This window comes from Oncorhynchus tshawytscha, linkage group LG12 (assembly GCF_018296145.1).
Source record: "Oncorhynchus tshawytscha isolate Ot180627B linkage group LG12, Otsh_v2.0, whole genome shotgun sequence".
Classification (NCBI taxonomy): domain Eukaryota; kingdom Metazoa; phylum Chordata; class Actinopteri; order Salmoniformes; family Salmonidae; genus Oncorhynchus; species Oncorhynchus tshawytscha.
In genome coordinates this window covers 31,710,755-31,854,933 of record NC_056440.1, presented here as the reverse complement: position 1 = coordinate 31,854,933, position 144,179 = coordinate 31,710,755, and the positions used below count along the sequence as shown (strand labels likewise).

The 144,179-nt window shown below is 43.0% G+C and overlaps 4 protein-coding genes and 1 non-coding gene across 8 annotated transcripts in view; 1 reads left to right on the top strand and 4 right to left on the bottom strand.

Annotated features, from left to right (window-relative positions):
* The window catches only part of LOC112262961 (alpha-1A adrenergic receptor-like), a 19,191-nt gene extending 8,551 nt beyond the window's left edge, over positions 1-10,640 (top strand). Inside the window, exons 2-3 of the mRNA XM_024438863.2 lie at positions 1,854-3,583; positions 9,574-10,640. Coding sequence (XP_024294631.1) covers positions 2,680-3,583; positions 9,574-10,085 — 1,416 coding nt within the window. The 5' untranslated portion in view covers positions 1,854-2,679 and the 3' untranslated portion in view covers positions 10,086-10,640. The remainder of the gene's footprint in view (positions 1-1,853; positions 3,584-9,573) is intronic.
* Positions 10,641-20,925: 10,285 nt separating this feature from the next.
* Positions 20,926-20,978, bottom strand: LOC112264260. Its single transcript, XR_002955604.1, has one exon. It is a non-coding gene; the product is annotated as a U7 small nuclear RNA (small nuclear RNA).
* Positions 20,979-27,228: 6,250 nt separating this feature from the next.
* On the bottom strand, positions 27,229-48,640 carry LOC112262960 (dihydropyrimidinase-related protein 2). 2 transcript variants are annotated; one of them, XM_024438861.2, is made up of 14 exons: positions 48,211-48,637; positions 40,125-40,213; positions 38,515-38,699; positions 37,226-37,390; positions 36,985-37,046; positions 36,116-36,196; positions 35,756-35,824; positions 35,353-35,473; positions 34,967-35,123; positions 32,992-33,133; positions 32,572-32,742; positions 31,610-31,789; positions 31,274-31,466; positions 27,229-29,486 (listed from the first exon to the last, which is right to left on the bottom strand). In XM_024438861.2, exons 1-14 carry the CDS (start codon positions 48,250-48,252, stop codon positions 29,395-29,397), a joined length of 1,749 nt encoding a protein of 582 aa, XP_024294629.1. In that variant the 5' UTR covers positions 48,253-48,637; the 3' UTR covers positions 27,229-29,394. The 2 variants fall into 2 exon arrangements, with proteins under 2 accessions (XP_024294629.1, XP_024294630.1); XM_024438862.2 differs by lacking the exon at positions 27,229-29,486 and adding an exon at positions 29,961-30,022 and having other exon boundaries at positions 48,211-48,640.
* A 5,010-nt stretch (positions 48,641-53,650) lies between these two features.
* On the bottom strand, positions 53,651-65,969 carry LOC112262958 (BCL2/adenovirus E1B 19 kDa protein-interacting protein 3-like). Of its 2 annotated transcripts, none has more exons than XM_024438859.2 (6): positions 65,854-65,969; positions 60,199-60,454; positions 60,007-60,088; positions 59,769-59,875; positions 57,615-57,764; positions 53,651-55,730 (listed from the first exon to the last, which is right to left on the bottom strand). In XM_024438859.2, the coding sequence occupies exons 1-6, from the start codon at positions 65,909-65,911 to the stop codon at positions 55,682-55,684; spliced, it is 702 nt and encodes a 233-aa protein (XP_024294627.1). In that variant the 5' UTR covers positions 65,912-65,969; the 3' UTR covers positions 53,651-55,681. The 2 variants fall into 2 exon arrangements, with proteins under 2 accessions (XP_024294627.1, XP_024294628.1); XM_024438860.2 differs by lacking the exon at positions 65,854-65,969 and adding an exon at positions 60,768-61,065.
* A 370-nt stretch (positions 65,970-66,339) lies between these two features.
* On the bottom strand, positions 66,340-87,706 carry LOC112262957 (serine/threonine-protein phosphatase 2A 55 kDa regulatory subunit B alpha isoform). Of its 2 annotated transcripts, XM_024438857.2 has the most exons (10): positions 87,409-87,706; positions 86,830-86,907; positions 74,647-74,744; positions 74,367-74,532; positions 73,199-73,311; positions 72,888-73,065; positions 72,447-72,611; positions 72,026-72,195; positions 71,630-71,721; positions 66,340-69,397 (listed from the first exon to the last, which is right to left on the bottom strand). In XM_024438857.2, the coding sequence occupies exons 1-10, from the start codon at positions 87,413-87,415 to the stop codon at positions 69,121-69,123; spliced, it is 1,344 nt and encodes a 447-aa protein (XP_024294625.1). In that variant the 5' UTR covers positions 87,416-87,706; the 3' UTR covers positions 66,340-69,120. The 2 variants fall into 2 exon arrangements, with proteins under 2 accessions (XP_024294625.1, XP_024294626.1); XM_024438858.2 differs by lacking the exons at positions 74,367-74,532; positions 74,647-74,744; positions 86,830-86,907; positions 87,409-87,706 and adding an exon at positions 74,155-74,232.
* Between the last annotated feature and the right edge of the window lie 56,473 nt (positions 87,707-144,179).

Sequence of the window (144,179 nt, the reverse complement as noted above, 5' to 3'; positions counted from 1 at the left end):
CTGTGAGTCTTTCTGGGTAAGTCTCTAAGAGCTTTGCACACCTGGATTGTACAATATTTGCCCATTATTCTTTTTTCAACTTATCAAGCGCTTTCAAGTGGGGTTTTGATCATTGCTAGACAGCCATTTTCAAGTCTTAGATTCTTAGATTTTCAAGAAGATTTAAGTCTAAACTAACTAGGCCACTCAGGAACATTCAATGTCGTCTTGGTAAGCAACTCCAGTGTATATTTGGCCTTGTGTTTTAGGTTAATGTTCTGCGGAAAGGTGAATTTGTCTTCCAGTGCTTGTTGGAAATCAGACTGGAAAACAAGGTTTTCCTCTAGGATTTTGCCTGTGCTTAGATCTCTTCCGTTTATTTTATTTTTAACTTTAAAAAATTAATCACAGGTCCTTTGTCGATGACAAGCATACTCATAACATAATGCAGCCACCACCATGCTTGTAAATATGAATAGTGGTAACCAGTGATGTGTTGTGTTGGTTTTGCCCCAAGCATAACGCTTTGTATTCAGGACAAAAAGTTAATTTCTTTGCCACATTTTCTGCAGTATTACTTTAGTGCCTTATTGCAAACAGGATGCATGTTTTGGAATATTTTTTATTCTGTACATGCTTCCTTCTTTTCACTCTGTCATTAATGTTAGTATTGTGGAGTAACTACAATGTTGTTGATCCATCCTCAGTTAACTCCTATCACAGCCATTAAACTCTGTACCTTAAAAAAAAATCGCTATTGGCCTCATGGTGAAATTTCTGAGCAGTTTCCTTCCTCTCTGGCAACTGAGTTAGGAAGGGCACCTGTATCTTTGTAGTGACTGGGTGTATTGATACATCATCCAAAGTGTAATTAATAACTGCACCCTGCTCAAAGGGATATTCAATGTCTGCTTTTTATTACCCATCTACCAATGGGTGCTCTTCTTTGCGAACCATTGGAAAACCTCCCTGGTTTTTGTGGTTCAATCTGTGCTTGAAATTCACTGTTCGACTGAGGGACCGTACAGATAATTGTATGTGTAGGGTACAGAGATGGGGGTAGTCATTTGAAAATCATGTTAAACACTATTATTGCACACAGAGTGAATCCATGCAACTTATTATATGACTTGTTAAGCAAATGTTTAGTTTATTTAGGTTTGCCATAACAAAAGGGTTGAATAATTATTGACTCAAGACATTTCAGCTTTTCATTTTGAATTAATTTGTAAACAATTCTAAAAACATGATTCGACTTTGACATTATGAAGTAATGTGTGTAGATGGGTGACACAAATCCTCAATTTAAAATATTTAAAATTCAGGCTCCAACACAACAACAAAATGTGGAAAAATTCTAGGGGTGTGAAAACTTTCTGAAGGCAATGTATACAGTACACGAAAGGATATGGCACACTGCTTGTCTTAAGACAGATGAATACATTTTTACGTCATAAAAGTCAGAAATCAAATCCAATTTTATATGGAGGCTTTCCTTCTATTCCATTCTTAGGCTACACAGATAAATTGAGAAAAAGGGACAGATTTGCTCAGCATTTGCAGCAGGTGCAAAGTCTGCACCTGCTTTTCTTTCAAAAAGGAAATGAATTCAGGACGAGAAAAGGGATTGTATCTCCCATACAATGGGACTGGATAGGGGCCAGATAGGTAATTTTAAGCAGCTAATGATATTGAAACACGTGGCAGAATACAAATTGTGGCTGTCTGAAAATGTTTTAAAAGATGTAGCGACTTGTCTTACTGAGGTTTGATTTTGCATGAGATCTGTTGTGGTGGTTGAATGTCATACCAGCTTATACTTAGTCTTACTCAGACCAAAGCATCACTGTGGCTGTATCTCTTCTTTTTTTCAGGGAGAGTCATGCCACAGATGCACAGTGACTATTCAACTCATCCACATCCAAGCTGAGGCTGTTCCCACTTTCAGGAGGCTTGGCCAGACTTGCCCTGGGACTGGCCTGTCTCTTCACCTGTAATAACCCTGCTACCTCCTGACTCCTACTCTGGCTAGCGGTCTGGTGTGGAGCTCAAGCTCAGTGAGAATACCTTTCAGTATTCTCTTCCAGTTGGATTGAGCCAAACTAAAACCAAACTACTCAGATTGCAGATTGTATATGATTCACTGTCCTCTTCCCACTATTCTACATTTTTAATATGACACAGACTTGCCCTTGTACACTTTGAAGTAGGTATTGGGAAGATCAGAGAGATCTACCTCAGGGCTATGCCTATGATCATGATCCTCAGTAACCAAATACGACTCTGACAAGTCAGACTGTCAGAGTCAACTCCACACTCCATCAAAGATCTTTTGTGGTCCCTAACTGTATTTTAACTTGTGGCTTAACATCAAGCACAATCTCAAAATGGATTATGATTTCTGTGTTAAATAGCATTCCTCTGCATACACAATGTGTGTCTCGCTCAGTGTTTAAAACAAGAACATAGCTTACTATTTTTGATGAATCTTAATTGCTCATTAGATTGAGACTTCATCAGTCAAATTATAATTTGACATGACAGTCTTAATGTGATACTTATTTGAATTATTTGAATTTCTCAGGAAAGTGCTCTGATGTCCTTGTCTTCTCTCAGCAAACATAACTGTCTGCAGTCTGTTTATCAGTCTACTGTTACAGTACAGGGCAGCACAGTGTATCAATACTGTATAGAGAACAGATGGTTCCTATAGCAGACAACATGAACATGACCCCAGAGCCTCCGACACAGAACTGCTCCAACTGCAGCCAGGCGTTTGTCCCAGAGCTCAATGTGATCAAGGCTGTGGCGCTGGGACTGATACTTGGGACCTTCATCATATTTGGGGTTTTTGGGAACATCCTGGTTATCTTGTCGGTGGTCTGTCATCGACACCTACGCACAGTCACACACTACTTCATTGTCAACTTAGCGGTGGCAGACCTCCTGCTGAGCTCCATCGTGCTGCCCTTCTCTGCCACCTTTGAGATCTTAGGGTACTGGGTGTTCGGACGGCCATTCTGCAACGTATGGGCAGCGGTGGATGTGCTGTGCTGCACAGCCTCCATCATGAGCCTATGTGTGATCTCAGTGGACCGCTACATCGGGGTCAGCTACCCGCTGCGCTACCCAGCCATCGTGACAGAGCGCAGGGCACTGCTAGCTCTGGTGGGCCTGTGGGCTCTGTCTGTCACAATCTCCATCGGCCCTCTGTTTGGCTGGAAGGAGCCGGCGCCTGAGGATGAGTCTATCTGTAAGATCACAGAGGAGCCTGCCTATGCCATCTTCTCTGCTGTGGGCTCCTTCTACCTCCCGCTGGCCATCATACTGTCTATGTACTGCAGGGTGTATGTGGTGGCCCGCCAGGAGAGCCGGGGCCTGAGGGAGGGGCACAAAACAGACAAGTCAGACTCAGAGAGCATCACGCTGAGGATCCACCGCGGCAACACGGCTGTGTCTGAGGACGAGGCCCTGCGCAGCCACACACACTTCGCCCTGCGCCTCCTCAAGTTCTCCAGAGAAAAGAAGGCCGCCAAGACCCTGGGCATTGTGGTTGGCTGCTTCGTGCTCTGCTGGCTGCCTTTCTTCCTGGTTCTGCCCATAGGTGAGTGTTACCCATTGTACCTAGGCTCCGTACCTTGTAGACCGTGCTCCACAGCTGCTGTGTCATGCTGTTAATGCCACCCCCTTTTGTATCTACACTTGGCAAAATAATTTATGAGGGTTTATAATTAAATTGCATTGCAGAGATGGATGTAGGAGGGAGTGTGGGATGACTCCCAAAATAGATGTTCACAACAGTCTCATGCAAGCCTTTCTTATGTCATACGGTATCAACCATAGAAATAGAACAAGTTTATTTATGTGTGTAATAAATCAGTTATTTTAGGTTATGTGAGGTTGTTGGATGATGTAAAATGTAGTCTATTGTCGCATTAATCAATAATGGGCTGCATCTGCAAAGATTTACTTTCATTGATGACACGAATTAAAACTGGTTTGCAAATAGAAACCATCTGAAGTAACGCAAATGTATCATTAAAAAGAGTACACTAATCAAAGTATTTGTTTGAGCTGTGCAAAATGTCAATCTTCTCCTCACCCTTATTTTATTTTACTTGTCATACATGACTGCTTTTGTCTAACTAAACTACCAGACATTTTTTTAGTAGTATATGCAGTTGAAGTCAGAAGTTTACATACACTTAGGTTGGAGTCATTAAAACTCGTTTTCCCACAAATGTCTTGTTGACGAACTATAGTGTTGGCAAGTCGGTTAGGACATCTACTTTGTGCATGACACAAGTAATTTTTCCAACAATTGTTTACAGACAGATTATTTCACTTATAATTCACTGTATCACAATTCCAGTGGGTCAGACGTTTACATACACTAAGTTGACTGTGCCTTTAAACAGCTTGGAAAATTCCAGAAAATGATGTCATGGCTTCAGAAGCTTCTAGAAGCTACATAATTTGAATCAATTTGAGGTGTACCTGTGGAGGTATTTCAAGGCCTACCTTCAAACTCAGTGCCTCTTTGCTTGACATCATGGGAAAATCAAAAGAAATCAGCCAAGATCTCAGAAAATAATTGTACACCTCCACAAGTCTGATTCATCCTTGGTAGCAATTTCCAAATGCGTGAAGGTACCACGTTCATCTGTACAAAAATAGTACGCAAGTATAAACACCATGGGATCATGCAGCCGTCATACCACTCAAGAAAGAGACGCGTTCTGTCTCCTAGAGATGAACGTACTTTGGTGTGAAAAGTGCAAATCAATCCCAGAACAACAGCAAAGGACGTTGTGAAGATGCTGGAGAAAACAGCTACAAATGTATCTATATCCACAGTAAAACGAGTCCTATAACGACATAACCTGAAAGGCTGCTCAGCATGGAAGAAGCCACTGCTCCAAAACCGCCATAAAAAAGTCTGACTACGCTTTGCAACTGCACATGGGGACAAAGATCGTACTTTTTGGAGAAATGTCCTCTGGTCTGATGAAACAAAAATATAACTATTTGGCCATAATGACCATTATGTTTGGAGGAAAGCCGAAGAACACCATCCCAACTGTGAAGCACAAGGAGTGGCAGCATCATGTTGTGGGAATGCTTTGCTGCAGGAGGGACTGGAGTACTTCACAAAATAGATGGCATCATGAGGGAGGAAAATTAATTGGATATATTGAAGCAACATCTCAAGACATCAGTCAGGAAATTAAAGCTTGGTTGCAAATGGGTCTTCCAAATGGACAATGACCCCAAGCATACTTCCAAAGTTGTGGCAAAATGGCTTAAGGACAAAGTCAAGGTGTATTGGAGTGGCCATGACAAAGCCCTGAGCTCAATCCCATAGAAAATTTGTGGGCAGAACTGAAAAAGCGTGTGAGAGCAATGAGGCCGACACAAGCTCTGTCAGGAGGAATGGGCCAAAATTCACCCAATTTATTGTGGGAAGCTTGTTGAAGGCTACCCAAAACATTTGGCCCAGGTTAAACAATTTAAAGGCAATGCAACCAAATACTAATTGAGTGTATGTAAACTTCTGACCCACTGGGAATGTGATGAAATAAAGAAATGCTGAAATAAATAATTCTCTCTACTATTATTCTGACATTTCACATTCTTAAAATAAAGTGGTGATCTTAACTGACCTAAGACAGGGAATTGTTACTGGGATTAAATGTCAGGAATTGTGAAAAACTGAGTTTAAATGTATTTGGCTAAATTGTATGTAAACGTCCGACCCCAACTGTACATACACTTACCATAATGTGGTATTTCATGTGGAAATAATGGAATAAAAAAGTAATTTCAGTAGCTTTTATTTCAGAGCACACAATGCCCAATAACAAGTATAATTGCCATAAACATTTACTGATGTTATCACAATCTTTGAATAGAGTCAGTATTATTTTAAAAGAAAACTGATTGATGAACATTTCAGACTAGGCCCATTATCCTCATCATTTCATTTGATTAAATTATTGTGTTTACTATTGTGTAGAAAATATAGAGAGGATGTTCACACGAACACGCACACACGCACACACACACACACACACACACACACACACACACACACACACACACACACACACACACACACACACACACACACACACACACACACACACACACGCACGCACGCACGCACGCACACACACACACACACACACACACACACACACACACACACACGCACGCACGCACGCACGCACGCACACACAAAGTGATAGAGATAGAGAGCTACAGAGAAAGATAGAGTGCGTTTGGAACTTCCATTCATTAATTTCCAAGACACCATTGTCGATTTTTGTTATCCAACCATAGCCGTAAGTGCTTGTGAAAATAATCGTTTTTGGTGTTAATTGAATGGTTTTTCGGAAGGCCACTGAGGAGTTACTGCAATTTGGGCCAGGTGTCTCAGTGATGCAATGCAGGCAACAAAGGTAAAAGCTGTGACCGGGTCTGGTACTAGGCTAGCCAGACACTGGGTCATCATAGGATTCTTCAGACAACAGAGATACTCTCAGCATGGGTGCGTGGTCACTTTCAGTCAGCCTCTGTCCCAGTCATCTTTTCAGTGTGATCAAAGAGCTGCTGTGGTTGAAAGAAAGCAGCTTTCCAGTTTGGCTGGTCTGTGAATAAGGCAACCTCACAGAGAGTTACACATAAGAAACTGTATTTGAAGAGTTGAATGCTATTTCCACACATTTTTCACATTTGTATTTTTTCACCAGAAATGATTGCTTATGGGTACCTTCATGTGTGTGTAAAATATTACTGTTGTCAGATATTTTATTCATAGATTTGAGAGAGTATGAAAATGTTTTTTTTGCTAAACGCTATACATTCATTGTTTAGCTGGAATGGAATGTTTGTGTCCTGTGTATTTGACTGTGATATGTACTTGTCTTACCTTGCTATCTTAAGATGAATGCACTTACTGTAAATCTCTCTGGACAAGAGCATCTGCTAAATGACTAAAATGTCAAATGTAAATGTTTTACATACAGATCTCATATTACTGTCTTTAATTATATATATTTTAAAATTTGATATTGATGTCGCAAATATATCATTTGTACATTTCTTTACGAAAGATGTAGTTATTTGTTCCATGTGACTGTGTAAAACCTAGCAGTACTACTTATTTCTCTGAGAGTGAGGTTTGTCTTTCTGAAATTAAACCATGACACGACAGATTTTAAACTAATACGTATCTGTCAATGAACAACCCCCATGCCATGATTAGATAGTAAAAAAAACACATTCATATCATTCATAATGTCTTTAAACAATACAAGCAAATTTACCAACATTTCTGAAAATTGGTATAGCGTTTTGGAATGAAACTAATCATTTCCAGAGGACATATGTATGTGATGACGTATGTGGTTCTGTACAAAGATAATGAATATACTATACATAATGAACATAACATGACAATAACACGTTTAACACATCAACTACTATTCATGACTGGCATTAGTAACAACCAACAGTAAATGCACACAAGATTCAATAACAACATCACTCACGTCTGTCCACGCACTCCACTTGGAGAAAGACTGATGAGGCTCTGACCTGAGCAGGCAAAAGGACTGTCTGCTGTCCTGCCCCTAGCAACCTCCCTAGCAACCTATAGGTGGCCTGGTAGCTGAGGTAACTCAGAGTTTGGGGAGCCAGTTTATGATCCCCTAGTCTCTCTGGCAACATTGGGGAATGGGGGAGTGAGCTGCATGAAGTTAGGAGTGCTGAGCACATGCTGCCGGAAACTTTCTTTTGTGTCATATTTCACACACACTTTTCAGACAACCATTCTCTCTCTCTCTCTCTCTCTCTCTCTCTCTCTCTCTCTCTCTCTCTCTCTCTCTCTCTCTCTCTCTCTCTCTCTTTCTCTCTCTTTCTCTCTTTCTCTCTCTCTCTCTTTCTCTCTCTTTCTCTCTTTCTCTCTCTCTCTCTTTCTCTCTCTCTCTCTCTCTCTCTCTCTCTCTCAGCATCTATTTCTCTTGCACATAGAGACATTTTCATCAACGTGATCACAGAAGGAAGGAAAGATAAAGTCTGCCTGTTAGCTTAATCATTTCAGTATAGGATGAATGTGGGAAGAAAATACAAATCAAATCAAATTTAAGATCAAGTCAACTCCTTCCTAACCCCTCAGGGTTCCGATTTATTATACACTCTCATTCTCAGAAATATAGTAACTGCAATAGAGAGCTAGGGTGGTGATTCTACTCCCTTACCATGTCTGGACAACATGTCACAATGTTATGTATTATTATCCTGTTAAATCACAGAAGCGTTTTCAAGTTAAGATTGATTGTGTTCAGCTGGGGATGGTTATTCTTGTTTGCTTTGGTTTATTGGGGCAGGCTTTATTTCTTCTTTAAGAGGGAAACTTACCCTTGTGGGGATTTGAGTGGGTCATTTGGGTTAAAGAGGGCTATCACTGTCTTGGCAGTGTGTTTATTTTGAGACTGGTTTGTTCCAGTAGCTATTTAAAAGGCATGACCAAGAGCTACGCAACTGTTTACTCACACATTCACAAGGTAGTGGTATCTTGTCTGCTGGTGCTGTGGTCGTTAGTCGGTAGTTGCACTTGTGCCTACCATGCATATTTGGTATTGTTATCTTAAATCATTATTGACATTATGAATTATATTTGGGGGTGTTGGTAGTGAGCTACAGTATTAGAGCAGTAGTGTGCTTCTGTGTCTTCCTGGATGTATGGCAACGTCTCACTTGGGAAGTGAGCACATTTATTGGTCATCCATTATTTATTTCTCACTCTATCTTGTTTTCCGTCGCTATAAATCACTGTATACCCTCTGTTTGGTGCAGTAGAGGGAGAGAATGAAACGAAATTATTTGTTTAGCTTGTTTAACATGCTTTGCATCACTGTCTTTATTGTGTCAACTTTTCATAGAAAAATTAGGCTTCCTGAGTAACGGCAATCAGGTTTCCAGGATGTATGAATTCAGTAGTAAGAAGAGTAGTAGAATAGCTCTTGCTTGTTGCACAGTAGTCATCTGAGATGTACTTGACACAGAATCATATCTACTCAAACTTCACCTCCTTTCCTTCCCTAGTTCTCTCTCTCTCTCTCTCTCTCGCTCTCTATCCATCTCCACATCACTAAAAGTTGTCCAACAGCTTCTCCATTAAAGAATTTCACAAGACAGCTCACCCAGCCTACCTTTGAAGATAGACGCTCAAATTCAAGGCCATCCAAGACATTAGCCATTTAATTATTTTAATGTGTCGAGCATTGGCTGTGAAAAGTCCTTCATGTAATGTGCATGTTAAACCATTTAATCTACTTCACTATTAAGTGTGCAGCTCACTCTCTATCACACTTTCTCCCATGAGCCCCTGTAATCAGAAGCAGTAGGATTTATGAAGGCAATTTTAAATCAACTGATACCTTGACGTCAATACCTTGATGTTAATCAGTTTTCTTCCCTTTATGTGTGGCATGTGTGTCCGTGTCTAATTCTCTCTCTCTCTGTGTGTGTGTGTGTGTGCGTGCGTGTGTGTGTGTGTGTCTGTGTGCGTGTGTGTGTGGCCTATTATAGGTTCCATATTCCCGGCATACAGACCTTCGGACACAGTTTTCAAGATCACCTTCTGGCTGGGCTACTTCAACAGCTGCATCAACCCAATCATCTACCCCTGTTCCAACCAGGAGTTTAAGAAGGCCTTCCAGAGTATTCTGGGAGTGCGCTGTCTGAGAGCCCAGCCAAGAGCCACTCATCACCTAGGTCCAGGCCTCAGTCAAGCCCAGGTTCAGGGTCATTCTCTCACTCTGAGAGTAGATGGCAGAGGTGACCCCTCCCGTCTTAGCCCCTCCTCCTCCATAGCCCTGTCCCGCACACCTTCCTCTAGGGATGACAGAGAGTGGAAGATAGAGACAGGACAGGCTAAGGTGGCCCAACTGTGCAGTAGGAGTTTGCTGAAGACCTGCTGCTGCATCAGAGATGGGAGCCTCAACCAGGGGCCCAGCCATCCCCAGCCCCTTCCACACGGGGCCCTGCCCACCATTAAGATCCACCAGCTGTCTTTCTGTGAAAATGGAGAGGCCGTATAACCAGATATAATGATGGAGTAAATCATTTTGAATGTCTCTGGTATGAATACTGTAGTTCTTCTTCTCTTAAACAAAGCATGGTCTACCCTCAAGGTCCAGTGCTATTAAAGGAAACTAAAGTGAATAGTGAATACTTTTCTAAGCCCAGTGGAGTTTACAACGATGGAACATTAATAATAGCTGGTGGAGATGGTCGATGAAATTCTGAAATATTTGGAATACTCTGACTGCAGATACACAATGACAGTGTTTAAATTCATGACTGTTTGTTTTTACACACTAAACCAAGGTTTTACCTCGAGATGATGACACTATTTAAAGGTCCAATGCAGCAGTTATTATCTACATATCAACTAATTTCTGGGTAACAATTAAGTACCTTGCTGTGATTGTTTTAAATTAAAATGATCAAAAAGTAACATTACATTTAGATTTGAGTCATTTAGCAGATGTTCTTAATCAGAGCGTCTTACACTAGTGAGAAACAAAAATAGCTTCTTGGCGAAGAGCAATTTCTCAAGCAAGAATTTTGCTAAGGCTGTCTGGTAGTGGTCTGAGTGGGAAGGGGAAAATGGAAAATTAGCTGTTATTGGAACTCTCTTTCTTATTGGTCTATTAACTAATTTACCACCTGGTGATGCCACCAGGCAGGCCACAACTCTATCCAGCTCTTACACTAAAAGGGCATCATCATAATTTTCACAATCCACAGTATTATTCCAACCTCATAGTGTGGAAATATATATAAAACACAGTAAAATCACATTGTTGACTGTACTGGGCCTTTAAGACAAGTGCACATTCTCTCAGGTGGTCTTTGCCACTCTTCACACTTTACCATCCATTTGATTTGAATAGTAAAGAAAAACCGTCCAAATTACTATTCCAATCTAATGCCAAAAGTGATAGTTCCCCAAGAGCAAAATATACCACCCCCCCCCCCTTTAAATATACATGTTAGAAAATGTTTTCCATGGGGATCTTACTGGGATCTACACTTTAGCTATATCAATATATGTATTATTTATTCCAGATATTCCTGATAAGATATTGGGGTTTGTGAAGTTATTTCTTAAGAAGGACCAAATTGTGTGTTCCTTGTGTAATGTTTACAAGTTGTATACTTACAAAGAATATTACCAATGCATTCTAGGTCAAGTCTGTACATATGTAATTGGTGGTAACCTCACAAATTGTTCAAAATTGTAATCTTTCTCCCAGTGTCTTACCCTTTACCAAGGTCTTGTCCCGTTGTGAGAATAGTGTGTGACTGTGTGATACTGTGACATCACTCCCAGTCTCCCTGGGGAGTCAGAGGGCAGGCACAATGCCCATCACAAATGAATCACACCATACTGTCCACAGCAGGCTGGAACCCAAGAGGATACTGTCCTTCCATGTCACGTATTCCAATAAAAAGAGTATGAGATATTCTCAGTTTGGGAGTTGCAACATTACTTTGAGAATCCTTTTTTTGGGATTTCATGGACACACATGTTTCATAAACACGCATGAACAGTATTGCTTTGTACTCCAACATTCCCACGATACCACTTTCCAATCTCCACTGCCAGACAGAAGATTAACTTCCTCCTTTGGAATTCTGAGGGATCATTTCATGGGTTTTGACCTCATAACTGCTCCCAAGCCTCTAAATCCACCATAAACCAGTGAGAAATTTGCCTTCATACTGTAGCTCAGGCTTTCCAGTATCAGGGAACCATTTGCAAATTGCATCCATACAGTGGAGGCTCCTCAGAGGAGGAAAGGGAGGACCATCCTCAGTGAATTTCATAAATTGAAATTAAAAAGGTTATCCTTTTTAGATTAAACTATACTACATATATTCACGTCACCAAATAATTGTATAAAACACACTGTTTTGCAATGAAGGTCTACAGTAGCCTCAACAGTACTCTGTAGGGTAGCACCATGGTGTAGCCGGAGGACAGCTAGTTTACGTCCTCCTCAGGGTACATTGACTTCAATACAAAACCTAGGAGGATCATGGTTCTCACCCCCTTCCATAGACTTACACAGTAATTATGACAACTTCTGGAGGATTTCCTCCAACCTATCAGAGTTCTTGCAGCAGGAACTGACATGTTGTCCACCCAATCTGTATCAAAACATTCTACAGGAGAACGTCATCCATCTGTGAACTGAAGCTAAAGGGCAGCTGGGTCATGCAGCAAGACTGATCCAAAACACACAATCATGAAAATGGCTAAAAAACAGCAAATTTGAAGTTTTGGAATGGCCTAGTCAAAGTCCAGACCTAATCCCAATTGAGATGTTGTGTCAGTTCATGCTGGAAAACCCACAAATATTGCTGAGTTACCGCAGTCCTGTATGGAAGGATAGGACAAAATTCCTCCACAGCGACATGAGAGACTGATCAACAACTACAGGAAGCGTTTGGTTGGAGTCATTGCAGCTAAAGGTGGCACAACCAGTTATTGAGTGTAAGGGGCAATAACTTTTTCACATAGGGGTATTGGGTGTTGCATAACTTTGTTTATGAAATAAAGGAAATAAGTATGCAATTGTTGTGTTATTTGTCAACTCAGGTTCCCTGTATCTAATAATAGGTTTTGGTTGAAGATCTAATAACATTCAGTATGAAAAATATGCAAAAGTAGAGAAATTTAGACAGGGGGAAAACATATTTTTTACAGCACTGTATATATCATTGTAATTTTTTTCACTTTCACCTAGCAAGCAAATTCAGCTAGCTAGTTTAGACTACTCAAACACCCACCTCAAACGGAGCGGGATGGCTATCCAACACTGGAGATGGATGGCTATCCAACGCTATGGCTGTCCAACACTGGAATGCTTTCAAGTCAAGGCAAACTTTTGGTTTTATACATTTATTGTCAACAGGGCCCCTTGATGTAACTGCTAAACTGCTTGCTGACTGTACACTTTACTGCATGATTATAGCGGATTTACTAATGCGTTAGTTCTAGTAGCTATGTTTACTAGCTATGATGTTAGCTAACATGGTGACAACGATGTAGGCTGTGTGTAGCGGTTATGATATGAAGGTTTGGCTTGGAAAAGTTTTTCTGCCTAGCTGATGTGTTGTGCACTGAAGTCCACAAGCGAAGGGAAAATGTGAGAGGAGTAGAGTGGGTAGATGCAAGAAGGAATTCTACAACGAGCAAAAATATAATGCTCTTTCTTTGTGGCTGCTATGAAAGTGAACTGTGTTTGCATGTGATCAGGGGTGTATTCATTCCACCGATTCTGTTGCAAAACGTTTCTTAAACAGAAGCATACGGAACAAAATGGGGATAAACCTACCTGAATTTGACTGAATTTGCAACTGTTGGACTAATGATTACACCCTAGATTAGCTAGATGCGGACAAGAGCGTGCAAGGCGGTATTGAATATGTCACTGTCTGTCACCTTGACGACTCAATTTTTTTTCTCGACCTGTGCACCTACGTTGTAAACTGTCATTCATAGGCTAGATTGGAGCAACCTCATGATGGGTATAGGGAAATTAGAGTATAATTTAGTAGCCTAAACCAATCGATGTTATATCGAGCTGGGTGAATGGAATAGGAATGACAGTCATCCAATATCCTGTAATAGAAATAAGGCCATGCTCATAAGAAAAGATAATGTCCTCCCTCATCTTAAACATCACCAACCGCCACTTACACAAGCACACAAGTAAAAGTGATTGCATGGATACCCACGTGAAAAAATACTACAGTTTAGTGTAGAATACTACAGTAAATACTATAGAACTCTGTAGTAAACTGTAATATACAGTACTGTAGAATACTATACTACACACTGTAGTATCCCGATCATGTGTCGTACTTACTATAGGACTTTGTAGTATACTGTAGAATACTACAGTAAATAATACAGTATACTACAGACTGCAGAACACTACAGTAAATATTACAGTGATGTCCGCAAAAACACTACAGTAATTACTAGTATATACTACAGTTTTTAATTTGCATATACCTTGCCCATTCCCCTCCCCCATATCCCAACTTGTGCCACCCATAAGTAAAAAACCTACATGCCAAGTATAGACCATATATTGTGTTCCCTTCAGGTTATAGAAAACAGCAGAAGCACTGAACTTTCCATTCCGACCTGCCTACCTGCCTACCTACCTGATACAGAAAATTAGCTCCCTGAGTATTTTCTCAACCAGGTTTCCTCATGTGGGTATGCACTGACCACATTGTGGGCATAATAATAATAATAATCTCTACAGAGGGGTTATCTGTAATTTACATCAAGGCAGAAGCATGGTAGTAAACAGGGTATGGAGCGCAGGCAGTATTGGTTGACTTTCCTGTGGTTATTTTCTCTTGGGTGTTACAATGTACTCCCTCTGTGCGTTTGGAATGTGAATGGCATTGCAACGACAATTGTCACTCCCGGCATGAAGATGAGTATCTCCAGCAAGTCCTGGCAGCCAAGTGGACAGGCTGACCTGAGGGGAGTGACCAGAAATACTTATTGAGCCAGCAGACACTCTGTCCCCATTGACATTGGCTGGCATGAATGTGCCTCTCTCTCTGTGAGTCATACTGTCTCAGTGCTGACGTAATCGAGAGGCTATTGGCTCAAAACACAGAGGGTATTGATGATGAACTGACTGTCTCTCGCTCTCTGGGCTGGAGAGAGGGATACAAAGAGTGATACAAAGAGAGATATAAAGAGAGATACAAAGAGACTAAGAGCCCAATTCAATCGAACCTGCATTATTAAAAGCACGCAATTGCTTTTTTCTGAATTTAGAAAAGTTGTGAGTAAAAGCCTACAATCAGTACTGAGTAGATACCCCTCCTATGCAGATGCTCCCAGTTTCCTGAATAAGAAGTGTGTGGGTGCGTGGGCTGTAGTTTCCAAAGAAAGATAAAATAGTCATGCAGGTAGCACACTAGTATCGTCAAACAAATAATACATAAAATAAGTACTGAGAAAGGTATTACACATTTGTAAGTCTCTCTTTGCTCTACCCTCTGCTTCTGGTTTTCAATTATCTACCGTCTTTGAAATACAACCCTTCTAATGAATTCCACTAATAGAGCTTTGGCTGAAAAGGGATCAGACTGGAAAAATAGAAGTTTCCATCCTCTGTTGCAATGACACGTGAACCAGACCCTGCTGATTTTACTTTTGACTCAGGCCAATGTGACGTGCTTGTGACATACGAAGGATAGACTTCCATAGAAATACTTCAATACGAAGTTCCCACGAGGGCAAAGACGCTGTTAATTCATTCCTTCTCTGAGAGAGCCAGACTCAGACACACACGCCTAACTGCCATGGTCCTGAAATAGACTCCAAAAAACTCCCAAAGCGTTTTCACCCACATGAAAAAATACTATAGTATACTATGGTATACAGGGCTTTCTGAAAGTATTCACACCCCTTGACTTTTTCCACATTTTTTTGTGTTACAGCCCAAATTGAAAATTGGTTACAGAGGGTAGTGCATACGGCCCAATACACCCCTGGGGCCGAACTCACTGCCATCCAGGATCTCTATGTCAGGCGCTGTCAAAGGAAGACCCTAAAAATTGTCAAAGACTCCAGCCACCCAAGACATCAAATTGTTCTCTCTGCTACCGCACGGCAAGTGGTACCAATGCAAGTCTGAAACCAACAGGACCCTAAACAGCTTCTACCCCCAAGCCACAAGACTGCTAAATAGTTAGCTAAATAGTTAACCAAATAGCTACCTGGACTAACCTGCATTGACTCTTTTTTTTTACTCATCACATACGCTGTTGCTACTGTTTATTATCTGTCACTTTATTCCTAGTTATATGTACATATCTACATCAATTACCTCGTACCCCAGCACATTTACTCAGTATTGGTACTCTGTGTAAATAGCCAAGTTATTGTTACTCATTATGTATTCATTATTACGTGTTTTATTATTTCTCTATTTTCGTTCTCTCTGCAATGTTGAAAAGTGCCCTTAAGTAAGCATTTCACTGTTAGTTTACACCTGTTGTTGTCAATGGTGGGTGTAGCTGGTGCATGGAAGTCAGGCGCAGGAGAGCCGAGATGAATCGACAAAGCACTTTACTTAGGCATCATAATACAGAACGCAACCGCGTCACATCACACATGCCCAAAGAACAAGTGAGGCAGCACAAAGTACAAAGTACCCTCTGCCACAAAGCACGGGTATATAACAAAACTGGCGCAAACCAGCCGGAAGCGTACCAACCTTGACAAAAAAACAATACCCCACACAGACATGGAGGGAACAGAGGGCTAAATACACATGTTAATTATTAGAACATGTAAACCAGGTGTGCAAGAAGACAAGACAAAACAAATGGAAAATGAAAGGTGGATCGGCGATAGCTAGAAGACCGGTGACGTCGACTGAACAAGGAGAGGAACCGACTTCGGCGGAAGTCGTGACAGTAACCCCCCATTGACGCACAGCTCCAGCAGCGCGCCGTCACCGGCCTCAGGGACGACCCGGAGGGCGAGGTGCAGGGCGATCCGGACTGAAATGGTGGAACTCCCGCAGCATTGAAGGGTCCAACACGTCCTCCACCGGAACCCAGCATCTCTCCTCCGGACCGTACCCCTCCCAGTCCACGAGGTACTGAAGGCCCCTCACCCGACTCCTCAAATCCAGTATGGAGCGAACGGAGTATGACTCAATGTCCAGAGGGGGCGGAGAAACTTCCCGCACCTCAGACTCCTGGAGCGGGCCAGCTACCACTGGTCTGAGGAGAGACATGGAACGAGGGGTTAATACAGTAATCAGGGGAAGCTGTAAACTGTAACTCACCTCGCTCAGTCTCCTCAGGACTTTAAATGGCCCCACAAACCACGGGCCCAGCTTCCGGCAGGGCATGCGGAGGAGCAGGTTTCCGGTCGAGAGCCAGACTTGGTGCGAACACCGGGGCGTCACTGCGGTGACGGTCAGAGCTGGCTTTCTGGTGGAGCACGGCGCGCTGAAGGTGAACATGGGCAGCGTCCCATGTCTCCTCCGCGCGCTGGAACCAGTCATCCACCGCAGGAGCCTCGGTCTGACTCTGATGCCAAGGAGCCAGAACCGGCTGATACGCCAGTACGCACTGTAGAGGGAGAGGTTAGTGGAGGAGTGGAGGAGTGGCGGAGCGGGATCTGGGCCATCTCTTCCCAGGGCCCACTCCCTCACCCGGACCTCAGAAACTTACCCACATCCTGGTAAACTTTCTCCACCTGCTCATTACTCTCGGGGTGAAAACCCGAGGTATGGCTGATCGAGACCCCCAGACGTTCCATGAACACCCTCCAGACCCTTGAAGTGAACTGGGGACACCGATCAGACACTAGGTCCTCAGGCACCTCGTAGTGCCGGAAGACGTGTGTAAACAAGGCCTCCGCAGTCTGTAGGGCCGTAGGGAGACTGGGCAGAGGGAGGAGACGGCAGGACTTAGAAAAACTGTCCACAACGACCAGGATCGTGGTGTTAACCTGTGAGGGAGGAAGTTCGGTAAGGAAATCCACCAACAGGTGCGACCAAGGCCGCTGTGGAACGGGTAAGGGGTGTAGCTTACCTCTGGGCAGGTGCTTAGGAGCCTTGCACTGAGCGCACCCCGAGCAGGAGGAAACAAACCATCACGTCCTTAGCCAAAGTGGGCCACCAGTACTTCCCTCTCAGACAGCGCACTGTCCGACCGATGCCTGGATGACCAGAGGAGGGTGACGTGTGGGCCCAATAAATCAGCCGGTCACGGACAGCAGACGGAACGTACAGACACCCAGTGGGACACTGGAGGGGAGTGGGTTCTGCATGTAGCGCCTGCTCAATGTCCGCGTCCAGCTCCCACGCTATCGGCGCCACCAGGCAGGAGGCCGGGAGTATGGGGGTGGGATCCATGGGCCGCTCCTCTGTGTCATACAGCCGGGACAGTGCCTCTGCCTTCACGTTCTGGGAACCTGGTCTGTAAGAAAGGGTGAAAACAAAACGGGTGAAAAGCATGGCCCACCTTGCCTGGCGAGGGTTCAGTCTCCTCGCAGTACGGATGTACTCCAGATTGCGGTGGTCAGTCCAGATGAGAGAAGGGTGTTTAGCCCCCTCAAGCCAATGTCTCCACGCCTTCAAAGCCTTGAAGACAACCAACAGCTCCCGGTCCCCCACGTCATAGTTTCGCTACGCCGGGCTCAGCTTCCTCGAGAAGAAGGCACGGGGGAGAGAAGAAGGCACAGGGGAGCACGGCTCCTATCCCAGCCTTGGATGCGTCTACCTCCACTATGAGCCAAAGAGGGATCTGGATGGGCCAGCACGGGAGCTGAGGTAAACAGAGCGCTCAGGTGACCAAAAGCCCTGTCCACCTCAGCTGACCACTGCAAACATACCGGTCCACCCTTCAGCAGTGAGGTAATGGGAGCCGCTACCTGACCAAAACCCCAGATAAACCTCCGGTAGTATATGGCAAACCCTAGAAACTGCTGCACCTCCTTACGGTGGTGGGAGTCGGCCAATTACGCACGGCTGAAATGCGGTCACTCTCCATCTCCACCCCTGAGGTGGAAATGCAGTACCCTAGGAAGGAGAATGAGTATAGGAAGGAGTATATCAGAATGTCATCAATATACACCACTACACCCTGCCCGTGCAGGTCCCTGAAAATCTTGTCTACAAAGGCTTGGAAGACTGATGGAGCATTCATCAATCTGAACGGCATGACGAGGTACTCATAGTGCCCTGAGGTGGTACTGAACGCCATCTTCCACTCGTCACCCTCCCGGATACGCACCAGGTTGTAAGCGCTCCTGAGATCTAGTTTGGTGAGTAAGCGTGCCCCGTGCATTGACTTAATCGCTGTGGCTATGAGAGGTAGCGGGCAACTGTACCTCACAGTGATCTGGTTTAGACCTCATAGTCAATACACGGGCGCAGACCTCCCTCCTTCTTCTTCACAAAAAAAGAAACTTGAGGAGGTGGGTGAAGTGGAGGACCGAATGTACCCCTGACGCAGGGATTCGGAGACATATGTTTCCATAGCCGCCTGTGACAGGGGATACACGTGACTCCTGGGAATAGCGGCGTCTACCAAGAGATTTATCGCACAATCCCCCGTTGATGGGGTGGTAATTGAGTCGCCTTCTTTTTGGAGAAGGCGAGAGCCAAATCGGCATATTCAGGGGGAATGTGCACGGTGGAGACCTGGTCTGGACTTTCCACCGTAGTGGCACCAACGGGAAACCACTAAACACCTCCCCGAGCACTCTCGCGACCACCCCGTGAGAGCCCTCCGTTGCTATGAAACAGTGGGGTCATAACAGGCTAGCCAGGGTAGGCCTACCACCACGGGAAACGCAGAAGAGTTAATAAGAAAGACTGATTCTCTACTTGTGACACCCCTGCGTCACCATGCACAGGGGAGCGGTGGCCTCCCTAATCAACCGTGACCCCATTGGTCGACTGTCTAAGGCGTGAACTGGGAAGGGCACAGCCACTGGAACAATGGGGATCCCTAAACTATGAGCGAATGCTCTGTCTATAAAATTCCCAGCCGCGCCTGAATCGACGAGCACCTTATGCTGGGAATGTGGGGAACACTCAGGAAACATGACATTCAAAAACAGGTGTTCAACCGAGGGCTCTGGGTGAGAATGGTGCCGACTCACCTGGGGTGACGCTAGAGTGCCCTGCCTGCTGCCTCGACCCCCAGAGGAAGCAACTCGACACCGACCGGCAGTGTGTCTTCTGAGGCCACAGATGGTGCACGCGAAGGCCTCTCCTTCGGCCTCCCTAAGCACAGCACCTCCCAGCTCCATAGGTATCAGAGCGGTGGTGCTGGAGGATGGAACCAACAGAGCCCGATCTGGACGTCCGCGGGTGGCCAGCAGGTTATCCAGCCGACTGGACAGGTCCACCAGCTGGTCAAACGTGGGGGTGGTGTCCCTGCAGGCTAACTCCTGAAGGACATCCTCGCGCAAGCTGCAATGATAGTGGTCGTTCATGGCCCTGTCATTCCATCCCGCTCCGGCTGCCAGGGTCTGAAAGTCCAAAGCAAACTCCTGTGCACTCCTCGTCCCCTGCCGCAGGTGGAAAATACGTTCACCCGCTGCTCTTCCCTCGGGCGGGTGGTCGAAGACTGCCCGGAAATGACCTCAAAGTGTTCCAGAACCGCATCCATGGCGGCGCCGAGATGGTGGAGCATCGCTGCGTGTTCCTGGACTCGCTCCTCTACCCCAATAACAGGGGCACCTGCTCCTGCTGACTCCATTCGACGGTGGGGTATTCTGTCAATGGTGGGTGCATCTGGTGCATGTAAGTCAGGCGCAGGAGAGCAGAGATGAATAGACAAAGCACTTTACTTAGGCAATCATAATACAGAACGCAACTGCATCACAACACAAACGCCCAGAGAACAAGTGAGGCAGCACAAAGTACAAAACCCAAGTACAAAGCACCGGCTGCCACAAAAATGGAAAATGAAAGGTGGATCGGCGATGGCTAGAAGACCGGTGACGTCGACCGCCGAACACCGCCCGAACAAGGAGAGGGAGAGGAACCGACTTCGGTGGAAGTCGTGACAGTTGTTTAGAAAGCATGTGACAAATATTTTAATTTAATTTGAATTTGTTTTGTATTCAGTGTAGTGTTTTTACAGACTTAACTGTAGTATTTACTGTAGTATACTGTAGTAATTACAGTTAACTATAGAATAAATACTGTAATAAAATAATATGTAGTACACATAATAGTAATTAATGGAGTGTTTTTGCTGACTGTAGTATAGTATAGTATTTACTGTAGTGTTTTTGCTGACATTAATGTAGTATTTAATATAATGTTTTTGTTTTATTATCTTTGACATAGAAGTGTAGGCTTTCTCCTTGAAGAAACCTTCTAGAGAAATACTAAAAGAGCACATTTTCTATAACCTGTAGGTAGGTAGGACTGGGGTCTGAATGGCAGTGGTGTAAAGTAACAAAGTAAAAAATACTTTGAAGCACTACTTAAGTAGTTTTTTTGGGTATCTTTACTTTACTATTTATATTTTTGACACATTTTAAATGTACTACATTTCTGAAGAAAATATGTTCTTTTTACTTCCATACATTTTCCCTCACACCAAAAAGTACTCGATACATTTCCAATGCTCAGGCAAGACAGCAATAGGGTTCAATTTCCACACCTATCAATATAACATGTTGACATCCCTACTGCCTTTGAGCTGGTGGACTCGCTAACACAAATACTGCATTTGTAAATTATGTCTGTGTTGGAGTGCGTCCCTGGCTGTCCGTAAATTGAAACAAACAAGAAAATCATGCCATCTGGTTTGCTTAATACAAGGAATTTGATGAATAGCATTTACTTGTACTTTTCACTTGATAATTGAATAGTTTTTCCACCACTGTACTTAAGTACATTTAAAACCAGATACTTTTAGACGTTTACTCAAGTAGTATTTTACTGGGTGACTTTCACTTGAGTCATTTTCTATTAAGGTATCTTTACTTTTGCTCAAATATGACAATGAGAACTATAAATAGTTTAGCATTTCTGCTCTTTACTATAATCTGTAGGGAACAAAATACAGAAAAGTATGTGGACACCCCTTCCAATTAGAAGATCTGGCTATTTCAGCCACACCCGTTGCTGATAGGTGTATAAAATCGAGCACACAACCATGCAATCTCCATAGACAAACATTGGTAGTAGCATGGCCTTATTGAAGAGCTCACTTACTTTCAAATCTAAACTTTCACCTTTCCAACAAGTCAGTTCCTCAAATGTATGTTTGGTGGAGGAGGAATTATGTTCTGGGGCTGATTTTCAAGGCTCCTTAGTTCCAGTGAAGGCAAATCTAAACTCTACAGCATACAATGACATTCTAGAAGATTCTGTGCTTTGTGGCAACAGTTTGGAGAAGGCCCTTTCCTGTTTCAGCATGACAATGCTCCCGTGCACAAAACGAGGTCCATACAAAAACGGTTTGTCGAGATTGGTGTGGAAGAACTTGACTGGCCTGCACAGAGCCCTGACCTCAACCCATCAAACATTTTTGGGATTAAGTGGAACACTGACTGCGAGCCAGGCCTAATTGCCCAACATCAGTGCCTGACCTCACTAATGCTCTTGTGGCTAAATGGAAGCAAGTCCCTGCAGCAATGTTCCAACATCTAGTGGAAAGCCTTCCCAGAAGAGTGGAGGCTGTTAGAGCAGAAAATGGGGATGAACTCCATATTGACTCCCATGATTTTGGAACAAGATGTGCAATGAGCAGATGTCCACATACTTTTGTATGTACTTCATGTAGTGTATATGGTATATGGTATATACTTGGCATGTAGGTTTCTCACTTATGGGTGACACAAACTGGACCATTGGTGGGGGGGTATCTGCAAATTAAATACTGTAGTATTCATATATAAAAAATGAAGTGTATTTTGCAGACATTACTGAAGTATTTCTAACAGTTTTTGGGGGGATAATATGGAAGTATTTAGTATTTTACAGTATACTACAACATTCTATAGTAAGTACTACACATGATCTAGGATTACTACAGTGGGTAGCATAGTATTCTACAGTATACTAGTTTACTATACAATTCTATAGTATGTACTGTAGTATTATATAGTAAACGGTGTAGTCTTTCTTCATATGGGCACTGCATGTGCAATGAATGAGAAATGTGTGTGTGAGAGAACATGCTGGTCAATAGTGACTGTCACATTCTCACTGTTTGCAGTTCTCACTGATGATGACTACATGTGCTCATATAGGATTCCCCTGGAGCTTTATTCCATTGAAGTTCTTCTACAGTGTCTGTTTTCAGAAGCTCTCGTCTGTGGGGGTGGATTGATCGACCTGATGCTCTCCCTTCTCCACTACACTACCAATTAGTGTGTCCTCACATAACTAGATTCAGTCGTAATTGGACAACTGCATGGTCGTGGATAACCATGAAACTGTTGGTGGAGTAAATAGTCCATGTTGTTTTAGCCCCACATTCTGAAATTGCATTTTTCTCCCCCCCCAGTTTTATCATTAGAATGTGATACAAAACGAGGCAACGGTGTGCTTCAGGACCATGCGGATGCCTCCGAGCGGTCGAGTAGGCTGTTTGGAGTATTTATCCGACAAAAATTATAAATATGTCCCGCCCGCTTCAAAAACCAAAGTTGCGCCCTTTAAAAAATAAAAATAAAGTTTTAACATCACATTCACCGGATAGGTGCAGTGAAATGTCTTCTTTTTCTTTACAGGGTTAGCCATAGTAGTACAGTATTTGAAGCAGCGACTTTGCAATTACTGGTCCACAGCTCTAATCTCTAGGCTACCTGCGGCACTATGACAAGGTTGTAGAGAGGCTATTTTGAGGCTGACCACACAAAGCGGACTGTCTCCACCTAGTGTGCTTTCCTGTAGCCTACACTTTCATTTTTACTACATAATTTCTGAAACTAGCATCTCAGAGATGTTATTAGCAAATAAATATAATTAAAGCGCATGATTTATCTAAATAATTCAAGACAAATCTAATGAACAGCAAACTACTACAATGAACAACATTGACTATTCGCCTTTAGATTGAGAACAGTGATTTATAATTACAGGATTATATGTAACGCTGAAAATACATTTGAAATAGTAGTCAGTACAATGGGAACATGAGATTCTTGTCATTATTTATTGTAATATTTATATAATGAATGTGTTTATTTATCCTCTCATATTCATATACATGCATACTGGTTTTATCAGGGGCACAACAGGGGTGCAGCTTTCACTGGGGATGTCCTCCCCACATTCTGAAATCGCATTTTTGTCATCCCCAGGTTTAGCATTCGAATGTGATACAAAATGCGGCAACGGTTTGCTTTAGGACCGTGCGGACGCCTCCGAGCAGTCAGGTAGGCTGTTTGGGGTGTTTATGCGACTGGATTTAGGACCGCTAGGACCCCACAGAGCGGGCTGACAGGTTGGGTGAAGTCAAACGTTCTGGAAGGCTGGCTGGACCAGCATAGGAGAGTTGAGCATGGTTTAGTGTGTACGTGTAGTGCTCTTTCACCGAGTTGTAAAATGTAACAGAACAGAAACTGGCTACTCTTTAGTTGACTGATGTAGCTGGCAAGGTAACTTCTGTTTAACTTAACAGAAAAAAAAACTAAACTAGTGTTTATTTGCAGTACTGAGCTAGTATTGTAACTGAAATGTAACGTTAGCTAATGTTTCACCCCCCCTCGACTGAGGTGAATGAATAAACTACGCTAGTGAGTAGCTACCACAGCCAGGTTAGCTCTAGCCTCTAGCTATCTGTCAGATAGCAATATGACGTGGCAATTATTACTATCTAACAGCAGTTGTTGGTATGTAAATGTTTTGTAGCCTTTTCTTGTCCTGTTTCAGGAGTAAATTAACTTGGCAAGCTTTCGCCATTTGATGTACCGTTAGAGAAAGAACTGACCAAAAGTTGGCTTTCATTAGCTATTATTTTTGCCTCAATCAACAAGACCTGAATCAAATGATGAAACCACCCGCTGGCTTTCTGTCCCACACTCAACCTCTACCGCAAGAACTGGTCCCAGAACCAACCGCAGTCCCGCAGTGTTATTTTAGGCATATCTGATGCAGCTCCCTTGCCAGTCATGGTCCCAGCAATTTTGCACCATATAGACAATATCATATGCGCAAAAATAACTTATGAAATAAGTTAAATTACAAGACAGGGCCGTGGACCCCTAGGGACAGGATGGGGTGACCCAGCTATATTGTGTGCAAGTAAAACGAGCTCCACAGTACTATTAGGCCGATGATATGAATTACACGGAGGATGTGCGGTTTCTGTGTGTTAATGTGAAGGTGCATGTGTGTTTTCATTACATTTGTGTGTTCCAAATCTTTCCCCTGAGACAAAAAAAATATGAGAAGGATGTTGTGTTGGAGAGTTAAGATATTGACTAGACTGGTGGGGGTCGGGCGTGTAGGCTGCTCGGGTTGGCTGGGCGGTCTGGCTGTAATTTGATATACAGGATATCTTAAAGATAATCAGAAGTTAAGTTCACATAGAAATTAAAAGTGGATGGTGTTCAGAGATAGATGGGAGCAGTTGAGTGAAGCTGAAGGATGGGACTAAAAACGAACAAAAGATAACTATTGTAAAAATACTGTGTCCGTAAAATATATAAAGTATGTATATGCTGGAAGTAGAAGCCTAAGTGTTGTTGTCCATTAGTTTACTCCAATTATGGGGAGGGATGGTAGTGTTAGGGGAATATATATATATATATACTTACAAAAAAATAAATGGGTGATTGGAATTGATGCAAACAATTACATTGCCACAATCTATCTGCAATATTAAAGCTGATCCACCCCCCAAAAATAAATAAAAAATAAATAAATATAGATAGATATACAGTACCAGTCAAAAGTTTGGACACACCTGCTCATTCAAGAGTTTTTCTTTATTTTTTACTTTTTTACATTGTAGAATAAAAGTGAAGACATCAAAACTATGAAATAACACAAATGGAATCATTTAAAAACCAAAAATATTATATATTTTAGATTCTTCAAAGTAGCCACCCTTTGCCTTAATGACAACTTTGCACACTCTTGGCATTCTCTCAACCAGCTTCATGAGGAATGCTTTTCCAACAGTCTTGAAAGAGTTCCCATACATACTGAGCACTTGTTTTCTGCTTTTCCTTCACTCTGCGGTCCAACTCATCCCAAACCATCTCAATTGGGATGAGGTTGGATGATTGTGGAGGCCAGGTCATCTGATGCAGCACTCCATCACTCTCCTTCTTGGTCAAATAGCCCTTACACAGCCTGGAGGTGTATTTTGGGTCAGTGTCCTGTTGAAAAACAAATGATAGTCCCACTAAGCGCAAATTAGATGGGATGGCATATCGCTGCAGAATGCTGTGGTAGTTATGCTGGTTAAGTGTGGAGTGCTGCATCAGATGAAGTGACTTTGAACCGGGTATGGTAATAGGTGCCAGACGCGTCGGTTTGTGTCAAGAACTGCAGCACTGCTGAGTAAACCACATGGGATGGCGTATCGCTGCAGAATGCTGTGGTAGCCATGCTGATTAAGTGTGCCTTGAATTCTAAATTTATCATAGTGTCACCCGCAAAGCACCATCACACCTCCTCCATGCTTCACAGGGGGAACCACACATGCGGAGATCATCCGTTCACCTACTCTGCGTCTCACAAAGACACAGCGGTTGGAACAAAAATTCTCACATTTTGACTCATCAGACCAAAGGACAGATTTCCACAGGTCTAATGTCCATTGCTCATGTTTTTTGGCCCAAGCAAGTCTCTTCTTATTGGTGTCCTTTAGTAGTGGTTTCTTTGCAGCAATTCGACCATGAAGGCCTGATTCACGCAGTCTCCTCTGAACAGTTGATGTTGAGATGTGTCTGTTAAATTAACTCTGTGAAGCATTTATTTGGGCTGCAATCTGAGGTGCAGTTAACTCTAATGAACTTATCCTCTGCAGCAGAAGTAACTCTGGGTCCTCCTTTCCTGTGGCGGTCCTCATGAGAGCCAGTTTTATCATAGTTCTTGATGGTTTTTGTGACTGCACTTGAAGAAACTTTGAAAGTTCTTGAAATTTTCTGGATTGACTGACCTTCATGTTTTAAAGTAATGTTGGACTGTCGTTTCTCTTTACTTATTTAAGCTGTTCTTTCCACAATATGGACTTAGGGATATCTTCTGTATACCACCTTACCTTGTCACAACACAACTGATTGACTCAAACTCTCTAACAAGGCAAACCTGTTAATTGAAATTCATTCCAGGTGACTACCTCATGAAGCTGGTTGAGAGAATGCCAAGTGTGCAAAGCTGTCATCAAGGCAAACGGTGGCTACTTTGAAGAATCTAAAATATATCTTGATTTGTTTAACAGTTTTTTGGTTACTACATGATTCCATGTGTTATTTCATAGTTTTGATGTCTTCACTATTATTCTACAATGTAGAAAATAGTCAAAATAATGAAAACACTTGGAATGAGTAGGTGTGTCCAAACTTTTGACTATATGTGTATGTCCCCCCCCCAACACACACTTCTAAAACCAAAGTTGCGCCTCTATTTTATGACCAAAACTAAACCAGTATTTGCTAGCACAATAAGTGTTAGAGACAGGGAATTTTGTTGAATTTTTTAATGTTTAAAACCATTTACATCAACACCGATGGGATTCAATGCCGTCAGGAATAAGTACCCCAAAATCCCAGTAGCCTACAAAACATACATGGTCAACAGTTTATCACTAGATGGCAGGGGAGAGAGGGCAATGACAGTGCTAAACTTCAGAAATTAAAAATAAACACTATAGGAAACCTCTCCATCTGCAATTCACTTACATCACATACAAGCTTGGCATGATGACCTGTACCTAAACAAGGCAAGGAGGAAAGAATACAATGCTATACCGAAAACTGATCAGATGAATAAGGAGCCTACTACTGTAAAAGGTCCCTACTGTACCTTTCACACAGTGAGTGCTTAGTGAGTGGTTAACTAACATTGTCCATACCCTGATGAGTGGCACTAACAGTGGGGTCTAATGTGAATAGTTAAGAGGGTAAAGAGAGTGATGATGGAGCACCTGTTAAAAGTGGCTCCCATCGTCAACACTCACAGAGCTACAAGGAGATGCTATTCTAATGTCTCCAACAATAAGGACAGGAGTCAAACCACATAACCGGCACACTGTAAATAATGGATTTCATTATCATAGCTTTTTTTCACTGGATCTCAAAGCACCACTTGTACTAGCTTTGTCACTGACAGTGCTTAAGATATATTTTTCATAAATACATGGTTCATATAGTGTGCAATCAATCAATACTTTATAGAATAGGCAGGCAAGTGATAATGAACAAACATTCTGAAAAATAACTAAAACAAACATCTAATACAAATCAACATTTTCACAGATTCACCTTTTGCACTTTAGCAGATAGAAAATGAAGACCTGTGACATATGAGACCATGATGGAGGAATGGTAAGAGCTAACCCCGCTTCCCCCGTAAAGTGGTTTTCACAAAGCTTGAATTTGTGTGGTTGAGTGGAAAAAGTAGGCACCACCATCTGCACATACACAGCATTGAACAAATAGCACCAGAGAGGTTGCTAGGGGCAACCTTCTATCCAGCATGGCTGTCAGTGTCATTAGAAATAAACAGCAGTGTGATTATAGGAAGCCTGGTATCTTGGCGAGCTTTAACTTTGGAAAGCTAGAGAAGAAGAAAAAAAGAGGATGAAATAAGAGGCTAAATGTCTCTCGTCTGTTTTTTTTTGCCGAAGGTTCTCCCTGCTGCCATGTATTGTGCATGCTTTGTGTCAAAGGTGTTCTGAGTGAGGAGATGAATGGTTTAACCCTACAATACTCTCACCTTTGACTTCTGTGCATTCCATCAGCAAACAAGCTAAGATCTAATAGTCAATATTTCAGAGATTACAGTAGTGTTTTAGCTCTAGACACGATTGAAAATGTAGAATATTAACAACAAAAATATTACAACAATACAAAAAGTGCAGCAATGAGAGAAAGGAAGATTAAAGTGAATTTGTTCAGCTGAAACTTCTGTGGTAATGCTGACCAGAAAGACTGGGAGGATAATACCAAGAACTCACAGCTGTTTAAAGTCATTCAAATCTGACAGAGCGGTTAAAAGGTCCTCTCAGTTACTTAAACGACACTACTCTAAAGCCTTAAAATTATGCCAAATGCAAGAAACCATTCCATTCACTTATAGGATAGAAGGAAAACAATAAGATGTATTTTAATAAAATATGCCACGTGTCTTTGACAATGATTCAATTCAGTGTCTCCGTAGTTCATAACGACATTTATCACTTCTTGGAAACAATGCGTGTCATGGCCCATTAAATAGCAGATACATCAAATGCCACGACTGCAATCCACAGTTCCTCTTGTACAATTAAAAGCCAAAATGTAAACAAAGCCCAAACTTAAATGGGATATAAATATATTTGTCACAAAACTGTAAAACATCAAGCGGTCTAAATTCACTTGACTCTTCCTTTAAAAAAAAATAAATGAAGGTGGCATATAGGTCATACAAAACAAAACAAAACATTGAGTGCTATCACTTTTTTTTCTTTGAATGAGGTGACAGAGCTGTTAAATATGGATGAAGATGAAGTGTTTTTGACCAGGGTGCAGTTGAGTCAGGGAGAAGGATCACATTAGATGAAGTGCCCTCCGTTGGTTGTGATGGTTTGTCTGGGAGTTGGGGTGGATTCTCCCGCTCATCTCCTCTCTGGCTCAGCTGACAGGAGAGCTTAACCCAGGCTGGTGATGTTCGACCTCCCACCAGGGGGCGCCGCGATGCGCTGGGTGTTGCGGCGAGGAATATTATCATCAACCTGTGCACCTGGGCATGAGAGATAGAGAGAAAAAAAGTCTAATCTTAAAGGGGATTTGAATGAGACATCGCTCTGATTTTCCTGACAAAAAAACAACACGAGAAGTTGTTTATTTGTAACAGATTAAATATATTGTAAAATTGCAGGCCAAATGATAAAACTGGAGTGCCTACAGTCGTGGCCAAAAGTTTTGAAAATGACACAAATATTAATTTTCACAAAGTCTGCTGCCTCAGTTTGTATGATGGCAATTTGCATATACTCCAGAACGTTATGAAGAGTGATCAGATGAATTGCAAAGTCCCTCTTTGCCATGCAAATGAACTGAATCCCCCAAAAACATTTCAACTGCATTTCAGCCCTGCCACAAAAGGACCAGCTGACATCATGTCAGTGATTCTCTCGTTAACACAGGTGTGAGTGTTGACGAGGACAAGGCTGGAGATCACTCTGCCATGTTGATTGAGTTTGAATAACAGACTGGAAGCTTCAAAAGGAGGGTGGTCCTTGGAATCATTGTTCTTCCTCTGTCAACCATGGTTACCTGCAAGGAAACACGTGCCATCATCATTGCTTTGCACAAAAAGGTCTTCACAGGCAAGGATATTGCTGCCAGTAAGATTGCACCTAAATCAACCATTTATCAGATCATCAAGAACTTCAAGGAGAGCGGTTCAAATGTTGTGAAGAAGGCTTCAGGGCGCCCAAGAAAGTCCAGCAAGTGCCAGGACCGTCTCCTAAAGTTGATTCAGCTACGGGATCGGGGCACCACCAGTACAGAGCTTGCTCAGGAATGGCAGCAGGCAGGTGTGAGTGCATCTGCACGCACAGTGAGGCAAAGACTTTTGGAGGATGGCCTGGTGTCAAGAAAGACAGCAAATAAGCCACTTCTCTCCAGGAAAAACATCAGGGACAGACTGATATTCTGCAAAAGGTACAGGGATTGGACTGCTGAGGACTGAGGTGAAGTCATTTTCTCTGATGAATCCCCTATCCTATTGTTTGGGGCATCTGGAAAAAAGCTTGTCCGGAGAAAACAAGGTGAGCGCTACCATCAGTCCTGTGTCATGCCAACAGTAAAGCATACTGAGACCATTCACATGTGGGGTTGCTTCTCAGCCAAGGGAGTGGGCTCACTCACAATTTTGCCTAAGAACAAAGCCTTGAATAAAGAATGGTACCAACACATCCTCCGAGCGCAACTTCTCCCAACCATCCAGGAACAGCTTGGTGACGAACAATGCCTTTTCCAGCATGATGGGGCACCTTGCCATAAGGCAAAAGTGATAACTAAGTGGCTCAGGGAACAAAACATCTTGGGTCCATATTTTGGGTCCATGGCCAGGAAACTCCCCAGACCTTAATCCCAATGAGAACTTGTGGTCAATCCTCAAGAGGCGGGTGGACAAACAAAAACCCACAAATTCTGACAAACTCCAAGCATGGATTATTCAAGAATGGGCTGCCATCAGTCAGGATGTGGCCCAGAAGTTAATTGACAGCATGCCAGGGCGGATTGAAGGGTCAACACTGCAAATATTGACTCTTTGCATCAACTTCATGTAATTGTCAATAAAAGCCTTTGACACTTATGTAATGCTTGTAATTATACTTCAGTATTCCATAGTAACATCTGACAAAAATATCTAAAGACACTGAAGCAGCAAACTTTGTGAAAATTAATATTTGTGTCATTCTCAAAACTTTTGGCCACGACTGTACATGTCTTAGTATTATGCTATTCCTACTGATGTTCCATGTAAGAGCTGTGAGAGACATTTTGAGCTGTACTCACCAGACAGGCTGAAGCCAGACTGGTGCAGGTTGCGGACTGGCTGAGGACCCTGCTGATGCTGTTGCTGCTGCTGCTGCTGCAGCTTGGCTGGAGAGGTCTTCACCGAGGTGACCGGAGTCATTACCTTAGGTGTCACATTCTCACACACTGGCCCGTCATAGAGACCCCTGGGGACCCCCCTCAGCTCCGTCAGCTTGGAGGAGACAAACAGAGAGACAGACAGACAGACAAGATGACAGCATCAATTCGGCTGTTCGAGTTCTGCGATCATCACTGTCTGTGGGAATGGTCATAAACAATCTATTCTGTGCCAATTTCACAGCACTATAGACTCACCCTGCTGCGAGCCTTTATCCTCCTGTAGACATGGTCAGGGAAGGGCTTGCGGCTCACATAGCGCCCACATCCCTCAGTGGTATGGAGGTCGCCCTCTTCCAACACGATTTTGCCCTGGCTGATCACCACCAGGGGAGCTCCACGCACCTCAATGCCCTCAAAGATATTATAGTCCACAGCCTGCAGAAGAACAGCTCTGATGAGAACAGTGACAAATAGACTGACACGGTACAAGAGGGCAAATAACATAGAAACAGAACACCAAGACTACATGATTATCACATGCACAAAACAACAACACATTTAAACAAGCTGAGGCCTTTTTCAATATGAACTTCAGTCTGGGCCTTAGTCTTTCAATGACTTGTGCCAGCATGGTGATGGCCATCAATCACATCAACATAGATGCCCAGAGAGAAAGACTGACTGTTACACTGTTACACAGTGAGTCACTGACATTCAGCTGACATCCTACTGGGAAACTAGTGCTAATATAGCCAGCTAGCTCCTTTAAATGAAGAGTAGTGATGATTCAGTGAGTGATAAAAAAAAATAATAATAATACAAATCGTTTGTCACACCAAATAGGTGCAGTGAAATGTGACGTTTTACAGGGTCAGACATAGCAGTACAGCGCCCCGGACCAAATTATGGTTAAGTGCATTGCTCAAGGGCACATCAACAGATTTTTCACCTTGCCGGCTTGGGTATTCAAACCCAAACCGACAAGTTACTGGCCGAACGCTCTAACCGCTAGGCTACCAAACAGTCTGCATGAGGTCTTCTGTGACAAGTCATTTCAGGTGAGTAGATTTTTACTTGTTAGGTTGGATCAAAGCTTTGTTGGTAAAATACCTTCAATGTTTCATATGAAAATGAGTCCTACATACAGTAGGTGTGACTAAAACCATGTATAAATACCATGACATGGTCAATACAGTGTGGGTTGGCCAGGCTCTTACCACGTTGTGGCTCTTGGCAGAGATGACCTTGCTGACGTCTGGGTCCCAGAGGACCAGGTCGGCATCAGAGCCCACAGCGATGCGGCCCTTACGGGGGTACAGGTTGAAGATCTTAGCTGCATTGGTGCTGGTCACAGCCACAAACTGGTTCTCGTCCATTTTTCCAGTCACCTAAGGGAATCAGAAGACAAGGCGCTGTCACTTCCTTTCTAACAAAACAGCTGCAAACATTCACCACCAACTGAGACAACCGCTTGATGACATGAATAACTGTGGCACAAACAGGGAAAGTAGATTGATTGTTAATACCACAATATCTGTGTATATTTACAATAACAGGATACATTTAAAATAAGCATGTGTGATTGGGGTATGTTTGATGGTAGGAAACCCGGCAGAAAAGTCTGTAGTGTGCCTCACCACACACTTGTCCCAGATGAGGGAGAGTCTCTCCTCAGTGCCGTTGGTGCCCTCTGGGATGAGGGTGAAGTTGTCTTTACCCACGGCACGCTGGGAGGTGTGGAACGTGCAATGAGCACTACCAGTCACCTGCAGGTCACCACTGGAAAGGAACAAAGGATGGAGGGGAAGAGGGAGAGAGACTACTGACAGGTCTTATGTTTGATCTTTCTGTCTTGAGTGATACGACTTTCCAGGAGGCTAGGATGACATACCGCCCTCTGGTGGAAGATGTGTGTAAGTAACACATGATTACTGCATAGCTCTGTGTTGAATAGAGGTACAGTGCCTTGCGAAAGTATTCGGCCCCCTTGAACTTTGGGACCTTTTGCCACATTTCAGGCTTCAAACATAAAGATATAAAACTGTATTTGTTTGTGAAGAATCAACAACAAGTGGGACACAATCATGAAGTGGAACGACATTTATTGGATATTTCAAACTTTTTTAACAAATCAAAAACTGAAAAATTGGGCGTGCAAAATTATTCAGCCCCTTTACTTTCAGTGCAGCAAACTCTCTCCAGAAGTTCAGTGAGGATCTCTGAATGATCCAATGTTGACCTAAATGACTAATGATGATAAATACAATCCACCTGTGTGTAATCAAGTGTCCGTATAAATGCACCTGCACTGTGATAGTCTCAGAGGTCCGTTAAAAGCGCAGAGAGCATCATGAAGAACAAGGAACACACCAGGCAGGTCCGAGATACTGTTGTGAAGAAGTTTAAAGCCGGATTTGGATACAAAAAGATTTCCCAAGCTTTAAACATCCCAAGGAGCACTGTGCAAGCAATAATATTGAAATGGAAGGAGTATCAGACCACTGCAAATCTACCAAGACCTGGCCGTCCCTCTAAACTTTCAGCTCATACAAAGAGAAGACTGATCAGAGATGCAGCCAAGAGGCCCATGATCACTCTGGATGAACTGCAGAGATCTACAGCTGAGGTGGGAGACTCTGTCCATAGGACAACAATCAGTCGTATATTGCACAAATCTGGCCTTTATGGAAGAGTGGCAAGAAGAAAGCCATTTCTTAAAGATATCCATAAAAAGTGTCGTTTAAAGTTTGCCACAAGCCACCTGGGAGACACACCAAACATGTGGAAGAAAGTGCTCTGGTCAGATGAAACCAAAATTGAACTTTTTGGCAACAATGCAAAACGTTATGTTTGGCGTAAAAGCAACACAGCTCATCACCCTGAACACACCATCCCCACTGTCAAACATGGTGGTGGCAGCATCATGGTTTGGGCCTGCTTTTCTTCAGCAGGGACAGGGAAGATGGTTAAAATTGATGGGAAGATGGATGGAGCCAAATACAGGACCATTCTGGAAGAAAACCTGATCGAGTCTGCAAAAGACCTGATACTGGGATGGAGATTTGTCTTCCAACAAGACAATGATCCAAAACATAAAGCAAAATCTACAATGGAATGGTTCAAAAATAAACATATCCAGGTGTTAGAATGGCCAAGTCAAAGTCCAGACCTGAATCCAATCCAGAATCTGTGGAAAGAACTGAAAACTGCCGTTCACAAATGCTCTCCATCCAACCTCACTGAGCTCGAGCTGTTTTGCAAGGAGGAATGAGAAATTTCAGTCTCTCGATGTGCAAAACTGATAGAGACATACCCCAAGCGACTTACAGCTGTAATCGCAGCAAAAGGTGGCGCTACAAAGTATTAACTTAAGGGGGCTGAATAATTTTGCACGCCCAATTTTTCAGTTTTTGATTTGTTAAAAATGTTTGAAATATCCAAATAAATGTCGTTCCACTTCATGATTGTGTCCCACTTGTTGTTGATTCTTCACAAAAAAATACAGTTTTATATCTTTATGTTTGAAGCCTGAAATGTGGCAAAAGGTCGCAAAGTTCAAGGGGGCCGAATACTTTCGCAAGGCACTGTACATAGTGTAAATGGTGTACCTACCAGGAGAGCAGTGAGTTGAGATAATCGGGGGTGGTGGGGTCGGGGCTGAGGGGTGGGGAGGTGATGAAGGCAGCTGCCTTGGCCCAGTTCTTACTCCAGTAGTGGGTGCCGTCCGTGCCCAGGCTGGCAGAGATGGGCTCTCCATACACCACAGCGCCTAGAGTACCACAGAAACACAGCAAAACACGAGGTCAGCATGGCAGGGAGTGTCAGTGTTCTATACACCTCAGAGTGCTCGTGCCCGGTCTCCAAGGCAGGACTGATTTACAAGTGGAATCATTTATGTGGGATTTGACATTTAGTGTATGTATAACCACAGAGAACAATCAATACAAAACATGTTGCAGTAGTCCATCACCACACTACTTTCTCCTTTTTACTAGTACCCTTTTTCCTCGCCAGGGCGATGACGTCAGCAGCACTCTTGCTCATCACCTTGGTGATGTACAGGGGGCAGTTGGTCTGATTGGCCACAGTGACTGACCGGTTGACTGCCTCTGCCTCCACCTACACACCAGACAGACACAGAGAGAGGGATTTCAGTCCAAACAGACCAGACTCAGTGACCTTCATGTTGAGTTACAGACTAGCTTTAATGCTTCTAGGCATTCTGGGAGAAGCAAGCATAGGAAAGACACTTGACTCACTCATTTACTTTACATCTGTAGTGAATTCTGTTAATATCATACAGCCTCTTCCCTAATGTCCATGTAAAGCAACCAAAGGCACACATCAAATACAAGCAGAAGGCTGATATAGGCAGGGGACCTGGCCAGAGGTCATACTTACCTCCTCTGGGCGGCTCAGTACATGACCCTCAGGGCCAGTGATGCCCAGCTCCAGGATCCTGCACTGCTCCTGCAAACACATCAGACAACAGCTTTTAAAAATATATATAATTTATTGCCACATACAATAAAACTGTGAAATGTGTTGTTTTACAGGGTCAGCCATAGTAGTACGGCACCCCTAGAACAACCTAGGGATAAGTGCTTTCAATGGTATATCATCCTATTTTTCACCTAGGGGATTCGAACCAGCGACCTTTCAGTTACAGGTGCAACGCTCTAACCCTTAGGCTACCTGCGCTTGGCCAGCGGAGAAGGCAAGCTGGGACATGGTGATAGGGTTTATTAGAGGTTCTGTTACCTGGGCAATGATGTCCCCGTTCTCTGCGTGCACCTGAGCGATGGCACCCAGGTCTCTGATGACACCGAACACCTCGTACATCTACAGGAGGAGGAAAGCAGACGGTCACACGCAGGGCAGGGAACCAGAGGCTTTAGGCAATGAGGACATTTACAAGATGACTGGAGATCTCTTTATCAGAGCAACACGTGTTGGATGAGAATCAGAAATAGAAGGAGAGCGCTAAATGCACAGATTAGTTCATTTACTCCACTTCTCTCTTTAGCTTGGACCACTTTGTTCAACTCTGAATTCCCACGGCAATCAACTAGGTATTCACAGCTGCAATAGGCCACAGGAAACGGTCAGGCAATCTTTCAGCACGTGTTGCAAGAGTCATCCCCAGTGTCAGTCCTAAACACTAACCAGCCTGTGCTGAGTGGGAAAACTCAATATTGGCCCATAACAAAGCTCTCACAGAAAGACATGAGGCACATGGTAGTGATCATTCACCCCAGACAGACAATCCTTTACCTAGCATTCAGAAAGCAGTAGACTTTCCAGAAGAGGTGAAGAGGTCTACAATAATCTCTGAATGTTTGGAGCAGTGACGTACTGTAGCATGCAAGATACGCAGGCGTAACGTGAACACTCGTGCAAATCCCTCATTTTACGTCAACAACTACTTTTTACGCCTGCTAATCTATAGTTAGGATTCAGCCTCCAAAGAGTTTATCAGAAATGTAATACAGAATATCATTCTGTCATGCAATTTAGCTACACAAAGTGCATTGCATTCATTACTTTAAAAAGGCACAAGCCTCCAGAAATGTTGACTCCTCCATCCGTCGCCAGTAAATCATACCAATCTGAAACGCTTCAAATCGTACCTGGGAGTCGGAAAGTTGGAAAACATCCTTATAAGCCAAATAGACCAGGAAAGAGTTGACACCTAAAGATAGAAAACTTATGAGCAATAGTAGCAATAAAAGGATAGAAAAGGGAGAGGAAAGGACAGTCACAGGAAGGAAATAAACCAGAAAGAGTCTTAGTAGAAGTAATAACTGCCCCAACCCCCTGACATGAGTGAATGTAGGGAGAATGGGTCGTGTAATTGTGTTAGCGGCGTACCATGGTCCTTCACCAGGCTCTCCATCTCCTCCTGCATGCCCTTGTGCCAGTTAGTGATGTCCACATGCAGAGAGTAGTCACAGCAGGACTTGCTGTCGGCCCATTCCCTCCACTGGTTGAACGCTGCCAGCAGGCTCACACCAGGTTCTGGAACCACATGATCAACTACACACACACACACCATTGAAAACACACTAGCAGTAACATTAGCACATTTTACAGAGGCCAGATATATTCAAAATCATGAGACAACGTGAACATCTGGTATTTAGTATTTTATTAGGATCCCCAATTAGACCACTGCCAAGGCAGTGGCTACTCCTCCTGGGTTCCAAACAGGAAACAAAACACAATAAATAAAATACATAACACAATTAAAAATACAGTACAAAATATTGTCCCTGTCAGCGGGGTGGCAGAGAGTTCCATGTAGTCATGACTATTTAAAACTGTGCGTTTCCCAGCCTCTGTTCTGGACCAGGGTACTGTGAAGAAACCTCTGCCTGCATGTCTTGTGTTGTACTGATGAGTGCCCGAAATGTGTGCAAACTGCTTGAACAGACAGTTCTGTACCTTTAACCCATCAACACCTCGCACAAAGACCAATAGTGATGCAGTCAATCTCTCCTCAAATCAACATGCGCACAATGACGGACGGACACACGCAGGCCGTCTGGTCAGCATGTTAGAGAGGCTTCCATTAAAGAAAACCCTCTGTTCTATTAGATAGGTAACTCTCAATCCATGATAAGGCAGAGAATATAAATCCATAAAACCTACGTTTTGTCAGCAATAGGTTAGGATCAATGATATCAAAAGCTGCACTGAAATCTAACAAAACAGCTCCCACAATCTTATTATTATCAATTTCTTTCGGCCAATCATTAGCCAATTATGTCAGTTTCGAGCATGTTGAGTGCCCTTCCTTATAAGCATGCTGAACGTCTGTTGTTTTCTGTAAAATAACATTGTATTTGGTCAAAAGTGATTTCCAAAAGTTTGCTAGACACTATTAACAGGCCGATTAATGGTTCAAACAGCCAACCAAAGGGTGATTTGCTATTCTTTGGCCGTGTAATGACCTTTTCCCTTCCTCCAGGCCTGAGGGCACACACCGTCTTCTAAGCTTAAATTGAAAATGCGGCAAACAGGGGAAAAAAATATTCCGTTACCAACTTCAGCAATTTTCCATCTAGGATGTCAGTACCAAGTATCAGTAAGTCAGAATCTACCTAGACATCACATGTATTATGGGTTTCTGTCAAGTATGCCATTTCATTAGTACATACTGATCATGGTGGTTCCCCCAGCCAGAGCAGCTCGGGTGCCCTGGTAGAAGTCATCTGCTGACACCATGCCCCTGTCTGGCATCTGGAAGCGTGTGTGCACATCTATGCCCCCGGGCATCACCATGTGCCCATGGGCATCAATGATCTTCACCCCACCAGGAACAATCAGGTTCTCTCCAATTTGCCTGAGAGAAGAAGAAACAGATTGAGAGAAATTATCAAAGGCTATTACAAAACAATATACAGATTTTCTTCATATAAACTCTGCAAAAAAGTAAACATCCTCTCACCGTCAACTGCGTTTATTTTCAGCAAACTTAACATGTGTAAATATTTGTATGAACATAACAAGACTCAACAACTGAGACATAAACTGAACACGTTCCACAGACATGTGACTAACAGAAATGGAATAATGTGTCCCTGAACAAAGGGGGGGTCAAAAGTAACAAGCAGTATCCAATGTGGCCACCAGCTGCATTAAGTACTGCAGTGCATCTCCTCCTCATGGACTGCACCAGATTTGCCAGTTCTTGCTGTGAGATGTTACCCCACTCTTCCACCAAGGCACCTGCAAGTTCCTGGACATTTCTGGGGGGAATGGCCCTAGCCCTCACACTCCGATCCAACAGGTCCCAAACGTGCTCAATGGGATTGAGATCCGGGCTCTTCACTGGCCATGGCAGAACACTGACATTGCTGACTTGCAGGATATCACGCACAGAATGAGCAGTATGGCTGGTGGCATTGTCATGCTGGAGGGTCATGTCAGGATGAGCCTGCAGGAAGGGTACCACATGAGGGAGGTAGATGTCTTCCCTGTAACGCATAGTGTTGAGATTGCCTGCAATTACAACAAGCTCAGTCCGATGATGCTGTGACACCCCGCCCCAGACCATGGCGGACCCTCCACCACCAAATCAATCTCGTTCCAGAGTACAGGCCTCGGTGTGACGCTCATTTCTTCGACGATAAACGCAAAGCCGACCATCACCCCTGGTGAGACAAAACCGCGACTCGTCAGTGAAGAGCACTTTTTGCCAGTCCTGTCTGGTCCAGCGACGGTGGGTTTGTGCTCATAGGCGACGTTGTTGCCAGTGATGTCTGGTGAGGACCTACCTTACAACAGGCCTACAAGTCCTCAGTCCAGCCTCTCTCAGCCTATTGCGGACAGTCTGAGCACTGATGGAGGGATTGTGTGTTCCTGGTGTAACTCGTGCAGTTGTTGTTGCCATCCTGTACCTGTCCCGCAGGTGTGATGTTCGGATGTACCGATCCTGTGCAGGTGTTGTTACACGAGTCAGTAGAAAGACCTCTTTAGTGTCCTAAGTTTTCATAACTGTGACCTTAATTGCCTACTGTCTGTAAGCTGTTAGTGTCTTAACAACCGTTCCACAGGTGCGTGTCCATTAATTGTTTATGGTTCATTGAACAAGCATGGGAAACAGTGTTAAAACCCTTTACAATGACGATATATGAAGTTATTTGGATTTCTACTAATTATCTTTGAAAGACAGGGTCCTGAAAAAGGGACGTTTCTTATTTAACCGAGTTTATAAAACCAACAAAGGTGCAGGCAAGAAAATGGCACTCTAACTATTAGGACTTACTTGATAACTCCATCCTCCATATAGATGTCAGCAAGGAAAGACTGGTCATCATTCACAATCTTCCCACCTTTGATTAGGAGACGATCACTCTGTGGGAAGAGACAGAATTTCATTTACATTTGACTTTTGATTGTATTTATAGCAGTGAGCACCACAACCCATTGATTAAAAAGCATATTCCACATTGAACATATTTGCCATAAAAGGTAAGCTAGCCAATACTCAACCCCGGCACATCCATCCGTCCAGGAGAGCTTTAACAGAACCACACTGAATAGAAGCACAGAGGCGTTCCATGAGTAGCTAACGAACAAGCTGCACACAAGGATAGAATCCTCTGCATGCATTCCTATATAGAACAGCACTAGGGCTTTGCCAAGACATGGCCATTGTCTACTCTGCCAAGAAACCCCAAACAACAATGCATAAGCAGGGCTAAGTGAAAAACAAAGTAACACAATGGTATTCAAACATTTAAGTTTGATTTGTTTACATGGAAAATTTCAAACAAAAGGACACAGGTTTATGGCCACATCTTTCTTTCTTTGTCTCTTTCTGCAAAGTTTTCATAACCAACTATTCCCAACCAGAGCTGTTTCTTTCTCTGTCAAACCAGTGATGCAGTTAACACATACTCATAACGCGTCTCCATATTAAGTGAGTGCAAAGACTAGGCTAATGTCCAACAGAAAAGCCTTATTAAAGCAACCACATCCATAATCTACTCAGACAGCACTCAGATTGTACATTTTTACTAGCCTAGGCTATATCTTTCATATAGAATCAGGCTTTATACATTAAGTCATAAGAGATTCCACCCCGATCACAAACAGCTCAGATCATGGAGAATAGCTCAGATCAGAGGGGTAGCTTAGTTCAGTCTGAGATGCAGAGGAAAGTGCTGTGTAGACTAGGGCATGGGTTAATGGAAGACCAAGAGCATGCACTTAAGCTGCAATACGTAACTTTTTGGGCAACCTGACCAAATGCATCTTTTACTTTTGGTTTTGTACACCAGCTTCAAACTGAAAAAACAATATATGGTTATTGAAAATATATTTCACAGCAGTTTAGATGGTACAATGATTCTCTACATTAGGTGAACTACACTAAACAAAAATATAAATGCAACATGCAACAATTTTACTGAGTTACAGTTCATAAGTAAAATCAGTCAACTGACAAATGAATTTGGCCCCAATCTATGGATTTCACATGACTGGGAATACAGATACGCATCTGTTGGTCAGATACTTTAAAAAAGATTTAAACGGTAGGGGTGTGGATCAGAAAACCAGTCAGTATCTGGTGTGATCACCATTTGCCTCATGCAGCATCTCCTTTGCATAGAGTTGATGTGGCTGTTAATAGTGGCCTGTGGAATGTTGTCCCACTCTTCAATGGCTGTGCAAAGTTGCTGAATATTGGCGGGAACTGGAACACACTGTCATACATGTCAATCCAGAGCATCCCAAACATGCTCAATGGGTGACATGTTGGGTGAGTATGCAGGCCATGGAAGAACTGGGACATTTCAGATTCCAGGAATTGTGTACAGATCCTTGCGACATGGGGCCATACATTATCATGCTGAAACATGAAGTAATGGTGGCAGATGAATGGCATGACAATGGGCCTCAGAATCTCGTCATGGTTTCTCTGTGCAATCAAATTGCAATAAATAAAATGCAATTGTGTTCATTGTCCGTAGCTTATGCCTGCCCATACCATAACCCCACCGCCACCATGGGCATTCTGATGTCAACGTTGTGAACAGCAAACCGCTCGCCAACACAACGCCATACACTGTTTGCCATCTGCCTGGTACAGTTGAAACCGGGGTTAATCCGTGAAGAGCACACTTCTCCAGAGTGCCAGTGAAGGTGAGCATTTGCCCACTAAAGTTGGTTACAACGCCGAACTGCAGTCAGGTCAAGACCCTGATGAGAATTATGAGCACGCAAATGAGCTTCCCTGGGACGGTTTCTGACAGTTTTTGCAGAAATTCTTTGGTTGTGCAAACCCACAGTTTCATCAGCTGTCCGGGTTGCTTGTCTCAGATGATTTCCTGCAGGTGAAGAAGCCGGATGTTGAGGTCCTGGGCTGGCATGGTTACACGTGTTTAGTGGTTGAGGCCGGTTGGAAGTACAGCCAAATTCTCTAAAATGATGTTGGAGGCGGCTTACCGTAGAGGAATTAAAATTAAATTCTCTGGCAACAGCTCTGGTGGACATTCCTGCAGTCAGCATGCCAATTGCGCGCTTCCTCAAAAATTGAGAACATTTGTGGCATTGTGTTGTGTGACAAAACTGAACATTTTAGAGTGGGCTTTTGTCCCCAGCACAAGGTGCACCTATGTAACGATCATGCTGTTTAATCAGCTTCTTGATATGCCACACATGTGTAACGTGGATGGATTACCTTGGCAAAGGTGAAATGCTCACTAACAGGGATGTAAACAAATGTGTGCATGGGACCAACACTTTACATGTTGCGTTTATATTTTTGTTCAGTATATTACAATTTTAGCAACAAGGAAATGGAGGAGTGAATTCTGCACAATGCACCTTTAAGAGTAGGACAAATAATCCCATTTCCATCTATTTAAGGAGAGCATGTTAGTGTAGGCTCGGGCTGGCCTACTTCTCATCAGGCCTTCCTCGGTGAGTGTGGGCTGGGTAGCTTCTGTAATGAGGCTGACAGAGGCTCTCTCCAGACTGCACAGCAGGCCACAAGATGTAGGATGTTAGTATCCCCTAGCTAGCACCCTGACCTGACCACTTCCACCTTCAGACAGTGACCAATAGCCAACCACTAATGGCCGCAGAGAAGACTTTAGACAAACCTCAGAATCTTAAAGGCAATCCAAAAGGGCATTATTCCATCATGATCTAACAGACTATTGTCAAGTGGGTCAGATTATGCTACATTTCTGGACTCAAACTGGAACATTTTTATTAACAGGCCTGAATGCAGAGAATAAAGCACACTGGTTCCAATATCCTCTTTTAGAACCATGACCATCTTGTCTTACTTATCTTCCTCTGTTCATCATCCATAGTAATACCTGTATCTTTAATAGTCTTAGGAGATCTAGGCAAAACACTGATGTATTGTGTTTTAATATATGTCTTGCCACTGCAGAGGCAGGTGATAACTGAGGCATCTTTTAATAAACACCTCACAAACAGAATGACTTCATGAACCTCTGTCACACCTAAATGCACTAGTGGAGGTAAACTATTTATTCAGAGAAATAAACATCCCTGAGATTGAAAGCCTCAAGGGCAAGCATATAATTGATTTATGTCATGGTAATGCTGTTAACAATTGGGCCCTGGGTATAATTGTGAAAAATCTGAGCAACTCCATGCTGTGCAAATTCTTGACACAGTGATGAAGTGAGAGCGAAATTAAATGCAACCACTCCACTGAATGGCATTTAGAACATGCATTATGACTAGTTAGGTAATGAAAATCCATATCCTCACTTAAAAAGGCTTCCTCCTGCCTCATGTACAGTGAGCCCAGCCCAGTAAAATGCTGAGCTGGATGGGCTCTGTGGATGAGTGGATGGGTAATCTTTGTGACACGGAAATTATTCTGTACCAAACACTCTCCTGGAATTATTTAGGCTACAGCCATAGACTTCGCATCATTGTATCTGTCCCATTATGGTGTCCGTGAGAGCATGGGCAGTGCCATTTGAAGTAGTCAATTTTCTTATTCTGCTACTTCTATGAGTTTTGGGATGGCAGGTAGCTTAGTGGTTAGAGCGTTGGGCAGTAACAGAAAGGTTGCTAGATCGAATCCCTAAGCTGACAAGTTAAAAATCTGTCGTTCTGCCCCTGAACAAGGCAGTTAACCCACTGTGCCTAGGCCGTCATTGTAAATAAGAATTTGTTCTTAACCGATTTGTTTAGTTAAAATAAATAAATAAATGAGTTGGTAAACAAACTGAAAGGGTGCACACTGCCACCTAGAGTATGTTGTTTGAATAGGTATGAAGCCACGGTTGGCATTTTACTGCCCCCTGCAGTTATGGAATGTTTCCTTACTAGTATAATTTATTGGCTGATCCCTTCTGGTGACTTGGATGGAATTATGTGATCCTTCCTTAAAGAGATTCTCTGGTACTTTTGTATACATTTTAGCAAGTAGTTCTGAAAGTAGCGACCACAAGCATAAAGTGGTCCCTGAAAATTGCATACTACGTCACATATGTGCAGATATGTGAACTATGTCACTGCCGTCTCTGCTGTGTGAATGATGTGCATCTGGTTCAAATGGCGAGGGGCTGAAGCTCATTGGTTGAACTCAAATTGCTAGGGGCCGGCCCATGTGGGGGAAAATATAGGGCAAATGGCACCGCATAGCTTCCAGAAAAACAATTGCTTTCAAACTAGGGATTTTGTGGCTAATTGAGGTAAAACACAGGGTTTCTATTAGCTGATAATAGCCAGCTTTAGGACGATAAAAAAAAGAGAAAAGTCTATAAAATTGGGGTCCGCCGATTGTCCGAGAAGGAAAAAAAAACGTGTTTCGAAATAATGCTTTTTAACCTATTCATTGATGGAAATACCAGTCAATGTAAATACATTTGACTGGTCATGCTTATTGGTCTATAGGTTAATTTGCATAAGAGGAATTAAATTGGCACATGTGTACTGTATATTAAGTATCTTATTTATCACACGTGTACCAAATGCAGATACAGAAGGCTTTGAGCTTAAAATCTGTCAGACAGCGCGAGAGCTGCTGCTACGGCATCTCAAACAGCAACCGCAGAGGCAACGGAAGGCAGGTTTCATCAGCGCATCACACACCACTTTGCATTGGGCTGGAGACAGTATTCACTTTCAAAAAACATACACTTAATTGACTGAAACCTGAACGTTTTACTACATATTATGAGGCATGTTTGGCCTTGCTTCAAAGTAGCCCAGTCAAAATCAGACCATATCCAGAGGCAATTATTTTACATCAACTTTTTTTCATCGTCCAGTAGCTAAAGGCACAATCCTAGTCATATTAGCAACCCATGCTAGTTGTTAAATATTAGAACTCCCCTCTTTCTAAATTTCTAACAGACATTTTCATCTCTGTCACATGAAACTGTTTGCATGTGCGGTGCGCCTTTGACATCAGTGTTTTCCCGCTAACTGCATTATGGAACAAACATTCATCCATAGCCTACTGCCTTGTGCGCATTGCTACTCTTATAATGTGAGGAAATAATAGTTAACATTTTAAGCTAAACATTCTGATCTATATTCCCACAACTGGGGAATATACAACTGGAATAGGCTATTTCCTTCTCGACAAGCTGACCAATACAATAGGTAGACTTTTCAACTATTGGGGACAGTAGATTGACATAGGCTAGTGATTTTGCTGTTCATTACTCGTGTTGTTGGCTGAGAAAAAGTAAATGTGGCCCGTTACTCTAGCATCTTCAATGTGCACATCAGAATTTGGTAAGAAGGACCGCACATCATTGCATCCTCGACTTCTATGTTCTCTTAATATGAATTATTGTGAACAAATGTGATTCTTTCATTCTGAGCTCTGTGGGAGGACTCCCTAATCAGGTTACGCACCCCATGCTAAAACTGGCTTTAGGGCACTACAGTCCTCCAACTATCTCTATGGCTACAGGTCAAATGTTCAGTAGGTCTGGGCTAGAGGTCGACCGATTATGATTTTTCAACGCCGATACCGATTATTGGAGGACCAAAAAAGCTGATACCTATTAAATCGACCAATTTTGAAAAAACTTATTTGTAATAATGACAATTACAACAATACTGAATGTACACTTATTTTAACTTAATATAATACATCAATAAAATCAATTTAGCCTCAAGTAAATAATGAAACATGTTCAATTTGGTTTAAATAATGCAAAAAACAAAGTGTTGGAGAAGAAAGTAAAAGTGCAATATGTGCTATGTAAGAAAGCTAACGTTTCAGTTCCTTGCTCAGAACATGAGAACATATGAAAGCTGGTGGTTCCTTTTAACATGAGTCTTCAATATTCCCAGGTAAGAAGTTTTAGGTTGTAGTTATTATAGGAATTATAGGACTATTTCCCGCTATACCATTTGTATTTCATTAACCTTTGACTATTGAATGTTCTTATAGGCACTTTAGTGGTAGCCTAGTGGTTAGAGCGTTGGACTAGTAACCGAAAGGTTGCAAGTTCATATACCCGAGCTGACAAGGTACAAATCTGTCGTTCTGCCCCTGAACAGGCAGTTTAACCCACTGTTCCTAGGCCATCATTGAAAATAAGAATTTGTTCTTAACTGACTTGCCTAGTTAAATAATGGTAAAATAAATAAATAAATTGCCAGTGTAACAGTATAGCTTCCGTCCCTCTCCTCGCTCCTCCCTGGGCTCGAACCAGCAACACAACGACAACAGCCACCATCGAAACAGCGTTACCCATGCAGAGCAAGGGGAACAACTACTAGAAGGCTCAGAGCGAGTGACGTTTGAAACGTTATTAGTGCACGCTAACTAGCTAGCCATTTCACTTCGGTTACACCAGCCTCATCTCGGGAGTTGATAGGCTTGAAGTCATAAACAGTGCAATGCTTGACGCACAACGAAGACCTGCTGGCAAAACGCCCGAAAGTGCTGTTTGAATTAATGTTTACGTGCCTGCTTCTGCCTACCACCGCTCAGTCAGATACTTAGATACGTGTATGCTCAGTCAGATTATATGCAACGCAGGACACGCTAGATAATATCTAGTAATATCAACCATGTGTAGTTAACTAGTGATTATGATTGATTGTTTTTTAAAAGATAAGTTTAATGCTAGCTAGCAACTTACCTTGGCTTACTGCATCCGCGTAACAGGCAGTCTTTAAAAAAATAAAATAATAATAATAATAATAGGCGATCAAAAACACCGATTTCAGATTGTTATGAAAACATGAAATCGGCCATTCCGATTAATCGGTCGACCTCTAGTCTAGGCATAGCCATGGGAAGAATGGATGCTGAGGGTGCTGCAGCACCCCCGCCCCCCGATAAAAAAAAAACATTAAAATAATAATTACTTTTCAGCAGAGCGGAGAAAACTACATACCTCCCCACAGCATACCTCCCCACAGCCAAATCCATGTACATTACCAGCATCCCATAACTTATCTCTTTGCTTAGGTGGGGTGAGAGAGGGGTTTAGCCTAGTTCATGCAAATAACAGGGCCCAGAAACAAAAATCATATATTTTAGAGAGGAACGCACAAAAATGTGTGGTTTGTTATTTGATTCAAGCCATTAAATGCCTAAATGTCATTACTGTATCTACAGTATATTTCAGCATATAGTCAAAAGCCAGGCCTTCACGATCACAGCAAAAAGCAAGGATGGATTTCATCCAATGACCTACTTTATAGAAATGTTTTTTTGCCCTTTCAATTACTGTCCCCATCCCCAAATGTCATCATGGCAAATCAACCCAATGCTTTCTAGGGTTGATAGGACGAATTGTTGTGACAAATACATATTTATTCAATTAATATATTTCCAAACAATTTGGAAAATAATGAGGCCTAGCTAAAACAAATGCTATTGTTGCTGGGATTTTCCTCAAATTTGATTTTATATGATGGTATTCCCAAGGTCTATAACTACAGTATTACCAATACTGCATTAAAAGTATAATATAATCAATCTGAATATAAGGAGGAAGAAGTACATAATGTCCCAATCATCTATTATCTTTCCCTAAACCTGCCGCTAGGCTAAATCGTCTAACATGGTAGGATATGGAATGGCTGCAAAATAGGATGCACACAATAAAATGCGCGTCCCAATGAGTATTCCAATGACAAGAACGAACTACAATGCGTTCAATTTCTCATGACCAATTACCGTGTCTTTGTTTATTATAGCAGTGCAAGTGGTGACATTGCATTTGTACAAATGGACCCAGTCCTCCTCAGACTATGCTGGCTGTAGCTAGCAAGCTAACTGTGTAATCCCCACTGCTAGCTTGTTCAGCCATGCATCGCCGGTCTAGATTTTACATACCATTTTGTAAAACTATAAGCATTTAAAACACAATACTCACTGTAATGCGTGGGATATTTTTTTTTCCCTGGTACCCGGACATTTTAGCGGCGCGTTGTCAGCCTCCTCGATTATGGTAGTCACCACACTTATGTAAACTAGACCGCTAGCAATGAAAGGAATGGATGCTCAGATGTGTTGAGATCAGTCCACGCCCAGACAAAATTGTGTCTGCAGCTATCGCCTGCAACAGAACCAATAACTAAATTCGTGAAATAACTCTATCCGTTCCAACGTCCAAAGAGGTTTGCTGAATGAACCTGAACGGTCTGACAGTCTTTCCTCACGTTCCAATGCTGAGCCAAGCCTGTCCAGACAGTCAGTCACCAACAGGGAGCGAGAATATAACCGGTGATGAGGGCCATGGCCACCGTGCATGCGCAACGCCCCACCCTGCTCCCATCTTCGCTCTCCAGCTCACCTGCTACCAGCAAGTCTGGAGCATGAGAGAAGTAGCAGTAACACTGATGCTAATTTTACTTGTCTGAAACAATGCAACTTCCTTTATTCAGAAAGGACAAACAAAGTCAAAAGGGCTGTGTGTTACGAATAACCCTAACCTGTATAATCAAGTTGTGCATGGTCAACATGAATGTTACTACGTTACTAATGTAGTGGGGAAAAGGCCCACACACTGATGTTCCTATATACCAACTCTATTGTGACAAGGTACTGTCAGGTTTAAAGTTAACCACCACCTTTGATCGAAACCAATGTTGTGCTTATTTAGTAAGACATATTGTGTGTGGAAGCCTTATGGATTAAATGCTGTTAATTTTCACGAAATAATATGAAAGTGAAGTGCATGTTGATTTAATTAATTCCTTAATTTAAAAATGAAACAAGGTCATTCACTTGTATAGGCCCAGTTAGTCTGCCTAACACCTAACTCGAAGTCCTCCTGACTTCAGTCTGGAAAGGCTATTTTGATGTTCTCGGCACGATGCATCGATAATGAAGAGGATGTGATGTTTTTACTGATTGGTTTTCTGTGTCTTTCTCACTCAAACACCAACATGGACAAGCACAAACAGCCCCACGCGCCCCCTTCCAATACAACAGTTGGATTTTCAAATCCAAACAATTTATTCTCAAACGCCAGGAAAGACACCCGATTAGAATAATTACCCCATTAAACAGTAGAAATCATCATAACAATCACACCATTGTAGTCTAATCGGGTGGGAAAAAATAATCACAACACATGACACCTACTTCATCCTCAGAACTCCTACGGTTAGCCAATCAAAATGTCTGAAATCCCCAAACCCCTCCTCTATTGCCATGGATTTACGATGAGATAGTTTATGCCAGAGTTTACTTTTAGTAGCAGGTTAGAATTTACGCAGCAGGTTAGGATAATGCATGTAGTAGGTTAGGATACTTAGGTTATGGTTAGGAAAAGGTTAGGGTTAGCTCAAATGCAAATAAATCTACTTTTGACTTCAATTTGACATAAACTGTATCCCAGCTAGCCATGACCGGTATTTGTCCGTTTATAGAGTATACAATAATCAATGGAAACATGAATGGGATGAACCAAGAGGGATCTCTTTCCTACAAAACATTGTTCCGGCATACACATAGACTTTTTTTTAAATCACAAAGAAATGTAAACATTAATTTGGTCACATTTCATGTTAAAGCTTAGAGGACAGACATCCAAATCCAGTACTTTTCTATTTACATAATTCCTCTAAACCGCAACTGCTCCATAACGTGGTAAAAGGGGTAAATTGACATTGTTTAGGCCTACATGACAGACAAAACGGCGACATACCTTGCAACAATCTATAACCTTTCACAGATATTAAGATAAATGCTTAATGGTCCATTTTATTAAATGTATTTTTATTTAACCTTTATTTAACTTAGCAAGTCAGTCAACAAATTCCTATTTACAATGACGGCCTAGGAATAGTGGGTTAACTGCCTTGTTCAGGGGCAGAATGACAGATTTTTACCTTGTCAGCTCGGGGATTTGATCTAACAACCTTTTGGTTACTGGCACATTTGACCCAGATTATTGATTTTGTGCATCACTGTTAGAAAATATGGAGAGAAGGCACTGTTACATCTACCCAGTCCATGCTGTCTAGGTTCAATAACATCAGCCAATGAATAATGTGAGATCTCTGCACATGTCCTTGCTATTCTTTGTACTTTTCATGCATCCCGGTCAGGTACCTCCCCAAAGCCTTAAACACGGGCACCCTCATAGATATCATCCTAACCAACTTCCCCTCTAAATACACCTCTGCTGTCTTCAACCAAGATCTCAGCGATCACTGCCTCATTGCCTGCATCTGTAATGGGTCAGCGGTCAAACGACCTCCACTCATCACTGTAAAACGCTCCCTGAAACACTTCTGCGAGCAGGCCTTTCTAATCGACCTGGCCGGGGTATGCTGGAAGGATATTGATCTCATCCCGTCAGTAGAGGATGCCTGGATATTTTTTTTAAATGCCTTCCTAACCATCTTAAATAAACATGCCCCATTCAAGAAATTTAGAACCAGGAACAGATATAGCCCTTGGTTCTCCCCAGACCTGACTGCCCTTAACCAACACAAAAACATCCTATGGCGTTCTGCATTAGCATCGAACAGCCCCAGTGATATGCAGCTGTTCAGGGAAGCTAGAAACCATTATACACAGGCAGTTAGAAAAGCCAAGGCTAGCTTTTTCAAGCAGAAATTTGCTTCCTGCAACACTAACTCAAAAAAGTTCTGGGACACTGTAAAGTCCATGGAGAATAAGAACACCTCCTCCCAGCTGCCCACTGCACTGAAGATAGGAAACACTGTCACCACTGATAAATCCACCATAATTGAGAATTTCAATAAGCATTTTTCTACGGCTGGCCATGCTTTCCACCTGGCTACTCCTACCCCGGTCAACAGCACTGCATCCCCAACAGCAACTCGCCCAAGCCTTCCCCATTTCTCCTTCTCCCAAATCCATTCAGCTGATGTTCTGAAAGAGCTGCAAAATCTGGACCCCTACAAATCAGCCGGGCTAGACAATCTGGACCCTTTCTTTCTAAAATTATCTGCTGAAATTGTTGCCACCCCTATTACTAGCCTGTTCAACCTCTCTTTCGTGTCGTCTGAGATTCCCAAAGATTGGAAAGCAGCTGCGGTCATCCCCCTCTTCAAAGGGGGGGACACTCTTGACCCAAACTGCTACAGACCTATATCTATCCTACCGTGCCTTTCTAAGGTCTTCGAAAGCCAAGTCAACAAACAGATTACCGACCATTTCGAATCTCACCATACCTTCTCTGCTATGCAATCTGGTTTCAGAGCTGGTCATGGGTGCACCTCAGCCACGCTCAAGGTCCTAAACGATATCTTAACCGCCATCGATAAGAAACATTACTGTGCAGCCGTATTCATTGATCTGGCCAAGGCTTTCGACACTGTCAATCACCACATCCTCATCGGCAGACTCGACAGCCTTGGTTTCTCAAATGATTGCCTCGCCTGGTTCACCAACTACTTCTCTGATAGAGTTCAGTGTGTCAAATCGGAGGGTCTTCTGTCTGGACCTCTGGCAGTCTCTATGGGGGTGCCACAGGGTTCAATTCTTGGACCGACTCTCTTCTCTGTATACATCAATGAGGTCGCTCTTGCTGCTGGTGAGTCTCTGATCCACCTCTACGCAGACGACACCATTCTGTATACTTCCGGCCCTTCTTTGGACACTGTGTTAACAACCCTCCAGGCAAGCTTCAATGCCATACAACTCTCCTTCCGTGGCCTCCAATTGCTCTTAAATACAAGTAAAACTAAATGCATGCTCTTCAACCGATCGCTACCTGCACCTAACCGCCTGTCCAACATCACTACTCTGGACGGCTCTGACTTAGAATACGTGGACAACTACAAATACTTAGGTGTCTGGTTAGACTGTAAACTCTCCTTCCAGACCCATATCAAACATCTCCAATCCAAAGTTAAATCTAGAATTGGCTTCCTATTTCGCAACAAAGCATCCTTCACTCATGCTGCCAAACATACCCTTGTAAAACTGACCATCCTACCAATCCTCGACTTTGGCGATGTCATTTACAAAATAGCCTCCAATACCCTACTCAACAAATTGGATGCAGTCTATCACAGTGCAATCCGTTTTGTCACCAAAGCCCCATATACTACCCACCATTGCGACCTGTACGCTCTCGTTGGCTGGCCCTCGCTTCATACTCGTCGCCAAACCCACTGGCTCCATGTCATCTACAAGACCCTGCTAGGTAAAGTCCCCCCTTATCTCAGCTCACTGGTCACCATAGCATCTCCCACCTGTAGCACACGCTCCAGCAGGTATATCTCTCTAGTCACCCCCAAAACCAATTCTTTCTTTGGCCGCCTCTCCTTCCAGTTCTCTGCTGCCAATGACTGGAACGAACTACAAAAATCTCTGAAACTGGAAACACTTATCTCCCTCACTAGCTTTAAGCACCAACTGTCAGAGCAGCTCACAGATTACTGCACCTGTACATAGCCCACCTATAATTTAGCCCAAACAACTACCTCTTTCCCAACTGTATTTAATTTTTATTTATTTATTTTGCTCCTTTGCACCCCATTATTTTTATTTCTACTTTGCACATTCTTCCATTGCAAAACTACCATTCCAGTGTTTTACTTGCTATATTGTATTTACTTTGCCACCATGGCCTTTTTTTGCCTTTACCTCCCTTCTCACCTCATTTGCTCACATTGTATATAGACTTGTTTATACTGTATTATTGACTGTATGTTTGTTTTACTCCATGTGTAACTCTGTGTCGTTGTATCTGTCGAACTGCTTTGCTTTATCTTGGCCAGGTCGCAATTGTAAATGAGAACTTGTTCTCAACTTGCCTACCTGGTTAAATAAAGGTCAAATAAATACATTTAAAAAATGTAAAGCCAAGAAAAAGACACATTAACACTAATCTATCACCTACCTTCCTCTTCTGTTGACATGACTTTATAAGGAACTCAAATATTTGGAAAGCATCAATCCTCTCCTGCTCACTCATTCTCACTTGATATGAGAGCACATAATTTTGCCCTCCTGCTTTTTCCTATTCAAAAGGTTGTATAATGCTCTTCCCACTTATAACCCCACTCCCCTGGAAAAGTTATTCTAAAATGGGAGCATGAAAAGCAGTTGTGGTTGTGTATTTGGTAGGAGGGGGTTTCACAACAATCAATATTATTTCCATCATTTTGTTTTACAACATGTTGTGTTTTACAGTACATTTATGTTCTCCATTTTTTCCTTTCAAAAACTCTGCTTGGGAGTATTGTGGTTAATTTCTAATTTTAATGTCAGTTTTTTCAATATGATTACAATTAATCAATCTACATGGCTGAAACTTCTTGCTTCTGGAATATTTTTTTACAAGCAATAAATTCCTGAGGGCCCTGCCCTCCATACAAACAAGAAAATCATATTTCAGTTTGTATTTTGGATTATCAGAAGAAAAAAACATCAATGATAATGTGCATACTTCTTCTGCCTTACAAACAAGGACGGACTTCACAATTTTTATGAAAGCTATAACAACCTTTGGCATCTCGTGAATTATACTACGTAAATGCCAATTACAAACTAAGGGCATGCATGCAATGGGAGTTACTTTGAGTTGGTACAAACCAAGAAAAGGCACAAAAAAACAATCCCACTCAGAAGGAAAAAAAATACCCCACTCATGTCATCACACCTATCCCCATTGCCCACCAACCTTCCCCCTAAAGATACAATACAAAACCCTAAATCACCAAGCAACTCAATACAGTGGAGGAGTGCTGGTTCTGTATAACCACTTTCCAGGGAGTTCCTGGGATAATTACCTAGTGTGATGAAAAGAAAACATGTTTTTTACCATTGCCAAAAAAGGGTAATTTATCATAATTATTAAAATAGGTCAGTGTTAAACACATATACAAAAAGCATTACTTACGTTACCTTAATAAGGTAGATAATGTCTGCCTATGGGTAATGGCTGAATAGAGCCCATGCTTACATAAAACAGATCACCAAGGGCCATGTCAAAACTTATCAGAGCTGGAGATAGTTTGAGTTTGTCTGTTTGAGTTTGTCTAACCCTATAGTTCAACTTCTCCAATAGTTGAGAGATCAGTGTCAGTGGTACCTTTCCAATGCAATGAAAGCACTGAGATGAAAATATATCTATATTTGGCAATATGCAGTAGTCATTTGTGGACAGTTATATCATAATTCCACTAATACATCCAACTCAGTATGGTGGCTGGACCTATACACTGGATCTCACTCTGAGGGTGTGTAGCCACACAGGAAAACGTCAATTCAAAGGTTTTTAGAATCAGCTTGAAAAAAACACAAGATATGACAAAAGAGATGAAGAATGTGTAGTATTGACACATTTGAGTTACTGAACAGCAGGCAGGCAGATGTGTATATTTGTATCTACTATATTATATCTACATAAAAAAATGACATCTTCATTCAAAATTTGCCCTTCTCCTTACTACTGCAGTACTTCACCATGTACTGCATAGCATTTAGACATGCTACTCTTTCTGCATCAACACACCCATCTGTTTAACTATTTGCTAGGTTGTTTTCCTGATAATCAATGGAAACTTGCAGTAACCACTAGCATTAATATTCACATCCTTTCACCAAGAGACCACCCTCTTTAGAGAAAATTGGTGCTACTAAAATATGACAAATTAGGTACAACTAGAATGGGGTGGAATTACAACAAAACTTCTGCTGAATTAAAGTCTGGGTAAAAAAAAAAATCCAAACCATTGCAAAAAACAAACAAACTGAACAACAATACCACTTGATTCAGAGTCACTGTAACTCTTGAAGAGTGTACTTCAGATATGGAGCTTATTTTTTGGTTCAGGTGCAAGTCACTATGCAATTAACTGACTTGGAGTAAGGAGCAGGAAGATAAAACACTCCAAGACACTTGACCTCTCACAGCAAAATCTCTGTCTAAGCTAAGGCATCTATATGGAAATCTCAAAGAGATTCCCAAAGGTTCAGGCCCCCTGCCATCCAATACCGGCCACCTCATAGTTTGTGCAGTATAGGATTTCAATAACTGAATTGAGAATCATTGGTTCCAAAAGTACCACAGTCAGGTTCAGGCAGGGGCTGTGAACTATTATGGGTTGATAGTGGTCATTACTGTCTGATGCTACAGTTCGCACTGTGCCCAATCTGTGTCAAAAGGTAAAGGGTCCCAAACATTGACGAATTGTGAACCTTCCAAAAGCACCCAACATAAAAAAAACTGGGGTGAGTCAGTGTCAGGTAAAGTGGTAAAAACATAGGAAAAAAATCTGAGTAAACAGAATATAGAATGGAAAAGGGAGGAGGAAGCTAGCTAGGTAAACAATGGATGCAGAGGAAAAGAGGGCATTTTAGCACAAATATTTTTTTTAGACAGGACAACTTCCAGGCACTGCTTTAGTTTGGATTTAGAAAGAGCTGGTGGAAGGCGTGGTGAGTCTCTTTCCAAGGTAGACCCTAAGGAGAGAATAAGTACAGCATGACAATGATTCAACAGCAGACATAATCTACATTGAACAAAAATATAAACGCAACATGCAACAATTTCAAAGATTTTACTGAGTTACAGTTCATAAGGAAATCAGTCAATTTAAATAAATTCATCAGGCCCTAATCTATGGATTTCACATGACTGGGAATACAGATATGCATCTGTTGGTCACAGAAACCTTAAAAAGTAGGGGCATGGATCAGAAAACCAGTCAGTATCTGGTGTGATCACCATTTGCCTCATGCACCGCAACACATCTCCTTGGCATAGAGTTGATCAGGCTGTTGATTGTGGCCTGTAGAATATTGTCCCACTCCTCTTCAATGGCTGTGTGAAATTGCTGGATATTGACAGGAACTGGAACACGCTGTCATACATGTCAATCCAGAGCATCCCAAACCTGCTCAATGGGTGACATATCTGGTGAGTATACAGGCCATCAAAGAACTGGGACATTTCAGATTCCAGGAATTGTGTACAGATCCTTGCGACATGGGGCCATACATTATCATGCTGAAACATGAGGTGATGGCGGTGGATGAATGGCACAACAATGTGCGTCAGGGTCCCATCATGGTATCTCTGTGCATTCAAATTGCCATCGATAAAATTGTGTTCATTGTCCGTAGCATATGCCTGCCCATACCATAACCCCACCACACCCACGGGGCACTAAGTTGACATCAACAAACCGCTTGACCGCACAGCGCCATGCACGCTGTCTGCTATCTTTCTGGTACAGTTGAAACTGAGATTCATCCTTGAAGAACACACTTCTCAAGCGTGCCAGTAGACATCGAAGGTGAGCATAACGCCGAACTGCAGTCAGGTCATGCACACAGATGAGCTTCCCTGAGATGATTTTTGACAGCCTGTGCAGCAATTCTTTGGTTGTGCAAACCCACAGTTTCATCAGCTGTCCAGGTGGCCTGGTCTCAGATGATCCCGCAGGTAAAGAAGCCGGACGTGGCTTGGTTACACGTGGTCTGTGGTTGTGAGGCCGGTTTGACTTTTTTCAAATTAAATGTTTTATTTAAAATGTTACATTTATTTAACTAGGCAAGTCAGGTCAGAACAAATCCTTATTTAGAATGACGGCCTACACCGTTCAATCACGGACGACGCTGGGCCAATTGTGCGCCGCCCTATGGTGCTACCAATAACGTCCGGTTGTGATACAGCCTGGATTCTGTAGTGACGCTTCAAGCACTGAGATGCAGTGCCTTAGACCTTTGCGCCACTCGGGAGCCGCCAGTCAGAGGAGGAAGGCCCAGAGAAAGACAGAGAAGATGATATCCTGATGAACAAAGGTGCAGACTGGGTTGCAGATTGGTCATACTGCAAAATTCGCAAAAACAACGTTGGAGGCACAGCTTATGGTAGGGAAATTAACATTCAATTCTCTGGCAACTACTCTGGTGGACATTCCTGCAGTCAGTATGCCAATTGCACGCTCCCTCAAAATTTGAGACATCTGTGGCATTGTGTTATGTGACAAAACTGCACATTTTAGAGTGGCCTTTTATTGTCCCCAGCACAAGGTGCACCTGTGTAATGATCATGCTATTTAATCAGCTTCTTGAAATGCCACACCTGTCAGGTGGATGGATTATCTTGGCAAATAAGAAATGCTCACTAACAGGGATGTAAACAAACTTGTGAACAACATTTTTGAGAAATAAGAAATAATCATATTTTTTGTGCGTATGGAACATTTCTGGGATCTTTTATTTCAGCTCATGAAACATGGGACCAACACTTTACATGTAGCGTTTATACTTTTCTTCAGTGTACAAATACTCACACACCCAATTGATTTTCTAGTTGTGTAAGATGGTAGAGTCACTCACCCGATACCAAGGGCAAGGATGTGAGACAGGACTAAGGAGGGGATGAAGACTTTGAGGAAGTCAGCAGAGAAGACACCCCCTTTCTTCATGGCTCCACTCTTTCTCATGCTGAGGGATACTGAGTGTCTGGGGTGTTGGAAGTGGAACTCCCTACAAAAAAAGAACAAAAAAAATATCACTGAACATGTTGACAGAAAATGATCATTTCTATTATATGTTTTAACATTCTACATGGACTGATATGGAATTGGATATGTTTAGTCTATTTTCGCTATGATTTAGACTAGAGGTCGACCGATTAATCGGAATGGCCGATTAATTAGGGCTGATTTCAAGTTTCATAACAATCGGGAATCGGTATTTTTGGGCACCGATTTTGCCGATTTTTTATTATTTATTTTTTACATATGTATTTAATCTTTATTTAACTAGGCAAGTCAGTTAAGAACACATTCTTATTTTCAATGACGGCCTAGGAACGAGGCAGAACAACAGATTTTTACCTTGTCAGCTCGGGGGATCCAATCTTGCAACCATACAGTTAACTAGTCCAATGCTCTAACCACCTGCTTCACGAGGAGCCTGCCTGTTACGCGAATGCAGTAAGCCAAGGTAAGTTGCTAGCTAGCATTAACGTTATCTTATAAAAAAAATAGTCAATCAACGACTGTCGTTGCTCCAATGTGTACTTAACCATAAACATCAATGCCTTTCTTAAAATCAATTCACAAGTATATATTTTTAAACCTGTATATTTAGCTAAAAATAAATCCAGGTTAGCAGGCAATATTAACCAGGTGAAATTGGGTCACTTCTCTTGCGTTCATTGCACGCAGAGTCAGGGTATATGCAACTGTTTGGGCCGCCTGGCTCTTTGCGAACTTATTTGCCAGAATTCTACGTAATTATTACATAACATTGAAGGTTGTGCAATGTAACAGGAATATTTAGACTCATGGATGCCACCCGTTAGATACAATACGGAACGGAATAAACGTTTTGTTTTCAGGGTGATAGTTTCCGGATTTGACCTAAGGCTCGTATTTCTGTGTGTTTATTATAGTTAAGTCTATGTTTTGATATTTGATAGAGCAGTCTGATTGAGGGGTGGTAGGCAGCAGTAGGCTCGTAATAGTCAAATGTATATGGTTTAGAGAGAAATAGTTGATGCGTTATAATTCCTGTAATAACTTGCAGCTGAACTTGAAAGGTGTTCCTTCGTTATTTTTACCGTTCATGTCTTCCATAGAGAATGTCTTGATCTACTTCAAATAAGGTCTGTGTTTCGTGCTTAAACCGCCTCGGCGTTTTGATACCCGTGTAAATCTCACTAGGATAAGGTAACGTTTGTCAAAATATTTTCATAAATCCACTCTACAAAAATAATGATCTTTGCTTATATTTAGCCAATATTGATCAGAATTACCTTGTCCTATGGATATCTACAGTTATAAAATTGGCAAGGTGGTGTAAGCCTACACGACACACAGACATTATTTTAAGTGAATCTAAAAATATCCTATGGAATAAATGAATGAAGGAACCGGTTTTCAGATTTTGCTAGGTGTCATGGGAATTATGACTCACACTTTGGTAGTCAATTCTTAGCATGTCCATTATTAAAATAGGATATTCCTGCATATAGAAATTACAGTTTTTGTTTTCAACATTAATCACAGGTAACTTAAACTCTATTTTTATTCAAACAGTTGAAAGTATTTGTCTCCTAAGCAGACTCTTCAGTATAATTGTCACTTCAGAGCTGTGTGTGTGTTTTACAGATGGCAGAGAAAAGCAGAGCACCAGTGTGGGACTATTACATGGAATTGGCACTGGGGAAAGCAAGGTGTCTTATTTGTGATAAAGATGTAAGCATGGGGTCAGCAACGGCTAAATCAAAAATTACCACCAACCTGTGGAATCACCTTAAGAACACCCAACCAAAAGCCCATATTAAAAATCGACTGATTAATCGGTATCGGCTTTTTTGGTCCTCCCATAATCGGTATCGGCGTTGAAAAATCATAATCAGTAGACCTCTAGCCTAGACCTACTGAACATTTGACCTGTAGCCATAGAGATAGTTGGAGGACTGTAGTGCCCTAAAGCCACTACAAGTTTATTTATGTTAGATTGTGTGCAGTGTCTCCTTACTTGGGGGGAATGTTTTCGGGCCGACTGGACCAATCTGCAACCCAGTCTGCACCTTTGTTCATCAGGATATCATCTTCTCTGTCTTTCTCTGGGCCTTCCTCCTCTGACTGTAGATGTGGAGAAAGAGAGAGCACACAGGTGAGTGAGCAGAGAGGTCCTGTAGGCCGATACTGTAACAGTGATGTCAGGGGCATGGATGGAGGAACAGACACATGAGAGCAGACTGGGTTTTTTATACCTGGCTCCCTCTCCTACTGGACATCTCCAAGTCAAAGGTAACCTGGCAGTCATCATGATCTGGACTGGAAGGTCTATGAGGACTGAGGCACAACACAGGAAGCAAATAAATACACAAATTATACAAACACCCAAACATGGAGAAAAGAGCTCAGGGAGGGGGCTCACCAAAAACATGACACTCCCTTCCTACCTGTCACAGGAGGAGCTGCTTTGGCTGGACTCATGCTGGGCATCCAGCAGGATCTTATTCATGTCTGCATTGTGGATAGAGGAGGATGAGGGCACGTGCCCAAGCCCCCCTGTCAGACTCTCCTCCACCTCCTCTGGCACCACCTCCAGAGCCTGAGGGGCCTGACTCTCCCCCTCATTCCCGTTCTCCGTGTTGGGGTTTGGCAGCAGAGCCTGGTTCCTGTTGTTTACATTCATCTCCAGCTCTACCCACGACCCTGAAAACACAAGCATAAAATGGGGATCAGAGTAAGTGTGGGTATCAGTACAAATGTTGATAATAGTGACATAAGTCCATGGTAAAGATGCAGTGACATGTTCTCAAAGTCAATGCACCAAAACATTGACATTTTGAAAAGATAACTTGTAGCACTGTTGTTTTATAATGTGGCTATTGTAATTCAAATGAGCAAGCTGGAGAAAGAAGGCAGTGGTACTTCAGAAAAGGCCAAATAGCTCCTGTAAAAGTGCTTGCAATTAAAGTTACGCGGTCAACAAAGACAGAAATCATCATGACACAAAAATACTTACTCAGCCTGAATGGTGATCTAGGCTATAGATCCTGAATCAGCAGACATTTGCATTTCAGGTTGGTCTACAGAAGAGAGCCCCTGGCAGAGCAATGCATCCCCTCTGCTGTTTAGGACCCTTTATCTCAGATGCATGAGACCTGTGCTTTGTCTGGCACTCAGCCACTCACAGTATGTGTCAAGCAAAGTCACTGTATGGAACATACAGCAGTGTATGTTAACAAGGAGAGTCATGGTGGATGGCTGCCTTATGCTCTTGAGGATTAGACCTAACTCCACATTTTTATTTGATTTATTTCACCTTTATTTAACCAGGTAGGCTAGTTGAGAACAAGTTCTCATTTACAACTGCGACCTGGCCAAGATAAAGCAAAGCAGCGCGACACAAACAACAACACAGAGTTACACATGGAAAAAACAAACATACAGTCAATAATACAATAGAAAAAGTATATATACAGTGTGTGCAAATGAGGTAGGATAAGGGAGGTAAGGAAATAAATAGGCTATAGAGATAAAATAATTACAATATAGCAATTAAACACTGGAGTGATAGATGTGCAGAAGATGAATGTGCAAGTAGAGATACCGGGTTGCGAAGGAAAATAAATAAATAACAGTATGGGGATGAGGTAGTTGGATAGGCTTTTAACAGATGGGCTATGTACAGGTGCAGTGATCTGTGAGCTGCTCTGACAGCTGGTGCTTAAAGTTAGTGAGGGAGATATGAGTCTCCAGCTTCAGTGATTTATTGCAGTTCGTTCCAGTCATTGGCAGCAGAGAACTGGAAGGAAAGGCGACCAAAGGAGGAATTGGCTTTGGAGGTGACCAGTGAAATATACCTCCTGGAGCGCGTGCTACGGGTGGGTGCTGCTATGGTGACCAGTGAGCTGAGATAAGGCGGGGCTTGACCTAGCAAAGACTTATAGATGACCTGGAGCCAGTGGGTTTGGCGACGAATATGAAGCGAGGGCCAGCCAACGAGATCATACAGGTCGCAGTGGTGGGTAGTATATGGGGCTTTAGTGACAAAATGGATGGCACTGTGATAGACTACATCCAATTTGTTGAGTAGAGTGTTGGAAGCTATTTTGTAAATGACATCGCCAAAGTCAAGGATCGGTAGGATAGTCAGTTTTACGAGTGTATGTTTGGCAGCGTGATTGAAGGATGCTTTGTTGCGAAATAGGAAGCCAATTCTAGATTTAACTTTGGATTGGAGATGTTTGATATGAGTCTGGAAGGAGAGTTTACAGTCTAATCATACACCTAGGTATTTGTAGTTGTCCACATATTCTAAATCAGAACCGTCCAGATTAGTGACTCTGGACGAACGGGCAGGTACAGGCAGCGATCGATTGAATAGCATGCATTTAGTTTTACTTGCATTTAAGAACAGTTGGAGGCCACGGAAGGAGAGTTGTATGGCATTGAAGCTCATCTGGAGGGTTGTTAACACAGTGTCCAAAGAAGGGCCCGAAGTATACAGAATTGTGTCGTCTGCGTAGAGGTGGATCAAAGAATCACCAGCAGCAAGAGCGACATCATTGATGTATACAGAGAAGAGAGTCGGCCTGAGAATTGAACATTGTGGCACCCTCATAGAGATTGCCAGAGGTCCGGACAACAGGCCCTCCGATATGACACACTGAACTCTATCAGAGAAGTAGTTGGTGAACCAGGCGAGGCAGTCATTTGAGAAACCAAGGCTATTGAGTCTGCTGATAAGAATGTGATGATTGACAGAGTCGAAAGCCTTGGCCAGGTCGATGAATACAGCTGCACAGTCTTGTCTCTTATCGATGGCAGTTATGATATTGTTTAGGACCTTGAGTGTGGCTGAGGTGCACCCACGACCATATCGGAAATCAGATTGCATTGCGGAGAAGGTACGGTGGGATTCGAAATGGTCGGTGATCTGTTTGTTAACTTGGCTTTTGAAGACCATAGAAAGGTAGGGCAGGATGGATATAGGTCTGCAACAGTTTGGGTCTAGAGTGTCTTCTCCTTTGAAGAGAGGGATGACAGCGGCAGCTTTCCAATCTTTGGGGATCTCAGATGATACGAAAGGGAGGTTGAACAGGCTAGTAATAGGGGTTGCAACAATTTCAGCTGATAATTTTAGAAAGAGAGGGTCCAGATTCTCTAGCCTGGTTGATTTGTAGGGGTCCAGATTTTGCAGCTCTTTCAGAACATCAGCTATCTGTATTTGGGTGAAGGAGAAATGGGGAGGCTTGGGCAAGTTGCTGTGGGGGGTACAGGGCTGTTGACCAGGGTAGGGGTAGCCATGTGGAAAGCATGGCCAGCTGTAGAGAAATGCTTATTGAAATTCTCAATTATCATCGATTTATGGGTGGTGACAGTGTTTCCTAGCCTCAGTGCAATGGGCAGTTTCTAGCCAGAGTGAGTGTGTTTTCTTAGTCCCGACATAACCATGAATCTCAGTGTTTGAAAAGCAACCTCTTTACATTTAAAAAAAACTTTTGATGTTAAACTTCATATTTGTTTCTACAAAATGTAGAAATACGCCGTTTTCACATATGCAGACACTGGTATTGTGCTGGAGTTAATGAAAATGAGATTGAGAAGTGGAGTGGTGGAGTTGCCCTTTAAACCTGTTGTGTTCGCTTCATGTTAATTAATTCTGTTCCCGGTCCAAAGTAACCGCCCCATTATAGCTGATTATAAATCCATAATAACACATATATTATCACCTAATGTTGTGTTAGATTTTTTTATCAACTTAAGTTATTTTGAACATTACACATTTTTAACTTCTATTTGCTATTTATGGCCTGTAGGCCTCATTCACCTGAGCTCACACAACTTAATCCAAAAAAATGTTTGGATTATTTTGACTATAACAAATACTCATTTTAAACATATTGTGCTATTTATAGCAGACTCCTCACCAGTGTCTTGATCGAAGATATGATCAAGATCCTCACATACAGTATATTGTTTGGTCATTGTGCTGCCACAGAATGAATTGTGAGCAAGGCCTCAAAAAAGCTTTATATACCAGAGCTGCAAGAAAAGTTCTATATATTATTAAAACAATGTTGTGATTGTTTGTGAGAATGCGAACAGGTGTGGTTCCCTTGGGGGAAAGATCCTATTTCCTGTGGGGGTTGCCATGGAAGCCAAGAAGGGGAGTGAGGTGTGTGTGTGTGCTCAAACACACATGCATGTGGGGGTCTGGGAGAGGAAGTGTGTCCATCTGATGAATGGGCATGTGCCTGAACTCAATTTCATACACTAATTGTAGTTTCACCCATTCATTTCTAATGATCAGTCATTTTTGACAGGGAACACCAAAATGTATTTTGTGTGTTCAGATGCCCTGTGTGGACAAAGTCATGGAACCATAAAACAATCAGATTAAATTAACTACATTTTTCAGAGAGAAAACGTGTAAATCGGTCCAATTCGACCAGAACACAGGAGGAGGGTTAAGCTAAAATATTCCTTATTTCCTCTTTGAGGGACATCAATTGTAATTGGGGGTCCTAAATTCCACTGTACCAGTGACGTTGTTGTTGTTCCATTTCCAATATAGGCCCTTACATAATGTGCATATTCTATCAAACATAGCATACATCCTTTATTAAATAAACACATTTTGTATATCCATTAACAAATTAAATGTTACTTGTCACATGAGACGAATACAATGGGTGTAGACTGTGAAATGCTTGATTACCAGATCTTCAAAACGATGCAGTTAAAAAAACGATGCAGTTAAATTATAATAAAAAGAAAAATAGTGACACAAGAGGAATACAATGCACAAGAATGAGGGTATATATAAGGAGTGCCAGTAGCAGATCAATGCGCAGGAGTAAGGTCCATTATCTGTCGTAGTATGCCTATTTATCATTCATAATTTACCATTATCGGTTTGTCTATAAATAACACACTATACAGCCGATAGCCTGCATTTCATGATAGTGGTACTGCCTCTCACAGCAGCCTGCCCTAATGGAATTCAGACTGCTCCCAGACAGGCAGAAAAGAGGGAGGGAGGAGAGTTAAGCAATCTCTGGAAGCTACGCTAAAGCATCAAATCAAAGCTCCTCCCCACACCCCTGTCTGTTAACCAGTTTAGCCTGAGCAACATTCAACTCACTAAACCTCTTCTAGGAAATTCACAGTGCATGCTACTAGAAACCGACTGAATCGCCATAACGTGTAAAGGGACAGAGCCTCCGTGACAGAAAGTACTATACAAGGACACCGATCATTAAAACATATACCATCTTAACCTTGTGCTTTTTCCTCCAAAGTGGACTTCTTGGGCAGTTTTGAGACTGCATCTGATGGTCATATGAATATTGAGTCTGTTCAGCATACAGTAATTGTCATTGGGGGTTGAAGTAGGTTATACGCCTATTGCGTTAAGTAATTCAATGCTAGCTATACATTTGAAATCGTTTATTTTTCTTACGGATTAGATTGAATAGGCTATCTTTAGTATACATTTTATGAGAAAGCCTAAGGATATGGGATGACACTCAGTATCACCGAGTATTATGGGCATTGATGGGCCTATAGTTGTTCAAATAATTTTTTACTCTAGAATGAATTAGAATATTTAATCTAGAATCTACATTGTCTAGTAGTCAGTGGTGTTGCACTGCATTCTTTCCACAGTAGACAAGCAGTTCCAAAGAATTCCGTTCGCCTTGTGGATGAAAAAATTCGACAATGCAGAGTGCAACAGACAATATAAACCAACAATCCTTATGAATAACTGGAAATTGAGTTAAGTAAATATATTACACAATTAAAATGGAAGAATTGTCTCTAATTCGACAAAATTGGTTTGTTTTTCTCATTTTATTTGGACTTGTTTTGATATGGGTTAAGCCTGCCCCCAGGCAAACCAGCGTTTACTTATCCATGATTGGTTGAAATCATGTCACTAAAACATTTAAAGTCAATCCATTGGAGCAGCAAAATTGACTTATGGTCAATATTGCTATAACCTTCTGTTTATAAACATATACCACGAAAAGCAAGCCCATTCGTTGCAAATGTATTTAAAACTCTTGAGATTGTTCAAAAAGGTTTACAATTATACTTACCGTTGAGGCCTGGCTCCCCGTTATTGTTTTGCAGAGCAGCAGCAGTGGTGGTGGACATGTTGCCTACCTTAGTTAGTGATCGTCAACATGACGCAAGCAATGGCACGCGCAGGCGCATAATTATTTAATGGCCCCGAGGGAGACTTATCACAAATATTTCACCAACTAATTTGTAGTCCCGAAATATGCAACAAAACAAATCTGGGAATATAACGCATATTGTTTGGACACAAGTTTTTTGAGTATGTGTAGCCTAGCACAAATACCAATCATATTTGAGGTATGTTTGCAAAGCATATTTCTTGTATTTCACATCAATATTCTGGTCTCCTTGATCCTTAAAAAAATAATAATAATGTTGCTTGTGCATGTAATGCCAAGATAATTTCCTGTATGATAAGACACTACGAGGACATACAAATACAACGTAACTCAGCATCTGATAGAAATAGTCAAAACAAATTAGAAAAAGTGTTGTATTCATAGTTCAGTTTTGAAATACTTTATTACTCATTAAATCTAAACTATATTTTATTCCATTTGACAAAGGCAAACAGACCTATACCGTAAACCTTTAAAACTGCTGTATTGATATTTTTTTTAATCACCCAAAATGTCCCCCAATCTTTATCAAGAGCCTCTCAAAACAAAACATACAAATCAATGAAATTCACAAAAATAAAAGTGCATTCTGTTGCGAGTTCTGTGAATACATTATATTTAAGTTCCCGTGAGCAGTCTCGTGCCTGAAAAGCCACCAGTCACTTCAGGAAAAGTACTTGATTATCTCATTATTTCCTCTGCTATGAAAAATGCAATTAGGTCCTTCTGAATGACATTTGGTGGCTTTGCACAAGAGCTGTAAAGACAGGAGTGTGTTGGGGGAAAAGGTACTCATTTATTTTGTTTAGGTGTCTCCATGTATTGGCGCTTTAGAATAACTGACAGTAAATTTAAGAAAAATAAAAAAGCCAATTTTGACAACTACATTTGTACCGTAACTGAGCCTTGATGTTCTGATGCCAAGTGTGTGATAGTGGTATGGGGTCAGGGATATAACGTGTGGCTTCTCCTATGTAGCATTTAACATCTTAACCATGACAAAACATGTACAGTAGGCTACACTCTTGTTCCTCATGTCATGACACATTCTCACAACAGCTAACAAAGTGACAGCCATTATAAACTGTCCACAAAACATAAGAAAATCTAAGTATTCAACAAGGACATAGGCAGAGTCCTAAGGAAGTGACAACACCAGTAGAGCTAATGACCTTGATTGCAGACAGTCTGCAATAGTGCTTATTGGTAGCATTACTAGTGAGTGAGCCTCAATTCTTAAGCTTAATGCTAACTTATTATGATCCAATGGCTCACAATTGGCATCTATCTCATCAATCAAGTGTATACATAAACAAATGTACTACAGACACAACCTCCCAAAACATCCTTAACAAATAATGACACATCAACTAAATACAGTACAAATGCTGGACATGCCATACGTTTGAAATACTGTCTCCAATGCCCTGAGCTGACATTAACCAGTAATTTCATTCAATGATACACTTAACAGTTTTACTTTGTTTCCTGCATAAATAACTTGTTATGCACAATCGAAGAGAAAACATCTCATTATAAAATATGTCAGTAAACCTGTCTAGTCAATCAATCTGATTCTCCTCAGAGTGAATGTGGTTAAGAGTGTTTCTTCAGTCAAACTGAAGCAGAGGAAACAGATAATGCCTTGCCCATTCTCACTGTACAATGGCCTATTTATTATCTTTCACTCAGTGCAAATGTTTAGAAAACATAGCCATGGCACACACAAACGGAGTTGAAACAATTCGCGCAAATAAACTAAAACTGAAGCAACCGAATCCATTCCAGTCAATATCAGTTACAGTAACCCAAATACAAAAACATTCAGATAATGACCCTAATGAGTCCGCAGTGGCACCGATACCTGAAAAGACTGCTCTTTGGACATCAACATGCATTAAGCCTTTCTTAATGGTACATTAATATGCACTCCATATTTAGACCAGCGGCCCACTTGAATTTAACACAATAAGTCACATTAAATATCACCAGTTCAAGTAATCTTTCAGTCTACAGATCAGTCCAAAACCTACAGTTTAACAGACAACAGTGATCAGACTAAACCAAGTAGTGTGAGGGGGTTAAATGTTATCAATATTTCTGTCTTAGTTCATACAAAAATAAACTAATTATAGTGATTATTATTTATCTGAAGTACAAAATATAATTAAAAAATATACAAACAAAAAACTTGATCCAGAGGGGAACAATTCATAAGAAATATAAGCACAAGTCAAGACACATGCATGGAACTTAGCAGCAGAGGTACAAATGAGTGCCTCTCACATTTAAACTGACAAGTCATGCAGGTCAGCACAATATGGCCAAGGCATGCCTCTGCCTGAAGACTCTCTTACAATAACTGCACTGGAGCCTCTGTGCTGAGCTGTACATGGTGGCACTAAGAGCAAGAGGGACCAGTCCCTTCCATGTGAGATTAGGCTGCCTGCAGCACCTCTGCCCACTACCATTTACTTGGAAAAGCAATGGCTTCATACTGCAGGTTACCTCTGGAGAAGGAATCTGTGTTTACCAGACTGTTAAGCCTTGTCTGTAGTCTCAGACTGGATAACAACTGTGCATTCGGCATAGTTGTCTCGAAATTACCCTCAAACCAATCCACCAACTGAGTTGAGCTTTGTATGTGTCTACATCGATGTTAAGAGTGAGTGTGTACTGTATGTGAAAGATGAGGGTGAGGAAACTTGGCAACTTGGCAAACAGCCTGGGACAAATATAGAGAGCTGACAACTTGTAAATTTGGTCAATGCAGAATGGCATTTTGTAATTTGTGTCAAAAATAGAGGGTTGGAGGTGGGAACCCAGTTGAAATAACTCCCTATCAAAAGAAAAAAATGCTTGTTCATATAAAAATGCTTGTGGCACCAAAACCGTGAAATTAGCAACATAGGAAATTAGCTTAATAAACAATATCCCACCAAAAGACTAGAGTGTTAGAAAAGTGTTCCCTTTGGGATGTAGTGGACATCAGTTGCAATGTGGCAGGAGAAGTGTGGTACTGTTGGAGCCCCCTGAACAGGAAATAAGACTAACAAAGCCATCAAAACAGATGTGTTTTGCTGCACTTCTCCAGATGAGGTGTTGGTGACCAGAGTAGTGGGGCTAAAGTGGGATCTGGGATATGAAGGGTTTATTGAATAATAGTTACAGTCTGTCCTGAAATATATAGAGGTTGTTAGTGGTGGCCACGGCAATGATGTTGTCCTGGGGGTGCCAGGCCGTGTGGAGGATCTTCTTGTTAAAGTCCAGGCTGTCTACACTGATTTCGTCCTTCTTGCGTTTCCCACCTGTGCACACCTTACGGGGCTTGAGCACAGAGCGAGGCTTACTGCTCTCCCGAGACGCCTCCAGGGTCACATCCTGCCGGTAGCCTCGGTCAAACATCCGGAAGAAGTTGTTGTATGAGCCCGTCATCACAACACTGAGGAGGACAAGGGTGGGGAATGAGACTCAGAGGTAGTGGCAGACTTACAGTGGTTTCAATTAGTCTTTCAATCACAGAATCTAACCAACACATTCATTAAATCAGCCCTTACAACATTCAAGTATACTGTGGCATGTATACAATGATGTCAAGGGACAGGAACAACAGTCTGTATAATGGCAATCCAGTGGCGTTTGTGCAGGATGGGAAACCTAAAAGTGTGTGGTGAATGAGTAAAAAAAAAAAAAAACACGTGTTAACAAGCTAATACAGACAGATCCACCTTGAGTCCACCATTACAGACGTAATGCAAGGGGCAGCCTTGAGTTCTGTTTGACAGAGATAAAGGCAGCCTTTGATAAGCGCTGTGCTGCTAAGTTCAGATGAGGGGACATCCCAATAGTGTCTTACAGTAGCTACAGCCTTTATTCTGTAGGCCGAACATAAAATGACTACGTACAACTTATAAATTAATACAACTATTACTTTGATAAGTAAGTGTCCTCGATGTCAAACATTGATCTAATGTATCGTACCGCATCAACTTCCTGATAAATGTCAGACATCTATTAATATTTAATGCCTGACCGATGAGGACATATTTGTATCAGCATTTGGTCCACCGAAAAGGACCGATTTAAGATGTGGAGAAAACGCTCTGGAAAAAAGCTGTTGATAGAATTATTTGGGCATTTTATTACTTGCCCCAAAGAGGAAGCTCTTTATATGGCTATAAGCCTTCCTTGCCTTGGAGCGGTACAGACTGGACACATCACAACTATACCGGTTGGAGAAGAGTGTGAAATACTGGGAACTAACTGTTAGGTCTACTGCTTCTACGGTGAGTAGATAGAAGCACGCCAGCTCAATAAAGTGCCAAAAATCACACTGGTCATATACTGTTGCGTGAAGTATCATGGTAGGGCGTTGGGTGTCATGACAAACAACGGATGCTATGCCCAAATGTGCTAAGAACGTTCAACTCTATGGCAATGTTAACGTTACAGCCCCTTAGTGAAGCACACTAAATCTGGTGTGTTATATTTGCTCTTTGCGAAGGGTATTCCTCAAGCTCTGCCTTTGTCATTCAAATGTTTTCAGAAACCCCCCCAAAAAAACATATTAGGTTACAAAGTAGCGCTTTGTTGCCCCGTTTTTATACATGGTTTGTCACTTGTCAGGGACTGGTCCAAATTCACGTTTCACCACCCGCATTTCTACGACAAGCGCTAACTGGCTGTGTGAGAGTACTTGACGCTGTTCACTGAGGGTTAGTGCTATCTGGAATCCTTGGGACATCCCTACTCTAACCATTTTAAATGTCAACTTCAAATGGGGTAGGGATGTCCCAAGGATGCCGGAGAGCAAGGACAATTCACTGAGGCAACGCTTGGAGCGAGAGGCAGCGCAGTGCCAGCAGTTCATTTTTTGATTTATGTTTTTCCTTTAGGTGGCAATTCCCAGAATTCAGTGGCTACAGCCCTACAATCGATAAAAACATAGATAAATACCAATACATTGAAAGTCTGTGCTATGTCCAGCTGGCTAGCATTAGGCAGCTCAGTTCTCAGAAGCTAATGTTTTGCTGGAATTAGTGCAGTTTATCCTCCTTTCACTAGAGTAACACAGTTTTTCCATAACAAAACCTCATCTTTCTGGTGCTCTTAAATTTTATGTGGTGTCCTTCATATTTTAGGGCAGAAATCCAAAGCTTCCTTAATCCTTTTACATGATTCTATTATGTCCAGCAATCTGTATTTTATGTTATTTTGGCTTACTGTTTAATTATTCAGATAATGACCCCTAATGAGTCCGCAGTGGCACTGATAGCTGAAAAAGAAAATCAGGATCCATTCATACTGTGCAGACGTATTATTTTATGATCTACTTTTGGAATACACCGAATGACCATAAGCAAACACCATGGCCTCATTTGTCAAAAACAAAAGTTATACGTAACCATTTATCATAAATGCTCGGCTTCCAAATGTTCTTTCCTCAAATTTAAGAGCATCTTTCTGAGTATCTTTGTATGGCTGTTTTAAGTACAATGCAAACAGAAAGCGTTTTTTTCCTCTCCCCCCATTCCAGCTATAATAATAAAAACATCGGCAGATATATCGATTATCGTGAATATTTTCACCATAAAATCAGATCCGTATCGGTCGGGCTCAATTCATAGATCCAGTATCAAGTTTAAAATGTATGGCAAAACTTGACAACCCTCACCTGTCGTTTCCATTCCAGCAGCACTCAAACTTATCAAAGATGCAGTCATTCTCATAGAGTGAGCACAGTTTACTCCTGAGGTATTCATGAACCTGTTGGGAGGAAAATGATAGTAAATCAAGACACGAGTACACAATATTTGCACAAAAAAACACATTGGTTCAGTCTAATATAAGCACACCTTGAAATTATAACATTTAAGTGAATGTATCTTCGCTATAAATAAATAAAGATACAACAGGGCAATACAGGACATGACACATTTACACATAACATCTCCCCCTAGTGGAGGATGTACTTATCAAACTAGAAGTTTAGAGCTGACAAGCAAATTGAACTTTGTATGCAACATCCATGATGATGTCACTACATCCCACCACACAGACACCAGCTGACCTGATAAGTCTCTACTGGACGGGACTCCATGTTGAGGTCCCAGATTTTGACGGTGAGGTAGTCCCGGGTCATCATGTAGCGCCCACTGTGGCTGAACTTGACATCAGAGATGGAGGAGATGATCTCAGAGAAGAATGAGCGGTTGCTTGGATCCTCAGGCTCTTCAAACACTGAATGAACGAGAGGTGTGCTAGGTCAGTCACTTCATTGGAGTAGTCAAAGACAGCAAAGGACTGTTGAAGCATCTGCTTCCGAGGTCTCTGAAATTGCTGGGCTTTTCAGTACTTTTAATCTGTCTCCGAAAAACTGGGTACATATGTAGTCATTTCAATCAATATGCCACTTTACCTAGTCATCTCCACAGGGCACAGAATTCTGTCTGAAACTAATATCATGGACTGCACTGTCAAATGCCACTTACGTTTGGAGTGCTGGTCACAGAGAGCTGATGCCCTCATGTCACAGAGGCGGATGGTGCCCTTGCTGCTGCTGTAGACAAAGGTGTTGCACTGGTTAGGATGGAACTCTGCTGCTGTGATCACCTCTGTCAACTCCTCCATGTTAGCTGGCTTGATGTCTACAATGTCTAAGGAGGTCAGGGAGGTCAAGGGCAAACATAGCAGCTCTGACACCACAGATAAGAAATGGGGCTCCTGAACTACTCGACCCAAAAATGACTTTAACTGTGCCTTGTTGAACTGTCTCAGTAAAATGAGTTACAGTGCTATCCAAGCAAACTCAACGCATAATTAACAAAAATGTAAAGCATTAAATCAAGACGGAACAAGATCACCAAGACCTTCTGAAGTGCTCAGCAGAGACTGAAAGAAAAAGTGATGGGGACCAAAGACAGAGAGGATACTAAAGCTGCGGTCAGTGATCTCCAGGTTCCAGAGGTTGATGCGAAGGTCATCGGCAGACAGGTAGGTCTCACAGTCGCTGTTGACCGAGATGGAGTTGATGTGGTAGGTGTGCGCGTTGGCAAACACTCGTCTGGGGCTGGCCTCCACCATCAGGTCCATGGGATGAAACACTGGGACCTATGGTGAAGAGGAAGGAGGAGATTTAGCAGGTTCTCTCTAGCCAGGTGTACGACTTGTGTGTAGTGTATAGAATGAGTCAATGTTGGGGCATCTGAGTGTGCAGGGTATATGTATGTGAAAGTCTACACACCCGTAGTGTTGTGACAGTGGTGGGGTCTCTGTAACGTCCATCCTCTTCCTTCAGGTTGTACCCCTCTGGTCTCTTGTCCCGTTCACTGATTTTCCACAGCTTTATAGTTTTATCTGCAAGAGAGCACATATGCATGTCAACGCTGCTTCTTCACCAGCAATATATTTCCAGACCTGCCAACCCCGTCCAACTTTTTAAAGTCCCAGACGCGCTCGGCAAATTGGAGATTCAACCCTGATTTGGGGTTCTCTTTCCCCCGCCCGCTCGTCTGCACGCTGTTTGAGTCAGATCGCAATTATAGAATAGGACCAAATAGCAAATACTGGACACTCATTCATTCTTCATCACGCGGTCTTCTAAACTGCCGACTCCATTTAATGCCAAGATGTCTATATTTGTTTTTGATTATATTTTTGTAATGCTTTTTGTGAAGTAGATCATAATTACAGTTACAGTCTATCAGGTTGCGTGGAAAATAAACTAATGGGACACAGAATTAAATATCACAATACCAGTTATTTTTGGTATTTGCATTTAATTTCTTTCACTAGCAAATGTGAGTGAACTGCTAGCACTTTAGAGCCCACTGAATGTCTATCTTATGTTCGCTAACATTAGCTTGAGACAATGTGTTTACCTTCCCACAACACACGGAGTCAAAAAGGGATTTGTCCATGTGTTTACGTACAGCTGACAGTCGGCAAACTCAACGTCACAACAAAAACAGGAGATGGGGCAGACACCGGGTACTAGCATCGTTGAATAATGACGTATTAATCTCCCATGTACGTTGACACAAACACCATACATGTATGTGTGTTGCAGCTCGAGAATCAGGATGTTAGATTTACTCAGCGGATTTATTTATTATTAAATCGTAATTTTTATTTACATATTTATATATATTTAAAATCAGGCCCTATTCATTTCTGTGTACTTTAACTCGGATCTCGTACCTGCGTACATGGACAGAGAAGTGCGTAGTTGGTACGCAAAATGCGTGCATGTTGGCAGGTCTGTATTTCCGTTGATCCCTCTCCTATTCAAAACATACAAATGAGTCAACGTAATGAACAGCGTATCCAGAGTCCTGTCAGGTCCCCTCCGTCCCCCAACAGAGGGAAGGGCTGGGGAGGGTAAGGCTACATGCACACAATGCTCTACTGACCATTCGTGGACAAGAGGAACTGTGCAGCGTTCTTCTGAGGAAGCCACCGGATCTTGTTGATCTTCTCCTCGATCTCAAGGCTCTTCAGGTAGTCGAACTCAGGCTCGTGGCTCTGGAAGGTGCTGTAAACATTGTACTCTCCACGGCACTGTGGCTGGTTCTTACTCTGCTCGATGACAACATGCATAACACAGTCATGTCAAAAATAAACACTGTACAGTCTCGTGTCAGTAGTGTGTTTAAATGCAGTGGACTGTGTTGAGCAGTAATCTCCACCTACCTCTAGCTCCTGCTGAAAGATGACAACACGGCCCCCCTTGTCCCCAGTGGCTAGTAGCTCGCCAGAGTGATTGAATTCCACAGTGGATATGATGTCAGCTGTCACGAATAACATGGCAATTATTAGGTTCAATTGCGTATTGCTAAATAATAGAAGGATCAACATTTGTAATGTTTTGGGGGTACAGGGCATTCGGAAGGTATTCAGATCCCTCAACTTTTTCCACATTTTGTTTTGTTACAGCCTTTTTCTAAAATGGATTACATTATTTCCCCCCCTAAATCTACATATAATAACCCATAATGAAAAAGTAAAAACAGTTTTTTATTTTTTGATGGTAAAATAAAGAAATAATTTACACAAGTATTCAAACCCTTTGCTATGAAACTCGAAATTGAGCTCAGGTGCATCCTGTTTCCATTGATCATCCTTGAGATGTTTCTACAACTTGGGAGTCCACCTGTGGTAAATTCAATTGATTGGACATGATTTGGAAAGGCACACACCTGTCTATATAAAAAAGGTCCCACAGTTGACAGTGCATGTCAGAGAAAAAACTAAGCCATGAGGTCTAAGGATTTGTCCGTAGAGCTCTGAGACATGATTGCATCTAGGCACAGATCTGGGGAAGAACACAGTGGCCTCCATCATTCTTAAATGGAAGAAGTTTGGAACCACCAAGACTCTTCCTAGAGCTGGCCGCACAGCCAAACAAGGGAGAAGGACCTTGGTCAGGGAGGAGACCAAAAACCCAATGTCACTGACAGATCTCCCGAGTTCCTCTGTGGAGATGGGAGAACCTTCCAGAAGGACAACCATCTCTGCAGCACTTCATCAAGCAGACCTTTATGGGCGAGTGGCCAGACAGAAACCACTCCTCAGTAAAAAGGCACATGACAGCCCGCTTGGACTTTGCCAAAAGAAATCTAAAGACTCTCAGACCATGAGAAACACTCTCTGGTCTGATGAAACCAAGACTGAACTCTTTGGCCTGAATGCCAAGTGTCACTTCTGGAAGAAACCTGGCACTTTCCCTACAGTGAAGCATGGTGGTGGCAGCATCATTTTTCAGCGGCAGGGAATGGGAGACTAGTCAGGATTGAGGGAAAGATGAACAGAGCAAAGTACAGAGAGATCTTTGATGAAAACCTGCTCCAGAGTGTTCAGGAATTCAGACTGGGGAGAAGGTTCAGCTTCCAACAGGACAATGACCCTAAGTAGGCAGCCAAGACAACGCAGGAGTGGCTTCGGTACAAGTCTCTGCATGTCTGAGTGAAAATACCTGTGCAGTGATGCTCCCCATCCAACCTGACAGAGCTTGAGAGGATCTGCAGAGAAGAATGGGAGAAACTCCCCAAATACAGGTGTGCCAAGCTTGTGGTGTCATATGCAAGAAGACTGAGGATGTAACCACTGCCAAAGGACTGTGTGAAGGGTCTTAATACTTAAGTAAATGTAATACTTAAGAGACTACTTTAAAAAACAAACATGTAATACTTTTGCAAAAATAAAAAACGTTTTGCTTTGTCATCCTGGGGTATTGTGTGTAGATTGATGAGGGGAAAAACTATTGTCAATTTTAGAACAAAGCTGTAATGTAACAAAATGTGGAAAAAGTCAAGGGGTCTGAATACCTTCCAAATGCACTGTAATCTAGCTCCCTGCTGTGCCACACTGATTTCACAACTACTGAGCCTAACTACTAAAGTATATATGATTTTGTGAAGTTGTGGAAAGCAAGATGTATATAACCACCCCAGAGGGAAAATGTAAAAACGTCATATCTGCAGCTAACCACTTCCATAGAAGATTGTTGAGTTGAGCTCTCTCTCCCTTGTTGACCGAGGTTGGCACAAGCCTGATAATGTAGGGTTGTGCAGTGCTATCATCCACATAATAGGAGTTCTATGACCTCTGCTCCTGCCACAGCCACACACTGCCCCCCACACCTCCAATAAAACAGACAAAGGGGAAAGGATACAAGCAGAAAGATACTTTTGCGGCAGCATGAACACAGTTGAAGAACCCAGAACCCACATAGCCACAGTCTGAGTCTTGCTTTTGTATGTCTGAAAGCGTGTGATTAACAAAAAGGGACAGGCATATACAGATTCTGACCTAATCTGTTTTGTTATGCTTGTTCTCAGATTCTGACCTAATATGTTTTGTTATGCTTGTTCTCAGATTCTGACCTAATATGTTTTGTTATGCTTGTTCTCAGATTCTGACCTAAACCGTTTTGTTATGCTTGTTCTCAGATTCTGACCTAATCTGTTTTGTTATGCTTGTTCTCAGGCAAAGCTTGTACTGTAAACATAATCTTGTAATGTGCACACATAATCAAGCACACTCAGCTCAAGCCATTCATACACTTCAAGGGAGGTCAGCCAAAAAGGCACCTACAAGTTCTTACCCTTTATCTTATGGGCAACTAAGCGCACAGTCTATGCATCCTTGAAACCCAAGTAGGCTACTAGCTCTCAATTTAAAAAGCATACTTCCATGGTGGTACCATCATCTTAAAAAGTGGAAAACTACAACAGTTACCATTAGCTCTTCACCAATGCTTTATTTACCTGCATCATGGGATGAAGTAGGCTACAGGCCAAAACCGCATGTAGTGGCTGAGACTGTAGATCAGTCACGAGCATCACCCAACATGATATTACCTTTCCATTGGGACACACGATTAATGCATCCTCAAACATCTGAAAAAGTGTCATGCCCCTTTATTTGTGGACATGTATTGGTGGGTATATGGTGTTTGGTGAGGAGAAGTGAATCAGTGACTGATTGTCAGTCTGAACATAGTGTCTTCAGAAAGTAGTCATACCCCTTCATTTATTCAACATCTTGTTGCGTTACTGCCCGAATTCAAAATAGATTAAATTTATGTTTTCCCCTTACCCATCTATATACCATACCCCATAATGACAAAGTGAAAACATGTTTTTAGAACTTTTTGCACATTTATTGAAAATAAATACAGACATCTCATTTACATAAGTATTCACATCCCCGAGTTAACACTTTGTAGAACCACCTTTGGCAGCAATTACAGCTGTGAGTCTTTTGGGGGTAAGTCTCTTAAGAGCTTTGCACACCTGGATTGTAAAATATTTGCCCAATCTTTTTTTTTTTATTCAAGCTCTGTCAAGTCGATTGTTGACCGCCATTTTCAAATCTTGCCATAGAGTTTTCAGCCAATTTAAGTCAAAACTGTAACTAGGCCACTCAAACATTCAATGTCAACTTGGAAAGGAACTCCAGTGTAAATGTATCCTTGTGTTTATCGTCTTGCTGAAAAGGTGAATTTGTCTCCCAGTGTCTATTGAAAAGCAGACAACCAGGTTTTCCTCTAGGATTTTTCCTGTGCTTATAGGAGGGCGCAACACCACCTCTTCCGCCTCAGGAGGCTGAAAAGATTTGGCATCCTCAAAGTTTTCTACAGCTGCACCATTGAGAGCATTTCGACTGGCTGCATCACCTCTTGGTATGGCAACTGCTTGGCATCCAGCCGCAAGGCGCTACAGAGGGTAGTGTGTACCAGTACATCACTGGGGCCGAGCTCCCTGCCATCCAGGACCTCTATACCAGGCGTTGTCAGAGAAAGGCCCTAAAAATTGTCAAAGACGCCAGCCACCCAAGTCATAGGGTGTTTTCACATATCATCCTCTTTAAAATAACCAAATCTCAGTGTTCTTTAAAGTTAACTCTGGGGTAAGAAAAAGCTAGAGAACTGCGTTATCTTTGTATTTACACTTCCCTTTGAATGAGGACTCAACTCTTTTGCCAGTCCACTTCACTTATTTGGTGGTCTGAGTCCTCTTTGCATTCACATTGCTGTTTAGAAAGGAACCAAGATTTATTTTCCAACATTCACCCAATGAACTCTGGGTTTCTACAAAGTGCAGGTTAAGCCATTGCATCAAAATTATTTATCATCAGTAGCTACATATTGGTAGCTAATAGATTACAATTTGTCATTAAACTAAACTCAATCAGAAGATACTATTAACATGGAAATATTATTGGTAACAGAATACCAGAAGATTAACTGCAGATTAAATAACGCTTTAATTGAAAACTGTACACCCAATATATGCTCCTGCCCCTTTAAGATTCTAGAATTGATTTTGTACCCCATGTCTTCTCACACTAGCATTTTGCTCTAGTCAAGGAAAGGTAGATGCAGCCTTCCAACAGGGGAAGGCCAGCATAGGGGTCCAAGGTTTTCTGGGTATTTTGTTGTTTTGAGCGGTTTTTACATTTTCTTTATATTTTATTACTCTGACCTTTCAGCACACTGGCCATGTGATCGTACTAACATTAATTTCTGATTACTATGACTGACTAATTCACATACTCTAGGCTCCACATGCAATATCAGCTGGAACGTGAAAGGAATTAACCAGGTGGTCAAGCGTAGCCGAGTGTATGCTCATCTTAAGTCCGGACATCATTTATCTCCGGTCCAGCGAACACTTCAAACTAAAGAGAGGATGGGTAGACCAAATATTTCACTCCAACTTTGATGCTAAGCGGCAGCCATCCTTATCAGAAAAGGCACACCGTTTGTCTCCAAAGTAATTTCAGATACTAATGGAAGATATATTATAGTGATAGGGAAATTGTTTGGCACACAGGTTATTCTGGCTAACCTCTATGGTCCTAATTGGGATGACGCTCAATTTCTCTCTGACCTCATCGCAACACTTCCCTACCTTAACTCTCATAATTTGATATTGGGCGGAGATTTCAACTGTATATTGCATCCAAGTCTAGACAGATCCAGACCGAAGCCCAACAATGTAATTTCAAAATCAGGTGCAGTAATCAACTCATTTCTAGAATACTATAATTTGTCTGATCCATGGAGGAGGAATCCCACTGCTAAACAGTAGTCCCTTTTCCTCCAGTCCACCGCTCAAACTCTAGGATTGACTTTTTCATGCTGGACAATAGAATTCTTCCTTTGTAACTAATATCTAATAACACAGTATCGTTATTTCAGACAATAGCCCTGTCCAGCTAGATATCTGCTTTCTGGACAGTACTGTGTCGCAACGCGTGTGGCCACTTGACCTACTACTACTGCTACTATCCTGTAGTGTCTTTAAAAAAATACATATCAATTGATGTCTTTTACAGATCAACCGCATCACTGACGTGTTGCACTTTACTGTGTGGGAGTCGTTAAAAGCATATCTAAAGGGGCAAATTCCGAAGGGCCAGCATCCCGGAGTCACCTCTTCACTGTTGACGTTGAGACTGGTGTTTTGTGGGTACTATTTAATGAAGCTGCCAGTTGAGGACTTGTGAGTAGTCTGTTTCTCAAACTGGACACTAATGTAATGTGTACTTGTCCTCTTGCTCAGTTGTGCACCGGGGCCTTCCACTCTTTCTATTCTGTTTAGAGACAGTTTGCGCTGTTCAGTGAAGGGAGTAGTACACAGCGTTGTACAAGATCTTCAGCTTCTTGGCAATTTCTCGCATGGAATAGCCTTCATTTCTCAGAACAAGAATAGACTGACGAGTTTCAGAAGAAAGTTCTTTCTTGTTCCCGAATGAGTGAGCTTTCATTTGCAAAGGATTAGCATTTCAATTGTTATAATTATCAACTTTGTAGTTTCTCATCTCCTTTTTGTCCACCAAGCCGCGATACCGGTTTATCCCACTAGGGAAACGCTGTTATCATTTCCTTGTAACTATCTGTTTGTTTATGTATTTCATAGTCGGGTACTCCCAGAGGCCGAGTGACTCCACGCCCACAACATAACTCCATGGTCTAGTCTCAGCTGTGAGTCGGAAGCGCCCCATGGCAGAGGCCCAGCTCTCCTGCAAGGCCTCGCGGATCTCTGTAGAGATGGGGACAGATGGAGAATCATCACTGTCCACCAGTTTGATGTCCAGTGCAGTGGCTACCCGAGTGAGTAAGCTCTAAATAACCTCTCAAGCTGCTGGGGGCCCGCTGCCAGCTTCTGATGGCCTGTCAGCCTGGTAGCCCCGCTCATGGTAGTAAACAGCGCCAGCATTGTCCCCCAGGCACAACCTATCACTGGCCAACAGGGAACAGCTGTCGTCACCATCGAAGCTGGCAACCTCCTGACTGAGGACATGCACCCTCCGTTCAAGGTGGTCCCAGCGGTCCGACTCATGCCCTCGTCCTGGACTGGCAGCAGAAGGGCCCAGTAGAGGCCTGCGGTGGCTCCGGCCATGCTTCCTGGGAGGGGTACTGGGCCCAGTAGAGGGACTAACAGCTCGCTGCGCACCACTCCTGTGAGAGGGAGCTTGTCTCCGGCCTGAGCCTGGCAGACACACTCGCGCATGGCCTCCAATCGCACAGGCGTTTTGAGACCACCACATAAAACAGGCATCCAGTAGGGCATTCCACCACCCTCTACATGTGGCTCAAACCCAGGCAGTGCATACACAAAGTATGCAGATCCCCAGGGGGAATGCCACAATCACACCTATCAAAAGAAATCCATAAGCTCAGCCAAGCCAATGAAGCAGGGGTCCGACGCCCTGGGAGAGCTTATGTCGTGACCCTCTTGGAGGAATAGGAACCAGGTGAGGGATAAATTACCCAGTAACTCTGCAAAAACCAGGGAAGACCCATGTGGGATAAACAGGCAGACAAAAAAATAATAATAACAGCAACCGGGTAATAGATTTGATTTACATGTTGTTTTTTTTACTTCAATACTACCTTTAATATCCAAGCAGTAAAAACAGCACTATATGATGGAGTAACTCCATTAAGGAACTCCAAAGTTAATTTCTCAATGTAGTGGAAGCCCACCACAATACTCTTACACTATGCAGAGGTACGAAGAAGAAAAGTCCTGCAGGATATTTAGCAGCATGTTAAAGCAATTCACAACAAACACCTAGAACAAGCCAGTCGGCAAGTTGAGCATGGTCAATTACAGTTTGTGAAAGCAAGATCCACCATACCAATGAAAACACAAGTAAGACAAACCACGGACGGAAGCGACAGATCAACCCAGCGCAGCGGGTGAAGCACTCAAGAGGAGCTGGACATTAGGCCAGCTGCTCCAGGCTGCAAACAGCCAGAGTATACTTCCACACAAAATATTACACTTACCAAGCGAACATCAAAGTTTGTACCTCAAACCATATGGACGTCCACCGAGAAAATGAAAGAGAACGTGTGTTGCGACCATGGGGTCTACAGTGGCTTGCGAAAGTATTCACCCTCCTTGGCATTTTCCTATTTTGTTGCCTTACAACCTGGAATTAAAATCGATTTGGGGGGTATCATTTGATTTACACAACATGCCTACCATATTGAAGATGCATTTTTTTGATTGTGAAACAGACAAGAAATAAGACAAAAAAAATGAACTTGAGCGTGCATAACTATTCACCGCCCAAATTCAATACTTTGTAGAGGCACCTTTGGAAGCAATTACAGCTGCAAGTCTCTTGGGGTATGTCTCTATAAGCTTTGCACATCTAGCCACTGGAATTTTTGCCCATTCTTCAAGGCAAATCTGCTCCAGCTCATTCAAGTTGGATGGGTCCCGCTGGTGTACAGCAATCTTTAAGTCATACCACAGATTCTCAATTTGATTGAGGTCTGGGCTTTGACTAGGCGATTCCAAGACATTTAAATATTTCTGTTTAAACCACTTGCGTTGCTTTATCAGGATGCTTAGGGTCATTGTCCTGCTGGAAGGTGAACCTCCGGCCCAGTCTCAAATCTCTGAAAGACACAGGTTTCCCTCAAGAATTTCCCTGTATTTAGCGCCATCCATCATTCCTGACCTGTTTCCCTGTCCCTGCTGATGAAAAACATCCAAACAGCATGATGCTGCCACCTCCACACTTCACTGTGGGGATGGTGTTCTCGGGGTCATGAGGAGTGTTGGGTTTGCGCCAGACATAGCTTTTTGGCCATTAAGGAAAACGCTATATTTATCTCAACTGACCAGAGTACCTTCTTCCATATGTTTGGGGAGTCTCCCGCATGCCTTTTGGTGAACAGCAAACGTGTGTGCTTATTTTTTTCTTTAAGCAATGGCATTTTTCTGGGCACATTTCCGTAAAGCGCAGCTCTGAGGAGAGTACGGCTTAGAGTGGTCCTATGGACAGATACTCCAATCTCCGCTGTGGAGCTTTGTAGCTCCTTCAGGGTTATCTTTGGTCTCTTTGTTGCCTCTGATTAATGCCCTCCTTGCCTGGTCTGTGAGTTTTGGTGGGCAGCCCTCTCTTGGCAGGTTAGTTGTGGTGCTATATTCTGTCCATTTATATAAAAAAAAAAAAAAAAAAAAAAAAAAAACACTTTGTCCCTGACCTGTTTGGAGAGCTGCTTGGTCTTTATGGTGCCGCTTGCTTGGTGGTGCCCCTTGCTTAGTGGTGTTTCAGACTCTGGGACCTTTCAAAACAGGTGTATTTTTACTGAGATCACGTGACACTTAAATAAGGTCCACCTGTGTGCAATCTAACTAATTATATGACTTCTGAAGGTAATTGGTCGCACCTGATCTTATTTAGGGGCTTTATACACACACGCACTCCTTTTACATTTATTTTATTTTTTGAAACAAGTTTTTTTTCATTTCACCAATTTGAACTATTTTGTGTATGTCCATTACAAGAAATCCAAATAAAAATAAAAATCCATTTAAATTACAGGTTGTAATGCAACAAAACAGGAAAATCGCCAAGGGGGATGAATACTTTCGCAAGGCACTGTGTATATATAGGGGCGGACCCCAGCCGTGACACAGGTGTACACGGGAGTACATCTGTAAATCCTCACCTCGAATGTGTCCCTCCGCTGCAGAGTGATATCAATGTTTTGGAGTGATCCAATATAGGGAAACATAACTGAAGGAGATCTGAGCAGAAACAGAAAAGGACTCAACTCACACAGGTGAGGAAAGTCATACAGGATGGATGGCCTGAAGGGCGTCGCTCACCTGTCTTGAGCGACGCCCCTCAAACACCAAAGAGCCAACGTTATCTCACTGTAGCCCAGACCAACCATGGCAACGAGGACTACATAGTAACAGTGGACTACTGCAGCAGATACTTCAATCTCGACAAGTTTCACAGCACCACATCTGCAGCTGTGATACACAAGCTGAAAGCAATCTTTGCCAGGCATGGCATTGTAGAGACTTTAATATCTGACAATGGTCCCTGTTACAAATCAAATGAGTTTAAATCCTTCACAAAAGCATGAGAGTTCACACGTCACCACAAGCACACATTACCCTCAAAGTAATGGCCTTGCTTTTTAAAATTTTATTTTATTATATATATTTTTTTAATCGGTAGATTGCTAAATCACTCATGGACAAAGCAAAAGCAGACAAGAGAGACGCCTACCTCAGTCTCCTTGAATACTGCAACACTCCAGTTGACAACTTCAAATCACCAGCCCAGCTTTTAATGAACCGCAGACTTCGTTCAACCCTTCCCAGCACCAACCAGCAGCTGCAACCTGAGGTCGCCAGCTACAAGGAAACGCATGAAAAACGTACACAAAGACAACAACAAAAGCGATACTTTGACAGGTCAGCGAGACCAATACCACCACTGAACGACGGTCAGTTAGAATCCAGGAGCATGGACACTGGAAGCCATCAGTCGTCATCCAGCCAGCTGACACTGAACATTCATATCACATCCGCACCGCAGAAGGAGCGGTGTAGCGCCGCAATTGTCGTCGCCCACTCAACACAAAAGAACAATACACTGAGGAGATTAACTGTTCCCCTGACATAGAAAGTGATGGACTAAACACACACAACATACACCATACTTAACTGCAACACCACAAGAACTGATGACTGACACAGAAGCATGCTCAGCATCATATCACACAAAGTCAGGAAGAGAGGTCAAGCTGTCCGAAACCTGTGAAATGTAACGGGTGTTGGCAGATCACTGCCCTAAGAGTTCCAGACTGTAAACTTGTTATTGAAAAGTTGACTTGAAATGCTTTGGTATTGTATTTGTTTGAAATGTTAAGATGTCATTGCTACAGTGAATCCTTCATAACAGTATGCTGAATCATTGTTTCCGTCTGTTATGTTGATTCAGTTGGTGCAGTATAAATGGTTACTTACCTTGAGTTCAAACTACAGAGCATGTATTCAAAAGAAACACTTAGAATATTGTCAATGACGTTGGCCTGGGGGGTAGGTTTATGACAGTCATAAATACCTCTTCCCCCCTTTTCCCTCTCTCTACCCTACTGATGTTACATTTGCAAAACCCTTGGTTTTGCGGTGGTACTGAATGAATATGATGTAAGTTCGGTTGTCATCTGAGACATTCTCATCAATGATAAGATGACAAACTCTACAGTGGAAAGTCTACACATCAGAGTTATCGGATTCACATGGAATTGTTGTTCAATGTAAATGTTTGAATATTAAATTATTTGTGATGGGATGAAATGTGATTTTAGCTTCTAAAATGTGAGATTTGGTTTTTCATAAGATATGTCTCTGCTCAATCACTGGCCCGCCCCTGTGAAGGGACATGGGCTATAAAACTTTTCAAACACGCCCTCCTCTCCCTTCCGATATAAGCCCTTGACGACAATATAACCTCCTGTTCCGAGGATGTGGGGACGACGGTCCAATGTCAGAATGGTTCAAATAACTACAGAACGAAGCCAACATCAACGTGAGCTTTGGTTGTGAATGGTATGAGCTTTAAACTCTTATTCACTACCGAAGTGATACCTCCTAGCCGTTGAGTTGGCAACAGCCGTGCAAACGAGGGTTAGGAAGGAACAGACAGAGTATCCCGTCTATCACACAACGACGTTACTACAACGTATCCATTTGACAACCTGACATTCTTCAAAGGACAAAGGACTCGGTTGGACAACACGGCCTTCCATCTACCACCAACCTACCGAAGCGCAGCTCAGAGTAAATATTTATTGCATTTTCCTTTTCCAAATGGGCTGTAATTTAGAATGCATAAGATACTGTATTTACGATAGCACAGCTTCGCCCTTTGTTCCTCAGTCTTCCCGCTCTTTCACTTAAACCCCAGCCCCTTTTCTTTTGTGTAACAAGCTGTCATAGCCGTTCCACCCGCTAGGGACGTTTTCCTTTATGACGTAATTTGTAATCAAGTTATGATTTAATTATGTGTATGTGTAATTAGTTAGGTATTTAGTAAATAAATAATTATACCCAATTTTGTATTGCTGATTCAACTTGTTAGCCAGGGTTCGTGCAGATAACCAAGAATTTACAACTTTCAGATGAGACTGAATTAAGATGACGATTAATATTGACTGCTATTGATGTCAAATATTACTAGGTCTTTAAGAGTTTATTCGGAAGATAACAGCTCTATAAATATTATTTTGTGGTGCCCGACTCTCTATTTAATTACATTTACATGATTAGCTCAATCAGGTAATATTAATTACGAAGAAATTATTTTATAGAATAGCATGTCATATCACTTAATCCGGCATAGCCAAAGACACGACAATATGTATAAAAAAAAATAAAAAAATATAATATTTAAAAAGGGGGGTAATATTCATGTATAAACATACTGAATTGTAATTGGATGCATTTTACCCCCGTATCATACTGCGCTATGATTGGTTAAGACCACCCAGGTGAAGAGGTCATCTTCATTTGATCATGGTATGAGACACTGAATATGCCAGTTATAGCTTGCTAATAAATGCATATCCTGTCATACTGGATTTTATTATTTTGTACAAAGCATGCAAAACAAGACAGGGACCTTATAGATAATTGTATGTGTGGGGTACAGAGATGAGGTAGTTATTAAAAAATAAATGTTGAACACTATTATTGCATGAGTCCATGCCAATTATTATGTGATTTGTTATGCACATTTTTACTCCTGACTTATTTAGGTTTGTCATAACAAAGGGGTTAAAAACATATTGACCCAAGACATTTCAGCTTGGAATTGGTTCATTTCAAAAAAATGTCTTCATACAAAATTCCACTTTGACATTATGGGGCATAGTGTGTAGATCAATTTCATCCATTTTAAATCCAGGCTGTAAGTAACGGTGTGAATACTTTCTGAAGGCACTGTACAGTAGCTAGCTAAATGCATTATTGACTACAACCTAGCTAGACTAAATCAACTAACGTAGCTAGCTGTCTATAGAGCCTGAATCACCAGTCTTACCTTCAGCAACATCGTCATCAATCGCTCCTTTGACTTGAGAAAAACACCACTGCACATCATTGCCCCCGCCGCCGGCTCCTGGAACCCCATAAACAGAGCAACGCTTTAGAACTCAAAAGCTGCATCACGCATGGCTTTGATGTGATTAATGTGATTCTTCTATATCTAGTTAGCAAGCTTTTTTTCTAATCTAGTAACGTTAACGTTAGTGACTAACGCTACTTTCCATAATCCGAGAAGACCACCATTAAGCAATTTATTGACATCATTGTTTGGTAGCTTCAATACAGAGAAAGTAATAGCAAATATAGAAAGTTAGTTAGCATTAACTAGCTAGCTAATGTTGTTGGTGGTGCAGTTAGCTACTATAACTTTATATCTAGCGGAAGCATCCGATACGCGGGACAACATGCAGAGTACACGCCCAACTCCGGGGAGGCTAATGTTAGCTAGCTAGCTTCTCTCCAAATGGCAAGAAAGCGGACAATATATATAGAAACAACTTAGCAAATGTATGGGCGACAAACAAGCCCCTTCAATTTATGCATCAGACATTATTAGCTTGCTAGTTAACATTACCTGCCATGGTGAGAGGGAATCTCTGTCGAGGGCTTGGTTGGGGCCCTTGCTTATCTTTCCAGTTTGCCGGGCTAGGGTGTGTACAAGCAGAATCTCGCTGAGAGTGCAAGTGAAGCTATGGAGGGTGTGGCTCTTTTCCCCTGCTATTCTTCAACTTCTCCGGTCACTTATCTTGCTAAGCAATGTTTTGACAATCAGCAACGCTTTCTCGGATCACTTTGCAACTATTATTTCCCTCTCCCTGCTTCTACTTTCAAAATGGCGCAACCTGGTCCTGCACTGACGTCAGTGAGAGGCAGGTGCGCGCTTCCCAACAGTTTAAAGTGATTCCATATCCAAAACAGCCCCCTTTCGAATACTAAATAATATCCTTCCTCCTTTCCTTGAGGAATCACTGAGCTGACAAATGGTCGGTGATCCACTCCTGTACTACAGATCCACTACATAGTTGCCTATCACCAGAAAGAGCAGCATCTTTGCTATTACCAATCAGAAAAATGCATTGGAAAGCATTCAAAACTAATACCACCTATGATTCAAACAGGTCATCCAAATAAAACAATCTGGTTCCCCCTGAGTTTGCCTTAGGGGTTAAAGACCTAAAAGTATTGAGATGTGTTGATTTAAAAATACAGTAACAGTATAGGGCCATTCCATTTGATTTCAATTACTTTTTGAACGCACTCCTTTTGATTTGAACAAAACTTTCTATACATATTTGCCCATGGTAGAAGTGGTCAGAAAGTTACTTTTTGGACCTGAATACCAAAACATTTAGGAGATAGATGAGCTCAAAGTTGACCCATTTTGCATACCCCACCATAGCATGAGACATCCATGTCTTTCTTCATCACTGGAAAAGATAAATGTTTTAATGTATATATTTTAAAAGCATACAGATAGGGTTGTCAAACAAATGTATAATTCTGTACTAAAAGAAATCACAACTAAATTAGGATTTTTTTTGCCATTCGCGTATATTGTCCAAAAATCTATAATGCGTAAACTCAATGTCATAGTTTATACCCAATTTTAAATAATCTGAGGTGGTATGTGTTGTGCCCGCTTTCAGTTGAGACACAGCAATCACTGAAATGCAGAGTGGGTGTCATGTTTTGGCTGATAAATGTACTAAAATAGGAATAACATTTACATTTTAACTTTAAAATGGTAGCACTAAGATGGTTGGAAAGCCACATATCAAATAATGTTGACTTGAAAAAAATAATTAGTTTTAAATTATACTGTCAATATTCCTTAGGAAACCTATAGAAATAATAGACATTCCCATTTAGGTGCACGTTCAATGGTGGGTTGACCTGCGGCCATCTTTGTGGTAGTAATTGGAAGTTAAAATGTTAATGCAATTTAAAATTAAACGATGTACCAGCTAAATTACACTGGTCTGAATAGATATGTCCCTTCTATGAATTCTATTTCTATGATTGAAATGACACCCACCCTGTATTCAAGAGTATGTTGTGTCTTTATTGATGGGGGGCACAACACAAACACCTCAGGTGATGTAAAATAATAGGGTCTAAGCTACAACATATGCAGCATTTTTGTTGTTGTTGTTATTGTTGAGTTTATGAGTTTTTAGATAATTGATGTATTTTATAAAATAAACAAGAAATTATAAAATAGTTTGATAACCCTTAAGCTTTTAAATTATATCAATCTCAAGCTTTGTGATGAAGACAATTATGTCTCATGGCATACGGGTCAACTTTGAGCACCTCTATCTTCTAAATGTTTTGGCATTCAGGTCCTTTCTGACCACTTCTACCATGGGCAAAAATGTATGGAAAGTTTTGTTCCAATCAAAAGGGGTGTGGTCAAAAAGTTATTGAAATAAAATGGAACAACCCTATTTTATTGTTTAATGTTATTAATGGTATTAGAATGGTGTGGTGAACAACAACTTTCCAAATATTCCACTAATTTAAATGAATGTGGGTAAATACATTTAACTGTTAGTCAAAGGCATTCTATATAATATATCACATGCGATGAACCTAGTATCCTGATTCCTGATTTCCATCAGGAAGAAAATAGAACAACTTCAACCACAAGATGGCAATAATGTAACATGTAATCTGTGACTCCAAACTGGTTCTTCCATGCCTGGCAGGCAACCTGTATATTTGGAAAAAGAGGGCAAAACAACACTTCAACACAGCTCTACCTTCCCCTAGTAGGTAAAAGCTGTGTGTACCATAGTAACATATATGCCAGCCAGTATCCATATGTCATATACCTTTTCAATCCAGGAGGCTCTCCTTGATAAAAATGTAAATCATTTGTTTCACTCCCCAAGAATCCCATTTCACTAAGGTTATCAAAGAAAGGTAGGCTACAGACTCAAAAAGCATGTTACATATATTGTCGTTGTATGTGTCGAACTGCTTTGCTTTATCTTGGCCAGGTCGCAATTGTAAATGAGACCTTGTTCTCAACTTGCCTACCTGGTTAAATAAAGGTGAAATAAATAAAAAATATGTGGAATCTCTTTGTTCCAGTTAATTTCCTGCTTGGACAATTGCTCTTTGCTGTACAATAATAAAATATATGCCTAAATCATATTTATGAGTTTGATTCCACCAATCAAGGTAGGTAGCCTAGTGGTTAGAGCACTGGACAAGTAACCGGAAGGTTGTAAGATTGAATCCCTGAGCTGACAAGGTAAAAATCTGTCATTCTGCCCCTGAACTTGACAGTTAACCCACTGTTCCTAGGCTGTCATTGAAAATAACAATGTGTTCTTAACTGACTTGCCTATTTAAATAAAGATTTAAAAATATATATATATTATTTGTTTGCTTCAAAGTGTGGTGATCTATGCTATCCTTGTGGTAAAATATGACAAATAACATGACTGAGACTGTTGCCTGTAGCCTACTCTCTTGTACATAATAATGGGCTGCATAATGTTTCTTCTGCACAATACCTCTGATTGGTTGTAATCTGCAATACCGCAATCTCATGTTGCCAAATCTATTCATTATCCTGATCTCCCCATCTATGCAAGTCATTAAATGTCAATGAGAGTGAAGATAGACCTGCATGTTGGGAATGAAATATTAGTGTCCAATCACATTTGATTGAACTTTTGATAACTTTACAAGTTAAATAGACAACTTTGATAGAGGACTCATTAAGTGAGTGTATTCAGCAGATAATTGAAAATGACAGTGCAGGAAACCACATACCATCCAGGCCTACCTGATGTGCACCCAAACCAGCCTTTATTTCCCAGAGGCTATGGTTATTTCATTAAAGCAGGGTTCCCCAATAGGCGGCCCGCAAATAATTTTTGTTGTTGAACATAAACGACTAAAATCACCAGGAAATCAGCTCAAAGTGACATATTTGATTGGATCCCAATGTAATCAAGAATCAAGAAATGATTATATATCTGTTTGGGATTCTTGTAGTTAATTTGCAGTGTACAAATGATTTAGAACTATGTTCCGGCCCCCCGACCATCCACTCAAGGAAAAAACGTAGTTGGGGACCCCTGGATTAAAGGGTTAGATCATTCACAGCACAGTTTTGGTTCTCCTTCAGTAAAGCTTGAAAGATAATTTAGTTGACTGTTTTGTCGCTAAATATATGCATACTGTTTGTGAGTATGTACACTTAATTGGCCAAGTTATTGACTTTCTGAAACGAGTTCCAATATGTGTGAGAAAATACTTTCAGGTTTGATGTTTGGGAGGGCAGGGATTAATCCTTCAAACCTTTTAGATTACAGCAGTACCTGTAGCCTATGCTTTGTTTTCTGAAATATTCATTTCAAATACACAGCCACCTCCATCCTAATGAAGACGTAGCCCCCTCTATGATTAGAATAGATGAAGAGGCCATAAGGTTTCGATAATCAAAGGGAAATATGTCATCTGACATTTTAGGCAGTCACAAATGTACTGATTATAAATCAGCTTTTATTAATAGAGATATGTGCCAATCCTTCATTGATATCATCCCCAGACTAAATCACCATGAAGAAATTGTAACAACACAGCTGTTGTCTTCTATGCTGTTTTCTGGCACATTTCATAGGCTAAATCCAAGAAAACACTGAGCCTTCTCATCAGAAGATGCAACTCATAAACTGTCCATCTCTACTGAATAAAATTATATGTTCTGTTGGTTTCCAAGGATTGTCAACAACAACAAGAAAAGCAACTATGTCACGTTCTGACCATAGTTCTTGTGTGTTTTCCTTGTTTTAGTGTTGGTCAGGATGTGAGCTGGGCGTAGTATGCAAGGCATCCCCCATGTTTCTTGTTTTGTAGATTGTGCATGTTTAGTTTCTGTCATTAAATAACCATGGGGGTTGGGGATGGAATGAGGTCCACATCCAGCACCAGAGCTCACGTTCTGACCATAGTTCTTGTGTGTTTTAGTGTTGGTCAGGATTTGAGCTGGGCATTCTATGTTGTGGGTCTAGGTTGTCTATTTCTATCTTTGGCCTGATATGGTTCTCAATCAGAGGCAGGTGTTAGTCATTGTCTCTGATTGGGAACCGTATTTATGTAGCCTGTTTTGTGTTGGGATTTGTGGGTGATTGTTTCCTGTCTTTGTGTTCTCTGCACCAGATAGGACTGTTTTGGGTTTTGCCACATTTATTGTTTTGTAGTGTGTTCATGTTGAGTTTCTGTCATTAAATAACCATGGACACTTACCACGCTGCGCTTTGGTTCTCTCCTTCCCAGGAAGAAAGCCGTTACAAACTACCACAACAAACTACAACAACATTGTAAAAGGATTGTGGCCAACAACATTTTTCACATGCTCATGTGTTTTCTATCAGTGATATTAAGCATGTAACATGAAATCCATAAGCAACAATTATGTAATATATTAAAGTGTGGTATCAATTTTTTTTTTGTGAAATATTCAATTAACAACATTTATTGAAAAAGCTGCCAAAGGTTTTGGCAAAATGTAATGTTTTATTAAAATTGTTGCAATAGATATCCTCTGGATATTCCATCTGCCTGTCCTGTTTTTAATTTTTTTTAAACAGACTCAACAGTGAGCCCTGCAACTGCTCATGGTTTTACAAGATGTCTTTGTGTCATTTTGAAAGGAGAGAAAATCAATGACTTTTCTGGAATAAGTTTCCTCTGACTGTTTCCTTTATGAATGTTACTTTTTGAATAAATGTTTTTAATAAAATACATTGCTTCTTCCATATGTTTATGTTGCCTTCTTCGTTTATACTGAATGTAAGGCGACATCAAGGTCACCCCAGACTCCTTTGCTCCCAGCCAATATTACTGTATGATATTAGAACATGTTCTTATTAATTACCCAATTGAGTCACTCCATTTATAAAAATAGATTCTCTGCCTTTGACCTTCAGAGTCTTTCCTGTGCAGAACTTTGTAGTCCATGTGATGTATAGTTAATGTCCTATTAGAGATATTTTTTAAGGACTTGACAAATGCATTTGGGATTTTTTTTCTTCACATCCACAGATGTATGGAACTGCTGAAGTAAAAAGAGTCACTAAACATCTCATGGTGAAATTGGTTGTCCGTAGCCCCAAGAAAAAGTGCTAATTTGAAATTGGAGCAAGCAAGTGTAGTTATTTAAAAAACAGAACTTACAGCAATCCTCCCACAATCCGACCGGTGCCTGGAAGGGTTGCCATTACCTATTCATCAGAAGAGACTTGCCACTCTCTATGGAAATGAAATGCTAAAACATCCAATCACTTCCTGGAGTTGCAGAACTTACATGACATGTGCTCAACCTCATCCTTGGAATTATAATTTTCTAATGTATTCTCCTTGCATATTTGAATGTGGTTTTCAAGTGGACCACACCACAACCCAGTTCACAAACAGGGATGACATAGTAATAAACAAAGTATTGATAAAATTCTCCAACAAAAGAGGCATATCTTGTATGTCCATATGTCCATAAATCCTTAATAGTATGATGGCACAAAGGGAGCGATTGAGAGTTTTGGAAGATTGCTTATTCAATATTGTTCATGTGGGTGAGGAGTATGCATCTCTGTTGACAGAGGTGTCATTCCAATAGGAGGCACAAGGGCACGTGCCCCCTCAGATTTGTTCTGTTTTATAATTTTCCAAATGTTGAATTAATTACTAAACTTAATTTTTAAGCCCACATTTTATCATCATAATTTTTTTCTTAATCTAGCAGCTGTAGTTGCGAAGGGGGCAAACTGACTGGACCAGGCAAAGACTACCCCCCTTAGATATGCTGGACAGGACGGTAGATACTCTAGTGTGTGCAGAAAGGATTGTCAGTAGAGGATGAGAGAGACTGTTGTGTGACCATTTGATTTGATTTTAGCTGCCGGTGATGGACAGGACTTCCAAGAGGTAAGTTTGTAAATTTATTTGATCAAGCTACTGTATGAATTCCATTGATTCCTTCATGATGAATGAATACAATGAAAATGTTTTGTTGTTTCTCTGTAATACTAGCGACCTAGCAATTAGCCAGCTAGACCTCCCATCCTCATAACTAGCTACCTGTCATGTATCTCCCCAAGGAGAAGTGGGTGTGGAGTCAGGTTTTTCCCAGACCGCGTTGGCCCACTCCAGGGCTTTACCCGAAAGGCAGGAGACGTGGACGTTGACACTCTCCTATCCCGAGGGAGTCGGGTGAACGGTCGCCAGGTAAAGCTCCAGCTGGAGCAGGAACCCCTTGCACCCGGCAGCCGTCCCATCGTACTCCCTCGGGAGCGCGAGCCGAATCCCGCTGGGGCCGGACACCGCCGAAAAAGGTGGTGGTGCAGGCTGGAGAGTGGCCGAAGACGGGGTAGGGAGGCTGCTCCTCTCCCATCTCTCCATTCTCGCCATCACCTGATCCATAGCCGTCCCCAGACGGTGTAGCACGGCTGTATGATGGAGAACACTCTCTTCCATGGACGGTGAGGGCGTGTCCGCTCCTGCTGACTCCATGATTTCAGTGCGGGATTCTGTCATGTATCTCCCCAAGGCGAAGTGGGTGTGGAGTCAGGCGCAGGAGAGAGCAAACTTCGAAAAAGGGCGTTTTATTATACAAGTCCAAAGAACAGGAACAGGACTATAACAGTAGCCTCAAAACAACCGGACACCGTCCAGAAAAAAACACCTGTTCAACAGAACACAAGAAAACGCAGCCCAAACTAAATGACAGCTAACGTAACAATCCTGCACAAAACCCAGTGGGTATGGCGAGATTAAAATACCCCTAATTACACCAAATCAAACACAGCTGGAATACAAGACAGACATAACCAAATGAAAAGGGAAAAGGATTGGTGGCAGCTAGTAGACCGGCGACGACGACCGCCAAGCGCCGCCCGAACAGAGAGAGGAGCCACCTTCGGTGGAAGTCGTGACACTACCAAGCCATTTCAAGCTATCAATTAAGTTAGAGTAGCTTATCTAACTATCTTAGCTGGCAAAATTACTTTAATTATTGGGTTATGATACTATATACCAGTGTGGCCATTGTACTAAACTCCTAAGGCATAAAAGTTCTTAAAGAATCAATGTGTATCATTAATTAAAATGACAATTGAAAAGGTAAAGACGCATGCTTCGAAAACCTACACAGAAAAACATGTATTTTTACATACTCATACACTTTTCTACCACTCCACAAATTTCTTGTTAACAAACTATAGTTTTTGAAAGTAATTTTTCCAACAATTGTTTACAGACAGATTATTTCACAATTCACTGTATCACAATTCCAGTGGGTCAGAAGTTTACATAAACTAAGTTGACTGTGCCTTTAAACAGCTTGGAAAATTCCAGAAAACGATGTCATGGCTTTAGAAGCTTCTGAGTCAATTTGAGGTGTACCTGTGGATGTATTTCAAGGCCTACCTTCAAACTCAGTGCCTCTTTGCTTGACATCATGTGAAAATCAAAAGAAATCAGCCAAGATCTCAAAAAAAATTGTAGACCTCCACAAGTGGTTCATCCTTGGGAGCAATTTCCAAATGCCTGAAGGTACCACGTTCATCTGCACAAACAATAGTAGGCAATTATAAACATGGGACCACGCAGCTGTCATGCCGCTCAGGAAGAAGTCTCCTAGAGGTGAACGTACTTTGGTGTGAAAAATGTAAATCAATCCCAGAACAACAACAAAGAACCTTCTTGTGATCTTGTGAGGATCTTGTGATGACGCTGGAGGAAACAGGTACAAAAGTATCTATATCCACAGTAAAACGAGTCCTATATCGACATAACCTGAAAGGCCGCTCAGGAAGGAAGAAGGCACCTCTCATGGGGACAAAGATCATCCTTCTTGGAGAAATGTCCTCTGGTCTGATGAAACAAAAATAGAACTGTTTGGCCATAATGACCATCGATATGTTTGGAGGAAAACGGGGGAGGCTTGCAAGCCGAAGAACACCATCCCAACCGTGACTCACGGGGTGGCAGCATCATGTTGTGGGGGTGCTTTGCTGCAGGAGGAACTGGTGCACTTCACAAAATAGATGGCATCATGCGGGAGGAAAATTATGTGGATATATTGAAGCAACATCTCAAGACATCAGTCAGGAAGATAAAGCTTGGTCGCAAATGGGTCTTCCAAATGGACACTGACCCCAAGCATACTTCCAAAGTTGTGGCGAAATGGCTTAAGGACAACAAAGTCAAGGTATTGGAGTGGCCATCACAAAGCCCTGACCTCAATCCTATAGAACATTTGTGGGCAGAACTGAAAAAGCGTGTGCGAGCAAGGAGGCCTACAAACCTGACTCAGTTACACCAGCGCTGTCAGGAGGAATGGGCCAAAATTCACCCAACTTATTGTGGGAAGCTTGTGGAAGGCTACCTGAAACGTTTGACCCAAGTTAAACAATTTAAAGGCAATGCTACAAAATACTAATTGAGTGTATGTAAACTTCTGACCCACTGGGAATGTGAAGAAAGAAATGAAAGCTGAAGTAAATCATTCTCTCTACTATTATTCTGACATTTCACATTCTTAAAATAATGTGGTGATCCTAACTGACCTAAGACAGGGAATTTTTACTTGAATTAAATGTCAGGATTTGTGAGAAACTGAGTTTAAATGTAGTTGGCTAAGGTGTATGTAAACTTCCGACTTCAACTGTACATTGTAGTAAAAAGTTGTTTCAGGTGTTTGCAAATGCACAATTCCAAAATTCCAGAACCCCCCCATCCATCCTCACATACTTTGTGCGCCCTATAAAATAATGGGTGCATGACGCCCCTCTATGTTGAAGACGCATGGCTCATAGGGATATTATCCAATGCATTTATCCAACAGTTATAGTTAAACAGAGGGTTTATTTGGAGTCATCTGCAGCTGCAAAATGCTAGGTGGATAAGGTGAGATGTATCTATTGGCATTATCTTTCTTTAAACTATGCTCTTGGTTCTCTTCCGGTTCTCAGCCCGTGTGATACACATGAGAGAAGGATCTTCAGTCATTTTCTCTTTGCACTCCTCTCACTGTCCTTTTGGTCCCCAATGTCATATGGCAGCAACTGAGAAACAGTAAAGGAAGCTGTCCTGAGGGTGAGTTGAGCAAAATATGACCAAAGAGCAAATGATAAAGAAATGATTAGTGATCTGTGAAGTTCATCCTTCAGTAGTCTTTTACTGTGCCTGTTGTGACATATGACAGACCTCTGTGCACACTGGCCCTGGGTCAGCTTACTATGACTCCCCGCTTGGTGGCTCTAAATGGATTAAAATGTCAGCTGAACAACAGAACATCTGAGGTTTTTAATATCCAGCTCGATGTACAGTAAACCACCGTCTGCCTGCCTTAGGTAGCAGTGGGATTTACTTTATGTCAATTTCGTATCCTTGCTACTTTTATGTCTCCCTCTTCCCTAAAAAGACATATGCCCTCTTCTTCCTTCAATCTTCATGGTCTATTTCAAGTTCACACCACAGGAGTTAACAGCCTTCTCATCAGAAGATGCAGCCAGTACAGTATTAGGGTTCATTGTACACAACACCCTTGCCATGTGCTCACCCCACAATTGTTCTGTATGTGCCTAATCCTGATTTGGTTTCTTTTAAAATATGATGTATTATATTACAGAGTAAAAGAGGAAAATTGAATAGTTATATCATGTTGTGCTATGTGCCACTTTAGCCAGCTGACTTGTAACAGACGAAGCTTAGGTCAACTTGCCTTTGGCATTTACCTGCTCTGTACTTGGCACTGCACATGCTGTTGGGGAGGTCTTGCCCATGGGGCTGAAGTTTGGATTTGGGAGTTTGTACTGCAAAACAGGAAGCTAGATTCAGTGCATTGATGTTAGAAATGTTTTGAGTGAGCTGGCTAAGGTTATTTGCCTGGAGATTCTGTTATAGCTGCCAACTGCTTTTTCCCTTTGCCATCATTGGTCATGTATTTTTGGATTTTTTACTGAACAGACATGGCCTTGTATGACAACAGTGGTAAAAACTGAAGGAGAACAAAACACAATGAAAGATATGTGATTGACAGACTTGTTTCAATTGTCTGCTGTATGGATATATGCATAGAAATATGTTATTTCCCAATCTGTAATTGACTTCAGTTTTTTGAGTCAGTTTAGCATATGACTTGTTAGGTGCAGGTTTGGTGAGGACACAGGTTAGTCAGTTAGCGAAGGAGAAATGGGCAAGTATATAAATGGAACCACAAGAACAGCTTTTCAAGCTCAAAGGGAGTTACGTAATGGACTACCCTTAGAGAGGGACTTTGTACACACCTTTGTGCACTTTTTTTTCTCCATGAAAAGCCTCAAGGACACCTTCCTCAAACCACTCACAGTTTCTCACTATTGTGCTTTCTTCGTCTCGCCGTTCTCCGAATAATTGATTTTACAAATTGCAAGCCATGTATCATTTTTTTAAGGAGTGACAAGATCAAAGAAGCAACAAAGGCTGCACGATTCTTTATGGTAATGATACTGGCCAGGGACTGACTGATTAGTGCATCTCCTGTCTAGTGGTTTAAAGCAGAACGCATGCTATGGGGATGAAATAAAACATCACAGCCTCCAACCATTGCAGTCATTTGAACTCTAAAATGAAAACAGAGCAGGTGGAATTCAATAGTCAGAAATCAATTACCACCTCCCAACCCTCCCCACACACCCTTGCCATATGCTCACGACAACATTTTTCTCTATAGGCCTACTCCTGATTTGGCTTCTTTAAATACATTATGTCTTATATTACAGAGTAAAAACCTAAAATGTAATGGCTATATCTGTTCACTATCGCCATACCCTTTATTGACAGTTTATAGGCCCTCTTAGTTTTCACTGGGAGAATGGTCACCTTTTTATTATGATGGAATTTATCTCAACTATCTCAACTCATTAATAAAACCATTAGGAGTGAGTGGAGGATTACCTGTCACATGTGAGTGTAATTGATGTCAGTGGACGGGTGACTAACACAGCGGCCGTACAGCATCCCATCACAACCACCCCACCTTTCCATCTGATAGTCCTATCATAGGCCACAGGCCTCTGTGACAGTATAGATACCACCCATGAATTATAGTGCCACTGAGGCGCACAAATGCCCTTATCAATAGACTCACAGGCGGACCCATGGAGAGGAGAGCCACATCAACAGCCTATTAATGTCTGTTTTTCAAACAATTATTCATGCAATGTCTGTTAGGCAAATCCTCCCTACATTTTACCTCCATACTGGTATGTAATCATTTATGGAAGACACTGAGTTTTATTTTCCAGAGCACAGCGTTTTCCTGCTTTGCCAGCTTCCCTTACTGTCATTATATCATGGAGCTGAAACATTTAGAATGGTCTCCCCTTTCTGCTGATGAACTAATTGTAATAACTTGCTATAATAATGCCATTCAAATGCAATACCCAGGGGGTCATTATTGGGCGTTTGATATAGTTGTCTGTACTGGTTAAACCATCAAAACACTGCTTTATCAAATACCACACCACAGAAACGGCATCCCAGAGCACGATTCAAACACAGTACAGTGTAAGTGTGAAAAACATGACTGGGAAATGGGGAGCTCTCTTTCATTTTGGTAGGTTTTAATATAACAAGCTTTTAAAATGCAATATTGGTGCGCATTTCTACTTAAAATATAAACTATTTTCGTGGAACGACCAAACTATTAAAATAAATATTTAATAAAAAACAGACATCTCTGCTTTAGTGGGCCTATTTTGTTGGAAAATCTAAAGAAAAGCTTTAATCCATAGTTCATGCATAAGAAGACCTTGCTGAAAGAGGTGAAAGACACAGCATCATCATCCTGGGCTTTGATCATATGTCTTTCATTCCCCTGCCCACTAACAGAAATGATCACTGTGTCAGCTAATTCTTCATTTCAACCACACTTTATAATTTATTGGATCATTTCTTCAGGGCTAGGATAATGAAATGTTTGCCAATATATTCCCCCATTTGCAGGGCTTTAAACTGAAAGTGTGATTCACTCATCATATCTTATTCAGGAAATGAAGCAGGGGTGTTTAACAGAGAAAAAAAGAGGGCTGTCATTGCAGGTTTAACACTACACAGTCTACACACCAGAATCATTGGCAATCACACAAGTATAGATTAACTTCAAGAGGATAGACACAATTACGCAGGCACAATGCCAGGCCCCTTGAAGAAAACAAAAAAACAACAAACAAACCAACAGAACAACTAGCTACAAGACCTTTAAACACAGATGCAAAATATGTATTTACTGCACTTGATGACAATTATTCATAGAGCAAAAGTATGGTGTAAAAGGCTGTACACAATGCAGGGAATGAACCACACTATTTACCTAGATATCCCTATCATAGAATTCCCATTGTGAATGACCAGTTTAATCTGCAAGTGTTATATGTCAGAGGAAATCACTGTAGCGATCTGAGTACCCTTTATTGGCAGTTTATTGGCCCTCCTAGTTCTCACTGGGAGAATATTCAACAGGGGATTTAGAATTGTATTCATGAATTTCTAAGTGATTCAATACTTCAAAGCTAGTGGGTATTGATCACTCTCATTATTCTTCATCAGTTGATAATACTTCAGAAGAAAGCATTAATATTGTGTCACTACAGCTTCTCCAGCCAACACACAGTTCTCTTCTCAGACAAGGTCTCTACTTGGCGAGACATTGACTTCTGAGTCGTTTGAAGTGGCTCTTTGCCAGAGCACAGAGACAGTGAGAAAATCCAAGCTTGTTTTTTACCCTTATTTTACCAGGTAAGATGACTGAGAACACATTCTCATTTATAGAAATGATCTGGGGAATAGTTACAGGGAAGAGGAGGGGGGATGAATGAGCCAATTGGAAGCTGGGGAAGATTAGGTGGCTATGATGGTATGAGGGCCAGATTGGGAATTTAGTTAGCAGATGGGAGGTACAATCCTTGCCAATCCTATGATAGTGGCTATGTTTGTAACTGTTTACAATTAGGCAAGCACTAAGAGGCATGATTGCAGGCATGTCCTTGGACCGCACTTCTTAAAATCTCACATGACTAACACATCAGGGTGGCAGGGTAGCCTAGTGGTTAGAGCGTTGGTCTAGTAACGTTGGTCTAGTAACCGGAAGGTTGCAAGTTCAAATCTCTGAGCTGAGAAGGTAAAATCTGTCATTCTGCCCCTGAACAGGCAGTTAACCCACTGTTCCTAGGCTGTCATTGAAAATAAGAATTTGTTCTTAACTGACTTGCCTAGTTAAATAAAGGTAACATAAAAAAACATGATCAAAGCACCTGATTGGAAGTAGGGTAGCTTACTGGTTAGAGCATTGGACTAGTAACTGAAAAGTTGCAAGTTCAAATCCCTGAGCTGACAAGGTAAAAACTGTTGCTCTGTATCTGAATAAGGCAGTTAACCCACTGTTCCTAGGCTGTCATTGAAAATAAGAATTTGATCTTTTAACTGACTTGCCTAGTAAAATAGAGGCTTCATAGCACTTTTACGGACAGATGTGGTCCCTCTATTTATCTTGTGTGTTTAATACAAACATGGATAAGTAATGGACCTAAAAAAGAGATGCAATTACACTTTAAGGACATTAACTCCATTTCCAATATACTTACTTAACCATTTTGAGTGTTCAAAGAAAACTGTTGTGAGAATGGTGCACATTTGGAAAGGCAAACTGTTACTAATAAACTGTCAATGAGACACTAATGGAGAGGAGGGACATTAAATGTAAGATTATGTGTGACATAAAATGGTTGCCTTTACAGAAACAGACAAATAAGCTTCCAGGTATGTTATCTGATATAAACCACAAAGTACTTGTTTGTTTCAAACTGCAGTCTTTTAAAAGAAGCAAATCAGTAGCAATGGTGACAACATAGGCCAAAACATAAAGACCCAGTGAGAACTAATTCCACGTGAGAGGAATTTATAAAAAGTCAGTTATTGTGTTTGATATGTTATGTCCCTACTTGGTTGATTCCAGGTGCAATCACAGAGGGGATGGAAGTGAATTTGTTTCTTAATTTATTTATGTAAACTTGGCCTCCCTCCAGTTGAAGCAGATGATTTCATTTGTCTGAGCAGTGTGGCTGATTTAATAGGATTACAACCCGGCTGTTGGGAAATAAGCATTGTCTGTGTATCTCTGCCTCTGAACGTTTGGGCACATTTCTTAACCCATGAAGGCATGTACCTATTTCCTTTCTATCCGAGCATTTATAATCATCTGGCTGTTAGAAAAACAAAACCACATGATGTTATAATGTCCCCTGGGAAAAGAGGATGACCATATTTGCCCGGGGATTGGAAGCAGTTTATTGATTAACTGACCTGTGTAGGCAATATCCTGATAAACAGTACAGCATAAAATCTAAACACGGAACAGTTTAATCCTCTGAACCAGATCTCAGACGATAATCAAAAGGCATGAGAGTAACCATGGCTATAGGCAGCCAAGGAAGATACTGTATGCTGCATGTTGTGCTGTATACCTGTTAACAGCAACAAAGCCACACTAAAAGAGAGTCTTTGCAATGGATCTGTTTTCAGACTCCCTCCCCGGTTCCCTGTGGTATAATGCAGTAGATCCCCTGGGAGGGACAGCGGCTTCAGGAATGTACACATGCCGGGACAGATTGAACCCAGTACATCCACTGGGATGTACTCCAAATAACTCAAACTCTATTGGAAAATAAGTCCTATTCTCCCTAGTCAAACAAGTACCGTTAAGATTTAATTAATTTGATTTGAGACACATCCGTATGCTAATGTGTGCTGGGAAATAAATTGACTTTCAACACACCAAGCTAGCGAAATAGGTTGACATTTTCGGTTTGTGAACACAACCTTTTTCTTGTAATATTGTTTTGCAATTTTTCAAAAATGTTCCATCGCCTTAAATTTTCAATACAATTATGCAAACTGACAGTGATGGATACAACAAATCAGAACTCCTGAGTAAGTCAAGTGAATTCATCTAAATTATGTCACATTTCCCTAATTAAACTAGACTAAAACAGCCTTTGTCCAATACTACATACCAGTAAGAGGAAATGGCTCATGTTTCAGACCAGACGTTTAGCAATCCCCTTTAATAAACTCTGAGACCAGTATAGCCTTATTAGAATGGTTCTACTTCATGCCTGAACAAATACATAACTTAAAGTGTATCAAGAAGGATCTAGCTAATACTTTTATGTTAGAATTAAGCACTGCTGTCATCTTACAAGCACCACCCTGCACAGACAAGCACATGAGTGACTGTAGGACAGACCGAAGGAGAAAGTAATCTGCATTTTATTCCCTAGCTACAGTACCTCAGCTGAAAAGCACCAGATATGACACTGGAGCATTGCAAGACCGGAGGAGCAAAGGGGGTGAAATTATCGAATATGATAGAGAGCGAACTGAAATCAGGTCAATTAGATTTACAGACATCATCAGATTTACTTTCCTGTCACTACTCAATTACTTCACCTTGGAGAGCTCCTTTCCTTTTACCACATTCCCTAGATAGGTCCATTTTGCAAGTATGTGTCATTTGACTGTAGGCAGAGTGATTCTTAACTTGTTCAAAGGTTCTGGAAAGAATAATTGAAATGACTAAATCCACCTCTCAACTATCAAATGGGAGGCTTTAGCAGTTGGACCACTTGTTATATCACTTAATGCCTGACCACCTACACACTGGCACACTCTGTGACTCTTAGCTCTGTTCTAGTGCTGCTAAGAGCCCACTCAGAGCTCCCCAAGCATGGCTGAATGTAGCACGATGTCAAACATAATGCTGACACTTAATGTGGTCATTTAGTGCATGGCTGGCAGTGATGGCTTTTCAATTAATACAGCCCAAATGGCAAATATGCTCAATTAGCTTTAATGTGTTCTACTCTCTGATGAATGCAGAGCAAGTGCATGAAGATGATGATTTTATTTATTTCTGACGCATTGGTCCACCGTAACCTGTCATAGTTGCAATGAGCAGCAGTGTAAGCAGGATCCTTGTCCATTGTTTTCCTCCTCTTTCCATTCGTCATGTGAATGCTTACCTTTTCCCATTGGTGTCAACATAAGCCATGGGCACGAAGATGGATTGTCTGGAAAAGATACAGCTGCCTCCAGGGAATAGCTATGTAAAGCATGAAATAAGGAACTGCCAACAAAGCAGAACAGATGAAGACTGGATCAGCAACCAGAAAAAAAGATCCAATATATGTATGTATGTATGTATGTAGGTACAGTTGAAGTCGAAGTTTACATACACTTAGGTTGGAGTCATTAAAACTCGTTTTTCAACCACTCCATAAATGTTTTGTTAACAAACTATAGTTTTGGCAAGTCAGTTAGTACATCTACTTTGTCCATGACACAAGTAATTTTTCCAACAATTGTTTACAGACAGATTATTTCACTTATAATTCACTGTATCACAATTCCAGTTGGTCAGAAGTTTACATACACTAAGTTGACTGTGTCTTTAAACAGCTTGGAAAATTCCAGAAAATGATGTCATGGCTTCAGAAGCTTCTGATAGGCTAATTGGCATCATTTGAGTCAATTGGAGGTGCACCTACCTTCAAGGCCTACCTTCAAACTCAGTGCCTCTTTGTTTGACATCAAGGGAAAATCAAAAGAAATCAGCCAAATACCTCAGAAATAAATTGTAGACCTCCACAGGTCGGGTTCATCCTTGGGAGCAATTTCCAAACGCCTGAAGGTACCACGTTCATCTGTACAAATAATAGTACGCAAGTACTGTATAAACACCATGGGACCACGCAGCCATCATACCGCTCAGGAAGAAGACGCGTTCCGTCTCCTAGAGATGAACGTACTTTGGTGCGAAAAGTGTAAATCAATCCCAGAACAACAGCAAAGGACCTTGTGAAGATGCTGGAGGAAACAGCTACAAGAGTATCTATATCCACAGTAAAACGAGTCTTATATCGACATAACCTGAAAGGCCACTCAGCAAGGAAGAAGCCACTGCTCCAAAACCGCCATAAAAAAGCCAGACTACGGTTTGCAACTGCATATGGGGACAAAGATTGTACTTTTTGGAGAAATGTCCTCTGGTCTGATGAAACAAAAATAGAACTGTTTGACCATAATGACCATCGTTATGTTTGGAGGAAAAAGGGTGAGGCTTGCAAGCCAAAGAACACCATCCCAACCGTGACGCATGGGGCTGGCAGCATCATGTTGTGGGGGTGCTTTGCTGCAGGAAGGTCTGGTGTTGGCTTAAGGACAACAAAGTCAAGGTATTGGAATGGCCATCACAAAGCCCTGACCTCAATCCCATAGAACATTTGTGGGCAGAACTGAAAAAGCGTGAGCGAGCAAGAAGGCCTACAAACCTGACTCAGTCACAGCAGCTCTGTCTGGAGGAATGGGCCGAAATTCTCCAAACTTATTGTGGGAAGCTTGTGGAAGGCTACCCGAAACGTTTGACCCAAGTTAAACAATTTAAAGGCAATGCTACCAAATACTAATTGAGTGTATGTAAACTTCTGACCCACTGGGAATGTGATGAAAGAAATTCTCTCATTTCACATTCTTAAAATAAAGTGGTGATGCTAACTGACCTAAGACAGGGACTTTTTACTAGGATTAAATGTCAGGAATTGTGAAAAACTGGAATTTAAATGTATTTGGCTAAGGTGTATGTAAACTTCCGACTTCAACTGTGTGCTGTATACAGACAGACAAGAGGAACGTGAATATACAGTACTGATAAACAATAAAAGGGGACATACTCCAGTAGCCATGTGAGACTCCAGGCTCCAAGAGTGTTTTCCGGAATTGGATGTTTATACTGTATTGACTTTCTCTCTTGCTCTTACTCTGCCTGCACAATGTTTCTTCAGTCAATGAATAGTGCTTACATTTGTTTTTATTAAATTGTGTGGATTGCCTGAGATTATGTGATTGACTTCATACCCTTCTCTGTGAATTTACTTTAAACATGGGTACATTTTACAGGAAGCAATGTTCTTGGTTGATAGATTGTAGGTTTTGCTGAGTAGTTTGATATGTGAGTGTCCGTGGTACTGTATACATGCATACCCATCCAAACTATATAGTGTGCTTGGCAGTGTTATTGCTAGAGGTGTAGGGGTTGAGCAGTGTGTCCAAGCCATAGTTATCTATTCCCATGACTCTGTAATCCCCACCCTGCCTCTGACTCCGAGATCAATCTACAAGTCTGCCGCTCTGAGCCGGATTAGGAAGAGCTAACAGGATTGCCTTGGAAACGTTATAATAATTTTAGATTTAAAAAAGGGGACGGCGCCACTGCAGGGTGAAGTAGCCTAAATCTCAATTCCCCTTTCTCTTCTCTAAAGAACTCCCTCTCTAAATAGAGAAGACAAATAATTCAATAAAGAAGGAAGAATCTCCTCCCATGAGCATTAGCTCCAGGTGGCTGAAAGGTAGTAAGAGTGTGCTCCAGAACCTGGTGGGTGTGTGTGGCAGGCCTGCTGATTTATCTGCCTGTTATAGACACTTGAGGAAAAGCCAACAGCAGGTGTGAGATTATGGCTTGAAATGATTGTGGAGGTGAGCAGGTGTGGGTGCTATTAAAGTCCTGCCAGACACGAAGACTGCTTTTTTCACTCCATCGGCGTGGTAAGTCACCAGATCATCTTCAGCTCTGTCAGCACACATGGTAGCGGCATGGTTTGCACCAATGAGGTACATAAACATATAATATATATGTCCTCCCTGTCATAATGGAAATCATACTATATCCCGGAGAAATAGAAGTGCAGTCAATGTAAGTAACCTAGTCAGTGTTCCTTTAACTGTTAGCTCTGAGGGTATTGTCAGCAATAATCATATGCCCATTGAATTGAATTCCACTGTTTGCACTGAAACTGTATGCCTTAGGAAGAGGTTCACTTTGGGCAGCCCACTCAGTACTATTGGCTCAAATGTAAATGTCAAGGACATGTCTAGCTCAGATCAGCCTCTCAGAATAGTACTAAAAACAAACAAGCAACCTAGAAAATGACTATAAATAGCCCATATTAACATATGCAGCCTGAGAAATAAGGTTAAAGAAATTGAAAACGTACTAACTCTCACGTTCTGACCTTAGTTCCTTTGTTTTGTCTTTGTTTTAGTATGGTCAGGGCGTGAGTTGGGGTGGGCAGTCTATGTTTGTTTTTCTATGTTGGCTTTTGAGTTTGGCCTAGTATGGTTCTCAATCAGAGGCAGCTGTCAATTGTTGTCCCTGATTGAGAATCACACTTAGGTAGCCTGGGTTTCACTTTTGGGTTGTGGGTGTTTGTTTTCCGTGTGAGTGTTTGGTCCACACAGTACTGTTTTCGGTTTTGTATATTCACGTCATCGTTTGTTGTTTTGTTCGAGTGTTCTATTGTCTTTATTAAAAACATTATGGACACTTACCACGCTGCGCATTGGTCCTCCGATCCTTCTCGCTACTCCTCCTCAGAAGAGGAGGACGAGAACCGTTACACTAACATCAGAAAGCATTAATATTCTGTCCATCGCTGATACACACTAAATCATTTATTTGATGATGCAGTAGTAGCTATACATGGTTATAGCATTTACAGGAAAGATGGAAATGGAAATGCAGGAGGTGTTGATATATACAGTAGCAGTCAAAAGTTTGGACACACTTACTCACAGAATAATAGTGAAAACTATGAAATAACACATATGGAATCATGTAGTAAAAGTTAATTTGACAGACTGTCAGTTCTCTTTACTTATTTGAGCTGTTCTTGCCACAATATAGATTTGGTATTTTACCAAATAGTGCTTTCTTCTGTACACCACCCCTACCTTGTCACAACACAACTGATTGGCTCAAACACATTAAGAAGGAAAGAAATTCCAGAAATGAACTTTTAACAAGGCACACCTATTAATTGAAATGCATTCCAGGTGACTACCTCATGAAGCTGGTTGAGAGGATGCCAAGAGTGTGCAAAGCTGTCATCAAGGCGAAGGGTGGCTACTTTGAAGGATCTAAAATCTAAAACATACTTTGATTTGTTTAACACTTTTTTGGTTATTACATGATTCCATATGTGTTATTTAATAGTTTTGATGTATTCACTATTATTCTAAAAATAGTCAAAAATGAAGAAAAACCCTTGAATGTGTAGGTGTGTCCAAACTTTTGACTGGTACTGTAGGTACAGAGTCAAATTCATGTTAGGCTACATTTTATCCATTGTTTTTGATGGTAGACCAGTCTGGTAGGCCTACATTATGATCAAATAGCCACAGTAGCCTACTTGGCCACTGTCAAACTGTAACTTAAAGTGGGTATAAACTCAGTGTTCACAGTAAACGCATGCTGGAAGTTGCACAGAATTCTCACAAAGCTCAAATTTGCGCTCAGCAGACCTGTAATTTGCTCAGTGCCGATTTTCTTCTTTTGAGGGAACATTGCTCATCGGTATCACACCAGACATAAAGCCAGTGGACAGTTCCAGGGTCCAGAACAGAGGCTGTATTAAATAGAGCCATGATGACTACATGGAACTCTCTGCCACCCCAAAAAACAGATGAAAGAATACCTTACGGCAGGATGGGGACTGTCAAATCAAATCAAATTTATTTATATAGCCCTTCTTACATTAATCTGACAACAGAAACCCAGCCTAAAACCCCAAACAGCAAGCAATGCAGGTGTAGAAGCAAGGTGGCTAGGAAAAACTCCCTAGAAAGGCCAAAACCTAGGAAGAAACCTAGAGGAACCTGGCTATGAGGGGTGGCCAGTCCTCTTCTGTGCCGGGTGGAGATTATAACAGAACATGGCCAAGATGTTCAAATGTTCATAAATGACCAGCATGATCAAATAATAGTAATCACAGTGAACAGGTCAGGGTTCCATAGCCGCACGCAGAACAGTTGAAACTGGAGCAGTAGCACGGCCAGGTGGACTGGGGACAACAAGGAGTCATCATGCCAGGTAGTCCTGAGGTATGGTCCTAGGGCTCAGGTCCTCTGAGGGAGAGAGAGAAAGAAAGAAAGAAAGAGAGAATTAGAGCGAGCATACTTAAATTCACACAGGACACAGGATAAGACAGGAGAAATACTCCAGATATAACAGACTGACCCTAGCCCCCCGACACATAAACTACTGCAGCATAAATACTGGACGCTGAGACAGGAGGGGTCAGGAGACACTGTGGCCCCATCCAATGATACCCCGGATAGGGCCAAACAGGCGGTCTGGAGATACAACACCACCCACTTTGCCAAAGCACAGACCCCACACCACTAGAGGGATATCTTCAACTGTGAAGAGACAGACGTTTTTTTATATATATTTCTATTGAATTTCGAATTGCATTAGGTATTATATTATGTAGTGTTATGTATATAATGTATTTTATTTCTTGTTTTTTGTTTTCTGTTTGGACCCCGGGAAAAAAAACGAAATAGTAAATACTAGTATATTTAAGAACCTCTACTTTACCTCAACATTACACCAGACAGAGATTGTCTGCGTTAGTGCTACAAACTTGAGTTGAAGTGCAATACAGATGAGTTGAGACAGGAGGCGGCGGCGGCAACGGCTTGGGCTCAGTCCTGTGCTCATTAGTTCAACACCATTGGATTAATAATCTTACCTGTGAAGGACAGTTAATGGCTCATATCAACGCAATTATGCCAACCCACAAAAACAGCCATTCATACTTGTCATGTACTTCGCCGGCTCAATCTGTGTAACCCGACATAGACAACCTGGGTGGTGGTAGTGGCCCGGACACTACATTAAAGATAAATGTTGGGTTTCTCATCTGGTTAGAGGCCTCAACAAGGGTCAAGTCCATACCACCCAACCCTTGTATATTCAACTGCTTGGACACAAAAGTGATACAGTGTAAAGAAGTCAAACAAGTGTGACATAAACATTTCAAATTAGTATCACCGTTTATCTCAGTTCATATTGAGTAGGCAGGATAAAATAGATTACAAATACTACTAATATCCTACTACCCTACTATCACTAGTTTACTCCTCCACACAAAACAATGTGGAAAATACTATTTTCTAACCTGATTTAACTTTCCTTCTCAGTTTGTGTCCTACCTTTCCATCACCTTAGATGGAGTGGTTTGGCTTTGATTGATTTCAAACGTGTTCTATCTGTGAACCTGTTCTTCAACTACCTCCATCAAGTTGGCAGAACCCCCCCACCCCCCCCCCACCCCCAGAAAGCTATTGATTTCCCCCCAGAAATGACATAGAAGTGGATATATGCTTTGCTCTTACTGTACCAAAATACTTTCATTTCTCTGAAATGGTTTACTGTATTCTCCAGTGCACAAACCCATTTAATTCAAGGGAACAGTACAGAAGAAATTGAAAATAAGATCACTGCACTCTATCCTAACCTATGAAAGTTTGGATGGAGTTCTAAGTTGAGGTGTAATGCAAGCTATGAAGTGAGTTTAGTGAGAAGATAATCATTTGATTGATAGGTATTTAATGAATCTGTCACGCCCTGACCTTAGTTATCTTTGTTTTCTTTATTATTTTGGTTAGGTCAGGGTGTGACAAGGGTGGTTGGTTTAGTTTTTGTATTGTCTGTGTTTTTGTCCTGTCTAGGGTTTTTGTAATTCTATGGGGTTTTAGTAGGTCTAGGTACAGTGGGGCAAAAAAGTATTTAGTCAGCCACCAATTGTGCAAGTTCTCCCACTTAAAAAGATGAGAGGCCTGTAATTTTCATCATAGGTACACTTCAACTATGACAGACAAAATGATATATTTTTTCTCCAGAAAATCACATTATAGGAATTTTAATGAATTTATTTGCAAATTATGGTGGAAAATAAGTATTTGGTCAATAACAAAAGTTTATCTCAATACTTTGTGATATACCCTTTGTTGGCAATGACAGAGGTCAAATGTTTTCTGTAAGTCTTCACAAGGTTATTACACACTGTTGCTGGTATTTTGGCCCATTCCTCCATGCAGATCTCCTCTAGAGCAGTGATGTTTTGGGGCTGTTGCTGGGCAACACGGACTTTCAACTCCCTCCAAAGATTTTCTATGGAGTTGAGATCTCGAGACTGGCTAGGCCACTCTAGGACCTTGAAATGCTTCTTACGAAGCCACTCCTTCGTTGCCCGGGCGGTGTGTTTGGGATCATTGTCATGCTGAAAGACCCAGCCACGTTTCATCTTCAATGCCCTTGCTGATGGAAGGAGGTTTTCACTCAAAATCTCACGATACATGGCCCCATTCATTCTTTCCTTTACACGGATCAGTCGTCCTGGTCCCTTTGCAGAAAAACAGCCCCAAAGCATGATGTTTCCACCCCCATGCTTCACAGTAGGTATGGTGTTCTTTGGATGCAACTCAGCATTCTTTGTCCTCCAAACACGACGAGTTGAGTTTTTACCAAAAAGTTATATTTTGGTTTCATCTGACCATATGACATTCTCCCAATCTTCTTCTGAATCATCCAAATGCTCTCTAGCAAACTTCAGATGGGCCTGGACATGTACTGGCTTAAGCAGGGGGACACGTCTGGCACTGCAGGATTTGAGTCCCTTGCGGCATAGTGTGTTACTGATGGTAGACTTTGTTACTTTGGTCCCAGGTCTCTGCAGGTCATTCACTAGGTCCCCCCGTGTGGTTCTGGGATTTTTGCTCACCGTTCTTGTGATCATTTTGAACCCACGGGGTGAGATCTTGCGTGGAGCCCCAGATCAAGGGAGATTATCAGTGGTCTTGTATGTCTTCCATTTCCTAATAATTGCTCCCAAAGTTGATTTCTTCAAACCAAGCTGCTTACCTATTGCAGATTCAATCTTCCCAGCCTAGTGCAGGTCTACAATTTTGTTTCTGGTGTCCTTTGACAGATCTTTGGTCTTGGCCATAGTGGAGTTTGGAGTGTGACTGTTTGAGGTTGTGGACAGGTGTCTTTTATACTGATAACAAGTTCAAACAGGCGCCATTAATACAGGTAACGAGTGGAGGACAGAGGAGCATCTTAAAGAAGAAGACACAGGTCTGTGAGAGCCAGAAATCTTGCTTGTTTGTAGGTGACCAAATACTTATTTTCCACCATAATTTGCAAATAAATTCATTAAAAATCCTACAATGTGATTTTCTGGATTTTTTTTCTTCTCATTTTGTCTGTCATAGTTGAAGTGTACCTATGATGAAAATTACAGGCCTCATCTTTTTAAGCGGGAGAACTTGCACAATTGGTGGTTGACTAAATACTTTTTTTGCCCCACTGTATATGTAGGTCTATGGTGGCCTGAATAGGTTCCCAATCAGAGGCAGCTGTTTATCGTTGTCTCTGATTGGGGATCCTATTTAGGTTGCCATTTTTCCATTTTGGTTTTGTGGGTTATTATTCTATGTTTAGTTGCCTGTTCGCACTAGTCATAGTGTTTCACGGTTCGTTTTGTTATTTTGTATAGTTTTGTTCAGTGTTGCGTTCATTTAATAAATTAGAATGTACGCTTATCACTCTGTGCCTTGGTCTCCTCCTTATGACGACCGTGACAGAATAACCCATCAAATCAGGACCAAGCAGTGTGAAAAGGAGGAACAGAGCTTAATGGGAAATGGACCTGGGAGGAGATATTAGATGGAGCAGGACCCTGGACACAGCCGGTGGAGTAAGTCCTAAGGAGGAGTTAGAGGCAGCAAAAGCGGAACGGCGATACTACGAGGATAAATACCGGAGAATAGAGGAACAGCGACGATATGAAGGTACACGGCTAGCACGGAAGCCCGAGAGGCAGCCCCAATAAAAAAAATTGGGGGTGGCACACAAGGAGATTGCATGAGTCAGGTCGGAGACCTGAGTCTACTCCTCGTGCTTACTGTGGGGAGCGTGTTACTGGTCAGGCACCGTGTTATGGGGTAGAGCGCACGGTGTCTTCAGTGCACTATTCTAGCCTGGTGCGCTCTATTCCAGCTCCTCGCATTGGCCAGAATGGGCATCCAGCCAGGAAGGAGGGTGCCGGCTCAGCACTCCTGGTCTCCAGTATACCTCTTTGGACCAGGATATCCTGCGCTGGCTCTGCGTACCGTGTCTCCGGTGAGTCTGCACAGCATTTGCAGGGCGTAAATAAACATCCAGCCAGGACGAGTTGTGTCAGCTCTACACTCCAGACGTCCAGTGCGCCTCCACAGTCCAGTACGTCTTGTTCCTCCTCCCCGCACTCGCCCTGAGGTGCGTGTCACCAGCCCGGTACCACCAGTGCCGGCACCCCGCACCAGGCATCCAGTGCGCCTCCAGGGTCCAGTTTGCCCTGTTCCTGCTCCTCACACTCGCCTTGAGGTGCGTGTCCCCAGCCCGGTACCACCAGTGCCGGCACCACGCACCAGGCCTACAGTGCGCCTTGGCAGTCCAGAGCTTCCGGCAACAGTTCACAGACTGGAACCTCCAACGATGGGCCACAGTCCAGAACCTCCAACGACAGGCCACAGTCCGGAACCTCCAACGACGGGCCACAGTCCGGAACCTCCAACGACGGTCCCCAGTCCGGAACCTCCAGCGACGGTCCCCAGTCCGGAACCTCCAGCGACGGTCCCCAGTCCGGAACCTCCAGCGACGGTCCCCAGCCCGGGGTCTCCAGCGACGGTCCCCAGTCCGGGGTCTCCAGCGATGGTCCCCAGTCCGGGGTCTCCAGCGACGGTCCCCAGTTCAGAACATCTGCCGATGATCCACGCAGCGAGGGTCTGCAGTCCAGAGCCTCCGACGATGATCCACGGGTCAGTGCTACAAGAGCGGACTCGGTGTAAAGAAAGGGGGCGGCGTCCAGAACCGGAGCCGCCACCGAGGTTAGATGCCCACCCAGACCCTCGCATATAGGTTTAGGTTTGCGGCCAGGAGTCCGCACCTTTGGGGGGGGTACTGTCACGCCCTGACCTTAGTTATCTTTGTTTTCTTTATTATTTTGGTTAGGTCAGGGTGTGACAAAGGTGGTTGGTTTAGTTTTTGTATTGTCTAAGTGTTTTGGTCTTGTCTAGTGTTTTTGTAATTCTATGGGGTTTTAGTATGTCTAGGTATATGTAGGTCTTCATGGTATATGTAGGTCTTCATGATTAACCCGAGGAAACTCTTGGTAAAACATTGAAGGAGCTGAAGCAAGAAAGAACTTTGGCTTAGAGTGCTTTTACCAAGCAAGCAAACTTTCTTAGCAGAGGTACAAAACACATGACTAAGAGCGAACTGCAAGAGGAGTTCAAGAAGCTCACGTCGGAGGCAAGGAAGGTCAGTGAGACAAATGATGAATACAGGGCTGGACTTCTGGCAGACATTGAAGCTGAAACCGATGAGGGTCAAGAAGCTGACCTGAGCTAGCAGCAGTCTGAACTTGAGAAGACATTCCAAGAATGCGAAGTACGATTGGATGAGGTCAGGGGGATGATCCAGTCCAACCTATGGCCTAGATACGGGGAGGACGAGGTGAAGTCTGCAATCAAAGAAGCTGACACTGCCTGTGATGGAGTTGCTCAAATACCTGTTATTGCTGTAAATAAAGATGGCTTCGAGCTACGGTGGGATGGTGCGAAGGCACAAGTCCAAGATGCAATCACAAGCCTAGCAGAGTGGGAGATGTGGATTACAGTAGCAGAAAAATAACTGCTGGAAGCCAGAGTAAAGGATCTGAAAGCATTCAGAAACAGCCTTGAAGCAAGGAGGGCAGGATTTCTCACAGCGCAAAGAATTGCAGAAGAGGATAAAGACAGAGGGAGAGTGCCACAGATGCCCGTGCCAGCTCCACAGCCGACACTGAGAATAAAACCAACCTGTTTACCCAGGTTGAGTGAGTATAAAAGGAATTTCCATCGATGGAGGAGAGACTGGGAGAGTCTACAGAAGCAGGGGGAACCAACAGGCTCAGTCGAAGTAAAGAAGATCCAACTCCTTGACAGTGTAGATGAGAGAATGTGCAGAGACCTCCGTTTGTCTACTTACAATACTGCTGAGGACATGTTCAGGGTGCTTGAGAACAGATATGGAAACAAGTCTACAATTGCCTTGGAGATAATTGAGGATCTGGAGAAAATTCCTGCTTTAAGAGCAAATCAGCCAAGGAAAGTTATCGACATGATCCATACTATAGAGAAGGCACTGGATGATCTCACAGAACTTGGAGGCACCGGAGCCATCAACAACCCTCTAGTGATCAAATCCATAGAAAGCAAGTTACTTTACTTGACAACATCAAGCGAGATTGGCTTGTCTTCATGGTTAACCTGAGGAATAATGTCACGCCGGACAATCACTTTGAGAACCTTCTTAAATTCCCGAAAACACAGGAGGAAATTCTTGAAAAATTAGAGCAGCTGGGAGTGAGTGAAAAGCCAGAAAAGAAATATGCTTGTGTGGAGAGAAAATATGCGTCCACACATTCCACAAGGAAAGACGGCTGTGTTGTCTGTGGAGATGAAAAGCATAGAGAAAAGATATTTTGCAAGCGTTTCAAAGAACTGAAGCCTGTGGAAAAGTTGGATGCTGTAGAAAAGCTGGGGGCCTGCAAGAGGTGCTTGGTCTGTCATGGAGAAGATGATGAATGCAAAGACACTTACCTGTGCATGAAAAGAGACTGTAAGAAAGACCATCATTTCTTTCTTTGTCTGAAGGGAGATTTCAAGAGGAGTGACTCAAACAGAACACAATCCAATGTGAGAAGGTATACGCTTACGAGGAGCAGGAGGAATTTGTATCTAAGCTCTCCCCAGAGAACGCAGAGAAATTCAAGAAAGCATTCACCAACATCACTGCGAAAACAAACTGTGTCGAAAAGAATCAGCTGGGAGTGACTGAGTCAAGTGCAGTAGAAGAATTGCCAGTTATTCTAATGCTGCTCAAGGTAACTGCCAATGCAGAACAAATAAATTGGAACCCTGATCGACTTGGCATCGGACACAAACTACATCACTCACAGAGCTGCCAGAAGATTACATCTTCGAAGTGAAAACATCACTTTAGTCGTTAATGGAGTCGGAGGAATGGCTATGAAGGTTAGAACCAGAAGATATCTCCTAAGAGTGAGGGTCAAAACGCCCATAGGCACGGAAAGAGCTCATGAGCTTATCTGCTATGGTTTGAATGAAATTGCCAACATCCACAGAGTCATCAAACCTGAGCAACTCAAGAAGTTCTTCCCAGAAGTCAATCTAGGAGATCTGAGTAGACCGGAGAGTATTGAGCTACTGATAAGCCACCGCGAAGGAAGACTTGCTCCACAAAGAGTGAAGGTGATTGGAGACCTTGTCTTGTGGGAAGGCCCGCTAGGAAAGACTGTTGGTGGAGCACATCCAGATCTGTTTGAAGAAGTGGATATAGCCGCACACAGGTCTGAAACACACTTTGCTCGATTCATGAGAGCAACCGCTGTCAAGTATCAAGAGATAGCTAAGCTGTTCACAGCTGAAACCACAGTTGCTCGCAGAGTGTTCTTGAATTGGTGGAAATGGGACAGCATTGGAGCAGCTTGCGACCCAAATTGTGGAGGATGCCGGTGCGGCAACTGTCAACCAGGAAGGCAAGGAAATGACTCTGAGTGAGGAAAGAGAGCTGGAGACCATAAGGAAAGGCCTCACCTACATCAAAACAGATGCTCACAGTGATGAACCCCACTGGGACACAAAATACCCCTGGATTCAAGATCCAAGTTCTCTTCCTGACAACAGGAGTGGGGTGGAAGCCACCTTCTTGAGAAAAGAAAAGCAACTCAAAAAAGAGCCAGAGTGGAGAATAGCATACACAGCTCAAGTCCATGAAATGGTGGAGAGAAGAGCAGCAAAGAAACTCACCAAAGAGCTCATTGCCAGCTGGAAGGGGCCAGTATTGTATGTCAGCCAGTTGGTGGAGCCAAACCCGCACTCTCTCACAACACCTGTGCGACTGGTATGGAACAGCAGCCAGAAGTTTAGAGGGGTCAGCATGAATGACCTTCTGCTGAAAGGGCCTGATGTCCTCAATCCCATCCGAGCAGTACTACTCAGGTTCAGGAGAGGTGTCCATGCTGCCCTCGTGACATTAAGAAAATGTACAATTCTGTGTGGTTGGAAGACCTGGAGATGCACCTCCACAGATTTCTCTGGAGAGACACTGAGGAGGAAGAGATTGAAGAGTATGCGATCACCAGAGTCAACATTGGCAATCGACCAGCAGGGTGCATTGCGCAATTGGCTATGAGAGAGACAGCCAAACAGCCAAACTGCCCATGTTTGCTCATTTGGAGGAGGAACGTAGGATCCTTGAAGAGGATACCTATGTCGATGACATCCTGACTTCCCATAATGACTTGCAAAAGCTGGACCAGAACACCAAAAGGGTTGAAGAGATCCTGAAGGCAGGTGGCTTCTTCCTCAAGCCCTGGGTCTGGTCAGATCAAAGTGGGAGGCAGGAGATCCTACCAGGAGAACAAGGAGCGCAGTCAAGCACAGCACTCATTCTCCCAAACCAAATGAGGGAAGGAGACAATAAAGCCCTTGGAGTTGGATACCTTGTTGAGGAGGATAAACTGTACCTCATGACTTCAATCAATTTCTCAAAGAGGAAAATGAGAATCGGCCAAAATCTCCTTGATGAAGAGGTGAGAGGGAAAACTCCAAACCCACTGACGAGAAGAGAACTGCTGAGCCAGGTAGCTAGCCTGTATGACCCAATAGGCCTCGTCACACCTGCCAAACAAAAGGGCACCATTCTTGTCAGAAAGGGGTTTCAGGAAGCTGGAGGCAAAACTCTTGAAAACCAAGCTCAAGGTGTGGGGTATTGTCTTCTGTTGCATGGTATCCAGAGCTATACACACAGATGTTGTCAGTGACCAGTCGACTGAAGGCTTCCTACTGGCTTACCAAAGATTCACGGGACTGAGAGGGCACCCAAAGAAATTGTGGTCAGATCCTGGAAAGAACTTTGTGGGTGCCAGACCTGCCCTCAAAGAACTCTACCTCTTCTTGGATCAACTAAGTAAATCTGAGCTTGAAAATGAAGCTTCCAAGCATGGGACAGAGTGGAGCTGGAAAATCCACCCAGCAGACTCCCCTCACAGGAATGGAGCTGCAGAAGCAGCTGTTCGTACTGTGAAGCAGGCTTTGCACAACCTGGGAGGAGAAGGACTCTTCACATGGAGTGAGTTTCAAACATTTCTCTACATGGCTACTAACCTTGCCAATGAGATGCCCATAGATGCAAGAACTCAAAGCCGGGAGGACTGCGTAGAATACATCAGCCCAAAATTCCCTTCTGCTTGGACGGATTGGACCCAGAGGACATCTTGGATGCTTTGCTTTTGAAAGCTACTCATAAAAAAGATTGAGAGCTATCCAAACAGAAGTTGAACGGTTCTGGAGGAAGTGGAGTCAGTTAGCTGGGCCCAATCTATTCGTGAGGAGTAAATGGCACACGACACATAGGAATGTGGCTGTTGGAGATGTTGGCTGGCTGGCTGACCAAAATGCCTGGAGGGGTCACTACAAACTAGCCAGAGTCATCAGTGTCAACATTGACAAGAAGGGCATCGTCAGAGATGTGCATGTCAGAACTTTTCCCAGCTACCCAGTCCCAACTGTGAAGCCTGCTCAAGAGAAGTCAAAGAAACTCTCAACTAAAATACCTGCTACAGTTCTTCATAGGGATGTCAGACGCATCATTGTTTTACTTCCTGTTGAAGAAGGAAAAAACCTGATAGCTGAAATCGAACCTGCACCAACACCGAGGTTCGTGTGACCTCCTTGGGTTCAAGAACCAGGAGGTCAAGTGGGAGGTGTTGCATCAAAAAACAGAACACTCAAAACATGAGCACAATGGCAGCTCTTCCTTTAAAGAACTCCAGGCCTCAAGAGGGCAGATAACCCAAAAACACGGGTGGAACTAAAAAAATTGAGCCAGGATTTCTGGAGGGACTACTTTTACATGCGCACCTGGCAGATAAGAATGGGTATAACATTTTTGGGCTTAGCTTTGCTTGGGTCCTCAACATACAAACGGCTCATTGTTCAACCCTAAAGACGCAACTGGTATGTATGTCGCTTTGTTGCTGTGTCATGCATTGTTTGTGTAAAATAATGCATGTTTATTCTCTGTTTAAGGTTATCAACCTATTCCTATTCCCTATTCCTTATTCCTCTGTCATTCAACTACTTTATTCAACAAATCAACTGTTTCAACATATTCAACAAATGGCATCAAAACCATAATAAAACACTAAAAAGGAATTGAGTTGTCCCTTTGCATCCTTCACGTGTTGAGCAAGCCGTTTTCAAGTTTGGGCAGAGCTGAAATAATTATAACACCTAGACAACTTGACAATGGTGGCCTGAATTGGTTCCCAATCAGAGGCAGCTGTTTTTCGTTGTCTCTGATTGGGGATCCTATTTAGGTTGCCATTTTCCATTTTGGTTTTGTAGGTTATTATTCTATGTTTAGTTGCCTGTTCGCACTAGTCATATTGCTTCATGGTTTGTTTTGTTATTTTGTATAGTTTTGTTCAGTGTTGCATTAATTTAATAAATTAGAATGTATGCCTATCACGCTGCGCCTTGGTCTCCTCCTTATGACGACCGTGACAGAATCATGCAGATAAATAAGTCAACGGTTATAATCAGTGGTGTAGTGGTCCCTGAAGAAGTGGGTATACCCTTATTCTGAAACAAAAAATACCAAACGGTCCGCCCAGCAAAGGAAAGGCACCCTGTGGGAAAAATAATATGACAAACAGTGACATGTACTCTGAATGACCTAAAATGATATACCATATTGGTCTTCCACAGTCAGGCCAACCCAAGCTGTACTGTGCAAGTAGGCTTGTCACACCCTGATCTGTTTCACCTGTCTTTGTGCTTGTCTCCCACCCCTCCAGGTGTCTCCCATCTTCCGAATTATCCCCTGTGTATTTATACCTGTGTTCTCTGTTTGTCTGTTGCCAGTTTGTTTTGTTTGTGAAACCTACCATCGTTTGTTCTCCTGCTCCTGTCTGTTTCTTGCTCCTGTTTTCTAGTCCTTCCTGATTTTGGCCCTTCTGCGTGCCCTGACCCTGAGCCTGCCTGCCGTTCTATACCTTGCCGCACATCACTGGATTATTGACCCATGCCTGCCCTGACCCTGAGACTGCCTGCCTTTCTGGACCCTTTGCACCCTCTCTGGATTACTGACCCCTGCCCGCGTTTAACCTGTCATTTGCCTGCCCTTGTATTAGAAATAAATGTTTGTTTCTTCGACAATGTCTGCATCTGGGCCATACCTGAAACGTGATAGTACAAACTGGCCTTGACTGACAGAGCAGACTCAGCTCCGCAATGCCCTCTCCTCCCAAGCAGACACCATTGGAAGGCACGAGGAGTTGCTTTGTGGTCTTATGGAAGGGTTCTAGACCTTGGCCGAATGCCACAACCAAGCATTGAACACATTTCTGGAGCACTTCCATGGGTTGTCTACCAGGCAGCCTACCAGGACAGTAACCTTTCAGGCCCTCTGTAACCCAGCTCTTAGCAGCGCCGTCTCCCCGGTCACCCCGGTTTCCCGGTAACCCTGCTTACCTCCCCTAGAGCGCTTCGATGGAGAGTCTGGCATCTGTCGGGCGTTTCTCGTTCAGTGTTCACTCATCATCGAGCTGCAGCCCTCCTCCTTCCCCTCAGACCACTCGAAGATAGCGTACCTCATCATGCTGATGTCCGGGAGGGCCCTCGCCTGGGCTACGGCATTATGGGAACAACAGTCGGCTGTATGTTTCAATCTGGAGGAGTTCGTGGCAGATGTAGATAAGGTTTTCGATGCTCCATTGTCCGGGAGAGAGGCTGCCTGGATGTTACTCCAGCTTCGGCAAGGCTCCCGCAGTGTGGCAGACTACTCGGTTGATTTCCGCACGTTGGCAGCTGAGAGTGCCTGGAACCCGGAAGCACTATTCGACATGTTCCTGCACGGAGTATTGGAGGAAGTAAAAGACAAGCTTTCTGCCGGGGAACTACCGACGGATATCGCCTTGCTCATCGCCTTGACCATTCAGATCAATGGCCGACTACGGGAATGAAGGAAGGAGAGGAGATTCAATTTCACTTGGCCGTCCAAGGATTCCACCTCACCTCTGAGGTATCCCGGAAGTCCCCGGCGGCTCCGTTGCCGAGAAAACCAGAAGCTACCAGAGTTCTCCTGAGAGCCTCCGAAGACTGCCGATTCACCTCTTCCCGAGCCCATGAAACTAGGCAGAGCTAGGCTGTCTCCAGCTGAACGGCCATACAGGCCGTCTCCACCTGTTCACTAAAAGACCAGGCTCACCTGTAGGAGTGAGTACTCTGGTGGGCCATACAGATAACTATTCCTCTCCCCTTACTCACATCCCTTTTCATGCCATGTTGCTGTGGATGAACCAGTCGAAGTCTCTCCGGGTACTCATCGACTCTGGGGCTGATGAGAGCTTTATGGACGCTACCCTGGCTCCCGAGCTGGATATCCCCACTCAGCCCCTCTCCATTCCCATGGACGTGAGAGCACTGGATAGGCGCTCTATAGGCCGGGTCACCCACAATACCACCCCATCAACCTACATGTGTCAGGGAACCACAGCATGACGATCCAGTTCCTGCTCATTAAGTCTCCTCAGGTTCCCGTGGTATTGGGATTCTATTGGAGCCCGTTCTGCCAAGCCCATTGCCTGAAGTCAGTGCAGCCTGCCCCGGGATGTCTTCCTGGGAAGTTGCCCTGGACCTTTCTGCCAATTCTGTGGAGTATCACAACCTCCGGGATTTGTACAGTAAGGCCCGGGCCACTTCGCTGCCGCTGCACTGACCATATGACTGCGGGATTGACCTTCTTCCAGGCACCACTTCGCCCCAGGGACGACTGTACTTTATGTCGGGTCCAGAGACCAAGGCTATGGAGACCTACATTGAGGACTCCTTAGCTGCTGGGTTCATCTGTCATTCTGCCTCCCTCGCCGCCGCAGGGTTCTTCTTTATGGAGGACAAAACCCTGGGCCTGTGCATCGACTACCGAGGTCTCAACGATATCATGGTGAAGAACCGCTACCCTTCGAGCCGCTCCAGGGGGCCACCGTGTCCTCCAAGCTGGACCTACGGAACGCCTACCACCTGGTGCGGATACAGGAAGGGGACGAGTGGAAAACTGCCTTCAACACGGCCAGCAGTCACTACGAGTATCTGCACATGCCATTTGGCCTTACCAACGACCCTGCTGTGTTCCAGGCTCTGGTTAATGATGTTCTCCGCGACATGTTGAACCGGTTCGTCTTCGTCTACCTCAATGACATTGTCGTCTTCTCCCGCTCAACCCAAGAACACATGCTCCACATGACCCGTCCCACCAGTTCATGGTGGAGACCGATGCTTCGGATGTCGGAGTGGGGGCTGTCCTGTTCCAGCGGTCTGCCCTGGACCTCAAGTTACATCCCTGCACCTTCTCCCACCACCTCAACTCCATGGAGAGGAACTACGATGTGGGGAATTGTGAGATTCTCGCGGTGAAGATTGCATTGGAGGAGTGGAGGCACTGGCTGGAGGGGGCAGAACATCCTTTCATTGTGTGGACCGAGCACAATAACCTGGAATATCTCTGTACTGCTAAGCATCTCAATTCCAGGCAGGCTAGATGGGCCCTACTGTTCATCCGGTTCAACTTCTCCCTCAACTACCCCGGAACCTGAGACCATCCTACACACCTCATGTCAGGCGACGGCACTCAGCTGGGTAATAGGGAAGCAGGTTCATGAGGCACAGTGTTCCCAGCCGAACCCCGGGGAGGCACAGATAACCGAATGCTCGTTCCTGACGCTCCTCGGTCCCCCCGTCTCCCGTCGGACCCTGGCTTTGTGCGACAGCGCTTTTGGTGACCTTCCATGGTTTCCGACGTCTCCTTGTTCGTTGCTGCTTGCACGGTCTGTGCACAGAACAAGACTCCTCGGCAAACTCCGGCTGGTCTCCTCCAACCTCTGCCTATCCCTCACCGTCCCTGGTCTCACATCTCACTGGACTTTGTCACAGGTCTTTCCCCATCTGATGGTAACACTGCCATCCTGACCATGGTGGATCGGTTTTCCAAAGCTGCCCAGTTCATTCCTCTCTCCAAGCTACCCTCTGCCAAAGAGATAGCCCAGCTCATGGTGCAGCACGTCTTCCGGATTCATGGACTACCAGTAGACATGGTCAAACGCCAGCAACACCCTTCCTGCTCTGCCATGGGCCTATCCCCCTTTGAGTGTAACCCTGGTGGTATCAGCCTCCGCTCTTCCCTGAGCAAGAAGAAGAGGTTGGCATTTTTTCAACCGGAGATTCATTGCCCTTGGCTCATTTTCTGTGAAGAACATGTAAAATAACACAATTTCATTGAGTGCACACTGTCCACCCCCCTACACATTTACAGTTGAAGTCAGAAGTTTACATACACATAGGTTGGAGTCATTAAAACTAGTTTTTCAACCAACACCACAAATGTCTTGTTAAAACTTCTTTATGGCTTAGATCCCGCTAATGGGATCGATATGACAACAGCCAGTGAAAGTGCAGGGCGCCAAATTCAAAACAACAGAAATCTCATAATTAAAATTCCTCAAACAGAAGTATTTTACACCATTTTAAAGATAAACTTGTTGTTATTCTCACTACAGTGTCCGATTTCAAATAGGCTTTACAGCGAAAGCACACCAACCGATTATGTTAGGTCAGCACCTAGTCACAGAAAAACACAGGCATTTTTCCAGCCAAAGAGAGGAGTCACAAAAAGCAGAAATAGAGTTAAATTAATCACTAACCTGATGATCTTCATCAGATGACACTCATAGGACTTCATAGTACACAATACATGTATGTTTTGTTCAATAAAGTGCATATTTATATCCAAAAATCTCAGTTTACATTGGCACGTTATGTTCAGTAATGTTTTGCTTCCAAAACATCCGGTGATTTTGCAGAGAGCCACATCAATTTACAGAAATAGTCATCATAAACTTTAATATAAGACACAAGTGTTATGCACAGAATTAGAGATACACTACTCCTTAATCAATTTAAAGGCAATGCTACCAAAGGCTAATTGAGTGTATGTAAACTTCTGACCCACTGGGAATGTGATGAAAGAAATCAAATCTGAAATAAATAATTCTCTCTACTATTATTCTGACATTTCACATTCTTAAAATAAAGTGGTGATCCTAACTGACATAAGACAGAGAATTGTTACTAGGATTAAATGTCTGGAATTGTGAAAAACTGAGTTTAAATGTATTTGACTAAGGTGTATATAAACTTCCCACTTCAACTGTATATTACATATGTTGTGTTCGGGTCCACTGGACTCGAGGGCAATAAAAGTATGTGTGTAGGTGAAAACAAGTAAAAATTAAACAAAGGTTTACTGTGTGCCTCTGTTTTCCACCTCCCTGGGCCTGCTGTTTAAACAAGAACCTGTTTGTAGTGTGTGAATCTACACATGTCTTGCGGGAACCTGTACAATGTTATTACAATACATTGAAAAAATTCAGCATTTTCCCACACTCTACCTCAGCCAGGTGCAAATTGGGGAGGGGATACAACAAATAAATAGCTTCGCATCAGCATGGCAAAATGAATCTCACTCAGAGGACCTTAGAAATATATTTTTTCAGAGTGTGGAAGGAGTGTCTTCCACTTTGGAAGATTAAGAATTTTCCGAATATGAGTATCATGTCTCTGTCAATTCAGAGTCTGACAATGAGTTGTAAAGAAGAGGATGAGATTGATCCTCAGCCAGCTGAAGGACCAGACCGTCCTCAGCCAGCTGAAGGACCAGACCGCCAGCCCAAGGACCAGCCCGTCAGCAGCCGGCCCCAGGACCAGCCCGTCAGCAGCCGGCCCCAGGACCAGCCCGTCAGCAGCCGGCCCCAGGACCAGCCCGTCAGCAGCCGGCCCCAGGACCAGTCCGTCAGCAGCCGGCCCCAGGACCAGCCCGTCAGCAGCCGGCCCCAGGACCAGCCCTTCAGTAGCCGGCCCCAGGACCAGCCCGTCAGCAGCCGGCCCCAGGACCAGCCCGTCAGCAGCCGGCCCCAGGACCAGCAGCAGCCGGCCCCAGGACCAGCCGTCAGCAGCCCCCAGGACCAGTCCGTCAGTAGCCGGCCCCAGGACCAGCCCGTCAGCAGCCGGCCCCAGGACCAGCCCTTCAGTAGCCGGCCCCAGGACCAGCCCGTCAGCAGCCGGCCCCAGGACCAGGCCGTCAGCAGCCAGCCCCAGGACCAGTCCGTCAACAACCAGCTCATCAGCAGCCTCCAGGAGGAAAAATATGGATGTCAGAAAATTATGAAATTGAATGGTCTTCTTGCCCACAGAATGAGCCACCCAGCATGGCTGCCAATGTGATAAGGCAACCAGGGCCGACGTGGCTGGCAGTTACTCATGGACAGGCCAAAGTGTTCTTTTGAACTGTTCATCCCAGACACCATCCATTTACATGCAAACTTTGGGTTTCTTATCATAGCTGGTGTTTTCCAATCCAATGGCGAATCCACAGAATCCCTGTGGGATGCATAAACTGGCAGAGAACTTTTCCGTGCAACAATGTCTCTGGAAAACTTCCACATTATTTCCAGGATTATCCGCTTCGATAACCGCGAGACACCAGACCAGCTCGGTGGCAGAGAGACAAGCTAGCTGCTAGGACTGTATAAGGCTTGTGAGGTACTGGTACGAAGTCAGGTGCAGGAGAGCAGTAAGTTGTGATCAGGCGCACTTTTATTTGGCAAAAGCACAAAAGTCAGTCGCAACTGCGTCAAAAATCCTCCAGCCATCCTCCAGGCATCTTACCTTGCTTCAAAGTAGCCTAGCAAAAATCCCACCATAGAAACATGGAGGCAATTATTTTATAATGACTTCCTCATATGTGCTTTCCTGTTCTATCAATTTTCAAATCAATTTTCTTTCATTGTCCAGCAGCCAAAGGCATTATCCTAGTCATATTTGAAACCCATGATAGTTTTTGCATCTTTAGATCTCCCGTCTTTCTAAATTTCGAATGGATATTTCCATCTCTGTCCATGAAACCGCTCGTATGTGCGGTGCATTTTAGAACAGTGTTTTCCAGAAAATTGCATTTCCGAACATTCACACCTAGGCCTACCGCTTAATCTAAATGGGTGGGCCTGGCTCCACAGTGGCCTGGCCCACCCGTGCCTGCTCAGCAGCTTAAAATGTGAAAAAATAACATTATTATCAACATTTTCAGCTAAAGATTCTGATCTGTTCCATCAACCTTATTAATGATACGGCATACCTCCACTACAATACTTTGATACGCATCGTGCGTATTAAGAAGTGAGTATACACACTGCCCACTGAAAAAAAGTGGGTATACAGTGTATACTTGCATATAACCATCACTTCACCACTGGTTACAATAGAGCTGGTGTTATCAAAGCCAAACATCTATTTTGTAAAATATTAATATTTCAAAACCATTCCTAGTACCAACAATTTGTCATGTAGCTGTGTTTTGTAATACACTGTATGGTTTCAGGAAGTGTAATGTGAGTCAGAGACACTTGTTTTCAGAACAGTTGTCAGTGTTCCTGTGTTTGTATATTAAAGGACTTTGAGGGGTCACCTTACCCATCTGTTAGGAACATTTTGTTTCTACATTGTTTCATTTGGCTTGTGACTTTCCTAGCGGAGTCACAAAGGCTCATCACCACATGGAGCTTCCCACAGCATTATTTCACAACTGCTTGAAATTAAACAGATTACAAAACACAACCATACATATTGAAGTAAAGTCTAGAGCACTGTATGTGTATAGGCTATTCACGATCGAAAACGACTATACACAAATAAACAATAAAGTGTTGTCAATTGCTTGTGGGCCCTTAATCCCAAAAAGCATGAATAAGATGCTTCGTGAACTGGCCACAGATGGAGAATATCCTGTTGATGCTCTTGGGGAGGAAACTGGTCCAACATGACCGTTAGTCCATTATAAAGCTCTAGTCTTTGCCTGAAAGTCACCTTTCATGTCACTGTTCCATGGAAAGCTGCCCAATGAAGAGTTGCCAGGTATTAAGCATTTTTAATCTCACTTAATCTCCCCAGAGTTTCGGCCAACCTTCCACTTTCCAGGGGTTAAAACTTTATGATTTGTGATTCACATTTATGATACTCATCTCCCCTTCCTCCACTAAAGTGACATGAAGTGACCTCCCTATCCTTCATTTATGCAGCCTATGAAGCACATAAAATGAGTGTGACCAGTGAGTGCGAACAGTAAAATAATTTAAAAAATGTTCAATGTGTTGCGGCAGGATACTTTTGTTGAAATAAAATCTGTTGGAATTCAAACTTCCAGTGTTTTATTAATTTTTAAAAAAAAAAATTGGGGGGGTAGATCAGATATGAAACTAGCAGACAGTTGAGTCTATCAAATAACACTGCATCATATATATAATATTTGTGTTGTGGAGAAATGACCAGGCAGGAGACGGGAGTACAGTTAGTTTTCGTTTAGTCAAAACCCCTCGTGCTCTACAGTTCCCGGCACCCCAGTGCGCATGTGCATTTCCTATTAGGTGTAGTAACGTAACACTGCCGTCATGCATTCCTGCTTAGTAACAGCACAGTAACTAATATAAACCGATGTAGATCCCAGATACTACACTCCTCCCCCATAGTGTTTACCTCCCAGAGAAGAAGGTAAATATGTTAGGTAACTACTAATGCAATATCTGAACAATGCATTTTTAAACATTTTTCAACTACTGGGTTGAAGCAGACTTTTCAGAGCCCAGCACAAATCCAGGGGATTATTCTGCCCCGAAGATGGAGTTTGTGTCCTAATAACTAACCCAGGTAATGTCCTTTTTCTTTCCTTTTATCTAGGACATATTAAAGTGTTTGTTTTACTGTCCGTTACCTCCTTAACCAGCTCAACTCACAGGTCAAGCTTTTGAGGTGCCCTTCGCTGTCGAATAGGATATCTCCGCTCCTCCTGGGCTTCCTGTGGTGGGCCAGGTTCGGGTGGAAGGTCAGGCTCTGTCTCTCCTGTACGTCCACAGTCAGGAGAATAGACCTGGGGGTCGTTATTGTTCTTGTTCTCTCGGCATGTCTCTGCTGGGGCGTTGGACCGTAGCAGATGATCCACATGAACGTTGACCCGGCGATGACCAATTTGGACTTGGTAAGTCAAAGGTCCTCTGCGTTGCAAGATCACACCTGAGTTCCACAGGCGCTTGGGGTGTCTGAAATCACGTACCATCACCCTCTCTTCCTCTTTGAATTCTCTGACAGTCTTTGAGTGTCTGTCATGAGCTTTCTTCTGCTGTAGCTGGTGCTTTGCCACAGTGCTTGACAAGTCTGGTTTTAACAATGTCAGGCGGGTACGTGGTTGGCGTTTCAGAAACAGTTCAGCTGGTGTACATTCCGTTACTGTGTGTGGTGTGTTACGGTAAGTAAACAGGAACCGCGGAAGCCTTTGGTCGGTGGGCACAGACTGAACCTCGAGTCTAGTCCAGGCCTTCTTAAAGGTTTGCACGGCTCTCTCCGCTGCTCCGTTTGATGCCGGATGGTAAGGTGGTGACAGGATGTGCCTTACTCCATTGTTCTTGAGAAACATTTCAAAATCGTTTGACGTGAACGGAGGGCCATTGTCCGATACAAGCTCCTTGACTAGTCCAAAGGATGCAAACAGGTGTCTGAGAAGATTGATGGTCTTCTCAGCTGTGGTCAGTTGAGTAGGGAACACTTCCATCCACTTGGAATGGACATCAACGACAACAAGGAAATGTTGCTTGTCAATTTCGGCGTAATCCACATGGATGCGTTCCCAAGGTGTAGCAGCCCAGGACCATGGATGAAGAGGCGCAGCAGCAGGCTTGTTGCAAACAGCTTCACAAGGTGAGCAGTGGCCTACATGCTGTTGAATGTCCTGATCCAGTCCAGGCCACCACAGATAACTGCGAGCGAGTGCTTTCCTTCGAGTGATCCCTGGATGTCCCTCATGCAGGTCAGATAGCAGTCTCCTCTGGAATTTGTGAGGTACCACCACCCTTGATCCCCACAGAACACACCCTTGATCAGTGGACAACTGGTCTTTCTTGTCGATGAATGGACGAAGGTTATCGTCATTTACGAAGGTTGGCCAACCGCCTAATGTTAAGTCCAAGACTTTGGAAAGCACTGGGTCTTTCCTTGTTTCCTCTGCTATGTCAGAAGCAGATATGGGCAGTTCATCAATGAGAGAGATCTGGAAGACTGCTCTATCATCTTCACTCACTGTTGCACGGTAGTCTCGATAGTGCATCGGCATTTGCGTGATCACTGGATCGTCTGTACTCAATCTCGTAGTCGTAGGCTAACAATATCAGAGACCAACGTTGCATTCGAAGTGCAGCAAGGATTGGTATAGCTGATTTTGGTCCAAGGATGGCCAACAGAGGCTTGTGATCTGTCAGCAGTTGTAACTTCTTTCCGTAGAGGTATTTGTGAAACTTCTTCACTCCGAATATTATGCTCAGGGCTTCCTTCTCAATTTGAGCATAATTTTTCTCACTTGGTGACAGAGTCCGTGATGCAAATGCAATAGGGTGTTCTTCACCTGACGGTAGAACATGTGAGATGACGGCTCCTACTCCGTATGGAGATGCATCACACGCGAGTCTCAGCTTCATCTCTGTGTTATAGTGGGCAAGCCACTTGCTCTTTAGCAGACGCTGTTTGCAAGTCTTGAATGCTTCTTCGCATTGTGGGGACCAATTCCACTTTGTATCGGCCTGCAGCAGTTGGTGAAGCGGATGCAACAATGTGGACAAGTTTGCCACAAACTTTCCGTAATAGTTCAGGAGCCCCAAAAATGACCTCAGCTCTGAGATATTTGTGGGTGCTGGTGCGTTTACGATTGCTTCCACCTTGCTGTTGGTTGGGTGCAGGCCTTGTGCATCAATCTTGTATCCGAGATACTCCACTGAGTCCTGGAGGAACTCACACTTGCTGCGTTTCATTCTCACTCCGTATTTCTCCAGTCTTGACATCACTTTGTCCAGCACTACAAGGTGCTCTCCAATGGTTGGTGCTGACACGAGGATAGCTTCAGTTGCTGATAAGCGAATGCCAGGCCCAGCTTACTGAAAACCTTCCCACCAGCTAGAGTGGTAAACAGATCTTCAGCGTTTGGTAGTGGATATTCCTCTGGTAGTATGCAGCAATTTACTGTGACCTTGCAGTCACCGCACATTCTGACGGTCTTGTCTTTCTTTGGGACTACAACAATCGGATTGGCCCAGTCGCTCCTCGCTACTTTCGTGATTATGTTATTCTTCTATAGGCGGTCCAGTTCCTTCTCTTCTGCTTCCTTAAGAGCATAGGGAACCGGACGTGGTGTGTGAAAGATAGGCTTGGTTCCTTCTTGCACTCTGACTTTTGCTGTGAAGTCTTGTATTTCACCGTAGCCATCTTTGAAAAGTTCTTTGTGCATCTCCAGCATGTTAGTGAGTGTAGCCTGACTCACTGGTTTGTCATTTCTGAGGCTGAAGATTTCTCCCCAGTTCAACTTGATCTTTTGTAGCCAGTTTCTGCCTAACAAGGCTGATTTTTCTCCTTTAACAATGACAAGCGGTAGCGTCCACTCCTTTCCCTCATACCGGACTGGTACCTGGATCTGCCCTAACACAGGAATAGTGTCACCAGTGTATGAAGAAAGGCGGATGGACACGGGCTGAAGAGGGCACTCTTTCAGTTTTTCTTTGTAGAGTCTCTCTGGAACCAGAGATACAGACGCTCCGGTGTCCAGCTGCATTTTTACTGGTTTTCCCGCTAACTCCATGTTGAGATAGATTCCATCTTTTAGTTGTTGAGCTGTGTACACTGTGAACAGTTCCAATACTGTTTCAGTTGTACCTTCCTCTTCTTGTGCTGCGTCTGACACTTTGTGCGCTCTTGCTGTGCGTTTCGAGGCTTTACACACTCTCTGTAAATGTCCAACCTTTCCACAATTGTGGCACTTTTCATTTTGGAATCGACATTCACTGTGATGATTATCTCCCCCACATCTGTAGCAACTTGGCTTAAACCTTTGAGATGTGGGCTGCTTTGTTCTTGTGTAACCTTGAGGACGGGACTGAAAAAAGTGTGACTTTTGTGAGCTTTTTTCACCATGTGCATCACTGACATTGTGAACACCTTTCTGACGTTCTGCATGTCCCGATAGCTCAATAGTATCCAACCAATGGTTGCCATTTTCACAGTTAATTGTTCAGTTTCCTTATTCCTTGTATTCCTTAATTTTCATCTAATTCTTCACTTCAGAAATTTCTGCAATTACTTCAGTCAATGCACTCATTTCTAATAATGTACACACCGTGTTACGTTCCTTCTTCCTTTTTTATTTTTTTTTGGACAATATTTCTCCACTGAGATCGCCTAATTTCAATGGGTTCAATTAGTTTTTTAAATTTAACCACCAGAGGGCAGTGTCGCTATTCTGGACTCCAATAGTCTTGCTACTTGGCAGCTCCTGAATACTGTACTAGCTTTGCTAGCAGTGCTTAGCCTTCTCTAATGGCGAAAGAAAATAAAAAATAACTGACGAATTACATAATTATTTTGAGTTTCATTACTCACGCAACATTCTTTCCTTCAAGCAATGTCTGTTTATGTAGTTTAATCACCTCGTCACCACTGTAATATTTGTGTTGTGGAGAAATGACCAGGCAGGAGACGGGAGTACAGTTAATTTTCGTTTAGTCAAAACCCCTCGTGCTCTACAGTTCCCGGCACCCCAGTGCGCATGTGCATTTCCTATTAGGTGTAGTAACGTAACACTGCCGTAATGCATTACTGCTTAGTAACAGCACAGTAACTAATATAAACCGATGTCGATCCCAGATACTACACTCTCAACCAGCTTCATGAGGTAGTCACGTGGAATACATTTCAATTAACAGGTGTGTCTTGTTAAAAATTCATTTGTGGAATCTCTTTCATTCTTAATGTGTTTGAGCCAATCAACTGTGTTGTGACAGGGTAGGGTTGGTATACAGAAGATAGCCCTACTTGGTTTAAAAGACCAAGTACATATTTTGACAAGAACAGTCCATCATTACTTTATGACATGAAGGTCAGTCAATTCGGAAAATTTCAAGAACGTTTAAAGTTTCTTCAAGTGCATTCGCAAAAACCATCAAGAGCTATGATTAAACTGTCTCTCAAGAGGACCACCACAGTAAAGGAAGACCCAGAGTTACCTCTGCTGCGGAGGAGAAGTTAATTTGAGTTACCAGCCTCAGGAATTGCAGCCCAAATAAATGCTTTACAGAGTTCAAGTAACAGACCAGATCTTAACATCAACTGTTCAGAGGAGACTGCGTGAATCCAGCCTTCATGGTCGAATTGCTGCAAAGAAACCCCTACTAAAGAACACAAATAAAGAAGAAGAGATGGGGGGGTCTGTGCATATTTGTAAACAACAGCTGGTGCACGAAATGAAAGGAAGTCTCTAGATTTTGCTCGCCTGAAGTAGAGTATATTGTGATAAATTACAGGCCACACTACTTGCCTAGAGAGTTTTCAGCTATAGTTTTTGTGGCTGTTTATTTACCACCACAGACAGATGCTGGCGCTAAGACCGCACTCAGTCAGCTGTATAAAGAAATAAGTAAACAGGAAACAACTCACCCAGAGGCGGCGCTCCTAGTGGCCGGAGACTTTAATGCAGGGAAACTTAAATCAGTTCTACCAAATTTCTATCAATATGTTAAATGTGCAACCAGAGGGAAAACAATTCTAGTTCACATGTACTCCACACACAGAGACGCATACAAAGCTCTCCTTCGCCCATTTGGTAAATCCGACCACAACTCTATTCTCCTGATTCCTGCTTACAAGCAAAAATTAAAGCAGAAAGCTCCAGTGACTCGGCCCATAAAAAAAGTGGTTAGATGAAGCAGATGCTAAACTACATCAGTCACTGGCTTTATCAATAAGTGCATCGAGGATGTCGTCCCCACAGTGACTGTATGTACATACCCCAACCAGAAGCCATGGATTTCAGGCAACATTCGCATTGACCTAAAGGGTAGAGCTGCCGCTTTCAAGGTGCGGGACTCTAACCCGGGAAGCTTACAAGAAATCCTGATATGCCCTTGCGACGAACCATCAAATACAGGGCTAATACAGGGCTAAGATTGAATCATACTACACCGGCTCAGACGCTCGTTTTATGTGGCAGGACTTGCAAACTATTACAGACTACAAAGGGATGCACAGCCGCAAGCTGCCCAGTGACACGAGTCTACCAGACGAGCTAAATTACTTCTATGCTCAAATCAAATCAAATTTTATTTGTCACATACACATGGTTAGCAGATGTTAATGCGAGTGTAGCGAAATGCTTGTGCTTCTAGTTTCGACAATGCAGTAATAACGAACAAGTAATCTAACTAACAATTCCAAAAAACTACTGTCTTATACACAGTGTAAGGGGATAAAGAATATGTACATAAGGATATATGAATGAGTGATGGTACAGAGCAGCATAGGCAAGATACAGTAGATGATATCGAGTACAGTATATACATATGAGATGAGTATGTAAACCAAGTGGCATAGTTAAAGTGGCTAGTGATACATGTATTACATAAGGATGCAGTCGATGATATAGAGTACAGTATATACGTATGCATATGAGATGAATAATGTAGGGTAAGTAACATTATATAAGGTAGCATTGTTTAAAGTGGCTAGTGATATATTTACATCATTTCCCATCACTTCCCATTATTAAAGTGGCTGGAGTTGAGTCAGTGTCATTGACAGTGTGTTGGCAGCAGCCACTCAATGTTAGTGGTGGCTGTTTAACAGTCTGATGGCCTTGAGATAGAAGCTGTTTTTCAGTCTCTCGGTCCCAGCATTGATGCACCTGTACTGACCTCGCCTTCTGGATGACAGCGGGGTGAACAGGCAGTGGCTTGGGTGGTTGATGTCCTTGATGATCTTTATGGCCTTCCTGTAGCATCGGGTGGTGTAGGTGTCCTGGAGGGCAGGTAGTTTGCCCCCGGTGATGCGTTGTGCAGACCTCACTACCCTCTGGAGAGCCTTACAGTTGAGGGCGGTGCAGTTGCCATACCAGGCGGTGATACAGCCCGCCAGGATGCTCTCGATTGTGCATCTGTAGAAGTTTGCGAGTGCTTTTGGTGACAAGCCGAATTTCTTCAGCCTCCTGAGGTTGAAGAGGCGCTGCTGTGCCTTCTTCACGATGCTGTCTGTGTGAGTGGACCAATTCAGTTTGTCTGTGATGTGTATGCCGAGGAACTTAAAACTTGCTACCCTCTCCACTACTGTTCCATCGATGTGGATGGGGGGGGTGTTCCCTCTGCTGTTTCCTGAAGTCCACAATCATCTCCTTAGTTTTGTTGACGTTGAGTGTGAGGTTATTTTCCTGACACCACACTCCGAGGGCCCTCACCTCCTCCCTGTAGGCCGTCTCGTCGTTGTTGGTAATCAAGCCTACCACTGTTGTGTCGTCTGCAAACTTGATGATTGAGTTGGAGGCGTGCATGGCCACGCAGTCGTGGGTGAACAGGGAGTACAGGAGAGGGCTCAGAACGCACCCTTGTGGGGCCCCAGTGTTGAGGATCAGCGGGGAGGAGATGTTGTTGCCTACCCTCACCACCTGGGGGCGGCCCGTCAGAAAGTCCAGTACCCAGTTGCACAGGGCGGGGTCGAGACCCAGGGTCTCGAGCTTGATGACGAGCTTGGAGGGTACTATGGTGTTGATTGCCGAGCTGTAGTCGATGAACAGCATTCTCACATAGGTATTCCTCTTGTCCAGATGGGTTAGGGCAGTGTGCAGTGTGGTTGAGATTGCATCGTCTGTGGACCTATTTGGGCGGTAAGCAAATTGGAGTGGGTCTAGGGTGTCAGGTAGCGTGGAGGTGATATGGTCCTTGACTAGTCTCTCAAAGCACTTCATGATGACGGAAATGAGTGCTACGGGGCGGTAGTCGTTTAGCTCAGTTACCTTAGCTTTCTTGGGAACAGGAACAATGGTGGCCCTCTTGAAGCATGTGGGAACAGCAGACTGGTATAGGGATTGATTGAATATGTCCGTAAACACACCGGCCAGCTGGTCTGCGCATGCTCTGAGGGCGCGGCTGGGGATGCCGTCTGGGCCTGCAGCCTTGCGAGGGTTAACACGTTTAAATGTCTTACTCACCTCGGCTGCAGTGAAGGAGAGACCGCATGTTTTCGTTGCAGGCCGTGTCAGTGGCACTGTATTGTCCTCAAAGCGGGCAAAAAAGTTATTTAGTCTGCCTGGGAGCAAGACATCCTGGTCCGAGACTGGGCTGGATTTCTTCCTGTAGTCCGTGATTGACTGTAGACCCTGCCACATGCCTCTTGTGTCTGAGCCGTTGAATTGAGATTCTACTTTGTCTCTGTACTGGCGCTTAGCTTGTTTGATAGCCTTGCGGAGGGAATAGCTGCACTGTTTGTATTCAGTCATGTTACCAGACACCTTGCCCTGATTAAAAGCAGTGGTTCGCGCTTTCAGTTTCACACGAATGCTGCCATCAATCCACGGTTTCTGGTTAGGGAATGTTTTAATCGTTGCTATGGGAACGACATCTTCAACGCACGTTCTAATGAACTCGCACACCGAATCAGCGTATTCGTCAATATTGTTATCTGACGCAATACGAAACATCTCCCAGTCCACGTGATGGAAGCAGTCTTGGAGTGTGGAATCAGCTTGGTCGGACCAGCGTTGGACAGACCTCAGCGTGGGAGCCTCTTGTTTTAGTTTCTGTCTGTAGGCAGGGATCAACAAAATGGAGTCGTGGTCAGCTTTTCCGAAAGGGGGGCGGGGCAAGGCCTTATATGCGTCGCGGAAGTTAGAGTAACAATGATCCAGGGTCTTTCCACCCCTGGTTGCGCAATCGATATGCTGATAAAATTTAGGGAGTCTTGTTTTCAGATTAGCCTTGTTAAAATCCCCAGCTACAATGAATGCAGCCTCCGGATAAATCGTTTCCAGTTTGCAGAGAGTTAAATAAAGTTTGTTCAGAGCCATCGATGTGTCTGCTTGGGGGGGGATATATACGGCTGTGATTATAATCAAAGAGAATTCTCTTGGTAGATAATGCGGTCTCCATTTGATTGTGAGGAATTCTAAATCAGGTGAACAGAAGGATTTGAGTTCCTGTATGTTTCTTTCATCACACCATGTCACGTTGGCCATAAGGCATACGCCCCCGCCCCTCTTCTTACCAGAAAGATGTTTGTTTCTGTCGGCGCGATGCGTGGAGAAACCCGCTGGCTGCACCGCTTCGGATAGCGTCTCTCCAGTGAGCCATGTTTCCGTGAAGCAGAGAACGTTACAGTCTCTGATGTCCCTCTGGAATGCTACCCTTGCTCGGATTTCATCAACCTTGTTGTCATTAGACTGGACATTGGCAAGAAGAATGCTAGGGAATGCTTCCAGGCAAGCAACACTGAAGCATGCATGAGAGCATCAGCTGTTCCAGACGACTGTCTGATCACGCTCTCCGTAGCCGACGTGAGTAAGACCTTTAAACAGATCAACATACACAAGGCTGCGGGGCAAGACGGATTACCAGGACATGTGCTCCAGGCATGTGCTGACCCACTGGCAGGTATCTTCACTGACATTTTCAACATGTCCTTGATTGAGTCTGTAATACCAACATGTTTCAAACAGACCACCATAGTCCCTGTGCCCAAGAACACAAAGGCAACCTGCCTAAATGACTACAGACCCGTAGCACTCACGTCCGTAGCTTGAAGTGCTTTGAAAGGCTGGTCATGGCTCACATCAACACCATTATCCCAGAAACCCTAGACCCACTCCAATTTGCATACCGCCCGAACAGATCCACAGATGATGCAATCTCTATTGCACTCCACACTGCCCTTTCAAAACCTGGACAAAAGGAACACTTATGTGAGAATGCTATTCATTGACTACAGCTCAGCGTTCAACACCATCATACTCTCAAAGCTCATCACGAAGCTAAGGATCCTGGGACTAAACACCTCCTTCTGCAACTGGATCCTGGACTTCCTGATGGGCCGCCCCCAGGTGGTGAGGGTAGGTAGCAACACATCTGCCATGCTGATCCTCAACACTGGAGCTCCCCAGGGGTGCGTGCTCAGTCCCCTCCTGTACTCCCTGTTCACCCACGACTGCATGGCCAGGCACGACTCCAATACCATCATTGAGTTTGAAGACGACGCAGCAGTGGTAGGCCTGATCACCGACAATGACGAGACAGCCTATAGGGAGGAGGTCAGAGACCTGGCCGGTGGTGCCAGAATAACAACCTATCCCTCAACATAACCAAGACAAAGTAGATGATTGTGGACTACAGGAAAAGGAGGACCGAGCACACTCACATTCTCATCAACGGGGCTGTAGTGTAGCAGGTTGAGAGCTTCAAGTTCCTTGGTGTCCACATCAACCACAAACTAGAATGGTCCAAACACACCAAGACAGTCGTGAAGAGGGCACGAACAACAAAGCCTATTTCCCCTCAGGAAACTAAAAAGATATGGCATGGGTCCTGAGATCCTCAAAAGGTTCTACAGCTGCAACATCGAGAGCTGGTTGCATCACTGCCTGGTATGGCGATTGCTCGGCCTCCTACCGCTAGGCACTACAGATGGTAGTGCGAACGGCCCAGTACATCTCTGGGGCTAAGCTGCCTGCCATACAGGACCTTTACACCAGGCGGTGTCAAAGGAAGGCCCTAAAAATTGTCAAAGACCCCAACCACTGTAAGGTCTACACCATTTCACTGTAAGGTCTACACCTGTTGTATTCGGCGCACGTGACAAATAAACTTTGATTTGATTTGAGACTTGCTTGGGCCAAGAAACATGAGCAATGGACATCAATGGTGGAATCCTGTCCTTTGGTCTGATGAGTCCAAATTTGAGATTTTTGGTACCAACCGCCGTGTCTTTGTGAGACGCAGAGGTGAATGGATTGTCTCTGCATGTGTAGTTCCCAACGTGAAGCTTGGAGGAGGAGGTGTGATGGTGTGGGGGTGCTTTGCTGGTGACACTGTCAGTGATTTATTTAGAATTCAAGGCACACTTAACCAGCATGGCTACCACAGCATTCTGCAGCGATATGCCACCCCATATGGTTTGCGCTTAGTGGAACTATCATTTGTTTTTCAACAGGACAATGATCCAACACACCTCCAGGCTGTGTAAGGGCTATTTGACCAAGAAGGAGAGTGATGGAGTGCTTCATAAGATTACCTGGCCTCCACAATCACCCGACCTCAACCCAGTTGAGATGGTTTGGGATTAGTTGTACAACAGAGGAAGAAAAAGCAGCCAACAAGTGCTCAGCAGATGTGGGAACTCCTTCAAGACTGTTGGAAAAGCATTCCAGGTGAAGCTGGTTGAGAGAATGCCAAGAATGTGCAAAGCTGTCATAAATGCAAAGGGTGGCTACTTTGAAGATTCCAAAAGATTAAATGTATTTTGATTTGTTTAACACTTTTTTGGTTACTACATGATTCCATGTGTGTTATTTCATAGTTTTGATGTATTGACTATTATTCTACAATGTAGAAAATAATAAAAATGAAGAAAAACCCTGGAATGAGTAGGTGTGTCCAAACGTTTGACTGGTACTGTATATACATGCAGCTTCCTCCTATAGAGAGCAATAGTAATGACATATTTTGTAGGCACTAAATCCGCTGTGGTTTGTTGGACAAAGCCTAAGGGAAAATGTTGGGATCAACGCTGAAAATAATCAGAATTGCAGGGAGATTGAATATTTATTGACTCAAGACATTTCAGCTTAAAGATTTGAATTACTTTTGAATTATTTTTTCATACATAAATCCACATTGACATTCATGGGGTTTTGTGTGTAAGCCAGTATTGTGTGTAAACACAGGTTTAGGAAATCTTATACGTTTTGTTCTTAAAGATAATCTTCATCGGCTAACGTCAATTTAGATTTTGTGTCACTGGCCTACACCCAACACCCCATAAAGTGGATTTAGGGGGTTTTTTATATGAAAAAAAATTAAAAGCTGAAATGTCTTGAGTCAATAAGTATTAGGAGTAAAAATAATTGGCATGGACTCAATATTTGTGTAACGCCTGTCATCGGAAGGAGTGGACCAAAGCGCAGCATGAAAAGTGTTCATGATTTATTTTTATTATCAAAAAACACTCAAACAAAGTCACAAAACGAAAGCGAATAGTTCTGTCAGGTAAAAGAGACAACAGAAAATAACTACCCACAAAACACAGGTGGGAAAAAGGCTACCTAAGTATAGGCTGCCTCTGATTGGGAACCACACTCGGCCAAAAACAAAGAAATAGTAAGCATAGAATGCTCACCCTAATCACACCCTGACCTAACCAAATAGAGAAATAAAACGGCTCTCTAAGGTCAGGGCGTGACAGTAACCCCCCTCCCCAAAGGTGCGGACTCCCGGCTGCAAACCTGAACCTATAGGGGAGGGTATGGGTGGGCATCTACCCTCAGTGGTGGCTCCGGTTTGGGACGTAGCCCCCGCTCCCTGCGCTGATCCCTCCGCTTCTGTGGAACCGGACCGTGGATCGTTGCCGGAGGAACCGGACCGCAGATCGTCGCCAGAGACTTTGGACTGAGAACCCCCGCTGGAGGCTCCGGACTGGGAACCCCCGCTGGAGGCTCCGGACTGCGGATCGTCGCTGAAGGCTCCGGCCTGCGGACCGTCGCTGGAGGCTCCGGCCTGCGGACCGTCGCTGGAGGCTCCGACCTGCGGACAGTCGCTGGAGGCTCCGACCTGAGGACAGTCGCTGGAGGCTCCGGCCTGCGGACAGTCGCTGGAGGCACTGGAAGCCTGGTGCCTGGCACAGGCATCAGATACTCTGGGCCGTGGAGGCGCACTGGAGGTCTCGAGCGTGGAGCTGGCACAACCCGTCCTGGCTGGATGCCCATTTCCGCCCGGCAAATGAGGGGCGCAACGGCCTGTGAATGCTCACTGGAGACACCTTGCGCATCACCGCATAACACGGTGCCTGACCAGTCACACGCTCCCCACGGTAAGAACAGGGAGTTGGCTCAGGTCTAAAACCCTGACACCAACAATCTCCCCGTGTGCCCCCCCCCCAAAAAAGTTTTGGGTCTGCTTATGGGGCTCCCGTTGTTGTTGTGACTCCTGGTCTCGTCGCCATTCCTCTAATTCCTCGTATCTTCGCCGTTCTGCTCTTGATGCTTCTATCTCTTCCCTTGGACGGCGATACACTCCAGCCTGCGCCCAGGGTCCTTTTCCATCCAAGATCTCCTCCCATGTCCACTCGTCCTTTTTACCAAGCTGCTTGGTCCTTTGGTGGTGGGTAGTTCTGTAACGCCTGTCGTCGGAAGGAGTGGACCAAAGCGCAGCGTGAAAAGTGTTCATGATTTATTTTTATTATGAAAAAAACACTCGAACAAAGTAACAAAAACGAAAGCGAACAGTTCTGTCAGGTAACAGAGACAAAACAGAAAATAACTACCCACAAAACACAGGTGGGAAAAAGGCTACCTAAGTATGATTCCCAATCAGAGACAACGATAGACTGCTGCCTCTGATTGGGAACTACACTCGGCCAAAAACAAAGAAATAGGAAACATAGAATGCCCACCCTAATCACACCCTGACCGAACCAAATAGAGAAATAAAATGGCTCTCTAAGGTCACGGCATGACAATTAGTGTTTAACATGATTTTTGAATGACTATATCATGTCTGTACGCCACACATTGTAACGCTCGTCCTCTTCCTCTGATGAGGAGTAAGAGAGATCGGACCAATTTGCAGCGTGGTAAGTGTCCATTTGAGGGAGATATGAGTCTCCAGCTTCAGAGATTTTTGCAGTTCGTTCCAGTCATTGGCAGCAGAGAACTGAAAGGTATGACGACCAAAGGAGGAATTGGCTTTGGGGGTGACCAGTGAGATATACCTGCTGGAGCGCGTGCTACGAGTGGGTGCTGCTATGGTGACCAGTGAGCTGAGATAAGGTGGGGCTTTACCTAGCAGAGACTTGTAGATAACCTGTAGCCAGTGGGTTTGGCGACGAGTATGAAGCAAGGGCCAACCAACGAGAGAGTACAGGTCGCAATGGTTGGTAGTGTATGGGGCTTTGGTGACAAAACGGATGGCACTGTGATAGACTGCATCCAGTTTGTTGAGTAGGGTGTTGGAGCCTATTTTATGATGACATCACCGACGTCGAGGATCGGTAGGATGGTCAGTTTTACGAGGGTATGTTTGGCAGCATGAGTGAAGGATGCTTTGTTTGCGAAATAGGATTTGTAGGGGTCCAGATTTTGCAGCTCTTTCAGAACATCAGCTATCTGGATTTGGGTGAAGGAGAAGTGGGGGAGGTTTGGGCGAGTTGCTGTGGGGAGTCCAGGGCTGTTGACCGGGGTAGGGGTAGCCAGGTGGAAAGCATGGCCAGCCGTAGAAAAATGCTTCTTGAAATTCTCAATTATAGTAGATTTATCAGATTTATAGTGAATGTATCAGACAGTGTTTCCTAGCCTCAGTGCAGTGGGCAGCTGGGAGGAGGTGCTCCAATTCTCCATGGACTTTACTGTGTCCCAGTTATAGTTAGGGATTGAAATTTCTGGGTTTTTGGTGGACTTCCTAAGCCAGGATTCAAACATGGCTAAGACATCCGGGTTGGCAAAGTGTGCTAAAGCAGTGAATAAAACAAACTTAGGGAGGAGGTACAGTGCCTTGCGAAAGTATTCGGCCCCCTTGAACTTTGCGACCTTTTGCCACATTTCAGGCTTCAAACATAAAGATATAAAACTGTATTTTTTCTTCACAACAGTATCTCGGACCTGCCTGGTGTGTTCCTTGTTCTTCATGATGCTCTCTGCGCTTTTAACGGACCTCTGAGACTATCACAGTGCAGGTGCATTTATACGGAGACTTGATTACACACAGGTGGATTGTATTTATCATCATTAGTCATTTAGGTCAACATTGGATCATTCAGAGATCCTCACTGAACTTCTGGAGAGAGTTTGCTGCACTGAAAGTAAAGGGGCTGAATAATTTTGCACGCCCAATTTTTCAGTTTTTGATTTGTTAAAAAAGTTTGAAATATCCAATAAATGTCGTTCCACTTCATGATTGTGTCCCACTTGTTGTTGATTCTACACAAAAAATACAGTTTTATATCTTTATGTTTGAAGCCTGAAATGTGGCAAAAGGTCGCAAAGTTCAAGGGGGCCGAATACTTTCGCAAGGCACTGTATCTATGCATGAAACCAAGGCTTTTACGGTTACAGAAGTCAACAAATGAGAGCACCTGGGGAGTAGGAGTGGAGCTAGGCACTGCAGGGCCTGGGTTAAACTCTACATCACCAGAGGAACAGAGGAGGAGTAGGATGAGGGTACGGATAAAGGCTATCAGGACTGGTCGTTTAGTGCGTTCAGAGCAGAGAGTAAAAGGAGCAGGTTCTGGGTGTGAGAGAATAGATTCAAGGCATAATGTACAGACAGAGGGATGGTAGGATGTGAGTACATTGGAGGTAAACCTAGGCATTGAGTAATGATGAGAAAGATATTGTCTCTAGAGACGTTTAAACCAGGTGATTTCACCGCATATGTGGGAGGTGGAACTAAATGGTAGGTTAAGGCATGTTGAGCAGGGCTAGATGCGCTATAGTGAAAAAAGACAATAATCAATAACCAGGACAGTAATGTACAAGGCATATTGATATTAGGGAGAGGCATGCATAGCCGGGTGATCAATAGGGGTCCAGTGAGTGGTTGGGCTGGCTGGAGACACAGCGATTCAGACAGCTAGCAGAACGGGGCTAGCAAGCTAGCAGAAGGGCCTTATAGGGACATCTCGACAGAGGAAAATATGTTTTGGCCTCCGTGTGCGGTGACGTCGATAGACCAGTCGTGATGGATTAGTAGGGTTCCGAGTAGCAGAGTGGTCCAAGTCCAATTGGAAAAATATGTATAGCAGCCCAAGAAATTGGCCGATTGATCTATACAGCTAACAGTCCTGTCGGGATTTGGCCACGATTGTTCAGGTTTTGGTCACTAGATGCCCCCATTGTGCTTTTTTGACCCTTTTGTTTTTCCCTTGTTCTAGTTATTAGTTGCACCTGTGCCTCATTTCCCTTGAATCTATTTAAACCCTTAGTGTTCCTCAGTTCTTTGCTCTGTGTTTGTATGTTAGCACCCAGCCCCAGCCATGCTGTGAACTTTTGTTTCTCTAGTTGGATTTTCTTGAGGTACTCTGGTTTTGTTCTTGTTTATTTTTTATTATTCTTTTGAGGTTTGTTTTTCCCCTACTGTTCTTACCACTTTGTGGATTTTCCTTGTGTCTTGGAGTATATACATTTTTTCTCTTGGATTTACTTTTGACGTTGTGGATTTATATTTTTGCCTGAAGATCTTTTCATTTTTTCTTTATTAAATCACCGTCTCTAGTACTGCTGTGTCTGCCTCATCTTCTGGGTTCTGCCGACTATTAGTGGCTCAGTTTACTAAGTGACTGTTTCTCACACCGGAGACCCGAGTTCGTAACTGGGTCCTGACAAGTCCAATATGCTCTAGCCAGCTAGCAGCTAGTGGGCATCAGCTAGTGGATGGGCATTCAGGGGATGAAGCGATGTAGAGGCCAGTTGAGTAGCCCCTCGAGCAGATTACATCGTGGTCCAGTCGTGATGGATCGGCGGGGTTCCGTGCCCCGTACCAGCAGTAGAAGGGGTCCGGGTATTGTAGCCCAGGAGTGGCTGATGGGCCTCTTTAGCTAGCTGGGAGAAAGGGCCTAGCATGGGCTAGCTCCAGGCTAATTGGTGCTTGCTCCGGGGCCGACGTTAGCCAGTACTCGGATAGCAGCTAGCTAGCTGCAAAGATCCAGGTGAAAATGTCCAGAACTTGCGGTAGGAATCCGGGGATATGGAGAGAAAATAGGGTCCAGTATGCTCTGGTTTGAGTCACGTTGTACAAACTGGCAAGAGCTTTCCGAGCTAAGGGTTAGCTGAGGACCGCTAGCAGTGGTTAGCTGACTACTAGCTAGTAGCTAGTGAGCTGGCTAGCTTCTGTTGGGAGATTCGAGGTGAATAATACTTGAGAAAAAAACAGATCCACACCACATTGGGTGAGGCGGGTTGCAGGAGAGTGCTTTGAAGTTGAGTTTTAGAAAAAATAGAAAAAAAATCTATAAAAAGATAAAGATATATACACGGGACATGACAAGACGAGGACAAAAGACGTCTGACTGCTACGCCATCTTGGAATCGTCAAATAAATAGACACTGCAGTAAATAAAACAGAATAAAAACATCTGTCTTGTCCAGGGCCGGAATCTACACAGACCGTTGCACTTTAGTCA

What these genes read in the sequence shown, in the direction of transcription:
- LOC112262960 (XM_024438861.2), bottom strand. Translation starts at nt 48,252, where the DNA reads ATGTCCGGGTACCAGGGAAAAAAAAATATCCCACGCATTACA. An exon ending in TCCAACTTTCCGACTCCCAG is followed by an intron (nt 36,197 to 36,984) that starts GTACGATTTGAA and finishes CTCCTCCTGTAG; the next exon opens with ATGTACGAGGTGTTCGGTGT. An exon ending in CTGCCAAGAGCCACAACGTG is followed by an intron (nt 31,790 to 32,571) that starts GTAAGAGCCTGG and finishes GTTCTTCTGCAG; the next exon opens with GCTGTGGACTATAATATCTT.
- LOC112262958 (XM_024438859.2), bottom strand. Translation starts at nt 65,911, where the DNA reads ATGTCCACCACCACTGCTGCTGCTCTGCAAAACAATAACGGGGAGCCA. An exon ending in CCCGAAAACATTCCCCCCAA is followed by an intron (nt 57,765 to 59,768) that starts GTAAGGAGACAC and finishes CTTTTTTTGTAG; the next exon opens with GGAGTTCCACTTCCAACACC. An exon ending in ATCCTTGCCCTTGGTATCGG is followed by an intron (nt 55,731 to 57,614) that starts GTGAGTGACTCT and finishes TTCTCTCCTTAG; the next exon opens with GGTCTACCTTGGAAAGAGAC.
- LOC112262957 (XM_024438857.2), bottom strand. An exon ending in CCACTGTCACAACACTACGG is followed by an intron (nt 73,066 to 73,198) that starts GTGTGTAGACTT and finishes TCTTCACCATAG; the next exon opens with GTCCCAGTGTTTCATCCCAT. An exon ending in CTGTGACCAGCACTCCAAAC is followed by an intron (nt 72,196 to 72,446) that starts GTAAGTGGCATT and finishes TCGTTCATTCAG; the next exon opens with TGTTTGAAGAGCCTGAGGAT.